This window comes from Neolamprologus multifasciatus, chromosome 2, assembly GCF_963576455.1.
Source record: "Neolamprologus multifasciatus chromosome 2, fNeoMul1.2, whole genome shotgun sequence".
NCBI lineage: Eukaryota > Metazoa > Chordata > Actinopteri > Cichliformes > Cichlidae > Neolamprologus > Neolamprologus multifasciatus.
In genome coordinates this window covers 26,909,588-27,028,752 of record NC_140440.1, presented here as the reverse complement: position 1 = coordinate 27,028,752, position 119,165 = coordinate 26,909,588, and the positions used below count along the sequence as shown (strand labels likewise).

The 119,165-nt window shown below is 41.5% G+C and overlaps 8 protein-coding genes and 1 pseudogene across 17 annotated transcripts; 3 read left to right on the top strand and 6 right to left on the bottom strand.

Moving 5' to 3' along the window:
- Window positions 1–3,353: 3,353 nt before the first annotated feature.
- hmgxb3 (HMG box domain containing 3) lies at window positions 3,354–19,657 on the bottom strand. Of its 4 annotated transcripts, none has more exons than XM_085179738.1 (22): window positions 19,155–19,657; window positions 18,497–18,648; window positions 18,201–18,375; window positions 16,584–16,797; window positions 16,291–16,502; window positions 16,065–16,172; window positions 15,820–15,954; window positions 15,490–15,734; window positions 12,557–12,666; window positions 12,388–12,468; window positions 12,104–12,186; window positions 11,890–11,997; window positions 11,635–11,775; window positions 11,006–11,313; window positions 10,216–10,343; window positions 8,624–8,755; window positions 8,329–8,513; window positions 7,985–8,207; window positions 6,050–6,183; window positions 5,772–5,891; window positions 5,368–5,577; window positions 3,354–5,241 (listed from the first exon to the last, which is right to left on the bottom strand). In XM_085179738.1, the coding sequence occupies exons 1-22, from the start codon at window positions 19,284–19,286 to the stop codon at window positions 4,648–4,650; spliced, it is 3,930 nt and encodes a 1,309-aa protein (XP_085035864.1). In that variant the 5' UTR covers window positions 19,287–19,657; the 3' UTR covers window positions 3,354–4,647. The 4 variants fall into 4 exon arrangements, with proteins under 4 accessions (XP_085035864.1, XP_085035856.1, XP_085035878.1 ...); XM_085179752.1 differs by adding an exon at window positions 18,738–18,847 and having other exon boundaries at window positions 3,358–5,241; window positions 16,291–16,797; window positions 19,450–19,655; XM_085179730.1 differs by having other exon boundaries at window positions 3,356–5,241; window positions 16,291–16,797; window positions 19,155–19,656.
- Window positions 19,658–19,772: 115 nt separating this feature from the next.
- On the top strand, window positions 19,773–21,820 carry LOC146524539 (SLC35A4 upstream open reading frame protein-like). Its single transcript, XM_085180287.1, has 3 exons — window positions 19,773–20,178; window positions 20,516–20,614; window positions 21,623–21,820. The coding sequence occupies exons 1-3, from the start codon at window positions 20,131–20,133 to the stop codon at window positions 21,818–21,820; spliced, it is 345 nt and encodes a 114-aa protein (XP_085036413.1). The 5' UTR covers window positions 19,773–20,130.
- A 110-nt stretch (window positions 21,821–21,930) lies between these two features.
- LOC146524537 (uncharacterized) lies at window positions 21,931–25,692 on the bottom strand. Its single transcript, XM_085135644.1, has 4 exons — window positions 25,660–25,692; window positions 25,323–25,490; window positions 23,940–24,090; window positions 21,931–23,856 (listed from the first exon to the last, which is right to left on the bottom strand). The coding sequence occupies exons 1-4, from the start codon at window positions 25,690–25,692 to the stop codon at window positions 23,780–23,782; spliced, it is 429 nt and encodes a 142-aa protein (XP_084991770.1). The 3' UTR covers window positions 21,931–23,779.
- On the top strand, window positions 22,342–23,695 carry LOC146524538 (putative UDP-sugar transporter protein SLC35A4). Its single transcript, XM_085180119.1, has one exon. It carries the CDS (start codon window positions 22,343–22,345, stop codon window positions 23,318–23,320), a length of 978 nt encoding a protein of 325 aa, XP_085036245.1. The 5' UTR covers window position 22,342; the 3' UTR covers window positions 23,321–23,695.
- Window positions 25,693–25,781: 89 nt separating the features above from the next.
- Window positions 25,782–34,639, bottom strand: LOC146524536 (chromosome-associated kinesin KIF4-like; annotated as a pseudogene). The gene is made up of 12 exons (XR_014869821.1): window positions 34,613–34,639; window positions 34,438–34,483; window positions 34,286–34,353; window positions 34,151–34,201; window positions 33,908–34,081; window positions 33,749–33,823; window positions 33,580–33,662; window positions 33,366–33,476; window positions 33,010–33,138; window positions 27,344–27,483; window positions 26,902–27,259; window positions 25,782–26,796 (listed from the first exon to the last, which is right to left on the bottom strand). The product of XR_014869821.1 is annotated as a chromosome-associated kinesin KIF4-like (transcript).
- A 2,365-nt stretch (window positions 34,640–37,004) lies between these two features.
- Window positions 37,005–41,864, bottom strand: cd74a (CD74 molecule, major histocompatibility complex, class II invariant chain a). The gene is made up of 9 exons (XM_085180179.1): window positions 41,671–41,864; window positions 39,789–39,958; window positions 39,233–39,327; window positions 39,039–39,095; window positions 38,867–38,950; window positions 38,690–38,768; window positions 38,143–38,343; window positions 37,983–38,045; window positions 37,005–37,868 (listed from the first exon to the last, which is right to left on the bottom strand). Exons 1-9 carry the CDS (start codon window positions 41,757–41,759, stop codon window positions 37,852–37,854), a joined length of 855 nt encoding a protein of 284 aa, XP_085036305.1. The 5' UTR covers window positions 41,760–41,864; the 3' UTR covers window positions 37,005–37,851.
- A 2,458-nt stretch (window positions 41,865–44,322) lies between these two features.
- Window positions 44,323–96,974, bottom strand: LOC146524534 (bifunctional heparan sulfate N-deacetylase/N-sulfotransferase 1-like). 5 transcript variants are annotated; one of them, XM_085179786.1, is made up of 16 exons: window positions 93,597–95,912; window positions 64,081–64,165; window positions 59,423–60,440; window positions 56,446–56,928; window positions 55,617–55,704; window positions 55,061–55,215; window positions 54,047–54,232; window positions 52,763–52,891; window positions 50,546–50,728; window positions 50,003–50,099; window positions 49,560–49,683; window positions 48,526–48,700; window positions 48,236–48,406; window positions 46,950–47,059; window positions 46,304–46,406; window positions 44,323–46,217 (listed from the first exon to the last, which is right to left on the bottom strand). In XM_085179786.1, the coding sequence occupies exons 3-16, from the start codon at window positions 59,966–59,968 to the stop codon at window positions 46,098–46,100; spliced, it is 2,670 nt and encodes an 889-aa protein (XP_085035912.1). In that variant the 5' UTR covers window positions 59,969–60,440; window positions 64,081–64,165; window positions 93,597–95,912; the 3' UTR covers window positions 44,323–46,097. The 5 variants fall into 5 exon arrangements, with proteins under 5 accessions (XP_085035912.1, XP_085035927.1, XP_085035935.1 ...); XM_085179801.1 differs by having other exon boundaries at window positions 64,081–64,159; XM_085179809.1 differs by lacking the exons at window positions 64,081–64,165; window positions 93,597–95,912 and adding an exon at window positions 96,453–96,974.
- On the top strand, window positions 96,104–101,951 carry rbm22 (RNA binding motif protein 22). Its single transcript, XM_085179980.1, has 11 exons — window positions 96,104–96,206; window positions 97,344–97,397; window positions 97,504–97,533; window positions 97,705–97,837; window positions 97,948–98,048; window positions 98,265–98,437; window positions 98,573–98,773; window positions 99,629–99,793; window positions 100,168–100,256; window positions 100,990–101,118; window positions 101,270–101,951. The coding sequence occupies exons 1-11, from the start codon at window positions 96,153–96,155 to the stop codon at window positions 101,422–101,424; spliced, it is 1,284 nt and encodes a 427-aa protein (XP_085036106.1). The 5' UTR covers window positions 96,104–96,152; the 3' UTR covers window positions 101,425–101,951.
- Window positions 97,588–108,520, bottom strand: LOC146524532 (myozenin-2-like). Of its 2 annotated transcripts, none has more exons than XM_085180217.1 (6): window positions 108,394–108,520; window positions 106,545–106,638; window positions 104,500–104,648; window positions 104,098–104,251; window positions 103,326–103,509; window positions 97,588–102,551 (listed from the first exon to the last, which is right to left on the bottom strand). In XM_085180217.1, the coding sequence occupies exons 2-6, from the start codon at window positions 106,624–106,626 to the stop codon at window positions 102,368–102,370; spliced, it is 753 nt and encodes a 250-aa protein (XP_085036343.1). In that variant the 5' UTR covers window positions 106,627–106,638; window positions 108,394–108,520; the 3' UTR covers window positions 97,588–102,367. The 2 variants fall into 2 exon arrangements, with proteins under 2 accessions (XP_085036343.1, XP_085036350.1); XM_085180224.1 differs by having other exon boundaries at window positions 104,170–104,251; window positions 108,394–108,518.
- Between the last annotated feature and the right edge of the window lie 10,645 nt (window positions 108,521–119,165).

Genomic DNA, 119,165 nt, shown 5'->3' with positions numbered 1-119,165 from the left:
GGAAACAGTTAAACATGAGAGGTTTTTGGACAAATTTGTGTTTTTTTCCATTGTTTAAGCACTGCTTCCAGCCAAGAGTGATACCATATATGCCCTATAGCTGCAGAAAAGGCTAACATTGTTATCTTTTTACAAAAAAACAGCTGGACATGAGAGGTTTTTGGACAAAGCTTGTGTTCTCCATTCTTTAAGCACCGGTTCGAGCACCGTTTAAGCACCGGCACCGTTTCAAAAGTACCGGTTTGGCACCGGTATCAGATAAAACCTAAACGATACCCATCCCTACACATGAATATTTCATAGATGTGTTATGTCTTGTTTTTTTCTTTTGTGCAAATGAGACAATCAACAAAAAAGCTGCAAATTAAGTTGTTGCAAAACTGCAGAGGCGTTCATTAAAAGATTTATCACCGAAACTCTGCGTTTCAATGTAAAGTTTTATATTATCCAACTGAAATGTTGTATTTCACAACATTTTTTTTCTTTGTTGTTCCTAACTGTGCCGAAAGAAACTGTTTCCTTCGTGTTCTTCTGTCCTCGCTTCCTGTTTTTATTGGATAACATCCAGTCCACATTTCCCACAGTGTCTGTCAACAATTGCGCAACTCTAAAATCTTTATAGGGAAGTAATAATCCGGCTTCAGTTTCTATGTCAGTCTGGACTCTTTTCCTTCTCCGTGTGGGTTCAGTTAGAAACTTATTTCATTCTCTATCAGTTTCAGACACTTTTCAGGAACTATCTTGCTCTACTTTATCAGGTGCTGAAATTTGCTCTATCAAGAAGCTGAGATATTACTGATTTTGAGCAAAGCATGATCATCGTCACTATCGTCACTGGGTTGTACTCTTTTTGTCAGCTGCTGTGTGTAAAACTTTAAAAGAATCTACTGTCATATATGTGACGTGCGTTCTTACTGTGGCTTGAAACATATGATAAACTGTAAAGTATCTGTTTTGTCCACTCAAATTGTTCCTACCTTATTTTAAATGAATATAAATGTTTTATCAAGAAGCTGGTTCAGATTTGAATCTTATTTCTCATGAAAAACATCGAAATTATTTTGTCGTGGAGTAAATAACAGTACTTCTGTTTACATTTTAGCTATTAAACATTTGCTGGGACTTCATAGATGCTTCTCTTCATGCCTGGATTACAACAGGAAGTTCATGCGCATAATGAGGTTCATAATTTGCTGGAAAAAATTGCGGCAATTTTTCTACACAGTCACCCGTTTTCTCAGAATTAACTGGACAATTTATTGACAGGGTGTTATTTTAAAAAAATGAAGCAGACTTAATATCTGTTGATTTCAAGTGTCAAATTTGTATTTTATAGTTTTTCATTGTAATTTTAAATGTGATACTCAAAGAGATCTCAGTGTCAAGAACGACATCCTTATACTGGGAAAAAAATGAAGAGAAAGAGTGAAAGGTTTAGAAGTGTCCGAAGCAACAGATTGTGCATTGTTAAAAGGAATGAATGCAATGACCAGCTCAGCAACACCAACAGGCCTGAAAGACCTCAGAGGACAACTCAAGTGCATGAAGATAGAATTATTTCCATGGTTAAGAAAAAGAGCTTCACAACATCTAACTAAAGGAAGAACAGTCCTGAGTCAGAAGAAGTCACATTGTTTTCAAGCTCTGCAATTATGAGTGGAAATAGAGGTTTTACACCAACATACACTATACTTAAAAAAGTTTAAGGTCGAGATATGTTTGTTCGTTCATTTTTTAATTGCACTTTTATGAACTTTAACGTCTAATGTGTTAACTGTGCCTGTAGAGTTTGACATGTCACACTTTTTATTCTTGCAGTTTCTCTGACCTTGGGATGAATTGACTCTTGGGAATACTGCCAACTGTTTTAAAGCTTTTTTTTTTTTCATAATCTTTCTCACTGTAGAATGATGAACTTTGGTCCCAGATTACAGTTATAATCATTCTCTGATGAATAGCAACAGCTGCTCCTTTAACATCATTGCTGAAGTCTAAAGCCTGATGTCCTTAGTGGCATTGCGTTAACACTTGAATGTGTCAACCAAGCCAATACTTTTATAGAAGTGCTCACACTAATGCTAATGAGGTGAATCAGGTGCATCTGATCATAATAAATAAATAAATAAATAAATAAATAAATAAATAAATACAAAAAATTAAATGAATGTAAAAAAATTTTAAAAAGACAATAAAGGTCAGGTTATACCAGGGGTGTCAAACATAAGTTCCTGGGGCCAGAATCGGCCCGGCAAAGGCTCCGATCTAGCCCACTGGATAACTAAAAATAAATGTGAGGGAAGGTGTTAATTTTGGACTTCTAACTACATTTATGTATATGTAATATCTTATAAAGCTTTGGATATTTATTTTTTTTAAAAAACAACTTCCTCATATTACATTAAAGTAATTTTGTAATAGATAAAATAGGAAATCACAAAAAAGTTCATTTTTTCCCCAAAAATCTACCGAAATGTGTGCTTTTTAATGAATCCATAATAATAATAATAAATAAATTCACATTATCTGTGAATTAACAAAATCTTTCAATTTTATAGTTACTGGGCATTCTTGAAAATAAGGTAGCACAACTTTTTTCTGTAATTTTATACATTTATTTCTTACAATTTAACTCCAAAGAGGCATGCAGATGGAGTTCATTTACTTCAGCAGCATTTCTTTATCATGCAGGAAAAAAAAAATGGTTGAACTTGCACTTCTTTTTCTAATGTTAAAGAGGACATGAAACACTACACATATCAAGGCTAACACACATTGTGGAGCGCTGCTCTCAAAAACTGAAATAGTTTTAACACTGTCTGTGACACTGGATTGAAGAAATGCTTAAGTGGTTAAAGTGTAAGATTTGAAAGCATGTGTAGCGCCTCCTTATGCACGTACAGAACATTGTCACTGGGATGGTCGGTTGGTTGTTGCGGCTAATACATTTAAATTAGTTTATGTTAGCTAATTAGTGACAGAATTGTTGTAACGTTTGGGTTAGTACAGAGCATCTATTCAGTTACTGAAGGCAAATCATCTCAAGGTAGAAGACAGAATTTGTTGATGTCCATGGATTCTAGACTTAAGGTAGTTATTCACTACAAAGGATTTTCAAGTAAATTCACAACTTTTATAAACCCCTTCAATTAAAGCTGAATGCTAATTGTATACTTATTATTTTATTATTATTATTATAACAACAGAAACTTGCTTTTTTCCCCATCACATCTATTCTAATTATCTAATTATATATTAATTAATCATAATTATATATTAATTCATTAATCCCCAAAGTACACCCAACATTGACTGAATTAATAACTTAATTAGTAATTTGCTTACTTGCAACCTCTCTTCATTTCCTCAAGTAATGAATGATGTCAGAAACTATATCCTGGAGCTTTTTCACTTCTTTTACCTTTGTGGGACTTCAAAAACCATGCTGATGTTTGCAGCCTCTTTCATGTGATGACTTCTTGTAATTCTGAATGTCAGTGTTGCTTGTGGGTGGCTTTGATGTAGAACTGAGTAAGGAAACTTCACAGACAACAGATTTACAGTAGCAGACATTAAACCGTTACAAAGTTTCAGATTTCCTGTTGTCAAGTCTAAGTTTATCAGTTTATACACATGTTATTTATACATTTAAATAAAGCTGCAAAGCCATTAATTTCTTTATATTTATTTGTGACAGAAGCAGTTTAATTTACAGACTACTTTTGCATATTACCACTATACACGGCTGCTTCGGTGCCACTTGATCAACAGGTGTCCCTACTAACAACTCTGCAGCCCCAATACTTCCACAGAGATTCTGTTCATCCATTATTCATTTTAACTGCCAGGCAAAGTCTACATTATCTTTATCAACACCAGAAAAAAATGAAAAAAACGAATACTTCACATAGACAGATATATTACATATCTTTTATGCAGCTGTTTCTTTAAAGGTTGGCTACTTCACTTGAGTCAACCCAACTCATTCAGTGTGGCACAAATTAAAGCAAAAACTACCAACATCTATCTATCTATCACCACATTATCATATATTACAATTAACATTTTATAATCGCTTCCCAAAATAAACATCAGTCCAAAAGGCAGCGGGTGGCAGTTGAGAGGTAAGAGTGTAAAAATGTAAAGCAGGAACGCCAAAGGGTTATAAATATACCAAATAATTCAAAGCTAAATATTTACTTTCATGTTTGAAGTCGTAGCTGAGTGCATAAAACCCTGCTTACATTCTTTCAGTCAGAGGAAAGCACTGATTTATGAGCAGGACTCAAGGTTACTTACATACATTACATATATGTTCTGTTCTTTTTTCAATCTTTATTTCCTGTTGCTAAAAAAACATATATATATATACATAGGTTACATTCATTTAGTCAACTGAGAAGGACAGCTTTGACATTTCATCACCATCAATCTGATCTACTTGTTCTCACACTTAATCATCTCTAAAACTGTTTCAACAACTTGATACAAGATCACCATCTTAAAAATACTACTATTGTTAGGGTTAACCCTACAATCACTACAATCACTAGTAGCACTTACATGTTTCTACATTTTTGCAGCCATTATACATTCAGTCCACCTCCCTGCCTGCTTGCTCACATATCTCGCTTTCTAAGCCAAATTAGCTTATTCATCCAGAACAACCTCAAACGTCTCTATTCCTTCCTCCTGTGCCTGTCCCTCCACCCCACTTCCTTCATCTTCCTCTCCATCCGTTTTTATCTGCGCCACTCCCAGTCGATACAGAGAATCCCTGATCACGACCTCTCCAGGCTGGCAGGCCTTTACAACTTGACTGATCTGCTGGCTCACGATGTCTCTGCTAGTGAGAAAATCCACCAGACGGTTGTACAGGTAATAATAAGCTGTGTTGTTGAAAACTATAGGTTGTTTCAGCGCACGGCTCACAGAAGGAACGCTAGAAGAACTTTCTGTGGAGTCACTCTTCAGTGTATCTGACTGTTCTTTATCCGGAGCACTCTTGTCATCTTCCTCGCCCTTCTCCATCTCTATCTCAGCTACCAGGATAACATAGGGCTCGAGGTCTTTGCAGACGACCATAGAATGATGTTCTGGAGCAGCAGGCTTCTGGGTTTCCTGTGGAGGATGAACCAGCCAGCAGGAAGAGGACTTGGTGATGGGGTGGACCTGCTGGTTCTCTGCTCCTGAGGACAGGTCAGCACTGTACAGCTGGTCCTGGAGCTCCGGACATGACACGAGCTAAAGAAGACAAAGGACAGTTTGTCTGAGGAAGGCACCACACAGAGTGTTTACCTCGTAACTTTTGAATGCAAACTACTATAATAACAGCTTATTTCGATCACACTAAACACTAGAATCACGCACCACTGGTTTTTCAAAAGGGTCAGAGAAGCAGCCTTGATTTCTGCCCCACATTTGTTTCGCCAGCTGTGGGTACTGCAGGTCAGTGCAAAGGGCCACCTGACGAGCACTGTCACAAACATAGACTGGAGGCCAGTAGCGAGATGACAGCAGCAGATCAACGTGGTCACGAGCCGTCTCTCCTTTCACCAAGTACTTAGAAGCGCACATGACCTGGGCACAGGCATCACAGAGAAAACAATTATACTTTTTAAAGTGTGTAAAATCACTTTTGTTTGTTACTTCCTTAAAATACTTTGGTGTGTTTGCGCCAAATGACACTTGCAGATGGATGGATGTGATACAAGTTGATCCATTTAATTCATTTGTTTTGACACATCTGGATAACATCTGGCTGCTGTTTTTACCTTGTGGGGGCAGACTTTGGACAGCTTGCCAGCAGTGAGGTGTGCAGGGGGTTGTGGGGCAGTGGAGAGGCCGCTATGAACGACTGCGTACAAGGAGATCAGAGAGGCCAGCAGCTCATTCTAATTCATTCAAATGGAGACAGAAAGCAGGGTTTTATTAATACAAACTCTCACACAAATGATCAAGAAAACAGATTTTTGAAGATTTTGCTTCATAAGTAGTAAATTTAGTTCCAGTTCCAGTTATATAGAAAAAAGTGACACACACACACACGTACCTTGGTGGAACCTAGGGCGATGTTTGCCCCACAGCAGTCCAGGACTTTTCTCAACTCGTCCTCAGTGTGATCTTCAATCTTGTCGAGTCTCAGCTGACTGTCGTGAATGAGGCGTACCAAAACCGATGGATCTCCTGAAGCACATGATGAACAATGCTGTCTTAAAAAATGGCTACATCCATACTCCATCATCTTAAAGCAAGTTAACATATATTTCAGATCCACACTACTCCAACTTTTGCAAATGCTGCCTTCAGTTTTCATTTGAAATCTGTAGGTCTGTATTCAAGTCTGGCGAGACAAAACTGAGACTTTCCGAAATGATGATGCAGACAACCTTGATTTCTTCTCAGACATATACAGTCACTAGTCACATTATTAGATACATTTTCCTAGTACTAGGTTGGACTTTACTGTCCAAACGGTGACAGATTCAACAAAGTGCTGGAAACATTCCTCAGGGATTTTAGTCCATACTGACATGACAGGATCACACGGTTGCAGCACATGAATGATGTGACTCTCCGGTTCCACCACATCCCAGAGGTGCTCTATCACACTGAGATTTTTTGACTTCAGAGGCCATTTGAGTGCAGGGAACTCACTGTCATGTTCAATAAAGATGTTTAAGATGATTTGAGCTTTGTGACATGGTGTGCTATACATCAGAAGATGGGTACACTGGATGGATCCATGCTTCCATGTTGTTTATGCCAGATTCTCACCCTAAAATCTAAATGTGGCAGCAAAAGTCCAGACTCCTCAGACCAGTCTTCTGTGGTCCAATTGTAGCCTCGGTTTCCTGTTGTCAACAAACAGGCGTGACAACCATGTGCTCTTCTACTAAAGTGGCCCATCTGCTTCAAGGTTCAGCATGCTGTGCATTCAGAGATGCTCTTCTGCATACCTTGGTTTTAAATTAGTGGCTTTTTAAGTTACTGTTGCCTTCCTATTAGTTCAAAGCAGTGAAACCATTCTCCTCTGTCCTCTGGCATTAACAAGGAATTATCACCCAGACAACTGCTACATGCTTGGGGAGGGGGCCCTGGAGCCTATCCCAGACTGTGGGAGGAAGCCGGAGTACCCGGAGGGAACCCACGGGGAGAACATGCAAACTTCACACAGAAAGACCCCAGCCTGATGGTGGAATTGAACAGGACCTTCTTGCTGTGCGGCAAGATGATGATGATGGATTTTTCCTCTTCTTCAAATTATTCTCTGTAAACCATCTCTGTGGGAAAATCCCAGTACATTACCAGTTTGCAAAATACCACCCCACGTGGCAACAATGCCCCAGTCAAAGTCACTTAAATCATAATTCTAATGATGTGTTTGATCTTCAGCAAGTTGTCTTGGCCACGTCTACATGCTTAAATGCATCGAGTTGCTGTCATATGACTGGTTTAGACATGTATTAATGACCAGTTGAACCAGTATATCTAATAAAGCGGCCAGTGAAGATATATTAAGCTCAAATATTATGGATAGGCTACCTGTGAGATTTCATAGTTTTGCTTTTTCATTGCAATGACTTCTTCTAGCAGTGGATACCGCTCTAATACCCGTTACTAAATCACCATATTGGTGCAACAACCCCCTAATCTATGTTCTCCCGCCGCTCCTGTGGTTCTGTAACATTTCCATGTTATCGGCAGTCCGAGTAAAGAAATCCTTGATCTCACTTTTAGTATGTTTTTAATCCTCCGTTTCCTGTTTACAGCATCTCACGCACACACAGTGCACATGAATGGTCATGTGACATGTGTTTACTACAAAACTGTTTTTTTTTTTAAACACTATTACGCATTTATGTTCTTTTAGCCTTAAAAATCTCCATTATATTTGCTTGATTATAGTACTTACAGCACTAGAATTTAATCACTGGAACATTAGACATGTGGAGATTAAAATCAGCAGTAATTTACAGGAACATACCCGAGGACTGCTCAGGGTGTGGCAAGACCTTGTCCTTCTCTGTGTTGATAACAGTGGGGCTCCTCATCAAAGGTGGAATGAAGGGAGCAATTATGGAAGCATCTACCCGTGTGATAGGGATGTCTGTGGGGAAAGCTGCTTGCTCAATAGCCTCACTCTCCATGGTCAGCCAGAAGTCATCCACATGTACCTCATCTGACACTGAAAACTCAGGCCAGGTAAACTGCAGAAAGGGCACAAGAGGACACAACAAAAGAGCACACAGTCAAACATCTAAACAAAGCAGCCATTGCCAAAACAAAAATTATGTGGCATTATTACAGTTGTTATCACCAAACTCTCACTTCTACATTCTTGAGCTCCAGGACATTGTTTGTGTGTCTCTGTGCAATTTCTATCTTTGGAGCAACGCCGCAAATGCCACAGATCATATCGTTGTAATCTCGTACGGTGAGGCACTCAAAGGCCCAGTAGCCACTCAGGAGAAGTTCTTGAATTTGAGAGGATTCATCTGGATTAAGAGAATGGACTGGGGGCCAAAACCAAAGGAGAAAACAGACTGTCAAAGCCATTTTTAAAAATGTAGACCGTTACAAAGTAGCAGAAGCAATAAATGCTGAGTGGAATACAGGATTTTACCAGGATGACTGGGGACGTGGTCTACTATAGTCTTGGCTGCCTGAGAGGGTGACTGGCCTAGTTTGATGCTGGCCCTGATCTTCAGAAAGAGGTCGATGCTCACCAGCAGTCTGTTCCCAATGTTGAACAGACCTGTTAGAATAAAGAAAGATTCATCAACTCGACTCCAGAGAATATGGCTACAGGCTAAACCACACCTTATAAAAAAGCTTCCTCAGTAAGAGCTGTTTATATCCACTCAGTGCTGTTGGCATGAATACACAAGGAAAATATTGTTTCTCCATTATCAGCTAGAAGTCATCAACATCTTCAACAACCCCATCTGTTACTTTGACCATATTGAGGCAGGTTGAAACGTTAACCTGTCCTTATATTATTAAAGGTTAGTATGGAGCTGAAAGACGATGACAACAGTTTTTGAAAATACTGATAGATTTGCATTCACTGGAGTCTTATATGCTATATAAAAGGCTTTTAACCAATCAGTGAAATAATTATTGCAACTGGTAAATGCAACACTTTACTGCAGAAGCTGCCCTTTAAGGGAACTTTTTGTAGAAGAGCTATTCCAGGGCAGGTACCGATGGAGTTAACATTTGAACAAGCACCAATTTCTTTTTTTGAAAAAGGAGCGACTGATGAGTAGCAAGGCTAAAAGTAGTGGACTGCTGTCTTTTCTAACATTTTAAGCAAACAGAAACACAGCACCCTTCTTAGTTTTACTGTTTTGGTCTCACAGAGCCACCGTTACTCATAATAACATTGCTGTTTTGGTAACACTGGAATTTCCATCACAACTGAAGACTTTGCCAACTTATTTTCTGTTCAGTGGATCACAGAAGTGCAGTGTACTAAAAACTGGATAAGTCAAATTGGGAGCATGAGCCTATAAATGTACAGATGTTGTCAGAAGTTTACATACAGCATAAATGTCATGGTAGTTTGGGGTTTTGTTGATTTTTTAGCTGTTTTTCAGGGTATAATGATTGCGAGGCATACATCTTTAACAACTTTAGAAAACAAGAACTGGTGCATAGGATTGGATTTATTTTTAATTTTCTCTAATCCACATAGAGTCAAAGATTTTATGCATTTTAAGCATAAGGCTAGTTCATTAATTTTTAAAAACATTCAAGCTGGGGCTTTAGGAAGACCATTCCAGAAGTCTAATGTCAGCTTGTTTTATCCTTTCAAAACCAGTTTTGATGTTGTTTGGGATCACCAGCGAGAATTTAATAGGCTTTGGCCTTGTCACGTTAAAAAACACAGTAGAACCTCAGCACCACTTATTGAAAGATTCAGATGAGTCTGTGTATGTTTTTGACCCTGTGTGGATTAGAGAAAATCCAGAATAAATTCAGAACCAATACTTCTTTGAAAAAGAACAGTTCAAATAAATAATTAAAATTACCATGGCATTCATGCCTATGATAACTGAATGTAAATTTCTGGTCATTACTACATATGTGCCAGCTTGTGCCTACTGAGAGCTTCTGCAGACAAAAGGTAGCCAGTCTCCTGAGGAATCTTTATTTAATTCAAACAAATCCCATAATTATATGTGCAATATACCTTCAATTGGCTCTGCTTACCTGGATGAAGGTCAGTGAAGCTGTGCAGGGCCAGACACTGAACATTGAGACAAACCTTGAGCTGCAGAGAGACTGTCTGCATTAGAGTTTCAGTGAGCAGCCAGCAGTTCTCCTGTCCTGCAACAGTGCTAAAATGTACAGATACAGATAATGTAAGATACCAGATATGACAATGATAACTTTTTAGCATTTTTCAAAACACAGAGTTACAAAGTGCTTAACAGTTTGAATAAAAGCCACAGAGTGATGATAACCACAGAGAAACAAAATCAATCATATACGGTCAGACACTCATTCCAACATACAAGCAAATAGTTGCAAATTATGGTCAAAGTCAAGGGGGAAAATATTAAGGGAAAGCTAACCTATAAAAATGACTTTTCAGCAGTTAAAACCAGTAACAGTGAAGCTGACCTGATGAGTGTGGAAGGCTAATCCACAGTTTAGGTGCAACAACCTCAAATGCACAATCACCTCTATTTTTAAAACCCTGGTTTAAGGATCGGAGAGGCCAGCTGCAGTGATGAGGTTTCAGAAGCTCTGCTATTTAAGCAGAGGTCAGAATTTTAAAGTGGATTCTGAAATTCACTGAAAGCCAGTGAAGGAATCAGAGAATAGGTGTAATATGTGACTGCTGACTAGTTTTTGTAAGCAGCCTTGCTGCTGTGTCCTGCTGTAACTGGGGGTTAGATATGGAGGACTGAGAGACACACATGAAAAGTGAACTGCAATAATCAAGGTGGGAGAATACTAAAGATATTAAAACTAATCCTGTCATGCATCTTCTTACCTCTGATCACCTTTGAAGAGAGGGTAGTTACACAGGCCACAGTGAGTAGCTGCTGACTCGTAGTACTGAGGCCACCTAGACTGAAGCATGGTCTCTGCCTCTGCGCTGTTTTCCTGCTCCTGGTCAGCCACTTGAACAAAGACAACCTGGAAAGTGTTGAGCTCCTGGATGAGGGTTAATGTTTCCTGAAGCTCAGTCTCATTCTCAGGAATCTGCAAAGAGCTGCGCAGCAGCTGCACCGTATTTTGACGCTGGATGTCTTTTTGGGCAGGACTAAGGGGATTGTATGGATACAGCAGAGTCTCAGACTGAAAAGGGGAAATTAAGAAATCAATGGAGACAAATGGATCCGTATTGAAAAATACAAAAATGTTGGTTTTAAAGTAAAAGTAAAGCATTTAATACATTTGTGTTCAGAAGTTGCTAAAGGTTTCTGCAATAATTATAGCGAAGACAAGTAAACGAAAGTGTTACAGCTGTAACAGAAAATAGAATCAAAGCATTCTCAGGGATCCCAGCTACTGCTACGCTTCATAAAATAATCAGCAAAAGATCAAAGAAACAGCTGGAAACTGATCTTACAGCACCTGCACTTTGGAGAAAAATTGGAGGAAGAAGGTTTTGTGTACCTTTGTTGCCTTGGCATTCTTCTGGGTCAGCTCGCAGCCACATTTCGGGCACACTGCAGGTTTGTGCCTGTTCTTATAAATATAGTCGCAAGATGGGTTCTTACACCGACCCCTGCCTCGTGCTGTGGACAGTCCCAAATCCTTAAAGAATAAAGAAGTAAATTACCTAAATATCAACAAACAAGCAACATAGAGGGACAAAAGTACAGGTTTGTACACAATTACAGCAGAATAAACTGCAAGGAAGATACTCACAAAACTGGAAACTATTTGCTGTTTGAAAGGCACAACTGACAAGATATTCACTCTCCTGTCAGTCAGAGAAGACGTGGGCTGGCTTCTGTCCGCTGCACCCGGAAAATCCTATGCAAATGCATGCAGACAGTTAGAAAGAAGGACTAAATCTGCTGTTTTGCAGTTCTGTGTGAGGTTTTTCTGTGTGTGTGTGTAACCATATGTATGTGTTAACCTGGTTAGCTGTGGTCGTTGGGACGGCCTGGCCGAGCTGCTTTAAAGTGCTGGGTTTGAGACCTGAGAAACTCTCCGGTGGCACTGTGGTTAAAAAAGGACCACATCAACTGAGAGTTAAAACCTCAGAAAATACAGCCACATCGAGACACTTCATGATAAAATTGGTCTGCATGTGTCAAGAACAAGCACAGAGCATACATGTAATAAAACCAGACAGAAGCCACAAATGTGGAAATTGCACAGAATGAAGAATAATTAGAAATACAGTCAAATGAACATTACCATTCGGTGAATTATTGTTGTGTGAATACTGAAATTTCTCTTTGTCAGGTGGAACAGTTATGATCTGAAACACAGCACGACCTAAAACACAAACACATATGTTGACGCTGTAAGAGCCCAATTAAACACAGGGCACCAAAACATTACTGCTGGGTCTGTTTCATTTCACCTGTGTTGTAGCAGGCAGGAAGGATGGGCCTCACAGGCCTCTTCTGCACAGTGGTACTGCTCTTTTCCTGGCCTTGGATTGAGGCACTTTTAGGATTGTCTTTCACTTGTCTAGAAATAAAAGAGTAAGTATGTCAAGTCAGATACAGCTTGGTGTCAAAACACAGAGGGCAGCAGGCAGCTGTTTTAACAGCACAAAGAGGAAGTGAGTATAATTCAACTTCATCCACATTTTCAAAATGGCCTTTTTTTCCACACATTTTTGGCAGTTCTTGTTATTAAGGGAGGTACAGTAAGTGAAAAGAGAAAAAACAAGATAAGTTTGCATTTTTAAAAATAAACAAATCCACTAATGTACATACAGTACTGTGAAAAAGCATTGAGCCACCTCAAATTTCTTGACATTTGGTAGGAAAATGACAAATACGGCCATACAGATACAAATCTACAAATACAGGTACATGCCATTGATTTTAGTGCCTTTTTATGCTTCAGTTATTCTGATATTATTGTTACGTGGCTTAACAAATATTTAAAAAAAAATTCAAGTACAAGATTAAAATGAGTTAACAAAAAATGTTGATAGTCCTTCAGAAAGCCCTGAGAATTAATGCTCAAAATGACTTTGAACATTAAAAGAAAGTATTGAAGAAAAACGTAAATATAAATGACAGACTACAAGAAGCAATCTCGAGACTTTTGCATTGTACTTCTCATAGTGCATGCCTTCTGCAGCTAAAGCATAAACGCTTCCATCTGTAAATAACCACCACTTAAACCATGTAATCCAGCGGTTCCCAACCCCCGGGCCTCGGACCGGTACCGGGCCGCGAGAGTTGAGGCTCAGGTGTGAAATGTATGGTTTTCGGGGTCTTTATCGTTTTTCAGCGTTATTTTGTTATCGTTTTTATCGTTAACTCGGTTTTCCTGGGTCTTTTCACGTGTGTTATGAATAAATCTTCTTTTTTTCGGTACAGGTACTAGTTTTATTTTGTTGTATTTATCCGCGACACCTTAAAGGCCGGCCCGTGAAAATATTGTCGGGCATAAACCGGTCCGTGGCACAAAAAAGGTTGGGGACTGATGAGGCTGATGTAATCAACTTGCTTCTTTAAAAGAACAAACACACTTAATATCTGATTTACAGTTTTTCTCCATTGGTTTGGCTCATTTCTTGAAACAGAAATTACATTCTCAAAACTCTAAGATCATTTGGCAAAACACTCTTACAGTTTAGCACAACACTATAGCTCACCTGCAAAAGCTCATATCTCTTCCAAAACTGTTCACTCAGGCTTCAATCTAAATCCCTTTCTCATTTAAACAGTCAGTGTCTCCAAAATGGCAAAGATCCTTCTCAATAGCTTTGGCTCATTTCTCGACACAGATCGGACATTCTCATCATTCTTGGTGCTTTTGTCAAAATAAACCTGGATGGTTGATCACAACAACTTGGTCCACCTGCAAAAGCTCATATCTCCCCTAAAACAGTTCACTCATGTGTCAAAACTACATTTCTTTCTAATCTGAATAGTCAGTGCCCCCAAAATGCATCATCCCTTTGGCATTGTGTGAGTACTGCCATACAAAATGTTTAGATGTTTTGTCACTATGGCAGAGGACCAACAATATACCACAGAAAAGAGTAGCCTCCAAGGTTTGACATCACAGACTGCACTCACACTACCAAGGAAATGATAACCATTTTTTATTCACACGCAAAGAAAGTTTCATACATATGTAAAAAGAAAATGTACATTACAGTAGTAAATTGTATGAACACAAAATCAAAAAACAAGGACTTATTCAGTGTTCGCTGTACTCATTCTCCCGCTGCACAGTGACTGGAATACTTCTCTAAACTGTATAAATTATGTAATTCCATAGTTTACAGTAATTTGTTCAATATATTTCTTGTCATATTTAGTATCAAAACATTCCACTAGTCCTCTCCACCTGCTAGTATAGACCTACCACTGTAGGCAGATGCACACAAAATCTCTACAGTAAGTTATACATTTTTTGCCTCACGCACAGTGCCCTGTCCTATACAACATATAATTCCATCATAGATTACATAGAGTACATACCTGTTTTCCCTGCGAAAGGTTTGGATAATGGAGGAGACTGTAGAACGAGGCACATTAGGCTGCACTCGACGACCTGCCCCTGCCATTGTGAGGCCATGGTTTATGACATGGTCTATAATTGTGGCCCGAATTTCATTTGGGACAGCACAGCACCTATTCCTCTCAGTCCTCCTCTTCTTCTTCTTCTTCCTCCTCTTCCTTAAGGAAGAACTTCCCCTTGTCCGTTTGCTTTGCCTTGTCTATCCATGTTCAGAGATCGGACTGGCTCTGGTCAAGCTCTATATATCTGTGTTTGGCAGCACACAATCATGGAAGACACCTGTGTGTGACACCTAGTTTCACCTGACTGTCAATGACTGTCATCAATTTATCAAATATTCAAAGAAATTCATATTTGGTATTCATGGTATTATGTTCTTGACCAATTTTGACAATTGAACAGACGGTTGTGCATGCGAGTACTTATACAATGAAATCATGCTGACATGTTTTGGAGGGAATGATCATTAGACTGAGAATCAACTAATCAGTTTAGATCTACAAGATCTATTCATTTGGAAAATGTGCTAAATGTGGGCTAACTGTATAACTGTAGGCTACTTGTACTTAATCATTTGCAAAGATGCACTGAGACAATTGAGACATGTACTAAGGCATTTGCCATTTGATAAAATGAATGAGAAATGCCATTCTGTTGTGAACATTTGCCAAGAGGTTTGGAGGTTTGTCCATGTTATTTTGAGAATGTAATTTCTGTTTCAAGAAATGAGCCAAACCAATGGAGAAAAACTGTAATAGCCTTGTGAACTCTCAGACAGTAATAATCTGCAGAAATGACACGCACCTTGTCTGAGCCGGTTGTTTGGTGCTGCTGCCCTCTTGTGGCACTCCAGCTGAACGAACAGGCTGCTTTCTGGCGCGCCTCAGAACTTGTCCTTCTTTGTTGCCTGCAGTAGTATTTATTTTGCTGACAGCAGCACCTGCCTTCTGAGTTGTTGGTTGTGTGGTTTGACAGCTTTTATTAGCTTTTTTTTTAGCTTTTTGTTGCAACTGCCTTGAAGCAGCTTGCTTCTCGTGTGATTTTTTTGCCTATTAAGAAAATGGCAGCCAAAACTAACTGATTAGAACCACAAGTAAATAGTGAATATTTTTCTTAGGTTTCATTAACACTTACAGCGGGTATCCATTTACCACCCAAGTGGCTCCCACACTCGGGGCATGTTGGTGGCTTGTGGCGGGTAACGTAGATAAATGAACAGCCAGGATTCAGACACCTCCCTCGACCTCTCCGAGTGTATGTCTTCACAGACTGATGAGAAGAGGAAAATATGTAACTTCAGGTCTTTCAAGTCCTAAAAATTAAATGTGTACTCTTCCAGATACAAGATTTTTCTTTATTTGACTAATATGCATGTTTACCATTTTATATGAAGGTTTGACACTTTGCTCTATGCTTGCTCCAACAGGGACCATCACCACCGGGCCCACAGAGCTCACAGTTGCCAAAGACTTGGGCTCCAGTAGGTTCTAGGGTAAGGCAAGAAGTAAGCAAAATACATGTGCTGTTATTAAAATTAGGTGATTATAGAAGTTAATAAATATCAGTCTACAACCTGGCAGAAGATGGAGGACATTTAGGTCGTACCTGGGTGGGTATGATGGCCACCACCTGTGTGGTTTCCCCCTGTGTTTGCTGCACCATCGATGCACTGTAACTACTACTGCCAGCTTTTGCCTCATTTCCTTTCAGTATGACCCGATTTGCCGCACAGTCACCAGAGCCCTGTGAGACACTGGAGTCTCCAGAAGCTGTTGCTTTCGGTGAGACAGAGGAGGAGGAAGAGGCGGGTGGAATTCCTTGGAGGGCAGGAGACACTACCGCTGTTTCCCCTTTTATTTCATCAACAACAATGGGGTGTTCAGAGAGTTCAACCTTACCAGCCAACCCTAGAGGTGTCAACCGGGCTTCCTGAATAAGGGAGACTGAGGGCAAGCCATTTTCAGGTGGATTCTCCGTAGACTCAATGCTGAGCTCTGATTGAGAGCTTCCCGGCTGGAGACTTGAGGAGCAGCCTTTGGACAATACAAAGTAACTGGTTCTTGGTAGGATTTTGCGGAAGCCTGGCAGATCTTTGGAGGGACTAACAGATGACTGAGGAAAAAGCACAATCGAGACATTTTTTATGGCCAAAAGAATTCATGATAAAGGAAATAAATTAATCTCATTGGAGGAAGGGCTTTTTAATCAGCTGTCTACCAGTGGCAATGTTTTTAAAAAGACGGGTTGACTTTGTGGAATAATGATTAATTTACTACTAGAGTGTCTGCTAGTACAGTATTTATTATACTAAAAATACTTTTTACTGTTAAGTTACAGGTACTAAAAGTGAGTCTGAAAGAGATTAGAAACCTGTAGATTGTGACTTTTCTGATTTTTCATCACATAAAATAATAATAATAATAATAATAATAATAAAGAAATAAAGTCTGTTTGTCACAGACAAGTATCTTTGTGCATTGACTCCAAGTGAGAAACCACAGGAAGTGGTGAATTGTCTTCACTTCTAAGCACAAAAGTGTTTATGATGATATTCTGAGACCTTGAGAAAGCACATTTAGTTCAATCTGAACTTTTTAACTCAGAGATGAGGGAAAATCTGGATGTTTTGTTTAGAAAACAGGAATAATTTAAAATCTGAATCAGTTACCATAGTAACAAATTCTGACTCTTCACGTCCAGCTAAACACGGTGACATGGTTTCTTTTGTTGATTCATAGTTGATATTTCAAAGAAGATATTGGAATGCATTTATTTGCTAAAGTTTAGGTATTCAATTCATATTTACCTGGAACATCAAAGTCCCAGATAAATATTAATTGATGCTGCTGCCCTCTTGTGGCACTCCAGCCAACTAATAAATATTAGTTGAGGACTGCCTTAACAAGCTGTTATCCTTGTAAGAGAAAGAGATCTAGCATATCTGTGGACATGCTAGATTTATTCTCAGATCTTCACTGAAAATGTTAACATCCCTCACTGTTTAGAAGTTATAAAAAGTGACTGTTTTTCATGATGTGATTGGCTGCAGTGATGTGGCCCTCCTATTATATTTATAAAATCATATTATACGATCATAGTAACTCGTCCCTTGGAAATGACTTGTATACTTCTAAGGATGACTGCATGTTCACATATAACAAAAGTAAGGTTATGTACCTGTGTTTATGAAGGCTGCAGACAGTTTTCAACATTCTGACACTATTGTTCACTATGTAGGAATATATACACACTTTGAAAGATAGTCAAACACTGTTGAGGAAGGTCTTAAATGTAAATTAAATCTTTTTTTTTTCATATATTGAACTAAGTATTTTTCTAATTTATTTTTAACAGACTCATATTGCCAGGTGAAAGTGCGCCAGTTTTGAATTCTAGCATAAATGTTTAAGAAGGTTTAATCTACAGATTAATGGATTTAAATAATATGGTCTTCTCAGCTAATCCGATACGCTGGTTTGTTTACATTTAAAAAAAAAGTTGAGACTGCAGCTTACTGTATCTATGCCCTCCTTCTCCAACTTGGCTTTTTCCAGGTAGTAGCTTTTCTCAGCTACGCTGAGGCGTTTCCAGCTCTCACTGATACGCTTGTTGATCTCAGACTGTGGCATATTAGAGACTCCGAGTTGCATAATCTGGTGAACATCAAAGTAGTATAGTAGATAGGCAGACCTAAGGCAGACAACACATTCCAAGTCTACAATTAGAACATGACATTTTTAAGACTTTTTTAATGCCTTTGAAGCTCAGCCAGTGATGAAAGAAGGGTTGAAAACCATTTTATTCATGTTACCTAGGCTTCTTAGGTTTCTCCACACTGTCATCTTGAGGTTTGCTCTTCCTCTTTTTAAAGGATGTCACCTCCATTTGGCTGTAGGCACTCTCCACCTCTTCTGTCACTTTAACAACCTCAAAAAGCTCCACTTTGTCCATGTTTCCAAAGATCTAGGACAAAAATGACACACAGCAGGGGATCCATGTTTGAACAGTCAAGAAGATGGAATTTATTGCAGGGGTGTTGTGTCAAAGCGTACCCATCTCCACTTCACTTCAAAAAGGGAAGCACCAAAAATAGAAGCATTTAGGCTTTATTTAACCAAGTAAAAGTGTCAGGGAGAATAAAGATCTCTTATTCGGTAGTTAACTTGCCAAGAGAGCAGTAAAATAGTTGTAAATAAAAACACAAACGATAAGAACAGACAAAAACACACATTAGACGAGTGAAGACAATATCTCGTTCACATGCAGTAAATTCTAAAGCTCAAATTGGAAACAACTTGCAAATTTGTTTTTATGAAATTCCATGTTTGCACATCTTAGCTATTTCATGCCTAATAACACAATAACATGCAACTAAGGCACAAATCAATAGCGAGCACAATGTTTGAACAGTATGACAAGGGTGATTTTACATAGTAACTGCAGTGCTTTTGACATAAAGTTTATTTCACCTCCTTTCCTCGGGTGATGAGAGGCAAGCAGAGGTGCTCATAAAGGCTATAACTAATAAAAAATAATACTAATAAAAGTACTGGAGTGTGACTAAAGGTTATTATTTGAATATATCGCTGCAAAAATGCCATGCACTTTTATCCACATTGCTCAGGGAGAGAGATACTAAACCAAACAAATATGTAAAAACCACCGCTCCTTCCTCGTTTTAAAGGTAGGTTTAATGGCGTGTGTTAATACTGCCCGCACGGTCAGTCAGTTATCCAATGAAATGCCTTCTTATTGAAGTCTTACCTACGACGGCCCAAGGTACTACAAACTACTCTGAACAACGTTTAGAAGTCGCCGAAAATGTCCATGCATTGTGTTAATATGCTAAGTAACGCTACGTGTTGCCTGTTCTTTACATTGGATAAAGAATTTGACGACGCTAGTAAAGGTGTAAAGTAGCCTCGTTGCTAGTCGTCTCATGAAAAAAGATGGCGGTTTGTTGCCATTGTCATTAACCAATCGCATGCCAGAATGTATACATTAAACCAATCACGTAAGACGTTTTTGCCACGTGAAAGTGCAGTGTGCGTCCTACGGAGTAATGCTTGTGGACACAAGCAAGCGCAATTGTTTTCCGGTTAAATGCCTCTAGAGGGGCTACAGTAGAATAACAGGGTAGAGAGTGGCTTTGAGTGGGATACATAAATGGGACGCATTTAAAAATTAAATATTCCCCATAAATCCCAAAGCCAAAGAAATGCATTTGAAAAGTTTAAATGACGTGCATCCTGACAATGATTTTCATAACTTTGCACGACAGCGATATGGAAGGGAAACTCCAAACTTTTTCTAACCGTACTTTCTCATATGCCTGCCAACAGCACCAAATTTCCATTTGTATAACTAACGTATTACAAAGCATTGATTTCCAGGCTATACCAATTGACCGAAAATCGAGCGGACACTCAGCTGCAGCACAGACTTATGAGCCGAATGCCGATTAACGCACCGAGCAAAATGGCGGATGACAAGGTTAGTGAGAGTGTGGTCAGGCTTAATATGTTTTATGTTTATGTTGTGCGTTTCATCGTATGTTAGCGTCTGCTAGGACAATAAAATATATTTTTCTGTTAACAGCGTTTATTTTAACAGGGTAGGGATCACTTTTACATGAAATTGTTCGGCTTTAGTATTACCGCTTGTAGCTGTGATAACTTCGACAGAAGTGTGGAGTTTGGTGGAAAAAAACAGATGTGCTTTTCGTAAAACCGCTGTAGACAAGTTTAGGCTGTCACCTGCCCTCGGGTAGATTAATTTTGAACTATCATATCATTTCTAATGGGAATTTGATTAACTGCTTTTATTACAGGATCCTCTGAAACAGTTAAGAGATCTAACACAGCTCAAAAATCAGCTGGAGGAGATCCAGAGGCGAGTAGAGCACGAAGTATCTGCAGGAATTCCCCAGGTAAGTTATTACAGGTGTCCCAGATAAGTGGTCAGTACCTTGAAGCACGTTCTCCTTGTCTAATCTTGCTGTAGGAATATACAGTCGGTGGCCACTTTATAAGGTATATGATGCTATTACCGAGTTGGATCTTTTCTGTCTCCATTCTTTATGGCACATATTAAACAAGCTACTGGAAACATTACTGATAGTTTTTTTTTTTTTCAATCTTGACATGTAAGCATCAGATTTGTTGATCAAATGTCACACCACGTCCCCAAGGTGCTCTATTCCATTGAGATCAGCTGACATTTAAGTGGCATGAACTCATTGTCGCTTTCAAGAAACCAGTTTGACATGATTTGAGCTTTGTGACATCAGGTTTGAGATACTTTGTCTACCTGTAGGCAGATTTTGTCTGTAATAAGTCATCCATTCCCCACATTTTCATCAGAGACACAACAGATAAGTATAGTTCAAAATACCGAAAACAAAACTGACAATAATTTTGAGAACGAACAGTTTGTAGGACTGGGGGAACCTAAATAGGTGAGAACCGAAATGAGCGTGTATAGAGGCGTGGTCCCGCTTCTGAAATTCCGATACTTAATCTCCAAGACAAGCTCACCTAGCACCAACAATCATGCCACATTCAAAGTCACTTAAAATTACCTTTCTTCCTTACCCTGATGCCCTGTTTGAACTTCAGCATCTTGTCTTCACGACGTCTATATGGCTAAATGCACTGAGTTGCTGCCATGTGACTGGCTGACTGGATATTTGTGTTCATGAGCAGTTGAGTGGGTATACCTAATAAAGTGACCGGAGAGTGTATATGATTGTAAATGTAAAGCATTTCCGTTAGCAGTTGTATTACTTACTAGTTGTATTATTACTACTGATGGATAAAAGTGAATACTGGTCACTCATTCAGACTAACGGAAGCTAAATTGTGATTGTGGTCTATGCAGAATATATATTTACCCTTAATGAAATATCTTCATTTGTGTGTATTGTTTTGCCTTGTAGGGTGGTTCAGTGTTGGGATCGCCATTTTTGAAAGGCTTTTTGGCCGGTTATGTGGTGGCCAGACTACGTTCATCTGCCTTCCTGGGAGTACTGCTGGGAACAGTCACTGGCATGTATGCAGCGCAGAATTATCAAGTGCCCAACATTGAAAGGACCTTTAAGGAGTACATGAACAACTTGAAGAAAGGACCAAAGTAATCTGGGATGACTGTTTGTCTTTCCAGTGACTTTACAGAAGTACTACTCTTGGAGCTCCCGGCTCGTGATAGATCAGGACTTTTGCGTAGACTGGATTATGGATGTAAACATTTAACTCAAATTTTACTGGGGACTGAATTCTTGCTTCTTCTTCTTTTTTTCTTGCATTTTTGTTGTGAGGGAAGTTACATGCTACTGTTCCACTTGCATCTGTCCAATGTTAACCCTGACCTTGAGCCTTTAGATTTCATGACCTGTCTTAGTTTTGTTCCAGCTGTTTACACCTGTCAGATTTTGAAATAGTCATATAAAAAAATTGAAGATATTTCCTACATCTTTATTGTTCAGCTAAAACACGTAGCTACATAGAGAAATATCTATCTATTGTGCAATTACCCTTTAAATGGCTGTAATTTGCTGCTTGTCATTTCAAAGTAACCTTAAGTGGGGGGGTTGATGCACTTTAGCAAAGCTTGAGGTTCAGATTGTTGGAAAATAAGTATTTATTGTGTGTCATCGATTATGATTGTGATTGATAATGTGGGGCCCAGTCCCCCAGCAAGGATTAAGAGGCAGTTGGTGAAAAGAATTAGGTGGGGGTTTCTCCTGGGGCTTATGGTTCTCATCTATGGTTCTCATGCACCACTCATCACTCTCACTAAGGTAGATGGTAAAGTCCCTTTTAACCCTTCCTCATGTGTTGTAATGATCGAGTTAGCTAAACTGCTCATCTCTCTGATGACTCTTGTTCTAACTGGTGGTACATCAAAATTGTGTGCTTTTCCACGCCTTGCCTTCGTGGCCCCCTATGCAGTCCCTGCTATACTTTACGCCCTCAACAACAACCTGGTTGTTCTGATGCAGGTCTACATGGACCCAAGTTCATTCCAGGTACTGTCAAATCTTAAAATTGCCTCTACTGCCCTGCTTTACTCCCTCTGTTTGGGCAAGAGGTTCCGGCCTGCTCAGTGGTTAGGCCTGGGGCTCCTCATGTTTGCAGGCGTGTTCCACAGTTACAGTAACCTGGATTTGGAGGAACCTGACAAGGGTGAAGCTGAGGAAGTTGAAAGGCTTCATATCACAGCCTGGGGGCTTTTCCTTGTGCTGGTGTACTGCTGTGTTTCAGGGCTGGCAGCAGTTTACACAGAGGGGATACTGAAGAGCCAGCAGCTTCCCCTGAGCCTACAGAACCTCTACCTCTATATATTTGGTGTGGTAATCAATGGACTGTCATCTTTTTCCTCTGCGGCAAGTGACAAAGGCTTTCTGGAAGGCTACTCGTGGGTGGTTTGGGTCATCATAGCAGGACAAGCAGCAAATGGACTCCTGATGTCTGTGGTTCTCAAACATGGCAGTGGGATCACCAGACTGTTTGTCATTTCCTGTTCCATGCTGGTTAATGCTCTGTTGTCTTGGTCCACCTTAGGTTTGCAGCTGACTGCTTTATTCCCAGTACCCGTTGCTATGATTGGATTGGCAGCTTACCTTTACTACAGATAGTGCCGTCTTTAATAAAAGAACCACCAGCACAGTTTGACCCCACAAAAGCTCTCAGCTCTCACCTAAACTTTTGTTTTTTTAGGGTTTTTTAATGCCTTATCTTCCATCTGAAACTTGAAACTCTTCTTTTTTTTATTTGGATTCCAACACGTGTTTGTGACCATATTACTCATACCTGTTAAGTCATGTTGCCTAATTTGACTTTACGATTGTGTTACACTGCAGTAAATTCAGATCACACAGTAAACAAATGTTATATGGAGCGAATTATTTCTGATGACTGCTGCTATTTTTTTTTTTTTTTCCATTTTTTTATCACCTTCTCTGCCAAGAACAACATCAGAGATAAAGTGTTATGCAGTGTTTTAATAACCAATAAACCGTCAAAAAATATTTTTATATTTGACATTTATTTCTCATGATTTACAGTCCACACACTGCTGCGTAAAGACATTCAAGTCACACATTCAGTGTTGACGGGGAATCAGCCACGGGATCACCTTGTGCAGCTAGCATATCCTTCAGTTCTCCTGCTGCTGTTTAAATAAAAAAAAAACATTTTTTTTAAGCATTTAGTTATACCACACATCTAGTAAAGGTTACATAATTTCAAACTGACATTTACGGAGTTGCTTATTCTCTGCCTGCAGCTGCTGGTTCTGTGCAGACAAGTAGATGGCATCCTGCACCGCTTCCAGCAGCACACTTCTGTATCTGCCCTCTGAAATCTTTCTCTGCTCTTCGCCTACCTGACGAAACACTCTGAACACCTAGGGAGATAACAGCAGGGGGGCAATGTAGAAAGGATATCATTTAGTAAAGCTTTATACAAGTATTTTTTATGAAGCAGCTAACAAAGTCATTTTATATAGAGCATAGTCTTCTCTTTAAAGTCAAAACTGGCATTTGCTTACTATGATCAATATCAAACTGGTCTTGTAAGCTGCCTTACAAGCTTTTAACTTCAAAAGCTCATTTTCTGAGTATGTGTGGCTTTCTTTGTGATTTCTCTGTAGGAATAACCTACTCTTTTAAATGTCACGATGGTCTGTCTCTCTTGCATTCTTAATTGCCATGTTTATAGCAACACACCGCTTTCTGCAGTACAACACGATTCAAATAATGCTCACAAAGATGTTTGTACCACAGTGTGTTCATCCTTTGAGATAGACCTAGGCGAAATGCTTAATAATTTTAATGTAAGTCTGAAGTACTAAGAGCAGGAAAAGATGCAAAATATGAACTTTATATACGTGACTCCTCCCTCATACAGCTGAATCAGCAAATATCATCACTCGGGGGGGGGATGTGTCAGCGCTGCATTATCCATCATCAGAGCATTACGGTCTATGGCAGTGCTTCCAAATATAAATATGTGATGTTTACTGTACATAAATCCTAACGGATACAGGAATATAGTAATCAACCATACAAGGATACAGATTTTTAATAAAGTTATACAGTAAATTTAATTGCTGTTAATTTGATTAACCATCCATAAAACATTTACAGGCAAGTTCATACGCATGTTTACAATAACTTGTCATCACTATGTGTTGTCATGCCCTGTGATGACCTGGCTGCCTGTCCTGAGTGTATCCCCCACCTTTCATCAAAGGTTAGCTGTAGCAGGCACTAGGATATAGATACTGTCTTTTGAGCTCAAGGGAAATCTTGTATTTGACAGTTCAGCTACTAGAGTTAAATGTCAGCTTGTGTTTTACGCAATTGTAGTTATTGAGAAGAACAATATTCCGTGGATAGCTACGACCTCTCTTAAATAATCTGGAAATCCAGACGAATTGATGACAGCTAAAAATTTACACATGGTATTGATTTCCAAGACTGAGTCACAAATTATTATCGTCCTTATGAAGATAGAAATGTAACTTTGGTGTTTTTAATTTCAGAGGCAGTTCAGGCAGACATGAGTTTGCTGAAAGTAACAAACTAATAAAATGTGAATAAGTCCTGTTATTTCAATCATGGTTATTTCTCCCACCTGCAGGCTCTCCTCCCTGAGACAGTGCAGCTCTGCTCGGTGTCTGTCATATTGATCCTGTAGGTCTTTTTCAGCTTGCTGGGCCTCGACACGCAGGGCCTCTATCTGCAGTACTAGGACCTGTCTCTCTCTGGTCAGTACCAGCAAGTCCCTCTGAGGACCTTCTTTCTAACACAGGAATGCACAAACCATAAAATTATGCAAGAAAATAACGTAATTATACAGTGAATTCCACTGCCTGCCATAAATCCAGCCTTGCATTAATTCAAACTGACTCAGCAACCTCAGCTAAGATGGATCACAAACAGAATAGTGTTAGTGTATCTCATTATCTCACCGGTAGGTTTTCCTGTGCCAAGTCTCTCTCCATCTTCTCCACCTCCTGCTGAATTAATCTCCCATGATCCTCCTTAAGTTGCCTCCTCCGTTCCTCTGCTTTGTTGTATTCCAACTGAGACTTATCATTAAATTGGCAAAACAAATGCCGTTGTGTGGGCTGCCCACTCTTGTGCACATAAATAATTTTTAAATGTTGAAAAGATTATTGATTCAGCCTTGTTACTGCATTATCCAACCACATGCATGGTTTTGGAAAATGCCCAAACCCCTTTTGTTCTTGCACATTTTAACGTGTTGTCGGAAAACCGAATCTGGACATCAGGTTAAAACCTAGAAGTCCAAGAAATTCACCGTAATTCACTTGCGTCGATCAGGGCAGAAGTGTTGAACATCTTCCAACATTTCAACTGTTACCAGGAGCCAAATTGAAGTGGAAGCTTAAAACTTCGATGAGTTGGTGTTTCAACCGAAGTGAGCTGAAGGTCAGCATTACTCCAACATCAGGCCTATAGAGAGGCTAGATGGAAGCTGGTCGTGCATAAAAGACAAACACCTACTTGCTTGGAGCTGACTGAAAGGACTAAGTTCAGATGTTTCAAAAAAAAGAGTAACACTGCTCATCTCATCCCCAAGGAAAAGCATTTCAGTGGCAGAATCGTGCTATGCATATGCTTCACTGCAGCATATGTGGGACTATATTCCCCATCTACATCATAGGGTATTCAAGTAGTGAAGGGGTCTGAGTATTTTCTAAATAATCTGTAATAAATTAGAGTTTGTAATGCCAGATGATGTGCTTTACTTGTTGACAGGCAGGGGAATTCCCAGTAGCAGCTGCACTCTTGAGTGTCTCCTCCCTGAGAGCCTCCTTCAGCTGCTGGATTCTCGCTACTCTCTCCTGGACCTTTTCTGCATTCTCTTTACCTTCTGGGAATATGAGAAACAAACAGAATACGCCGGCTGTGGTTAGCCATATGGAACCGTGACTTTTGAATCTGAGTACTTTACCTGTAAAATGTTCTTCCATTTCCTGCCTCAGCTGGTCCTGTAGACATTTCATTGTATCTGTACCCTGCCTGCTGTTGGGGTGATGATCTCCAGAAAACAGCAGATTGCTATTTGAGGTCTTGCAAGTCTGCCAAGTAATATAAAACATGGAACTCATTTTATTGTGTTGAAGACACTTTGTGTTCTAGTTTTTGCTACACTTGTGAATAAATGTAATAATTCGGATATAAACCTTTATTTTGACTTTTATCTTTTCTGATTCTTCCCGTCTCTTCTCCCATGATTGATTTTTCACCATCTGTTGTGGTGATCACAGCACAGACTCAAACTCATTATTTGGGAAGCATTATTTTCCATGAGGCTGATTTTATGAATTACCTGCAGGTTTCGCGTGAGCTCGGCCAGCTCGTAGATGCTGTGAACTTCACTGTCCCCCTGTGACATTATCACGCTTCTTAGATCAGTGATGCTGTCACGAATCTTTTGCTCAGTTGCCCTTGGACTCCAGCAACCAGTGGTGGGCTTAGTTGCAAAACCTCTCACTTTCTGGGCCAGATTTAAAGCAGAAGGTGTCTCGTTATCTAGAAGACCTGAAAGGAGGAGGGTTATTTTTGTTTTGTAAATCACACATGCATATTTATTTCTTTGTATGTTGCTGTGGTGTAGCTCAGTACCTTGAGGGTTAATGCAGTAAATGAGGACAGTCCTGCTATTTCCTTTTAAGGCATCATTAAGCAAATGAGGCAGGAGGCTCACACTGATATTAGCAGCAGGATTTGGGATTTGGTCCAGGACCTTCAGCAGTGGGTTCACTCTGAAAATATATATCAAATATCACAAAGTGGATATGCTATCCAACCATCCAGTTATTTTTTTTCACCATTAATCTGGGTTCAGGTCCCAAAGATGCCCAGACCTCCCTCTTTCCATCCACTTCCTCCACTTCCTTCAGGGGAACACCAAGACATTCCCAAGCCAGCTGAGACACATAATGGGCCTGGATCTGGGCCTTCTCCTGGTAGGACATGCCTGAAACACCTCATTCAGAAGGGATCCTAGTCAGAAACCTAAACAACGTCAGCTGGCTCTTTTTGATATGAAGGATTAGCAGCTCTTCTCGGAGCTCTTCACCCTGTCTCTAAGATATCAGGACATAATAATATAGTAATAGCATATAATATCATATCAGAAATTAATGTTGGTATAAAATCAATACATAAAGATATCTAGGCCTTTACAGGTCTTTTAAAATGAGGTAAAAACAACTTGAGCTGAATTACAACACATGACATATTACACCTTATTATTATTTTATTTTATCAAAAGAACTAAGGCAAAATGCAAAGGAAGTATGTGAAAAGCTAAGTACACCATCCACCCATCTTCATGTTGCAGGGGGAGAAGACTTAGCAGAGAAGCCCACACCTCCCTCTCCCCAGCTTATCTGAAAGAACACTCAGCCAACAGAGAGACATCATCTCTCTGGCATGTCCTGGATCTGCCTCAGGGCCTTCTCCTGGTAGGACATGCCTGAAACATCTCACCTGGGAGGCATCCAGGAGGCCTCTTAGTCAGATACCTGACTAACCTCAGCCAGCTCTCTTTGATGTGGAGGAGTAGCGGCACTACTCTGAGCCCCTCCCAAATGACTGAACTCTGCACCTTACCTCTAAGGGAGAGAGCAGCCATGCTAAAAGCCAATTCCAAATGACCTGCTGAGATTGAAAAGGCGGTTTGTGTTGTGTTCATGCTCTAGCACACCGACATAAGAAACCATGCTGTAAAATGTAGAATCAATCATTTTTAGCTTGAATAAAGCTTCTACTCATAAAGAGAACTGATATCAAAAAATTACATTTCTGAGGCAAATGCTGTCCTCCCTGTTGATCTGGCCTAATTAACAGGACCATATAACTGCAGACATTTTGACTCATCGCAGCCAGAAAAGTACAGGTTTTACTAATGAGGTGAAGGCTGCAAGATACTTCAGGCAATCACTCTAGTGTACTGCGGCACTCGCATTGGCATACTCCCCTCACATACCCAACACCCTTTTAATCATGCTGGTATAAGCTGTCAGTTCCCTGCTCATTCTTTCACTGCCTGCCTGTGAACACTGCTTTCCCCAAAAGCTATGCCGCTACTTCCTTCCATTGTTACTGAGCATATTTCAAAAGGCCATCCCCCACCCCAGCATCTACCTGTAGGCTCTGAGTCAAATTCACTCCCTGTTGAGTTGGATATGTTTTCTTGTAGAGATGAAGCTCTGAAGCTGGTTTGCTGAGTGAAATAACATTAGTGTCATATAGATTTTTGTTTGCAATGATGATGGACAGGCTGACAGATGAGGTCAGGCAAGAGTGTTCTTGGACTATGGTGTTTGTAGGCAACATTGTGGTCTTTAGTGAGAGTAGAGAGCACGCTAGAAGAGGTAGGGGTAGAAGCAAGACAGAATACATGTGTGTGAATAAGAGGTACACCGGTGGAAAGGTGAAGCTGTAAGGAGCAGAGGTGGTGAAAGCAGATGAGTCAAAAAAAAAAAAAAAAAACTTGGTTTCAACCATCCAAAGAGGTGAAGAAGAGGCAAGTGGAGTGAGTGGAGACAAGGTTCAGGGGTGGTAAAGAAGTGAAAGGGAAGGTTTACAAGATGGTAATGAGACCTGCTGTGATGTATGGTTTGGAGGTGCTGGCACTGACATAAAAAAAGACAGGAAGCAGAGGTGGAGAGTCTCAGATTTTCAATAGAAGTGACCAGAACGGACAGGATTAGAAATGAGAACATCACAGGGACAGCTCAGGCTGAGTGGTTTGGAGACAGAGTTAATGAGGCAAGGCTGAGAGGGTTTCAATGTGTGCAGAGGAGGGATTCTGCATAAATTGGACAAAGGATGTTGAACATTGAGCTCCCAGATGGGAGGAAAAGAGGAAGACCTTAGATAAGATTACAGTCCAAGGGATAGTGTGAGATGGGGGGCAGATGAAACACTTTGGCTACCTTAAAGTTGTTTATAGGACAGATATAGAATCACTTTTGACTGGTGTAGATTTGGCCCCAACATCACTCTATTACAAAAACACCTACTCAGAAAGCCACAACAGGTACATTCCTCAACTACAAGAATCCATCAAGAAAAGCAGTTGTTCCTACAAGAGGATTTTGTTCAGGAATAGCAATACAGTGGGGCAAAAAAGTATTTAGTCAGCCACCGATTGTGCAAGTTCCCCCACTTAAAATGATGACAGAGGTCAGTAATTTGCACCAGAGGTACACTTCAACTGTGAGAGACAGAATGTGAAAAAAAAATCCATGAATTCACATGGTAGGATTTGTAAAGAATTTATTCGTAAATCAGGGTGGAAAATAAGTATTTGGTCACCTCAAACAAGGAAAATCCCTGGCTCTCACAGACCTGTAACGTCTTCTGTAAGAAGCTTTTCTGTCCCCCACTCGTTACCTGTATGAATGGCACCTGTTTGACCTCATCATCTGTATAAAAGACACCTGTCCACAGCCTCAACCAGTCAGACTCCAAACTCCGCCATGGCCAAGACCAAAGAGCTTTCGAAGGACACCAGGAAAAGAATTGTAGACCTGCACCAGACTGGGAAGAGTGAATCTACAATAGGCAAGCAGCTTGGTGTGAAAAAATCAACTGTGGGAGCAATCATCAGAAAATGGAAGGCATACAAGACGACTGATAATCTCCCTCGATCTGGGGCTCCACGCAAGATCTCATCCCGTGGGGTCAAAATGATCATGAGAACGGTGAGCAAAGATCCCAGAACCACACGGGGGGACCTGGTGAATGACCTGCAGAGAGCTGGGACCAAAGTAACAAAGGTCACCATCAGTAACACACTACAACGGCAGGGAATCAAATCCCGCAGTGCCAGACGTGTTCCGCTGCTGAAGCCAGTGCATGTCCAGGCCCGTCTGAAGTTTGCCAGAGAGCACATGGATGATACAGCAGAGGATTGGGAGAATGTCATGTGGTCAGATTAGAGATGGCACGATACCACTTTTTTATGTCCGATACTGATATCATAAATTTGGATATCTGCCGATACCGATATGAATCCGATATAGTGTGTTTTTTAATCAATAAAAGTTTTTTTAATATCTTGCTGCATTTTGTATAAGTTTATACTCAAGTTTAAATAAATAACAACACTAAAGCTATTCTGTTATACCTGTATGTAAAAAATACACTGCGCCCAAAATATTTCATAGTTCAGCAACACGGATCAATCTAATAAACTTAAACCTACTCCATCCTCCCTATTCTGGTATTTTAAAGAGTACTTAGCAGAAATATTAAGCAACCTAACTAATAGGGTTGCAAACTCCCAGCAAAAAAAAATAGGGAACCACCCTCCACCTCATGATGCTTAATTGATGTAATCAAATTTAATTTGATGCAGGGGGAAAATGCACAGAAATAAATTATTTTTCAAGAATAATTAAATAGATTCAACATCTTTCTTCTACAGAATTGCAGACTGCACAGATGGTATCTTCCCAAAGGAAAAAGTAGTATAACTTACTAGGGTATATTAGACTTAACAGTTACTATATACAGTAATGGACTTCTATATATTTTACATCAGATTAAAACTTTGGGTGTAAGAGTCAGATAATTATTTATTAAAAGCTAGACATTTTAAATGAGAATAAGAAAGAAAAGTATGTCTTTGTGCCCCCTTTTCCCTGTTCATGCCCTATCGGCCCCCCTGGCTAAACTTTGCTAGATCCACCCCTGCACAGTTACCAGCCGTCAGCTAGGTAGAAAACAATCCTGGTGTAGAAAGTAATATTAAATAAATTCTAACAACAGCTTATCAAGCTTAATAGCGCTGCTGTAGTTCAGCCGCTGGTTTCCTCTTTCTGGTGAGAAGTGGGCCAAAAACTAAGAAGAGAGACGGACTCGCGACAGAAAAGCCGATCAGCTGATCATTAAGCAGTTTCACGATTGAAGTAGCAGCAGGAGAGAGAGAGAGAGAGAGGCAGTCGCTCCATATATCTGTTGTTAAGCTTAACGTGGGAATGCTTTACATTCAGAGATGAACTTACACACTTGCTTTACTTCTCTCTGGGAAAACTTCAGCGGAGATGAAATGCTGGTTTGGTAGCAAGGCTACAAATACACACAGCTGCTCTATCAAGTGATGCATACTGCTGTGACATGCTATAGTTATGAGCCGAGTTACGCCATGTCGCAAGTTTTGTGAGGTGCTTTTTTTATATTTAATGGATCTGATTACATTTGTTATTTCTCGCCGATATCCGATCCAGTAATTTGGGTCAGTATCGGACCGATACCGATACGTAATATCGGATCGGTCCATCTCTAGGTCAGATGAAACCAAAGTAGAACTTTTTGGTATAAACTCAACTCGTCGTGTTTGGAGGAAGAAGAATACTGAGTTGCATCCCAAGAACACCATACCTACTGTGAAGCATGGGGGTGGAAACATCATGCTATGGGGCTGTTTTTCTGCCAAGGGGACAGGACGACTGATCCGTGTTAAGGACAGAATGAATGGGGCCAAGTATCGTGAGATTTTGAGCCAAAACCTCCTTCCATCAGTGAGAACTTTGAAGATGAAAGGCTGGGTCTTCCAACATGACAATGATCCAAAACACACCGCCCGGGCAACAAAGGAGTGGCTCCGTAAGAAGCATTTGAAAGTCCTGGAGTGGCCTAGCTAGTCTCCAGACCTCAACCCCATAGAAAATCTGTGGCGGGAGTTGAAAGTCCGTGTTGCTCGGCGACAGCCCCAAAACATCACTGCTCTTGAGAAGATCTGCATGGAGGAATGGGCCAAAATACCAGCTACTGTGTGTGCAAACCTGGTAAAGACCTATAGTAAACGTTTGACCTCTGTTATTGCCAACAAAGGTTATGTTACAAAGTATTGAGTTGTATTTTTGTTATTGACCAAATACTTATTTTCCACCCTGATTTACGAATAAATTCTTTACAAATCCTACCATGTGAATTCATGGATTTTTTTTTCACATTCTGTCTCTCACAGTTGAAGTGTACCTCTGGTGCAAATTACTGACCTCTGTCATCATTTTAAGTGGGGGAACTTGCACAATCGGTGGCTGACTAAATACTTTTTTGCCCCACTGTATATACTACTTATCTCCTATAATCTATGCCTACAGCCCAGAGGTAAAAAATAAATAAATAAATAAAGTAGCACATCTCCCTCCAGATGAGATAATGTAACTCCTGGATGACCACAATCAGAATAATGCTTTATCAGTTTGTGGTAGATCATTTCAAGTTCCACTTGCCCATGTAACAGAGATCTCACTGACTATGCCACTGACCCTCTGAGGTCAGTCCTACTGGCTCCTCCTGCCAGGCTGAACAGCTGAAATCTGCTGCGGCAGACATCTGACTCCACCTCCTCTGGATGGAGTTTCCACTCAACGGTCACCATGAACAGGGAGCTACATCTGAGAGAAACACAGCATAAACATTTGACAAGTTCATATGGAAATTTATGAAAAAATAGGGCAAGCTGACTGACACCGTGCAGAACAACTCAATCATAAAAGCCAGAAGTAAATTTTTTATCGCTCAGGCACTTGGATTTATTGCAATTAACCAATTTAATGAATGGATCCAAAGTGATTTTGTAAATGGATTAGAGTTCATAAAAGTTGTGCTTTGTATGACCTACCGGCTGGAAATGGAGCCTGTGTTCGCCTTCAGTGTTTCCCTGCATGTTTCGTACAGATTATAAGCTTCTTCAGCTGAACGCACACACACCTCACATAATCCTCCTATGAGACTGAGAGAGAAAAGAGGGCATGAGCATATATAATACAGCTTCAGTGTGTATATGTTTTATATGAGGTCTTTGTTTATCATTAAAATGCAAAATTGTGACACACCTTCCAAGCGCTGGATGTGTTACAGGTTGTAGAGTCTGTCTGTTGAGGCTCAAGAGATCCACTGCACTGCCGTCTGGATAAAACTGACATTGAAAAACATTAGCTGTCATCATGTGTTTTATTGCATCTATTATCCTTTGGGGCTCTGCTACTGAATACAAGGACAAACCTGAAGGGATGACACAGAGATGAATAACTCGCCTTTCACTCTTGACTCCATACAGCTGAACAGGTTAGCCACGACCTACAAGCGAATCAAGGGTACGATTGAAAATATAAACACATAAAAATCTGCAAGTATTAAATGCAGTTTTGTTTAGAGCTCCACCTGGCTGATGACACTGCTGTCAATAAGAGCTCTCGTCGTCTCTGTGGAGGCTCCACATATCAGCAGTACTGCGTTACACCCACTGGACATGCACTCGGTGAGAGGCTGCAGGAGCTCAGGGTGAAAACTCTGCAGATTTACACTCAAGTCTTTCAGTTTCCAGCCATCAAAATATCAGGTAGTGAAAATATGTGCAGTGGAGCAGAAAAGGGTTAAAATAAGAGGTCAGGAGCTGTTTTGTACCTTTATGCTGTCAACAGTCACGACTTGGTCGAAAGAGAAGGCCTTGGCTGCCTGTTTGAAAGAATGTAAGCAATCTTCTTGAAAGCAAATTAACAAATACTTTCTGAAGCATGTGTGTGAAGTCAAATGACTTACCTCATTATTTGATGATTTGTAGTAAACACTATGTCCTTCTTCATCAATAACAACAGATTCTTTGCTCTCTGTGCATTCAAAACCGAGTTACAGTCATTCTCCAGTGACAGCATAGCAAATATACAGGTATACTGTCACTGTCCCAGCCTTACCTGGTTTTGTTGTAAGCACAACTCCCACTCTCACTGCGTCAGCTCCCTAAAACATTAAAGATCAATGACAGAGACTCCAACAAGAGTGCCTTTAAATTCTGCATTATTCTGATGTGACTATACCCCTGCTTTAAAAAGATGCTATTTATATACTGTGTAGAATATGAATACTCACAGGTGCATCCATGTTAACAGTGGCCATCCTGCGTCTGACAGCCACTGGCGCACCTGGATTCCATTTCAGATGGATGAATTATTAATGATCCAGAGGCTACTTCCACTGGTGAAAGTGAGCAGGGTTCTGTTACCAAGACGGACAGAGCGGTCAGAAATGGGGTCACTGATCAGCAGTACTATCTTTTTAAGCAGGGAAAAATAAAATAGGATTTATGAAGACTCGTTCCACGATCGCATATACAGTTTGTACACACTAGAGAAATACAACAGTAGTGACAGTGTAATTAAAAACTCATTTTTCTTCTATTGCCCTTTTTATGAGAAGGCACACTTTATACAAGGGTTGTAAGTTAAATAATGGCTATACAGTGGTTATACAGTGGTTAATTATTAATTGCAAGAACATGCTGCTTGTGTTTTACTGACTTAACCTTGTAAGAAACATAAGGGTGATAGCCATTATTTATTTGAAAAATTGGCCATATACATATATATACATACATATATTTTATGTTAACTTATATTTCTCTGCGTGTGTTCCAGGAGGACAACTTCACCATTGGTGGTTTCTCTTATCTCTTATATAATACAAAAGACAAGACAGTGAGCACACTGGGTGGAACACTGGTATTGTGGTTACCACTGTTGCCTCATAGCAAGAAGGCTCCTGGTCTGGACTCCATCTGGGGCCTTACTGTGGAGTTTTCCCGTGCCTGTGAGGGTTTCTTCCAGGTATTCTGGCTTCCTCCCAAAGACATTCACTTAATAATTTAAGAATCAATTGGGAGAGCAAAAAAGATCCACAAACTCTTTTAATAAATAGTTAATAAGTTGTCAATAGACTTCTCCTCTACTCTGGATGGATTCAAAAGACTTCCTCACAGCCCTGAAACTTTTTGTTATAGATTATTATTATTATGAAACCTCTAATTAGACCCTTTATAAAAGTTGAAAGTAGAACCCAACAAAAATAAATAGTGTCAAAAATCAAGTGTGATGTTGCATCCCGCTGCTCAGCTTCACATGCTTCAAGACAGAAATTCATTATCAGAGTCTCCCGCTGGGCTGCTGGTGTGTCGCATACAAGTTCTCAGGCAAGTCCTCCACTACACACTTGTCTGTGTTATCCAGGAAGATGATGGCATCCCACTAATGGGCTACTGCTGGCATAAAGAATATCATTCTGCTCCAGTTTGCGCAAAGCAGAAAAGCCTGGTAATAAATACACTTTGTGGGTTTCACGACTTAACTTAAAGCAAATCTTATCCTTGCTTAAAAAGCAAACTGAAGTGGCTGCTCTTAAAGTGGTAATGAGCCTCAAATGAAACGGATGACTCAGTGAGTCAGCAGAAGATAAAAAATATCAGATCTAGAGAAGATAATATGTCATGGTTTCAGTGTTTAAATTTACGCCTTCAAATACAACAAAAAAAATGTTTTAATAAAGGAAAAGAATTCTTGTTAATATTAAAAAAGGAACTGGAACCAGGAGAAACTTTAATCTCAGAGAATCCTCACATAAAATTTCATTATAATACGTGTTTGCTTTATTTGACAGTTTGAAATGGTTGTTTAAAGTACACATTTTTGTTTTTTATTCATATTTTTTAAGGGTTTCCTTGTCGTACTGTGAAGCCAAGCAGAGTTATAAACTCTTAACATCCACTTTTTACAGCTTGAGACCTTTTGGTTGCCAGAAGAATATCTCTGTAATAGACTGGCGCCGTGTCCGGGTATATCCTGCGTCTCACTGCATGCCAGCTAGGACAGACTCCAGCCAGTGGTTAAGATAGTGGATGGATGGATATGGGAGAACAAATCTGTAGCTAAACGTGGATCTTATGTGTTTTCATGTCCAGCCAGTTTAGACATGGATGAGTATTTTTTGTGTGAGCTGTTCACCAAGTTGGAGCAGGTATGTGCAATTGGCTTAATCCATCAGTAATTTTCCTTTTCTTCACATCTTTTTTTTTTTTTTTAAAGATGACTCACTGAGAAAAAAAAACTAATGTTTTGTACATCTTCACCACTAATGGTGAAGAAAATAAATTCACACTTTTGCACCAGTCGTCCCAGATGTGTGAGCCTCAAGTGGGCAAATTTGCACTCCTAACATGATCTTGGGTAACTGTCAAAACAGAAGGGACAGAAGCGAGCACCATGGTTTTCACCTTTGCCTGTTAGATCGTGTTAATTTGATGACTGATAGTAAGACTGGTGCTTAAAAAAGGATGGGGGTACTCTTTTTTGTAGAAAATGTGAGAGAACTCAATTTCTAAAAGAACTAAAAGGATGAGTCGGTGCACTCATGCACATTTCAGGTTCTTTAACGGCGAATGTATTGAGTGTCAAAGTGTCTAATTTTTAAAAAATGCCACAAAATCCAGGACTGAGTGAGCAGCGTCACTGCATCTAATCAGGTTAAAGTTTATTCAGACCTTATTTTGATTACAGCTTAAGCAATGATTTCTCTTAACTGTAGATAATGTGAAAGATGTAATGCAAGCGGTGTTAATAGGAAAACTTTATTCATCAACCTTATTAAAACAAACATGTCATAAAAGAGTAACTTTATCATATTCACATCCTGTGAAGGATAGGTTCACCCACAGTGTATGGTATGTAATTATGGTATGTAGATTTATACTAGCTAGATTTCTAGTTGGAAATGCAAATTATTCATTTATTTATATGTAAAATAGCAACATCTCTTTCCAGATTGTTCCTAGTTGCTTTGTTTTTTTTCCTGACACTACTTTCTTGCAAAATATTAGAACCTATTTAAACTGCCCTCTGTGAGGTTTGGATTATCAGACCAGCACGGGAAGAAATTAGGCTGGTTTACATTAATAAATGCAATTTTTCAATGTTCAGAGCATCACAACCAAGCTTCCATTTTCCTGCATTGATTTTAAGAGAAGGAGATGCGGTAAACCGACCCTTTAAGCATTCATCAGAACCAAACATATTAAACACTCACATAGTTTAATGTACTTATTGTAGATTATACAAATAGACCCCAAAACAAATCTGAAAATTTTTTTTTTCAAAATTAAATGCACTAAGGTGTAACAGGCCTCTATTGATCCGATTTCAAGCAGCCACAAAAAATGGTTAAAATCACGAGATTCCACGCAAAACTAGCTCATCAGGGATAGAAGCGTTAATAATTGAAGTGCGGCATGAAGTCTGTCATTTGCAGAGACTGCTGGATGAAATCTTTCTTCAAGATTTGCTTCACTTTTGTTTTTCATCTGGAAAAAGAGATGAAAACAGCAAACAACAAAGTGATCATGATGATGATGCCAGTGAAAAATCTCACAAATGAAAAATCATCAAAAACAAAGAAACTAATCCGAAGCGCTCACCATCCGTGTCGTATGTCTTCTGCATCAGCCTGGGTGCAACCATCATGCGACGAGGAATTGCAGCTAAAGTTAACAGGAAAAAAAAACATCTGGTGTCATTCACAACAGCCTCACCAAAACTACACATGTAAGAAAAGATCTGTTAATCCGTGTCCTCTACCTCTCTGGCAGTCGGGACGGCCACGCATGCTGGTTCCCTCGATGGGATGGCCCTCGCTATCCACGCACCAGCAGTAGCCGGTGGCGTGCCAGCACTGCATTGGCTTGTAGCGGCCCTGCTCGTCACACTGGGGCTTGTATGAACCAATCTTGCTGGGTCCGGGTGCTGCCTCCACCTGGCATTTGGTCTTGATGGTAGTGGCTGGGCGGAGAATATTCAGACATTCATTTTGGTTTTATTTACCAGTTAAAAATTAAAAAGTCATTAATAAAGACTGTAAAAAAAGACATTTTGTTGAGAGGTTAATGGGAATACAGATCTCAGATAGCTTAGCACAGCACACAAACATGAAACACGCATGAACAACATCCAATAATATTTCAACATTTTGTATTTCTTTTTTTTAAAAAATATAAATCTCAAAAAAAAATGACTTAAATGCCAAACTAGTGCATACTAGTAAAACAGGAAAATCTGTATTTGCTGTTATAGCAACGATTTGGGTAATAAAACACTTAAAAGTGAAGGAAAGAAAAGTTGAGCTAACCTGACTGAGGTGTGGGGGTTGCAGGCTGCTGCTGGGCCATCTTGAAGATAAGCCAGTAGCGCATCCAGGTCTCAAAGCTCTACAATACAGAAAGTGTTAGATAAGCATGGCTAAAAGGACAGTCGGCATTTTTCATTTCTATTTTAGCTACGTTAGCAATGTGATCACACGCTTCACCTTCCACTCGCTATCGTTCATCTGCTGCTTCAGGGTTTGCAGGTTGGCCAGGAAGGTCTCGTTGAACTGAGGCAGCTCGGAGTCCTGTTCAGAGCACGTTCGAGAGCTTACCGTCAGCAACACATCAACACGCTGGTAAGGAATGTGAGGCTAGACAGTGTTTGCAACCTACCTGCATGAGATCCATCAGCTGTTTCTCCACACTGACAATGGCAGTGTCCTGCAGTTTCTGGAGGAAGGGAGCATTCAAGTTGAAATTAATTATTCAACTTTTAAATCCAAGCCGTAGCAATTAATTTGAAGCCTTAAATGAATCCCAGCTGCACGCAAATATGAACTTTTTCCCAGAAGATGGTGTGCACTTACAGTCAAGGGGGTCTTGGGTGCTGTGGAGTCCTCGGTGAAGTCCATGAGGAGGGGCAGGCTGTTCATGGGCATGGCCATCCTCACTGGAGCCACAGCTGAAAAAAAAAAATCAAAAGAAGAAAAAAAAAATCAGCGACAACAACAAAAAACTTAAATAAATGCAAGTACAAGAAAAAGTAGCTCTTTTTATGTCTAAATTATTAATGCTCAGCAGAAACAAATTGAAAAGTTGGATTACATAATAAATAGAGAATTAAAAAAGGAATGTGTTTTTGTTTCTTTGTTTAACAGTATCTCTCGAGACGCCTCTGTTTGAAATCTTGTCTTAATGCTATTAACATAAAAATATCACGCTGTTAACCTTTTTCTCCCCATGAGTCACCATAAACTTTTCATTTCTCCGGCCACCTTCAAACTCAACTTCTGTAAAGTAAACTCTCACTTCCCTCCTCAGCACTCCAGCCCGCGTACGCCTGTCTAATTAAAACTATCACTCAAAATGACACATCCCCTTAGGGCTCTGTGTGGCCATTAAGGTTTTAGCGCTCGACTTTACCGTGAGATGAGCGGGTCAGCTGTTTGTTAATTCTGTCCGAGTTCTTCTGCAGAGTGTGGATCTGCTGCTTTTGGCTAAACACCGTGTAGGCAGTGAAGACCTGGCTGGCCACCAGCAGGCAAGCCAAGGTTGTCAGACCCGCAATTTTCAAGGCACGACTGTTGGAGCCTCTGTGAGAAATAGAAAAGTATGTGTTACTAAAAGGTTGGAGGTAAATCAGGAGGTTGGGGGGAAGAAATGAAGGACATAAAAAACAGTAAAACAAAACGTGGGATTCTAATAAAGAATTTCTTGGTATGAAAGTGACGCGAGGGGATTTCCATAAGTGTGTGACATTTTTAAGGCCCGGGTGAGTCATTTGGATTTTGGACAGTCCACTGCGCACACACAAAAATACAATAACAAAGAAAAGGAAAGCTACAGTTTCCTTTAGTCAAACCTGTAGATGATGAAAAATGATCATGATTAGTGTGTAAAATGTTAATTCACTGCACATTACGTGATGTAAAGGAAGTGACAAATCTGTGAAGAAAACAAGAGGGGGGGGGGGGGGGGGGGGGATTGGCCTTTGTCTCTCCTTTGTTTGCCTTTGAATTTCCTTCAAGATTTATTTTCTTTTGTTGCTTTTTTTTATTTGAATCTTTAAAGATATTTGTTTGGTTTTTCAGTGTGGGGGGGGCAGGAGTTGAAAATGGGTAGGATATGTTGGGGAGGAGAGATATAACACACAGCTGTGATCCAGCTGTCTGGGAATCAAATCAGTAAACCATAAACAAACAATTATTTTCCGTCATATAAAGAGCAGCAAATCTGGAAAATATATAATTAAAAAAAAAAAAAGTTTGTTTAGATAAAAAAAAAGAGTGAGAGAGACTCAGATCTAATTACTGCTCCTTCTTTTATTTCAGCCAATAGAATGTGAGTATCACTAGTTACTAGGCAGATACATTCTTCTGGCTTTAGCAGGAAGTCATATTCAACTATGATTCAAGTTAATCTTGCAAATTAAACAAAGGTAGATAGGTGTAAAATTATTTTTCTCAAATACAAACGTATAAGGACAATTTTACTTTTTCCATTATTGCTGGAAAACATTAAAAGTGAAAGTCAGAAAGTCAGATGTTTACATATCCGCTTTTTAAATTGCGACATTAGTCTGTTCGATGCAATTTATTATTATTTTTTATCATAAATTCATGTATACCGCCAATATAATCTGTGCCCTAAAGGAAAATATAAAGTTTGTTTATCTATTATTTCCAATCAACAGTCCACACAAAACGTTAATTCATAAATCAGATTCTAATCGATTATTAAGTTGTAATTCTTGTAGACTGTATTTATTTCTAACTTGAATTGTTCCCAAAAAAGGCATTTTCTTTTCTCTATTAGCCAATAACAACTGCTGCGTCACTAGTTACTAGGCAGACGCCTTGTCCTGGCTGAAAGGGGAAGTGCGGTTCAGTGAAATTAAGAAGTAAAACGAAATGTTTTAAATGCATTATATGTTGTAAACATGAATACATACATAAATAATATTATGATATATAATTATAAAAGATAAAAACGAAATAATTTTACTGCTCTTTCAACTAAAAAGGAATAAGTGCAAATCTGAAACAGATGGGCCTACCCTCAAAGTTAAATGTCATAAAATGTATCTTTGCTATTGCTAAATGAAATTAAAGGAAATGTGATACTGCTGCATGTAAGCAACTAACCTTTGGTGAAAAACTTCAGGTTTTTTTTTTTTTTTTTTTTAATTTATTCTGCTCTGATCTGTGTGAGCCAATTTAAAAAGGTGCTCTTTATTGGAATTTTTTTTTTTTTTTTTAAAGATACAGCACAAACAGCTGCTATGGATAAAATACACTCTTCTTACCCTCTTGGTGCTGCAGGGGGAAGAAGTATCTCCTCACTGTCTGCCAGGCTTCCCCTGGCCAGGGGTGCATCGTCTGGAGAGTGGGCCATCTGTGTTAGGAGTTCTTTCCGTTCCTTCAAGCAACAAACTGGACAATGAACAACACGTCTAGAGCATAAATTGCCTACAAAATGAGGAAAAGAAAACCAGACGGGTTCCACAGAAAGCCTCTCTATTAAAAAAAAAAAAGAACAAGAAGTTGTGGGACGGATCACTAGCGCCAGCTCTGATTGGCTGATTTAATAGCATCACCTGTTGACAGAGGCAGACAACAGCGACATAAGCGACGGTTTAAGATCTAGAATTTACCATTATTGTTTGATAGTATAGTATTTTCAGTTGCCTCTGCTAATTCTAGCAAGTAAACATTAATTATTTGTAAATATAGATAATGCTGCTAGTAATAATACTACTGTAGTTTATTAGATGACTGAATTACTACATCAGTGAAAATACATACTTTAGGTTTCATTACTAAATACTGCACATTATGACATTTAGGTAGTTGTATTAGTAAATAAAATACATGTTATATAATTGAAAATAATATAATAATATTGCCATAATTTAAAATAAAGGCTAATATTACTATTATAGCTTAAAGAATAAAGAAACAATGAATCAAATCTTAATATTATGCAGTGTTCTTTTAAAACAAAGTTTTAGATGTTACAATTATAACAATGTTAAGGGAAATGTGGTGAGTACATTTGTCCATGTTTTATGTTGGCCTCTTTAAGGAATAAGATGAGACTTCTTTGCACACTTTAAGGTGTTTTCCCCAATGAGGAAACGAAAAGAAGAAATATGAATTACTTGTAAATCTGGTGGACTTTAGAGTAAAAGACTTGTGTAAGTAAGTAAAAGTTTTTACTTAATAAAAGTTTGTGCTGAATGTGCTATCAAGGGATTTGGTTTGTCTGCTTCACGTCTCCATAAAGTGAAACAAAAAGAAAAACAGCTTGTTTTTCAATCCAAACCAGGAGACTGGGAAGCTTCTAGAAATCTCTGCATAATAGTCATCATCACGTTGAATGCTTTTAATTTAAAGCTACCCCTAAAATAATAGTTTATACAAACTCCCACCTCCAAAAACTTTCAAAAGTACATTTTGGTTAAGAAAGAGTTAGTGGAGTGGAAGTAGAGTGGAAGTGAGTGGCTAGTTAAAACAAGCCAGCATCTGAAAGGTGTCCTTTTATAGTAATGCAAAAAAGAAAGTACAGAGTACAGGCCGTATTCGCTCAACATGTTGAGACACCTTTGGTAGCACTAACCGTCCGTTGATGTTTGCTGGTGTTAGTTTATGCACAGCTCTCTTGAGGTCCCACCCCAGCAATTCAATCAGATTGAGATCTGAACTTTGATTAGGACATTTCTTTTTTGCCATTCTGTTGTAGATTTGCTGCTGTGCTTGGGATCACTGCGATATTACATGACCTAGTTTTGTCTGAGCTTTAGCTGCCGGACAGATGGCCTCTCATTTGACTAGAATACTTCAGTATACAGAGGAGTTTATGGTTGACTCAGTAACTGTAGGTGACCAGGTATTGTGGCTCCAAACCAAGCCCAAATCCTGTTCCCAACTGTGCTTGACAGCTGCTATGAGATGTTTGTGCTAATATGCTGCGTTTGCTTTTCGCCAAATGTGACTCTGTGCATTGTGGTGAAACAGCTCTACTTTGTCCTTTAGACAGACAAGACTGTTCAAAAAAAATCTTGTGGTTTGTTCAACTTTCCAAACTTAAGCTGTGGTGACATGTTCATTTTAGAGACAAGAGGCTTTTGGCTGGCAAAACCTTAAACAAGCCATACTTGTTCAGTCTTTTTCTAATTATACCGTCATGAACATTTAACATGCTAACAGCTGTTGGCCTTTGTTGTGTGCAGTTTCGGAGCATTGTACTGACTGACCTTTAGGGTGTCTTTGACGGGACTTTCACACCTGGGAAATTTGTAGTATTGTGTTACAACACACAAATGAATGCTATAAAACCATCAAACCACCAAAACTGCTGTTCTAGAGGTGATCAGACTTTTTTCAAGCAATTAGCTTTTAGCTAGCAGCAACACAAAGCTACTTACACTCCTTAATTCCTATGGACGGACTTCACAGGACTGCATCCAACCCTGGAAGAACCTTCCCTTTTCACAAGACTGAGCATTTTGACACTAGGCTCATCTTCTAATCTCAGGGGTGGATCTACATGGAGGAAAAGGGGGGCAACTGACCCACTGCTGTAGATCCATGCTCCCCCCACCCCAATTTTCTGTCCCCAACTAATTTTCTCAACCTAATTGTCTTTGTTTTCTTAGAAGAGATCATGCAATTAATAATTTAAAGTGTTTTGTGGATATTTTGTTGACATATTCATATAAGGGATTTTCACAACCTTCACTGAAGAGGTATGTGCCACCCAGCCTAGACCTCTTGCCCCCACCCAAATGTAGTTTTCTAGATCCACCACTGTCTAATCTTGTTTCCATATTCTTATATAATCATAGCATGAGGTAGGCTTTTGCATGACTTTATTAAATGAAAGAGCTGTTTATATAAAACAAACAAAAACAGCTGGAAGCCAAACAGCAGAGAAAGGAGAGGAAAAAAGATCCAACTACTGAAAAATACAGTGGTGTTTTATTTGCAAATTAAAAAGCACCGACAATATTAGTTACACTGTAAAAATTATTGACAACAATTACAAATCTTTATCATACAGTCCAGGAGATTAGTACCATCGTTGCTGTTATGTGTTATCATTTAATACTTTATATGGAGAGACTCAGTACCTTTGTACAACAGTTGGCAGTGAGAGGACATGAGAGGAAAGAATCTCAGCGACACACCTCTGCACAGTGAGGAGAAAAATAAAATAAAATAAAAATTTCCACACTCCCCCTCAGTAGAGCACTGACATTTCACACAATGGGCTGATGGAGAGTGTAAACCCAAACACATTCAATAATTTAGGTCTACAGAGGGTTTTCGCATTATTTACATTATAAAGTCACCGTCATGTGCATTGTTATAACATCAGAACATCGTACAAAACTATTGCAAGAAGAGCAGCTTTTTGTTACCTACGTTTGACATCTAGTTGCAGTGGTAACACCTTGACCGACAACCAAAATGTCTGAGCGGTCTCTCTGGGCGAACTGTTGGTTTGCCGGGTGACTTTACGTGTTTGTTCTGTTTTTAAATAAGCAGAGTCAGCTTTTAATCTCCCAAACGAAACCTCTTCTATTGAGTGACATGAAACAGAACATAAGAAAACATAAACAGCTGTGATTAAAAAAAACAAAAAAAAAACAAACAAACAAAAAAAAACAACAACAATGCTGACACCAGATTTTGAGATGCACAATCTTCTGAATCTTGTGGGACCAGAGTGTGGCGTTAACATACAGTAGCTAGCTTATGATCTTCTTCTTCACAGATTGTAGTAGGAACAATTTCGTGAGTGTGCTTTCCAGTAACCTTTTATTTTCAAACAATGTGCTTTCATCACCCGTCCAATGTTCCTGCTGTAGCCAATCAAATGGTTGTAAAACTGGCTACAGAGCATGCTAAGCTGAAAACAGTGTACGCAACTGTACTGTACATCCGGCCTATATGAAACCAATGGCGCTAAAGTGTTTAATTTTGGTACATTCTACAGCAATGCATTGCCATCCGCATTACAGAAACGTTAAAATCAAAGTAAAGAAAAAAAAACACTTTAAAAAAAAAGAGCCATGAAAAGTCCATGTGGTAATAGTTTAAGGAAGATTCTTGTCCTGGCACTTGTAACGTGATAACTAGATTCTACCAAGGCTTATCAAATAAGGCTACAACATGCAGCCTAAGTCAAGACTTCAGACGTCCCATTCTCCCTTCATACAAACACGTGCATCAAAGGCATTTGGAACCAATGTCTCTCAGGCGATCGGGATATCATCCATTAAGCCTGCTTTAATGTGCTCCTTACATGAAAATTCATTGGCGGGGACACAGGTGATGCTCTCCATCGCCTGTGTCCCACAACTGAAATTTCAGACTTTATTCCCTTCCTCTGATTTCCAGGAAGAAGTTCATGTGATGATAAGTTTGATTGAGGAGAACAGCCATGTGATTATCAAACACCGACAATTCCTCGTGTGCGTCCTCTTGAGTCTTCCCCAGTCTCTTCTTCAGTGCACACCGTTAAGGCTTCCATGTTCCTGGTTTGCCCACTGTTGCCCTATTTTGGAAGATCACAGTTGAGTCTTGAGTTGTATGCGGATGTCTCATCCTCAGATCTCAGTCAAAACAAATTGGGATCTTCAACATTTCAGGCCATGAGGCCAGTGAGCCCCAGCGGGGAATATTAGTGGTTCAGTATGAGGAGGTGTGGTTTTCCCCTGTGGTGCTGCTACCTGGTGTGGACCAGTTCTTCTCGGAGCCAGCTTGGTAGAGGCTGTCCCATCCTGTAGAGCAGCTTAGACAGCTCAATGTTATGATCCCTATAGTACTCCCTGAGGAACGCCTGGGACTGAAGAATGCAAAAATAGAGCAAATATTAAACTAAAATATAGCAATTAAAAAAAGATCATACTATAATGTGATAATTCTTCCTACCTCAGGGTCCATATCAGGGTACCTGCGTCCTTTACTCTTTCCTAAACACTTTGTCTTCCCCCCCTCCAGCAGCTGACACCAAAAACCTTTTTTAGGGTCGAACCTGGACGTAAAAAAACACAAGAATACACTGAGAAATAAGAAACGACTATTTAGAATTTCAATTCTAATATTGAAAATCTAAAATTTCCCCCAGTTACTGTGTTTCTGTCATATTTTCTTTGCTCATATGTCCACGTGCTGTTTTCTAGCGCGTGGACATATGAGCATGTTCGACGGCTCCACAAATAATCCCATTCCAATAAGCAACTTAAAGAAGTGTGATGTTCACACTTAGAACTTCCAGCATGTATTTTAGGAGGGTGGGAGAAATCTTTTTTTGAGCTGACAAACCTTCAAATTAACCATGAGACAAACACATTTTTAAAAGCCAAGTGATTTAGATTTTTTTTTAATGTAATGATTTTTTAAAATGTCTTAATTCTTTACCAGCGGGAGCTGTCGATAGCTAAGGTTTTTTAATAAGCTAATGACTCAAATCACATCTTTGTATTTACATTTGAAGGCAGGAAAGCTATTAATGCAGCTGCAAGTTCATTTGTAAACTTAGCAGCTGAAAGCAACATGCTGGGATGAAGATACTTACGCTAAGATCTTGTGGTAGTTGATAATGTTAGTGAGGACAAGAAACTTCTGGATTTTGTCCATGACTGAAGCAGGCTCGGTTTTCAGCATCTGTCCATCCAAAACTAACACCTGGGAAACAGTATGTGAACAGGAAGAGGATAGTTGGGTATGCAGAAAGCTATAAGACACTCTCAATGATGAGCAGAGCTGATAAAGGAGTTTTTAAGACCGATTCCAGTTTATTTGCTCATTTAAGAATCAGATTTATCGGCCGATATTTCCTTTCATATGACGCATAAACAGATTTCCATAAAGTTTGATATGCATAGTTAATTATGAGCATTTACTAGGATAATATGGCAATGTAATAAAAAACATATCTTATTTAAACTTCACATGAAATTGTGTTTTACGCTTTGCCCGACTCTGCTTGGACCAGCTGGCTGTTTGGCGTGTGGAAACATGTTACGGACAGGGAAGTTGTGTAGTTCCCTCTAGTGAGCAAACTATGAACACGAACACTATAAACATGGTTGAAGAGAGATCCTCCAGCCACTTCTTTATTTTTTAAATTCTAATTTCTCAATAGGACTAACATATTGGCCAATATATTAGTCAAGCTTTAAAAGTATTATTTATTATAAATGATCATATTTCAGAATTGCAAGTCTGAATACAATGATTTGTTAGCCAGAATCCACCAGAGCTGACTCTTATGGACGTTCTTGTTCAGTAATGACACTCACACTTAATCCTGACTCAGTGTGCAGCTTAGAGATTTTGAGCAACAAGTGTTCACTTTGCTGTTGAGTGTCCCCAAAGAGCAGCTCTCTTTCTTCAAGGTCACCCGCATTTGAAACACTGACTATGAGGAACACCAAAGAGAGAACAAGCCACCCTTACCATAAGTGATTTACCATACCTATATTTATACAACCTGAGTGTTAAATTCATTTAAATTCAACTATTAAATTAGTTGTATACTTTGTAATTAGTTTAGCATTTTTATTCTTTGATTTTATTTCAGTTTAGTTTAAGTGTGTTTGCTTGTTTTGGTTTAAAGTTTTGCCAAATTAATAAATAATAGAAGGACAGAAATATTCAATTCTTCTGTATTCTTATTTTATTTTTGTTAGTGTTCAAAGTCCACAAAACCTTTTCAGGTAGTTTTCTTTATTTTTTCGTAGTAGTGGTAAAGTTTTTTTTTTTCCACATCTAGTATTGTTTTAGTTTGTTATAATGACTTTGGGTGCATCTGCACATTTCCCCCCCACTAAACAAAGCATGAACCCCTCCCCTCGGTACCTGGCTGGAGTGGTAGAAATTAAGCCAGCGCTCCAGATGGATGGCATACCAGCCTGGCACCAGACAGCGATTCTGGAGGACCCGTAGTTTGACAGGAGCATCACGCCCTGCAGTGATGACGTCGTGGAAGGAATATTTCAATGCCACTGGGTCATCGTGGGCTCTTTGGTGCTGCATACAGACACAAAAGGTGAAGAGAGTCTTTTAATTGGGATGAAATAATTCTCTAACTATAATACAACAGCGTTTATTCAAAAGTTTGGAGATTAGTGGAGTAGCAGGTCACCAACCTGGTACCACGAGTAAGCTCTGTCTGCTGGGCTGATGAGGATGGTGATGATCTTGGCTTTGGGTAGGAGAGCTGCAGCCCTCTGAGCTGCCACCTCAGAGTCAAAGTAGTTAGCACTCTTCTCAAAGTAGTAGTCTGAGCTAGTATTGGAGGGCAGAGGGAAGTATTCCATATACCTAATGCATAAAAAAAACACACAAAAACACAGCAAAAAACATTACAAGCCGCCAGAGTTGATCTGGTCCAATTTGCAACCTGCAGATAAGGATTATTTCTCTGTTCACTGTGTGGGTGATTGACCATGCACAACAGCTTGGCACCCCGAGTACAAAAAAACATCTAACACTCTATAGTGTTATACAATGTTAATATTTGGGCAGCCCACTCATAGAAATTTCCAGCCTGCCAAGTAAATTTTGTGTTGGATTGTTTTCAGATTGTCTGCAGTGGTGCGTGAAGCTTCACTTTAATGCTGCTCGAAGTCAATTAAACCTGCAGGAAACTCAAAACAGTGACTCTTTTTTTAGATGAATGGGTGTTAATTGCGTTGCTGGTCTTGCTCTCGGCAATGTCACAAATGAGTGGATTTGTTGTTGTGAGGTGGCGTCGTTTGCTTTTTTTTTTTTTTTTTGCTTTTTACTAACATAGTGAAAATAAATTGCTAACTGCCGCTGCCACTTTGTGTTTTTTTTTCTTTTGATTTAACTGCAAATGATCTAACCTGTGCTCTTACCTAAACATATGGGAGAACGTAACTCCAGATGCAGGTGCAGCAAAGTTGTGAAGCAACTGTGACTATAATTATAAGTGAAAACTGCCTTTTTCCACTCACAGTCCGGCGTATATGCTAACACGCCGAAGAGGGATGTTAAATTAAGAGCACTGTGAACAGTTGCTGTCAGTTGCTTTGATGCTGCAGCATCACACCAGACAAGGGGGGGGGGGGGGGGGGGGGTGAAAAAATGTGAACATTAATTATATTATGGGGATATTTCTGACTCGTGAAGTGTTACTTACGAGTGTAAAAATACATACCAGTCAATGCCTCTGTGGTAGTTATGCCCATTGAAGAACTGGATCTCCTCAAAAGTCTCCTTGCTGGGGTAGTTACTGGTCAGATCAGGGTGCATGCCAAGAAACAGGTAGAGTGCTGTTGTCCCTGAGTGAAGAACAGCACAGCAAGTGTCACTGACATGATCAAGATGGTGAGAGGAAGAAAGAGGAAGTCTCTAACAATATAATTAGAAAGCAGATTTAAGTGTAATCTAAAAGACATCTACAGTCAACCACGGTGACAACCTCTCATAAGATAACTTCTGCTTTTGAACTGAATGGCTGAAAGTACTGAGTAAAGCTAAACATGTATATATCGTTTTTTCTGTATATGTCTGAAATAAAGATACAATAACAATGGCAATCGTCACATTTAATCACTTCTAGCTATGTCCTGTAGAGGGTGTTGAAGTACTGCTTCTCACCTGTCTTCTGAGGACCAATGACGAGCAGTTTGGGGAAGCGGTCACATGTTTTCTCTTTGGACCAGATGTCCTTGTGCCTTTTGTCCTCGCAAGGATCCTGTAGCCAACAGAAAACACATTGAAAAAAACATCCAGTGTTACAAATTTTTAACAGATATGAGAGCAACCAAATGGTGAAGTGGCCATCATTAAGGTATTGCGCACAGGCTTTGCTTGTTTTATGACACGGCCTAACTTGGGAAAATCTAACTACACGTTGCAGCGTTGCAAATCTCAACAACTGCGATAGGCCTGTGCGGTGGTGATATATGGTGTATACTGATTACAGCAAGGATGATACCCCCGTAATGGGCTGTAATTGTATCTAGCCTGCTCATTAAGCTATGCAATAGCTGCCACTGTGAACATATGCTGTTTTTCTCATTTTCATAGCTCTAAGAATACGTGCACAGACTTGGAGCAGGTTCTGGAATCGTCCCTCCTTCGTGAGTTTCAGTAAAATATAAAAAATAAGGAATATTACACTCAGTATGTTCTTTTCACCTGCCAGAGGGGATCTCTCTCAGATGGGAACAGGCTGAAGTACTTCTGAGCCAGCTGGACAGGCGGCAGGGTCTGCATTTTCAGGTTGGTCCATGTTTTGACGAACATGACCAGGCTTTTGAAGGTGTATAGGCCGAGGCGGTCGTTCCCATAGTTGGACAAATGGGTCATGAAGATGCTGATCTGCGAACGGAGAGGGAAACGTGGAGAGAGAGTTATAAAAGGGGAAGAAGACAAACAAAATATGGTCTGAACTGGAAACGTGGTAAACTGTGTACATTATGTAACTGTCTGTGATTATGGGAATTTGACAGGAAATAAAACAATTAGTTGATTAATTGATTAGTTCATGAACAGAAAATGACAAACATTTAGTGAGTCCAGCTTTTCAAGTGAGAAATGTCTGCCTATGTCAAACAAAAGCAAATCCTAACTCTGGTACATTATTATGAACACACTTTGCCAACAATACTACAGTACTGTGAAAAAGTCTTGAGCCACCTGTCTTTTAGAAAAATATTTTGCTTCCAAGTAACCAGATTTCATTGCAAGGTTTTATGAAGGTCTTTCACTTTTTCTTACCATTATCAGAGGAATGTTCTCAGATCAATGACACTGAACACTGACCTATGAATCATTCAAGCACAAAAAGGCCCCGAACTCAAGTGATGAACCAGTCGAGCCTACACATAACATAAGGCAACTTAGCAATTTTGAAGTGCATCTTCAGGCACTTTGTTACTTTGTGCAAACATGTGCAAGATAAAAGAGTTTTACAGATGTAAAATAGTATTCTGGCAACACAAATGTGATTTCCAAAGAGCTATCGGCATACCTCACCACAGTGTACAGTGTGCTCTTTGAAAAACCAAAACCAAAACATAACAAAACAGTTTAAGGCAACTAGATAACTGAAAGACAAAAGAAGAAGTGGTAAGCAAAAATGGTAAGCAAAATTACCCAAGAACTGAACTGAAAAAAGGTGACAAAAGGTCTTACAGGGTAATGAACGGAAACATTAATTTTTTTTTTTATTTCAAATCACTCTTGAGACGTACGAAGGGGGTCAGGAGCCCAACACAATGGAGACTCCGTCATGGTTCGAGGGGCTGGGCTCTTGTCAAAAGTGAACTATGAACACAGAAATGTATCGACAGATTTGGATCCACCGTGTGATAGCATCCAGAAAGCATCTGATTGGCAACAGCTTCACTTTTCAGCACGACAATAAACGCAAACAAATGGACCAATGCAGTAAACGCTCAGAAAAACCAAAACGAAAAATGCAGCACTATCAGTCATGGATTGGTCCAGACCTCAATATTATTGAAACAGTGTGGGAACATCTTAACAGAGGACATAGCAAAACACAGCCAATACCCAAAAATGAGCTTTGAATGTCTTTCGAGAAGCCTGGAGAGCTTTTCCTGAAAACTACATAAAAAAAAGATGACAACAGAGCTTGCCTAAGAATGTTTAGCCTGATGTGGTCAGTCTAAAATGTGACCTCCGCATGTTTTCAAATTGTACAAACTGTGGTTTTGCCCCGGATACTATTTTCCATTTATGCTTTACTGCATTTTCCTAGCAAAATATAAAGAAATGAGGGGTGGCTTGAGACTTTTGCACTACATTATTAAAAAAATAAATAAATAAAAATAAACAGATTAATCACAGATGAATGACTCTAACATTCATTACTATCACTATACAGTATAATAGACTTTAAATATTAGAGCATGCTGCCCCAGTTCTCAATAAGCCACTAAAACCTTCAGATAAACTTTTCCTGGATCACAGTTAATTATACGCAGTATGAGGGAAAAGGTTTCGAGCAAAAGAGGAAGTGGCAGTTTAAAAAAAGAAAAAAAAACTGTTGAAACAACACTTTATAATTATGTGACACAAACAAGTCTCACTTTAAAATTAAAGCCTTGCAAAAATTATCTGCAGACCAGACTAACCCATTTATATCATCTCAAACAAAACATGCTGACAAACACAACGAATTCTCAACACTGTTTTGGCTCCAGCAACAGAAGCTTTAGCAGCAGAGTGAAAAAAAAAAGAGTGCGCTTGATGCAGACATTCCTGTGTGACTCACCGACTAGTCATTGTCCCGTCCCTCGTTTAAATCTCAATTTACACCATCAGTAAAACGGTTTTTCCAAGCTCGCAAGACTATCGAGGTGTTGTGCGGATGTGTAATTGACTCACGGGGTTCAGAAGAACAGTGAGGAAGAGCTCTCCACCATTGATGAGCTTGTCCAGCTCATTCGGACTGCCCGGGTAGTCTTTGTAGAAGATAGTGTGCGTGAAAAGACCACAGGTCTGTCTGGGCAGCACCTGCGACACGAACAAAAACACAAAGTCACCAAACCAAGAGCGAGGAAACAAAAAGGGAATGAAGTTACACACTCACGTTAAAAAAAAAGGATCATGAGAAGTGCATTGTCACAAATAAATACACACCATCAGCCCTCCGCTGAGAGCAGAGCGAAGCTGTCAGTACTCCAAGCAGTTACCCCACACATTGTTTGCTTCCAATAACATTCATATTATGCAGCTCATCTAGCCAAAGCAAACCTCTTATTCACTCCGAGTCTATATGGAAATTCATGGAAATGCGTTTACAGTTTGGAGTGTCAGGGGAACTGAATATCAATCATCAGTAAGCAGTGGAGACTGTCCATTCAGACTGCTCTATCTCAAGGACAGGAACAGAACTGTGGGACCACACAGGCTGACTGAATGCCAGCACTACAAAGCAACTGGACTGAGGCTGCACTGCTTCTTATCAGCAGTGAAGGTCAACCTGGGAAAGAAATGGATAAGATCCCCCCTTCACCCACCCACCTTTTAAAACCTCCTGAATGTATTCTATTCATCTTTAATTTTGCTCTCTTCAGCACCAACTCGGATCTGAAGCTGAATAAAGTCAAGTGTATTTTTCTTTCTGTTTTTTTTTTTGAGGAGGGAGTGCTGACATTTCAATGATTGCTGTATGCAGACACTCACTATGCTGTTGCCAAGGATGTCAGTCTCCATTATGCTGCTGAGGCCTCCTAGGCAGCACAACCTAGACAGGTGTCTCATGCAAGACTGGTTCACTTGACTACATTATCATTTGGCACTCGATAGGAAATACAACCAAACAGGACCGGCCTTTTGCAGGACTCCTGATTTCAAAGATGGAAAATAATAACACTGTCATCACAATTATCATCTAGGAAAAGCGGGCACGCTGAGAGCAGTAGATGAGGGGCAAAAGAACAGGTTGAAAAGAGAGAGTTGGTCATAAGAGAGAAATAAATATAACAGAACCGAAGGAGGAGGGGGGAGTGATAAAATATGTAAATGGTAGAAGAGACCCCTGAAAGGGATTATTGGCTCAGAAGGTAATGGATGCTGAGAAGCCAAGTGGAGAGAAAGCTAACAAGCCAGAGGTAAGAAGATAACGAGGCTTTTTCCAATGCCTGGGTGTATGAAAAGTTGCCTTACACTGATGCCGCTATGGATGAAACCTCGCCGGAAGCGAGCAGGCTTTAGATGCGGGTACTCTTCTGTGCTGGTCACCTTGATGCCCCACACCTTCTTCCAGGCGTCGTACAGCTGTATGTGCACAGGGTAAACGCCCGAGTGGTGAGGAGCCACCGCGTAGCCCATGTTAGTGGGGATCCCCTGCTCCTGGGGATGAAAAAGAAAACGAGGCGAGGTTTAACGACACCCGTCGAGCTCTGGGGATATTGAGAATTGTCTGAATTTGAAAAGGGAGTCTGCGTTTTCTTTGCTGTGTTCACACTGACTGTATAAGCAGAAGGAATTCACAGGAAAACAATGCAGCGTGTGCAAATTTATGCAACTAATAACGGCCTCGCTGTTCTGTTGCTCATATTACACCATTTAAGAGCTCTACCAAACCTATAATTTCCCGTTGCTGCTGTGCAGTTAAATCTTAGACTTGTTTTTTAACTGTTAAAGGGGTCATAGAAGATGCGTCGCGCGTGCTAACATTGTTAGGGGAGATGGAAATCATTCTTTTTGAACAATCATTTTTATGAGTCTCTGTCTGAGGACTGAGTGAGCGAGCAGTGAGGAAGGAAAGAGCAGCCACAGCGAGATATTAGATAAGAGCCGAACGACGCCTCAGCAAGCCTAATTCCACAGCGTCTTCTTGCACAGAAGACATGCAGGTCCGAATCTTCACATCTGATTAAAATTGCACTAGTTTTGCATTCTTAATCAAAACAACGCAAGACTTTTTTTTTTGGCTACAGGCACAGATGCCCAAGATGCCCTTTTGTATTACAGACAAAACAGCTGCTCGAGCCACGTGTGCCGCTAACTGAAGTGAGCTTCAATCTTTATTGTTTTTGGTTCTTTTACTTGCGAAAACGTCACCAGCTCGTCCGAGACTGCCTATTTAAATCAAAACAGCAGGATATGCAAAAGTTAAGGCCGATCACCGTGTTTACTCAAATCAGCGATGTGACCTTTACCCCCAAGCTGACTCACCATGGCAAATTTCTTGTTGAGCAACATCTGCTCGGCCAGCACGGACTGGTTATGAAATAGATGGGGCTGCATGTGGCTCCACATGTGAGGAAACCACCAGAAATCCTTCACATAGGAAAGCAGCAGGTCATCTCCCAGGTCCTCCTCATCAGATCCTGGACATAAGAGAGAATCACATGGGAAGGGAAGAGGGGGAGATAGAGGGAGATGAACGGGGTTAGCGCAAAAATGAGGGGCGGTGGGTTATGAGGAAATTGAAGATATAAAAATGGGAGATGACAAAGAAGAGGCAAAGGTAAAATGGAGCCAGTGATGACAGGGAGAGGAAATGAAAGTCAGCGAGGCAAAGGGAGAGACAGAGTTCAAATATTAGAAGGAAGCATTTGAGAAATGAGAAGCAGGAAATGGACAAACTCAGGGCATGACAGAGAGGACGGAGAGGAGAAGCGAAATTAAAGAATATGAATCACGACTTCACCAGCTTGAAGTTTTATTTATTTTAGTTTATCTCAGCGTGAGTTAACTGGCAAAAAGTTCTCGTCGGGTTGCATCTCACCAGCGTGAAAGAATTTCCCTGAGAAGCCCAGATTGAAGGTGAAGTTGGGCACATGGGTGCGCAGCTCCCTCTGTGTCTCCAGCAGGGCCTGAAACAGTAGGAGGAGAGGAGGGTGAGTCAGTACACGATGCGCTGAAACCGGTGCACGAGCGCATTAATGAGAAAGCGCGAACACCCGGTCGGTCTTGTGCCCACATGCATATTTTATTCTGAAAACATCCAGCATCCACTCCCAGTTGCCTCACTCCTCTCCTCCATTCTGTTTGATATTTTGCTCTCCTCTGATTCGGGTGTTTGTTTCATTTGATCTCCGTGCTGGATGAGGCTCCCAGTGTACACCCCCTCTCTCTCGCTCAGATTTCTCCATCATGTCAGGGTGTGATGCGTCTCTAAAAGCTAGCTGCTGCGCTGCCAGCGAGGAGGGCCTTGATGCCTCTTCCGTAACTTTTTCTCATACCCTCTGCCTCCACATGTGAGGCGAGCCTGTTCTGCTCTGAGGGGACGCAAGCAAGGAGCTTTTCAACATTCTTTGTATGTCTCTGGGCCCCTGAAATATTCATTGCTGTGGAGCTTCTGTGACAGTGTGAGCAGTGGGGCCTGTCAGCTTTGAGCAGCCTACTGGGACGAATGCATTCAAAAGGAGTAGAGGAGCGAGAAGAAGGGGTTTCTGTATGACTGGCAGAGGGTAGAACATGCTATGTGTGAGGCAATTTTTTATTTTCCAGCAAAGGGCTGTTGAAAACCAGCAGCTGATGAATAGATAAGTGGGTTCAGTTTCTATTCTGAGAAGATGTTTTTCTTTTTTTAGCACTTTGAAACACAAACTCACCTTTACGTCAGGCACCTTCATGCGGGTACCCTCTCTGCCCACAAAGATGTCATCTATATCCACAAGGATGTAGCGCTCCAGGGAAAGCGAGAGCCGCTTCCCCGTCAAAAAGGCCACAGCGTCCACAAACACCAGCTTGTGCAGCCAGAAAGCCAGATTGTTGCCGAACAAGACCCTCTGGATGCCGTCGTGAAGCCCCAGGTCCTGCACCACTGACGGCAACAGAGCGGCATTCTGCCCCATCGACGCGACGCTCTCAGCTGATTGGGTCTTGGCCAGTAACACAGGTTCGTATGTCGAGTGGTTGGACTGAAAGACGGTCCAGTCATCTCCGGGGAGAGGACCTGGCAGCGGCTGCCCAGATCGAGTGATAAAGAGAAGCGGGGACTTGGGGTTGACCGTGCAGTCCTTCAGACCCAGGTTAGAGTGAAGAAAGAGGGGGAAGCCTTTCAGCTGTGCACTGAGCAGGCTGTTTTCATTGGCCTGATCAACACAGAGAGACAGAGACGAGAGAGAAATCACACAGATTCATCATACACTGGAGTGATGAAGACAGAAATGCATTGGAAATAATTCCCCAATTTCTCCAGTCATGTGTGAAATAAGGAATGTCAGGCCTGCTCAAACGTGAAGGCATGAGGCAGCTTCTACCTGCTATGCTCAATCTGCTAGGCCCTGAGATTGCAGTCAAAATGAATAACCTCCTGCTGTGTTCTCAAAGACTGAGACTGAGACTGAGGCTTCAGCGAAGGCTTAATGAAATTTCCCCGCCAAAACTTGTCACTCCCCGATTCTCTCTTACTTCATCTTGCACTTCAACATAACTCTTCCTTAGAATTTCAACACAGTGTTTGGGTGTTAGTTAGAAACATTAACACTAATATACACTGTGCAGTGTCCACACGATGGTCATTATATCTAAAGAAACGTTCATTTGTTACACTCATTTACCTCGAGGCTGCGGATGTAAATAAAGTGATTACCCTTGTCATTTAATTGATTTTTCTTTTCATCACATCTTATCAGAAACTAATATGAAGAAAGTCATACAAATACTAATTACAAATTTGGCCTGCTCTGTGAGGTAGACTGCATTTAGAGCCTGTTTGACATTCGATTTTTGAGATTGACAAAATTACAAATATTTGGTGAAAATCAGATTTTTTTTCTTTTAGATGCACAAAATATAAATAAATTCCCTAACGTTTGGTATGTGCAGTCATTTATGAGTCCCTATTAACAAACCATAAGGAAACCATTTAAATCTAATCTTGTTTATGTTGTGGATTACTCGTTTACGCTCCGCCCGACTCTGCTCCAATCAGCCGTTTGCTGTTGTGTTCGTGGCCGATGCCAACAGAGCAGAAACTCGGCCAACATTTCAGTCGAGCTCGAATTTCATTGAAAAGGAGCGTTTTATTCTCCGCAGACTACACGTGACAAAAAGTGTATTCGCTTGATTTGCTATATGATTACTTACAGTCACTTCATGTTGCACAACTTAAGTCTTCCTTAGAAATACAAAACAGCGCGTGGGTGTTAGCGAGAAAAGTTGACACTAACACAAACTGCGTAGTGTCACATCACTGTTTTTTCCATTCATGTGTGCAAACTATATGTTACATCTGTGATCATATTTAGTAGTTTTCAAAATCTAATAAAAAACAAATCAGCCGATTTTCTTTAACCATTCGTTCATTCTGGCTTCTTTACCCCAGCATCATTTGGAGTTACATTACCCCGAGGCTGTAGTGTAGATAACAACTATTGCAATGCTTAACTATCTAATTGTATTTATTTTTCGTTGTATTTTATCTTATCAGCACCTAATATGTAGAAAAATAAACAAGCACACATGCAACATCAATTTCCTTTTCCATATATCAGGCGCGCTTTATGAAGGAGATGAAGCCTCACTAATACACAGGATTTTTATGATTTCCCTAACAGTTGTTAGATGTAGTTATGTAGTTATTTATGAGTCTTTATTAATATGAGAAAACACTATCGATATATTGACAAATGGCTAATATCAGCCACTATATCAGTCGAAATATTTTATTTCATTTAAAAAAACAACTTTTTTATTCTGCACAGACTACACATGACCAAAATCATACCATATCATGTTTGCTATACGGAAAATTCTACAGTGTGCAAAACTCTGGAGACATGCTACTCGTGTTCACAATCACGTGAACCCTGTAGAGTTTTAACTGTAAACAACACAGAGTTGTAAATCACAAATAATCCAAATAAACTTTGTAGGGCTACATGAAAAAAGTAGCCAAAGCTAATTACAGATGCAGAGCAGATGTAAGTCCACTGTTGTACAGCTGGAGTCTAATTAGAAGCAATGCATCTGCGTCTGTAGTGGACTTCATGTGTATGTAACAAACTCGCTGATATCCATCAAGGAAAGGCCAAAACGGGACAATGACATCAATCATGCAGATGTGTAAGTGTACTGGTTGCTTTCTCTTTCTCCTTGTGGTAAATTCCGCCAGGAAACCATGACCTGCCTAAAATTTCTTCTACATCTCTAGATATTCTGTACATGGCTCAGAAATGGTGATTAAAACCATAACACCTTAGAAGAAAAAAAAAGCTGGCCTTGGGCAAACATAAGCATCTACGGATTTACTGATATAGAGGAAAAAGGGAAGAGCAAGAGAGAAACACAGAGGGAGAAGGAGGCTGGGGAAAGCATATCTAGATTAAAACAAAGCAGTGAAATAAGACACTGAGGAAGAAAAGAGAAGAAGGCCAGATTGCAGAATAAAGAAAAACATTGATACAGAGAACATAAGACAGACCGAAGACACTGGGACAGAGTGATATTGAACCAGGCAGGTCTTTCCAACTCTGTGAATCCCATCTCCTTAGAGACGGTGGAGCCAGATGGACAGGGCAGAAGGTGTGAGTGAGAGAGAGGAGAGAAAGGGGGGAGGCAGAAGGAGTGTGGTGTTGTCCTAACCTTGAAGAAGCCAATGATGCCTACTCCGTATTCCACACAGTATTTGTCCAGCAGCTCTCGGTTCCAGGCGTCCAAGTTGACATACTTGAGAATGTTCTCATAAATAACAAGTGTAAAACGCCCCTTTTCTTTGTCCGTCAATGTGGGCATGTCCCCTTTGCCAGGAGAGATTTCAGTCCGGTACCTGAATCGGCCAGACTCCAAAATGGCCACAATCTCCTGCCCCAGTTGAGAATATTGGCTTTCCACAAACACCAGGACAACAGGTTCTGTCCTTGTCCCTCCGGGATCTGCCCCGGGGCCCCCTGAGACAGGCCGCAAAGGCAGCAGTCGGGATGGAGTGACCCTTGGGTCATCGGTGTCGGCGGATGCTCCCTCGGCTCCGGACACACCCCCTCCTGATGGCTCCAGCTCCCGCTTGACGCCATATAGGAAGTAGGCTGAGATGAAGACGCTGACGGTGCAGAAGAGGAAGAGAAGTATCAGCGAGGTCTGCAGGGGGAGGAGACGGACCTGCCGACGGAGGCGGGTCACACATCCCAGCATCGTCTCACGCCACACCGCTCTGCCGCGCCGGCTCAGCAGCACACCTTGGGGGACAGTCTCTCTCTCGGTGTGGATAGAGGACAGCGAGCAGGGGATTCTCAGAGCAAGGTCAGCCTTGTTATGGAGCTAAATACAAGAAGCATTAAGATAGCAGCTGCAGGAGCTACTGGAGAAAGAAATGAGGCGGTTTTGGTTCTCCCTCATATTGCAGCACTGCTTATGTCACCATGGCAAACAAATAAGGGGCCTTGGACTGCTGGTACACACTTATGCCTCGCGGGGAGAGCTGGCAGGCCGAGTCACTGGTGGAGAAAGATGATGGAAGACTCCATCACCTGTCCATCATGTAAACCTGTCAAGCATGTCCTGGCTCGATTTTGCTGCACTCTTTTGATTGGAGAATAATCTCTTGAGGAAACAAAGGCCACGCAGGTCATCTCAACAGCATTCCCCCAGGATTAAATCTCCTGACCTAGAAAAACGGCAAGACAGAAGGAAATAGCGTTAAAATCTAACAGCACAAGCATCAGCTCCTATAGAACAAACAGCATATCACGTTCTTTTGTTGAGTGGGATTAGCCGTGTGTGGGAGATGTTGCATACTGGCAGTGCCAGCACTCCAAAAGTTCGCTCCAAAGTAGTCCTTGCATTCACCTACACAAAGTAAGAGCTGCCAGTTTTCCCCTACACACACGCCTAACCCCTGTGTGTGCAAACATAACACACACACACACACACACACACACACAAAAATCACCCGCTCACGCAGCCTCCACACAATCAATAGGCAGAATTTGAGTGACAAAGCTTCAGGGTGAGCCAATTCCCAGTTCAGCTTAGAATTGTGTGACTGCGTGCAAGTGAAGCCATCACCCATGGGGACATTCGCCTTCTATTTCTCTCAAATCCGCACAGTATCGGAACCAAAACGGAGAGAAGAAAGGAAAAACAAGCCGATGGAAGGGAAGCGATCCAAGAGCAGAGGAGTGGATGGGAGTGACAGACAGACCTGGCAACAAAAGGATCCTTTACTCTTGGAGAAAATCCCTTATCACACTCTATATACATTTCCATACCCTCAGCAGACCTAACATAATATACCAGCCCTTTAGGCAACCTCCATCAAGCCAAGTGTGAAAAGTAAAGCATCCGGCATGAGAATGGTGTGAGCGGGTCACTTACAAAAACATCATTTCTCCATTAAGACTCCTGGTGGAGAAATGAGATGGAGCATCATTACCTTTGCATGGAAAATGGTCTGACCATTAAGCGGGAGAGCTATTGCAGCGTGCACACATCCCTGTGTAAAAACCATAGATGTTGCATTAGAGACACATACCCCTCAACCCGGAGACATTAAACAGTGACCACGAAACCCAGCAAGACACAAAGGGGACATAAAGTAGATGTAATAATGCCATTAAAGGGTTTATTGGTAACCCGATAAACCTAGGTTTAATTAAAAGTAAGCAGTACGTCAAAAATACACAAGTGGCCGCGCTGAGCTCGGCTCAAACGGAATTCCAAAGTGGAGAAAATCAAGTGCATCCGGTGTCCTTTTAATGAGAATCAAGGTCAGCACTCTGGCAAGTGTCTCTGCCCCTGCTATCCTTCCAGCTAAGCTTAACAGGATGCCTTAAATCTGCCTCCTGCAAGAGCTGTGGAAGAAACCGCACGTCTTTTTTCTCTGAGTCGTGTCCAACTTCTCCCTTCATGGGGATGCAGAGACTAATGTAAAGAGAGGCCGTGAAAAAAAACAGTGGGTGTTCAGAGAATATATCACAGCGGTGCAGACAAAAACCAACAGAGCTGGTTGCTTGAAGATCCCCGGGTACCTTGTTTGTTCCTTTCTTATGGAGCCAGGGTTCGTGCCACAGCATATCAAAGTATGATTAGCCACAGGAAGTGACTCCTGATGGAAACAGTGAAGCAGAGGACATGACCGGGGTGACAACTATTACCACTGTAAAGAAGCACAGTTTTCTTTTTAGGTTTCTCAGCGTCAAGCTGCTTCAGAAATCTACATGGCCCCAATAATGAGGACCAGAATATTAATCAACAAACCTTATTCACTTGATCTTAAAATTGTATTACGATGATGGTGTTATGGTTTTATGGTCATGGGTTTGTTTTCCCAGCATTTGAGTTTTTGGACTTTCTAGTTTTGTTTATTTACTTGATATATATTGAGAGGTTTAGATTATGTCTTGTATTCCTTCTCCTAGCAAATTATTCTAGTTCTCTTTTCCTCCCTCCCGTGTCAAACCTCTTGCATCTAGTTCATTCATGTATCGTGTATGATGTTTTCCTCATTAAGTCATCAGTTCCTGTTTTACTTTGAAAGTTTGTGGTCCTGGTGCTTTGTTTTTACTTTTGCTTCCGTTGTCTTGTTCACTGTGATTTGGTTTAACGGTGTCTCATTCTCCGCAGCTGTTTCCACTCCCCCCATCACCCTCCTGTGTAGATATACTTGCTGTCCCCCCTTGTCCTCTGTTCTAGTATCTTTTCACCTCACCACAGTGAGTTCCTAGTTTTAGATTACAGTAAGTTTATAGTTTTCCTCCTTTTAAATGTTGTGTTTCGCCTTTTGGCATATGCTCACCTTATTTAGTTTAATGTACTATTGGACATTAAACTAAATAAGCAGTTAGCTCTAAGTTGTTTGGTTCAATCAGCATAGAGGCATGATTGCGAATACCGGCTGAAGTTCAAACTTACTATTGAAATGGAGAAGAAAGGTGATTTAAGTTACTTTAAATGTGGTATGGTTGTTGGTGCCAGATGGGCTGGTCTGAGTATTTCAGAAACTGCTGATCTACTGGGAATTTCCCGCACAACCATCTCTAGAGTTTACAGAGAATATATCCAGTGAGTGGCAGCACTCTGGGAGAAAAATGCCATGATGCCAGAGGTCAGAGGAGAATGGCCAGGCTGCTGTGAGCTGATAAGATGGGAACAGCAACTTAAATAACTGCTTGTTACAACAAAGGTATGCAGAGGAAGATCGATGAATACACAACACATCCAACCTTGAAGCAGATGGGCGACAGCAGCAGAAGACCACAACGGGTATCAATCATATCAGACAAGAACAGAAAAAAATGAGTCTTGATTTCTGCAGCAGCATTCAGATTGTGGGGTCAGAATTTGGCATAAACAACATAAAAGCACGGATATATGCCTTGTATTGGTTCAGGCTGCTGATTGCAAGTGTGGGATCATTTTCTTGGCAGTATTGTTGCCAACCATGTCCATCCCTTTATGTGTAGTGAAGCAGTCTACTTATGGCTGCTTTAAGCAAGATTAGACACCATTTCACAAAGTTCAAATCATCTCAAACTGCTTTCTTGAACATGACAATGAGTTCACTGTACTCAAATGACCTCTACAATCACCAGATTGTCAATCCAATAAAGCACCTCTGGGATGTGAAGGAATCTACATTACATGATTTATATCGCGGACGTGCAGCTGACAATTCAGCAGCAGCTGTGTGATGCTGTCATGTCAATATGGACCATAATCTCTGAGGAGTGCTTCCAGTTTTAAAGGCAAAAGGGGGTCCAACGTGTACCTAATGAACTGGCCGGTGAGCATATGTCAGCAGATATGCAGGAAGAAACATTGAACATTGAACATTGATTGAAATACACAAGAATATTTGTGATAAGAGAAACAACAATGTAGATTTAACAACAAAGTAACACATTTATAGTGGTCTATTAAGAACACGGACACTAAAGATTTATTTTGTTCTGACGAATAGTCAAATGCCAAAAGATTTGTTTTTAAAACAGGAAGAAACAAAAAAGAGCAACAAATTAATCCTAACCGGTTTGGTTGAACGCCAATTAGTAAAATGTTTCCTCCCCAATTGATAAACCTTCTAATGATGTATATATTTTCAGATTTCTCCATTTCCAGCCATAGTGGCCTGCCCCGATCAGAGCTATATTAAAGTCAATTCCTGTTAATGTGTAATCAGACTGAAGACATGCTATCTTTGGCTGTGTCTGCAGGGAGACAATAAGCACTGCTGTGACTTTAATGACACTGTTAACATGGCTTGGAAGCAGATCTAATGGCAGCGCGGAAAGACTGAGCAGACTCACAGGAAACCGCATTTCTTGCCCAAATCACAGTAGAGATGACCGCCTCCCAATGTTGACCTTCACACTGTGATGCAGTGAGCTACAGCTGAAGAAAGGAAGAAGGCAGAGAGAAAGAGAAGGTCTGAGAGGCGGAGTGAGAGAAGCAGACACAAATAAAGGGAAATCTCAAGGCCTTGAGTGCGAAGCAGTGAGGTCAGACCCGTTAAATAGAGAGTACAATACATTAGACCAAGATGGGGCTGAAGATAAAGCACCTAAACCGAATAATGGCTAATGGATCTCAAAATGTCTGCATTCCCATCTCACCTAATGTGCTACGTATACCTTGGAAGAGGCCGAGATAGAGCTGGAACTGTGTCTGTGCTCCTTTCTTCAAAATAATAGATTCAAAAATGCAGAGGGAGAAAGCAAGGGGGACATGAATATTTCATGCTTTGCAGAAGCTGATGAGAGGTATAGCCAGCAGACATATTGGTAAGGTGAAGAGAAGCCAAAAGGTTCACAGACACCACGGTGTTCTAGTCTGCCAGAGAGTCAGAGTTCTAACTCATGCATAAAGGAGAGGCAGTAGGAGACTAACGCAGATCCCATAGCCAACCTTTTCATTCTTGGTGATGGAAAGAGCTCAGACCAAACATGAACTCTGTAATTGCACATGTGGACTAAAGCCTCCCTAAATAGAGGTGGCAGACCAGAGTAGTAAGAAAGGAAAAAATGAAAGACAATAGCAAATGAAAGGACAAGTTGATCAACTCGTACAAGACAAGAGAAATTAGCGAGAGATTCATCCCAAAGTATAACCATCAATCCCGACGCTTCGAAAACTACAATTAAAGCACTTTGCTCATTATTTTAGAGCGGCAGATAGACACGAGGCGACAAAGTGAAATGTAGGCAGAAACACTAGCAGGTGACACCGGGGGCAGACTGATGCTTTTCCTCAGGGTGGGTGGTCACTTAAACCTGCTCGCTCTACATCGCTGGAAACAAGCCAGAGCCGTAGTGCTAGATTAATGAGAGACAAAGAGGAGCAGGGGGATGGAGGCTAGTCCTCAGCTGTAACAACTCTCTGGATAAACAACGCTACGGTCGACCATATGTGGCTTCACACGTCTCCCCCCCCCCTTTTTTTGCCCCCCCCCCTCCCTCCCCGACACTGCTGCTGCACTTCTTTTAAAGTGTGAATACGACTAAGTGTCTGAGGGATTTGCGAGGACAGTCGGTACATTAACACCAACAAACCAGTGTCAGACTCCGCCGTAGGCGATCCCTTGGACAAATAAACTTTTAAAGGAGATTTAGGCCCTCCACATCCCCTCAGGACCCAACAGTTCCCCCTCTTCTTCCCCCCTGCTGTCCCCTCTCCAATCTGCCCCCTTTGCTCCTGTCAGACAGAAATAAACGATGACCCTCAGCGCTCAATCGCCACAGGACTTGGCAACTGCACGTTTCCCATGGAAACGCTGGAGTTGGGTTGGGTTCAGAGGCATGGAAGCTGTGCCGAAGGAAAAACAGTGAGGGCGCTAATCCATAGGACCCTCATCGAAGGGCTGCTGGTGTGACCACACACGCAAACACACACAAGACACTCCAATAGTAGATAGGCTTGTTTGCATTCAGTCCCGGACAACACTGCCAAGTATCGTCTTCAAACACTAACACTGAACTTGGTCTTGTGTTTGCAAAGGCCTGAAATTTTTCAGGGGGGCATGCGTCAAGGTTAAATGGGTAAGAATGACGCTAGTGTAATCCATAATCTGTAATCCTGTTAATCTGCAAACAGCACCAAATGTGCTTATGGCAGCTCTGTTACTGTGTGAGATGCCTTGAAGGGATTAAGAAATGAGACACAATAGAGCCACTATGGGGAAGTTTTGACAGTATATTGGGAGGGAGAATGGGATGGCAGCCATGTTTTTGATTTGAGAACAGAGATGTGCACGACGCTCGCTCAGAAGGCTCACTCAAAAGCCTGACATTTTCGAAATGCTGACTGTCCGTGGCTACAAGATGCCCAAGTCTCAAGCAGTAAATAGCAAAGCCGGAGCAAATTTCCACATTTGCATTCTGCCTCCTACCCTTTCTTGAGAGAGATTAAACTTCAAAAAGCAAGAATTTTTCATATTTCTTTTGAAGCACATCTAAAAGCAACAAACGGGCACATGAGAGCAGCAAGGACTCGCCTTCTTAAAGAGGTTACGTTTTAAAAAAAAGCCACAGTCACAGTTCTTTTTCCCCTTAAACCAGCCTTGGCATTCATCAATATAAAATCAATCAATCTGAAATTTGAATTCCATTTTATGCATTCATTGTAGCTGCTGCGATTAAAGGCTTAGGCCGTGAAATAGTGTGGAGCGGAGTACCGTATCCTCGCTCGGGCTACCGCCTCTCACCCTTCAGCCAATCTGAATGCGCGAGCAGGCAGCTTCATTTTAGCAGCAAACATTTACACCGACACTTCCCTCTCCCTCCGTCTCATCAATTAATTTCATGCCACTGCGTGAAGGACAGAGGACTCGGGAGGGAAATGTAGTTTTGCCTTCTAATTCTCCAGAAAGTGCCTTTCAGACAATTTCCCCTTACCAAACCATGTGGCTGAATTATCACATCATTTTTCAGCACCTCAATTTACTGTCCCCAAGACTGAGGCAATTTCGCAGAAGAAAAATGCCTTTCCTCAGTTCGTCCATGCCCTTCCAATTACTTCTCAAGGCCCCACTCGATGACCTCGATCCCAGCGCTGTCATAATTGAAATGATTGCAATGCTTTGACATAGTAACGGGACAAAGAGGGAATTATCTTCAAATGCGCACGAGGTAGTGGAATCTTTACCTAGGAGCGATTATCGAGAGAATGGGAAGACGGTAACCCTGCCCTCAGACTTCTATATTTAAGAGATCACGTCAGATCCCATCAACACACACATCATCGTCAAGGGAGACAACCTAAGCAGGCGTTGGCATAATGGCATGATTACACATTTATAATATGTGAGAATGATTAAGACCGAAATGAATAAGAAACAGGAGGAGCAGGGAATAAATTATACATGGCACTCGTGAGTCATTTTTATCTTGGAGGCTCACAAACCTGGCTGCCACCTTCCTTTAGTTTTCCAGTGGGGATCTTAGAGCAGAGGGAAGTGTAAAATGGATCACCTCACAGTGGGAAAAGCAGTGCGGAGTTGGGAGCCATGGGAAAACTGTGGCTGAGCGGAGAAGGATCATTAGGGAAGGGTCTAAGTGAGATGTGAAATGGTATTGCACCCCTGGGCAGCAGGATGGAGGGCCGAGAGTGGAACCGGCATCCTCATCAATGGCCTCGATCACTTCCACGGAACATGTGAAAAGCAGTACACACACGCGCACACACTCAAAACTCCACTCCTGTTGATAACTACCAGCAGCTCGGTGCCACAGTATATCTATTTATAGACGCTCCGTGTCCCATTTACAGGCATAGGGGGACACTGGATCAGAAAAAGAATATGTACAAAAAGCTGAACGTGTATTAAGATGGACAGTCGAACCACAAACTCGATCGTGCGATTTACACAGGGGACAAATTAACCAGATAATAATTACATAATGAGACGACGGTCTGATTAAGCCAAAGAGAAGAAAATAATTGACATCATTTTGGAAACTGTGCATATGATTACTTCTTTAAGTGACACAGCAGACTATCAGAGGCATTAGCCGCAGGGTAAAGCGATCCTACGGCGTCTGCCGTTGAAAATGCATATTAATTTCCTTCATTTGTCTTCCTTGATGCTCTGACATCACGGATATGGGCGTCCTGCAGGGTTGAAATTATACCCAGTGACATGTTTATGTGTGGAAATTACTGCAAAGGTGGTGAACAACCCGCACACCGGCAAAAACTACACTTCAGAGAAAGGGGGAAAAAAGGCAAGCACACTCTATTGGATTTCTGAGGGTAGAAAATAGGCTTGTAGAGCCTCGGACAGCCAACGTGAGGCAGAGGGAGGTAGGGGAAGAGGGAGGAAGGGGTTGGTCATTTATCATTTTTGTCAGTCCTGGTAGAAAAGGGAGGTGGGCTGGGAGGAGGGGGGGCTTTCATATAAATTGAGTGTAGGTGGAATCAATGTGGCGTTGTTGGTGAAAGCAGGGAGGGGTGAGCCAGCCAGATCAATGCTGGTGGGAGTGCCTGTTTGTTCCCATTGTTTATCCACTGTCATCTCAGGATGCTAGTGAAGGACAAGAGAGCATGGCGGGCAGCCTGATGTCTCCATCGGGGACTGAAGATCCCTGACGGGTCTCTCTTTATGCAGACAATACACATCACTCAGAGGTGAAAGTCGCACTTTTTGTGAATAACGCACGTCTCCGTGAATGTGAGTGTGGGAGTCGGGGGTTCCTGAGTGGATAGGAACGTAGAGACAACAGCACTTAAGTGTCAGCGTGGTTTGATGCTGCAGGGTCTGCTGATCAAATGCCCATTCAGCTGAGAAAACCCTACGTAGCGCCCCGCAGAATGTCTGACTGAAGCACAACGGTTTTATTAGGACCTCCCCACCTGCAGCAGAACAGCAATAACAGATCTGCTGACCTGACATGAACCAGAGATGCTATCAAACGGCAACAACGCGCATGATGGCCGCGGACGAATAGAAAAGAAAGCGATCAAACTAATAACAAAATCCCCAGGCAGGCTGTTACACGAGTCGTGGCACTCGGATAAACAATATAACCGTCTAATCTGCTCAATCTGAGGAGAAACAGAGGGAACGCAGCCGAGGTGAGCTTGCATCCCGGCCTGCAAAAAAAAGGGGGGCAAGTAAAATACCTGCTTATGAAATGATGATGGGCTAGATTCAAGAGCCCCCGCCCTCCCACCCAAATCCTGGGCCAGTGAATTTCAGGTATTATGATTCCCAGGGGAGCTCTTCCTCTCTCTCGTCTCCTTTCCTCTCCCTCACTTTTACACCTTCCCTCTTCCATCTTCCCGTCTTTCATGTCCAGATAAGAACCGGCCCGCACTGATCTGTCTGTGATTCGCGCAGCAGAAACGCGTTCCCATGAGAATATCGCAGCGCGGAAGAATAGCTGACACAAGAGATGAGATTCTGTTGTGCTGCCCATATTTTTGCCTGCGAGATCAAACAGATATGATCCCACCCACACCCCCGTAAGAAAACACACTCATAATCATCAGCTTGCTTTCAGCGCACAATCAAGAACAGCAGATAAATGGAGGGAAGTGGAAATTTGTCTACAGTATGTTTTACATAAACAAACAGCGCACACTTGACACATCCAACTGCAGAGAAACACTCAGCCTCGTGATTGGCTTATCGCAGAAACAATAACTACACACCCGATTGTAGGCCAAGTCGTGAATCTTATTACAAATCCTATGTGTTGCTTGAAACTGAGCCTGAGACTTTTTTTTTCTCTCCTCTCTCTCTCTCTAATTCTTTCTTCCACAGCCGCGGTTTAAAAAAACACGACCGCAGTCAAGCTCAGCGATACTTCCAGCTTTTCCAACGTGGCAGCAACGAGCCCCCACGAGTGTCTCTGCTGTTTTCTTAATTGAAAGAAGGAAAAAACAGGACCAAATATGAGCAGTTCATTTGAATGCAATTCCACGACCCTTTTTTTGCATTAGCTCTATATGTCAATATTAACGTAAAAGCTCTCATAATCGTTACATGTTTTGGATCGGGGAGAAAAAATCCAGGCAGTGTTACATACTAAATGGTAAGCAGCAGTGGAAATACTAAACATGTCTATATAAGCCATCCAGTGATTGAAAATCTTTAATTCATGACCATCTTCAAAAACTGAGCATCTCTGCATTGGAGGACATTACTTTGAAGCCAAGCGAGAGGCAACTTTGAAGAACCTACAAGCCTCGATGGCTGAGAGATGAGAGACGATGTACAGTTGCCCGGATGATTTACCAGCTAGTTTTCTGGTAGACTGAAAAAGAGAGAAATCACTGTTAAAAAAACTGATGCCATCTCAGCTAGTGTTTGCCAGAAGGCATGTGGGAGAATTTGGAACAAAGCTGAAATCGTTTTTGGAATAAGGAGAAAAATGAGCTTTGCTTTTTTCCCCCTTCTATCACACTAAATGCTATGTTTGGTGTAAACCAAACAGTGTGATGTCATCATAACTCATCCTTTCACCACAAAGCCTGGTCTCTGCAGAATCATGCTTGGAGGGGCTTCCTTGCAGCATAATTTGGTAAACGGTAAAATAAATTCAACAACTAAAGAAGAAAAAAACTATGGGATGTCTGTTATGAAACTATAAAGAGAAGGTTTTGATTTCAGCAAGACATGAATCCCAAACACAGGCCAACAGCTACACAGGAGTGGCTTTAACACAGCTATGTTATTCTATTAAAGTGGCTAAGCCAGCTTCCAGACCTCCGTGCAATGCAGAATTAGTTGCAGGACTTCAAAACTTGCGGTAGCTGTGCAACTTACTGATCACGGCTATATGTGCAGTCCCAACATTAGCTTGTAACCGCTGACTGCAGACTTAAGCTAAAAATATTTAGCACTCAGTGTAGTTCTTATTTTTGTGAATCTGTTGATCTGTGTGAACAAAAGGGAGCAAGAATTTACGCAGCGCGCGCCACACCTCTGCCGTGGCTTTACGGCTCTACCTGCACCCTGTCACGCTTCCTTTCCCTTGCTCTGGTCTCATCCCAGAGGAGAGCTTGAGCCATGTGTGGGTGTCACAGAGCTGACAAGTCTATCTGGGCTCTGTCTACTGTGCTGGCTATTCCCATTTCCCCTCTTCACTGCCTCCTCCACAGCTGCTGTGTATCCGACTGTGACACCACGCCTGCACGCGCACGCACACACGAGGTATATCAGTTTACAAAAGGGGGAGGCTTGAGGCTACACACGAGGTCAATCCCAGAACACCTTTAAAAATCCAAACTATATTTTTGCATCTGTTAGATAAAAGAAGAGAGAATCAGAGAAAAGTAGACGTATGTAAGTGGGAAGAGAGACACTGCCAGACCTGTGGATTAAACAGCATCCTATATAGACATGCATATCTACTGTTTGACAATTTAATGGAGTGTATATCGCTGTTGTTGTTTATGGGTGTAAAAGTGGTGCACGTTTCCGCATGAGTGCGTGGATGTTAATCGGCAGTGGGTTATGGGTTCTAGCACTCAATCGGAAAAGCAGACTGTCACATAGTGTGTTAGCCCTGTAAAAATCTAAAATCTGTCTCCTGCCACGGATCCATAATAGGGCCCAGCAGCTGCTCAAGTCAATGCGGTTCAAGCACACGCCGCCACCATAAACCCTATGTAACACATTTCTCATTTAATACGCCTCTCAGCCGTGTGCTCTCCTGAGCACACAAGCAGCCTCTTGCACTGACACGTGAGGATTTGCACTCGCAGATGGGCCGTTTGTGTGTGTTCTTGCTAGCTGTGGCAGGTGTGGCGACGGAAGTGGGGGTAAGAAGGAGTAAGCTGATCCATCCACTTGTAGTCCCACTGCTATCCTATAGCTCCTAAAGGAAAACGTCCAATCAGCTGGGCAGATCAATACACCCAAGCTTCAAGATATGGTGCTCAAAAGCTAAGTAGAAGCACTTAAGGTGAGAGGAATCGTATTGATTACAAAGGGTTAACGTGACCATATGTTCTTAATACTTTCTCTTTCTGAATTAGAAACGTATGACTTGGTCAGCTGATTGATAAAAATTGGTAATGCTTTACTTTTCACTCTGTGGCCTTGTTTTGAAGCCTAAAAGTACATCCATCCATCTACAGCCAGCCATGCATTCAGCTGTCATAGGTCGAGAGGCAGGGTCCACCTGGGGTAGGTTGTCAATCTGTCTCTTAAATGCACAAATGAACAAATTTAAGCTGAATGAAAAAAGAAAATACATATATATGTAGCTCCTCAGTCACAGTGTAGCATTGACCACAATGAAACACTGCTAACTGAAGTAGATGACCAGAAAGCAAACTGGTAAATCTTTTATCTGCACTGCAAGTTAAAATACTGAGCACAATGAGGTTCAGGATGCCACGACATCTTTGCTCCAATATCAATTATTCAGCATTGCCTTTTCTAACCCTTTAATTATACATCAATGTTAAGATAACAAAAGGCTAAGGACGCTCACTGTGTTTCTGCTTACAAAGACACTGCCAATGAAACCCGGATGGGGAAACTTTAGCCTTCAGTTAAGGGCTGAAGGAAGACAGAAGCAAAACGGCCTCCAGGATGCTTTTCCCTGCTGTCGAGCTGTCATTTACGATGTGTCCACCTCACCCACTGTGTGATCAGAGATCAAAGGGTTAAATGAAACTCTGGCCTATAGCCCTGTGCTTACATTATTCAGCAGCTTGTTACAACAGCCTGTTCACTGATCTCACACACAGGGAGACAGAGTTGGAAACTCCAGGGAGGGGAACACTGGGGACGAACAGCCAGATTTAACAAACAAGGGATGACAGAGAGACTGCGAGGCTGGAGAGAAGAAAGAATAGAAAGAGGGGTGGACCTCAGGGATGTTTTTTTTTAAAGGGTGAGCTGCGGTGAAAAAAGGAGGACTTACTAGGATGAAAAGAGGTATTGAGAAAAGGGGAAGGATGAGAAAGTGGTGAAAGATTGTGAGCACAGGTGGATGACCTGCCAGTGCTCACAAGGTTGCCAGGGGGAGAACTCCTGAATATGGATTTTTAACCTTTGCCCAGAATTCGTTAGCTTTGTGCTCAACGTCCATTTATGCACGTCTCAAATACGGTGAAACATAATGGCGATGAAGGCATTCTGGGTTTTCCTGACCAAAAAAACAAAAACGTTCCAAATTCTTCCCCGTCTTTCACTTCTCATTCTCAATAATAGACAGCAGAGTTTTGTCTGGCTGGCAGTGTGTTCAAACAGATAACAGTATCCATTTGCTTTGGACTGCTCTGAAATAGTCCTCTCAGACGCGCACTTACACACGCGCAAAGCAACAAAGCAAAACAACATCCATCAGTTGAGCGCTGAACTGACAGTGACCATGTTTTGGGAGCGCCCTGTTTATAGTCCCAGACTTGCGCTGCTACTCAGTGAGCGGTCTCCTTTGTTCATTAATTGATTGGCCTCCCCTGCTGGGCCTTCAGTAACTAGGTTACACAGATCCATGAAAAGAGGAGGACTGCCCCCCCCCAGTGAAAGGCGGAGGATAGACAGACAACTCCGGGGCAGGAATCCGAGTGTTAATATAACTAATGGAGTGAGGACGACGGTAACTTTATTGAAATCACCCTCATCTAATTAGAGCGAGCAGCTGATGAGAGCGAAGAGGGACTGGAAGGAAGACTGGATTCCATTATGCAAAGGGTGATCTCACCATCAATCGAAAGGGTGAGGCTGGGGGAAAGGTAAAGTGATGGCTGGGAGAGAGACGGAGAAAGCACTGACAGGACCTCTAACATCCTATCACTTTGCTCACTGGCACTTCTGCTCCCGACAAAAAGGAAGAGCGGCTTTCTCTAAAACAATAGAAGGGTTTTTGGGAAGAACGCATTGGGTGACGTTTTGAACTTCCCTCCCACATCATTAGCTCCGACTAAAGCACCAGATCTTTGGTGGTGCTATTTGAAAGCGAGTGACCTCGGTGTACTGGCTTTGGGCAGGAAAGGCAGCTAAATGTTAACATTTTGCTTCTCTGTCCTGAGGTCAATGAATTAAAAAGGCACTGGAGAAGCATTCCTCTTTGGAAGTCCTTCGAATATTCACAGACTTTAAAAAGAAAAGGATGCAGTGCCAATAAGTCGCAGATTGCATTCATGTAACTCCCTCTGTATACTTTATACTGTCACACAGAGGACCAAATGTATCAGTGTGATCTCTACTCATAAGAGGCTCATTCTGTGTAATATCTGCGTTAAAAAATATACTTTTGGTATTTTGGTCAAAATATAAGCACGTCTACAGTTTAAGGTAGGTTAAAAAAAAAGATGAAGGAAAAACTGTCACCCTGCTGTCAGCAGCACAAGCAGGCTGACCTCAGACCAGCCGCTATAGCCATCAACTAACCGCTAACAAATGTTTTTTGAAAAAACTCAGTCATAAGACACTAAAGTCTGGGCTGCTTAGCGCTAGCAGATTTCTTTTTAATTTTTTAAAAGGGGAATAAAAGACAACTGAACTTGGACATTTCTTTACATAAAAACAACGCAAATGAAATAATGCACAGTTAATAAAAACGCCCCTGCACAAAAAAAGGGGGAAAAAAAGGACCGCCATGACCCGAATTTAGATTTAAAGAGGCGTGAAAACCTCACGCAAACAGTAAATGTCTCGCCCAGCCCCGTAACTCCTCCAATAACAGAGACGGAGGCCTGCTGTGCCTTCCCTCCCTGTACGAGGCACGACAGCTGAACCAAATGAGGGTCTGCATCTACCCCGCATACCTCAGAGGATACAAGTTTCCACCACGCAGTTTATCCCTCAGGTGACAGGCCTGAGCTCTCTCCACAAACGAAGAGGAGCGCAGACAGATGGGGTGGTGGGGAATGTGGCAAACACTGCCGCTATCAGCCTGATGAATATGGGCGCTGTGTGCGCTAGTGGCGGTCAATAACTGGGGGAGGGGGGGATAAGTGGTGTGGATGACACTGGCAAAAGGTTGGAATCTAAAATAAAATAAAATCAAACCGGGCCTAAGGCAGCCTTTGAAATGAGGGCTCATCAGTGCATGACTCTACAGAAATTTTTTTTTGCCAGCGTAGCGCTTCTCAACCCAAGTGTGGCGTGACAACTCGCAACATAACATTAATATAATATTTGATCCGCCCACCCCCGAGCGATGCAGTCACAATGCATTATGAGCTTCAGAGGTTCAAGACCCTGAGCAGCAGAACAGTTGACCGCTTCTCACGAGAGACGACTTCCAGGTCACATGATTCCCATGCAGCGGAGAGGAGGTTAATATTACTGTCACTGGTAGCTGGAGGGAGAAAGACAGGGGGAAGAAGCAGAGAAAGGGAAATACAAAGCATGCTGCTGGTATTTCTTCAGACTTCAAATTACCTGCTTGGCAAATTGAAAGGAGAGGGAAAAAATGTCCAACTTCTCCTCAGAGCTCCTCTAATGGTGTTGTCTTTAAAACCTTTATCACTAATTCATTGCTTCTGATTTCCCAGCAGCAAGGGTTGAAGCTTTGTCTTCTGTCTAATTGAGAGCCAGAGGCTTCAGGCTCTAATCAGTCAAAGGTACTAACAGCTTTTCTTGGGCGAGGATGAAGTCAAACACGGAATTATTGTACCAGTGTGTGCGACTTCAAATTACTTTAGTTTCAAGCTCTCCAAAATGGTGATGTGGCAAGAGGTAAAAGTGTCAAGCTGTAACGAATGTTGGAGTTTGCTGCTTGTCAGGATGTGAATTCTATCACCGAGCGGCATTCAAAGAATGTGCCACACATTCAAGACATGAGTTTGGAGCAACTTTAAGCACACGTAATGAATAAAAACTTCCAAAACCAACCCTCCCCGCCCCTCTGTTTTTGCTAGATCTCACTACACCCCCACCTTTCCCCTCACTTATGGAAGAGTACACTAGTCTAATTAGCTGAGCCGTATCCCTTGATGACTCCGCCATTTCCTCTCACTGGGAAGATTAACCACCACAGCACTCCTATCAGCCTCCACATCAACACAATTAGGTGAAGAGTGAAATGTGAGGCATGTCGTCACATTTCCCCAGCTTCATTAGGGCACACGAAAGACAGCTTGACGACAGACAGACCGCTGCATCTGCAGACCAGGGAGGCTCTCGAGCAGGTATACTTAGCAACCCTATTGGCATGGGATGCGGTTAGAACTTGTCCTACATTTGACTGGCCAGATTTATTGTTGATAGCAGAGATTACAACAGGAGCTCAAAGGCCACTTAACATTATAGTCAGCTGCTTTAAGTTTTCACCTGTGTTGCAGCTGATTAGAGCTCAGCAGTACCAGGATGTCAGCCCATTATTAAAATCTACCCATGGGCTTAAAAAGGTATCATTTCCTCAAAAGGTCTATCGGTCGACCGGCCAGGGACAGGAGTCTTGTGGTCGGCTGTGCCGCCGGTCCATTTCATGTGTGCGGCGGCACAGGCAAACAGTCATGTACACACTGAGAGCCACACACTAGCATGTTGTTAGCATGGGAGCTCCTCGCTGTGAGTGAAGGCACAAAGTTTGCCAAAGTAAATAACTGGGAGACCACCATGCATCGTTAATAACAACAAACCTGGACAGAGACTTAAATCACCCCTCACCAAGCTTAAAATGCCAATTTTACAGAAGCTAACAAAGGTGAAGCTACTGAGAGCTAGCCAGCCACAATCCAGCAGCCTCGGTATGAGCAAATGATCAAAGGTTTACAAGGAAAAGTACGGATACGTATGTAGCAGATGGCTGTCCCTAGCCAAGCCTGGCTCAGCAGGCTTCTTCCTGTTAAGAGTTTTTCCTCCACACTGTCTCCAAGTACTCGTTCATGATTATTGGGGATTTCTTTCTAATACTGTGATATCTTTGCCCTATAATAAAGAGCCTTGAGGTAACTGTTATTATGAACTGGCAGTATATAAATAAACTGAATTGAACTGCACTGAAAATCAGAATGTCTCTCTCTCTCTCTCTCTCTCTCTCTGTCTCTCTCTCTCTCTCTCGAGGAGAGTTCATATAAATGCATATTTTCAAATCAGCTTCTGGTACTTCCTGATAACCTTCACAGGGGTGTCTCAATCTGGGATGCACCTATATTATATATCTGAAGCTTTGTAGATGCTGAAGTAGTTTTTAGTGGTTTGCCAGATTTATTTAAACGCACGATTTAAACACACGCTTCAATAGCACAAGGCTGGAGAGTGCATCTGGTTTTACTCTGTCAGGTTTGGGTAAAATCTGGAAAGATTCCTATCTGTCAAACCACCAAAACGATTCCGCCATGCATGAGGATGATGATTTTTGCGATGAATATAAAATTGAAGCATAATAAATCAATCACTGGCATCAACTAAGATAGTTGTCTGAAGAGGCCTAAAGTCAGGAAAGAGAAGCATTTATTCAGTCTGACAAGGAGCCTCCTAAAGACAATCCATTGTTTCAAACTGCTTCCAGATGCTCTCTGGCTATGATTTGTCATTCCTCAGTCAGTGCTGGGGCTTCCTGTTAGCCAAGCCACCACCCAAAGCATCCGCAGAGAGCAAGTGAACTTCAGGAACACTTGGGTGCGTTTGTATTCGCTTTTGTAACGAGACATGTTTCAATTAAATGCAACGAACACAACAACGGCGAGTCTGAAACAGGAGGAGAGGAATGCCCCGTTCCCCACAGTCGACATGCTGTTAAACAGACAGCTTTATCAACACTAAGAAAACATTTTTTTGGAGGAAACTGACTATTTTGTCATTTCATGGCAGGTTACCTGTCAAAACAACATGAGGTTTAGAAACAAAAGTCTGCAAATCAAAAAGAAACTTAACCTTTGTAATATTACTCCACAGCCAGCACGCTATACTACAAAATGCAGCCAGTTCTACTAATGATACCATTAATTAAAGGCCCCATTTGTCATCCGAATGTAAACCAAACCCATCATTAAAGCTCAAAACACTGAACGGGAGTTTACCATAATTCATTAACTAACAAGACACACAAAAATACACAAGGCAGCAATTCAATCTCACAATGTTCAGTGTGTACTAAAAGATTTGCTTTTCTTTGTCACGTGGTAGATGTTTGGGACACAATGAAAAAGAGCTCTGAACCGTGAGGCTGCAGTGCAACACCACGTTTCAGATGTACTGACTTCATAATTGCAAGGTTAAGTAAGTATTTTGTGAATACCGATCCACACCAGGTGGCCAACACACACTGACCTTTTAGTAAAGAAAAGACCATCTGGATAAGAGGCTGGCCGTGAAGAACTGCACTAATAAATCACACAGAATCAGAATCTGAATTTCATACAGGGTGAAGATTGTTTAGTACTCTTCAAAGGTAATGCAATTACTCTAACTACCACAATTATTTCACAATTTGAGGATGGCTTCAAGTTATCCTCAAACTCCTTTCACTGCTTTTTTTTGTTAAAGCAAAAATCCTCAGTTGTAGCTCAGTGGGCAAAGGATAGGAGTCAGTGGTTTGGCAAAGAATGAACAGCCCGCGGTAGACGCCAAAATAAAAATGCCACCCCGTCTTTCAGTGAATCAAAATTTGTTTTGAAATAAGAATAAATTCTGAATTGGAGTCAAATCGGTAGACTGCCAATGATTACCATCCTTATGTAACAGGCATTTGTGACTCTTTTGTAATGCTTTATGCACCAAGTAAGAAAAAAGCAGAAAGATGAAACAAAAATAACAGTTACTCACTGCTGTGATATTCTCCTTTGAGTCACAAACAGTCTTTTGTTTTATTGAGGGCTCTAAAGTCAAGACGATTTATGAAGAGGTTGATTTTATGCTGGATTTTCTTTTTTTCACATTTCAAAATGACCCAGGCACATAGTATATGCAATATACAGTGACCAGCCACTTTGTTAGGTACACCTGCTCAACTGCTACCTAATCAGTGGATAGACTTCTGATGCTGGTCTAGAAAGCTCTGAATGGTTTAGGACCAAAATACATCAGTGACCTCCTGACCCAGTATGAACCTTACAGATCCCTCAGGTCATCTGGATCCGTTTTTTTTATCAGTTCCCAGAGTCAGAACCAGACACGGAGAAGCTGAATTCAGCTTTTATGCTCCATATAAAAGTCCCAGAAAGCCTCAGATCAGCTGAAACAGTGTTTATTTAAATCCAGGTTGAAGACTCACCTGTTCTCAGCTGCATTTTTAAGTTTAAATTCTAAAACTTACATTTTAACTACTGATTTTATCTATTTTAAATCATCCTTTTTATATGTTTTTTATTTTTTTAATGTCTTTGTAAAGCACTTTGAATCACCTTGTTGTTGAATTGTGCTATATAAATAAACTTGCCCAGCAGCTCAGTACAATTAGGCAAGTAGACGTGGTCAAGACGACTTGCTGAAGATCAAACTCAGCATTAGAATAGGTATGAAACGTGATTTAAGCGACTTCGGACACACGACCTGGCACCAACAACCATGCCATTTCACAAGCATTTCAGAAACCTCTGATGTACGAGGGTTAGGGAAACACCCCCAAAACAAATCAAAAGAAAAATTGGTGCAACATAGCATCATGATATTTTGCGTGTTGATGTTGTATTGAAACGCCAAACATCAATGTTTTATTAAATAAATAAAAATACTTATCTCCTGCACCACCATCCTGAGAGAATATCAGCAGAGCAAACTGATTAATTACATTAAATTAAAATCCATCCAACACAATTAAGCTACCTTTTAATTCAGAGCAAGTGAATGGCTCAGTCGCATGAGGGGTAAATGGGACAGCAACCTGCTTGCACTAAAAAAATTATTTAAAAAATATAAAACGTGGATGTCTGGTGATTATATTGATTGTTTCCCCACATTCTCCGACTGATTGCAACTTGTGGTGATTGAATGGTTACCCAGAGCTTAAGGGTGCTGCACAATTACGGCCACGTTTAATCGCAAAATGATTGCAGAGGTCACCTGATAAGAGGCAACCTTTCTGCAAAAAGTTGCATATCGCAGATTGCCAACATGTTGCAATCAGTCTGAATGAGCCTTTGTCAATGAGGACAAATCGAGAGGACTCAATACAATTGGTTTTCAGCTGGTTGCATTCAGGTTGTATTGTATAAAACAGGAAGTTTGCTGAGCGCAAATATAACCCATCTTCAAATAACTGCTTCCAGCAGTATAACGCACCACTTTACAAAGCTCAAATCATGTCAAACTAGTTTCTTGAACACAATAACGGGTTCACTGTACTCAAACAGCGTTATAGTCACTAGATCTCAATCCAATAGAGCACCTTTGGGATGTGGCAGAACAGGAGATTAGCATCAAGGATGTGCAGCCAATAGTGATGGGATTTCCGGCTGTTTTTAGAGAACCGGCTCTTTCGGCTCAGCTCACTAAAAAGAGCCGGCTCTTTCGGCTCCGAACCGGCTCTTAAGGTTGTTTTGTTGTTTTAATTAATTTATTATTAACAATAATATAAAATTATGCACAAAAGGAATTACTAATGTAAAAAAAAAAGTGGTTTTATTTATATATGTTTATATATAAATATTAGGGGTGCAACGATACACAAAATTCACGGTTCGGTTCGGTTCGATACTTTGGTGTCACGGTTCGATATTTTTTCGATACAAAAAAATGTTCATGCCTTTTTATTAATTTGTCATTTATTAAATTTTCACGGCACATTCTGCACCACATCTCTGTGCGTTCATCATTTGTTTGAAGCCAGCTCACCTCCTGCAACCACTTTTCAGAGAATACGCGCTTCTTTTGTGGTTCGGACTCCTTCTGACATTTCTTTGGAGGTGGAGGAACATCACAGTAACTGCTTAAAGGAGCTTCTTCGACATCTTTAAGAGTTCTAAACAAATGTCTGTCCTCCTGAAAATCTTATGTACGCAAACACGCGTTGCAACTTCTTATCTTGTGCGGGTTTTTATTTTGACAGCGAATGCGCACCTGCGGACCACTTATGTGCAGCCCTGGTTATTTAGCTCGTCATATTGCAGCCACAGAAATTCTTTTGTCCATGAAACCATAAAGCTGCACTTTCTTTTTTCCTTATAGTCTGATTTGTCATAACCTTTCCGTTTTGTGGTAAGCTTTTCTTTGGCTGTCACTTCTTCACGCTGACCTGTCTTATTTGGCTCAGCAGAACTAAAATATATATCCTGCTGCTTTTACACACGCACTAACATAACGCTCAGCGATTCTCTGCGCGATCAACCTCTCACATGTTTAAGCTGCGGGAGATTTCACTTGTCATGTTTGCATAGTAAGCTAACGATTGATAAGACGATGTCAGAGGAATTGGTGCGCAAATTATCATCACTCACCAATCAGTACTGTCGCTCTCTATACACAGTTCACGCGATTGCAAAGTGAAAGCAAAAAACAAGCGCAAATTCAAACGCGATTTCAGTATGTCACATATTGACAGTGGCCGATGCCAATGACATAATTACCCAGCTACATTTCCAAAAGAATGCAAAAGCATTGACATATATTTTTCCTTCCTAGGATAGGCCGACGGGCAGGGCAGAGATAGATTTTGGTAGCCCGACTGGAAAAAAGCCCCGTCGGGCTAGCGATTTTGCGAGCCCTGTATCTGATTGAGGAATCACTCATCTTTGGAAAAGAGAGTTTATTATGGAGAAATGTCTCTTTCCAAAATAAAAGCTATACTATACGCTTCTTCTGGGCTATATTCTCAGCAGCATATTAAACATATCAGGTCCCCATAAGGAGAATCGTGTGCTAACGGCTGTCTAAATGACTCGGGTAAAGTTTGTAGCATGCTGCTTGTTGTTTTTCTCTGCTTCCACTTGTCTTTGCACTAGGATGATGTCGGAGTAAATGTGCAGTCATATTGGTTGTGTTCCCACTAGTGCTGTCAGCGTAAATCTGAAATGACATTAACGTCACAACACGGCAAATCTCCGTTAACGAGCTACCGCGGATCACCTCATGAGTGGGGCTGGAAGACGTCAACACATTAACGAGCTAACTGCGCTAACACACTAGTTCCCACCAATTGAGCATTGCTGGCACATCCAACATACTGTTTTACTTTTGTCCATGACAGGCTTACCTTCAGGGTCATACATCACATGAAAACCAAAATAGTTCCAAACGCCAGATCTGAATGAGGGTGGGGGAGGTTCAATTTGCCATGTTGCAACTAGCCTAGCTTCTGTCTCGCTAGCTTGCCCTGCGCTCAGTGAATCTGTGTTCGACTACTCCGCCTAGGCTGCACTGTCGAGCGCAGATCCACTGAGCGCTCAACACAGACAGCATCATCAGAAGGAAAGTTGATAAAATAAATTAAAAATGTTGTATCGTTCGATACATATGCGTACCGAACCGAAAGCACTGTATCGAACGGTTCGATATCGATACGAGTATCGTTGCACCCCTAATAAATATATGTGGTGGCCCCTAGAGACAAAGCACGTACAAACTCCAAAACACATTTCTAGAGTTAACTGAACTTCCAAATCAGAGCTACCTAGATCACTTAAATGAAACAATTGAAAGCATATGTGTATTGTTTGTGTATTTATACACAAGCACTCATATATATTCAAATAATTAAAAAAAAAAAGTTCATTTACCTGTTACTACCACACACCAAATCCGGTCGTTGGTACTTCCTGACTTGTGTAGCCACTAGGTAACAAAAGCTCAACACTGCGCCTAGCATCCTGGAGCACTTCTGTTGTGTTTTGTACGTGCTTCAGAGTTTGTACATGTTTTGAAGTTTGTATGTGCTTTGTCTCTAGGGCCCACCATAAATATACTTTTATTTATTCACTCCACATAAAATGTAATAAATAAATCATATAACACAAAAATCAACTATTCACATTTCAACTTTTAACTATTTAAATTTTCAGCTTTTTCCTTTTAAACCAATTTAAAGTGAAACAACACAAAACACAGCAAACCACAACACAATTAAATATAAATGAAAATATGAAAACCAAAAGAAGATGCATATTCTCTGTCATATGGGCCTGCATGAATAAACTTTCTGAATCCTTTATCATCCGCAACTGAAAATAGTTGTGGATGATTACTACACCTTTCTAATGTGACATTGTTGTCCCTGGCTCTTTATCTGTCTCTCCCTCCCGATCTGTTCCTGTGCTACTGCCAGTGTAATTACCGTCCCTCCCCCCTCTGTCCAGCGCAAAGCACAAGGCTGGCGTGCGGAGTGAAGCGGAAAAAAAGTGCGAGAGTGAGGGTGAGAGAAAGGAGAAGAGAAAAAAAACCCACGGCTCGCGATAAGGAGCCGTCTCGCGTCGTTTACGTCAAAGATCTGGCTCTAAGAGCCATTTCGTTCGCGACCGACACATCACTAGCAGCCAACAAATTTGCAGAAATTGTGTGATGTTATCGTGTCAATATGGAAAATCTCTGAGGAAAGTTTCCAGCACCTTGTTGAATCTGTGTCATGAAGAACTGAAGCAATTCTGAAAGAAAAAAAGGGGTCCCGACCTGGTAATAAAGGAGCCAGTGAGCATAAATAAGCAAAAATATCCTTGCACAATGTTTTTTATGAAACATTTGGACCACTGAAAAACCTTTTCCCTGCATGGAAAACAGTCAAGGACAAAAAGACTGAGACATCCTCATGATCAGACAAGCTTCCAACTGACATAAGAGTACACAGAACATATGTGCGGCTTTCTGAAAACATCTGTAGGCTCAAAGAAGTCTGTCAGGCAGGCAGGGTAAACAACATGGTTACTAGCATCTCACTCCCCCATGCTAGCCAGGCCTGTCAATCACATGAATCAAGCTAGTGGCTGCAATTCAAGTGGATGAAGGAAGCCCGAGACACGGAAGACACGAGCTACACCGCACGAACAAAAACATGGCAATTTATTTAAAAAGGAAAACAGACACAGAAAGACAAATTTGAGTTTAAGGCTCAACGAAAGAAAACACAACAAATGTGTAGCTAATTGAGATGTTCAGCTCAAAGAACTGCTGTGGTGATAACTTGAGCAGCACGTTCAAAAATATGTAACAGAAGAAGAAAGAAAATGCGAAATCTGCCACTGAACAGGACGGGACAGAAAAGAGCAGAGAAGCGAAAACATGCAAAGGGAGGAAGACGAGCGCATCAGAACAGAGGAAATCTAACAAAAGACAACAGAACACAGTCGGAACACAGCGAAGCCGAGCACAACACACCAGAACAGGCTGTAATTGTGTTGTGCGGGACTGACCCCAGCGCATCCCAGCAGGCACTGCATGATGAATGGGCCTGGCGATGACTACATCCCACTCCCCCCCTCCTCCTCCTTCTCACATGCTCTCTTCTCTCCCTCTCTTCTCTGTCGCCACTGTTAGCCCTTCTTCTGTCCCTCCGTTCCCCAAAACCGCACTCTATTCAGCTGCTGCCATCCCACAAGATTAATTTGCATTCAGTGCACTTAGTCCTCGTATTGTGCTCTGACACAATGACATATTACAGTGCACAGCACACCTATTAAACATATAGTCTAGCTTGAGGGACGATGCTTTTTTTTTTTTTTGCTCGATGGTTATGATAAAGTACAAATGTGTGCAAGCAAGAACCGCGAGGGTAGAGCTTGATTGGTTACAAACACAGAGAGGCTCTGACACGCGAGTCCATGCAGAATCATTACAGGAACAGTTAGGTAACCTCGATTAATGATTCACTAGACCCAAACTAATAAACTGGGTCAGATTGTGTTAGCGGCGGTAGTGAGAGCACAGAGACCTTCAGGTTAGGTCGCATGAGAGCGAACACCAGCAGTAAGAGCGAACTAAAAAAGGAAAATTAAAGAGAGAGAAAGAAAAAAAAGTGATAGAGGTGTTGGTGTTACTCCATCCTAGACCCTAAGGACAGAGACAGTAATGCATGGGAAATGGGCTTTTTCCTCTAGCATTTCAAGCTGTTGTTTCTCTTTCTGCTGTTCCATCCTAACAATGTCCTGGGAGAAAAAAAATAGGGATACAAAATTTAATTTGCTACACTTTCTCTAGCCATCACCCACTGTGCCCGGGGGCAAAAGAAATGGATTCTGGAATTTATAAAGATGAGTGAAATAAAGAAATAAAACAGGGCACTCAGGAGAAGGCATCAGAGACAATGGCACAGAGGGTGGCAGGGAGAAACGAGAGCAGAGTTGGAGGAAAGCGGAGGGGCGGGCAAGAAACTGGGAGACTGTTATGTAGGCCAGACATGAACTCTATGGTTATCATAAACCAGCGCTGGGGCGCGGCCAACTAAAGACCGAGGGGTTACTCAAACAATCAGATGAGGGTGATGATAGCTGCCACTCCTGACGCTATCACGGCTAAACACAGAGGTGACTGAGGGGTTAACAAGTCATTACCTCACCCTGTTGCACTCCCAGGGGAGACACAGCATAGAGTTGTGGCAGGAGTGTATATATGTGTGTGTGTGTTTTCCTCAAAGCCTAAACTGCACCTTTGGGCTAGCACTCAACAAAGGGAAGCTCAGCAAAGTGACGTCACTACGGGGATGAAGCCGGCGTGCGGGAAGAAAATGGGAAACAAGGGCGTGGAAGATGGCGAATGGGAAGGTTTTGGACCATATAGTGGAGTCACATTACTCCCCTGCAGCTCTGCTCTACCTGTCACATAAGCACTTTGAGGACTCGACACAAAAGCCTGAGCCTTCACAACTTCAAATGCCTGCTTTGCTGGGGCAGATCAGAGGCATTGGAGGGATAAAGGAAAGAATAAAGGTGAAAAAAAAAGTGCCAGGCTTGCTCAATGTATATTCACAGGATCCCAGTCATGAATATCATTATCAGATTCTTGACTCTATTTCATCCACTACTCAGTCCTACAGTTTAGGGGGGGGGGGGGGAAGGGAAGGGGGAAGGTTCCATCTCGGCCCACTGAGAGCCAATGAGCTCGGTCAAGCTGAAGCAGAGAGTTGGAGGCCATTACTAAGAGAAAACAAACACAGACCTCTGGCCAGGCACATACAGCCCGGCCCAGACACCTGTGTCCCATTCACCAAACATATCCGGGCACTTAACACTCCACAGAGGGGGTAGGGTTGTGTTTGTGTTTTCAGGCTCGCACACCCCACTAAAGTTCCTTCAGTTTGGTTTCTTTACCCAAACAAGCCTCCCAGCCTCTCTGCAAGGACCGAACGCTCGCTGCCGTACGCGTTCCGCTGAGTGCGGCCAGCCGTTACGCCGCCTGACTGTCACAACTGACCCCTGTCGAAGCTGCGCCCTTTGAATAAAAACTGGCCAAAAACCTGGCAAAACAAAGCTCATTCATCCTGCTGTCATTTGCAGCCTCCAGCCGTCCTTCTGTCTAGGTAGCCCAGCTGTGTCTGGACCAACCCTCCGCCAACACCTGTCCTGCACAGACAGGGACAGCTACACACACACAGACAGACGCATATCTCTCTGCCACCGAGGATGAATGAGAGACAGCAGGCTAGGCAGACGTGGCACCACCTCGGATCAGTGGAGGGGTACGCGCGGAGCTGCCAGAAGCTAAACCTGGGGTCGGCACCGTCACAATTCTTTCCACCTCAGCAATTCAAAATGGAAAAGAGGCGTGTCATCAGCTGCGGTCACTTTGCAGCGCTGTATTCTCAGTGTCTCGGTATGATTTTATGAACTGATATGGAGATGACCCATAACCCTGAGGATGACTCACAGTTTCCAAACAAAGATGAAGGGGGAGGAGGAAAGCAGGACCGAGTTGTTTAGATGTATTAGTGGCCGTTTGCATGCTAGAATGTTTTGTTTGCTCTGAAGTCAAATACACTCGCAGATGGGAGCTGACTGGACACCAGATGACTTGCTGTGATGTGGTAAAATCGTCTGCTTTGGGGCCAAGAGACGGGGGAGAGGGAAAGAGAAGAGAACAGGGGCACTGGGCACCAGATGCCCTACAAAAGTCAATGCAGTCCTGGTGGGATGCCACCACTCTGGTGCGGTCGACTCTCAAGCAACTGGACGGAGAACAGAAAAGAGCGTGCCACAGATCTGCCTGCTCTTATGTTGTATTGCCGTCCCAGCGAACAACAACTATCATTACAGGCTAACAAAGGAAAACTAAAACCTCTACCTGACTTTGCGTAGGTGTTCACTGCCTGCTTTTTGATTTTTTTTCACAGTATCACGGCTCATCGTGACAGCGCTGTAAACATAAACTCGAGTTGGCAAACAGAGAACACGGGTTGCCTGACAGCGTGAGGTCAAAGCTGTGATCTTGTTTAGGCTCGAGGAAGAGCCGTCAAACAGCATGAACACAGGCCTGAGCACTGCAAAATACAGTACAGACACTGATTGCACTGTCAGTTATCTGTAAATTGGTACACTTAAGTACATCTAATGCAACCTGCTACACCTTCTTTTGTGAAGGTCACAATTTGTGCGCATGTTAGCAGCTGTAGTCCGTAGTGCTCCCGAATTTGGAAAGGTTAGTCTAAATTTATTCTCACTCCATGATTAAGAAAAAAATGATGGAGCTTGTACTTGTGTGACACGTGTGGTCTTTGCTTTTCGTGAAAGCTACTTTATTGAGTCTGTTTCACACTTGGTGGGTGGATTACTGGGACCCAAAACAATGCAGTGCAGAGACTGAAGTAGTTTCTGTGGCCTGTAGTCAGACAAACATAAAAGGGAAGTACTTTATAATGACAGCACGAGACTACATTAGGGGTGGTGCAAGTAATCAACGCAATCAAAGCCTGGACAATGCATTCCAGTGGAGAACAAGCTGCAGCTTAAACTCACCCATGATCACTTATAGTGAGTACTAAGACAGAGACCCAACAACGTGACGCCCTACAAGCACTGCAAATTGAAAATGGCTTATCACAAGTACGACTGCTACGCGCAGGCACTTGAAGAAAAAGCATCCAAGAGTGCTTTGTCAAGACTGCAGCAAGCGCAAGACACAGTATTGTTTACTTTGTGTCCTCATCCGAGCACGGTACATTACGATTATAAACACGAGAAACCCTTCTGTTAGTAGCAGACGCATTAAAATTGATTTCGAGAAAATGGCCTAAATGAATGACTGTTGGTAGAGGATGTAAATCATTTCTGTTATTTCCCTTGCCCGCAGATTATTTTAACTGCACATTACTCCGACTAATAATTAATCTATGTCATAACAATTTGGTTATGACAACAATCATCCGAGTAAAAAAAATGTAAATATAAATCAAGGAGAGGGCTGCTGTAACGTAAAGTAATTCAATTAATCAATGTGTCACAGCAATACTTTTGAATTTCAGGACCAGTACTTTTCTAATTAGGCGTCCCATTTATTAGGGCTAATATAATAGTATTATTATTAATGTGCTAACAGGGCAGGTAGTGAAATTAGGTGAAGATTAACATGCAGTATTCAGGTGGGGAAATACATATAAACCTTTGGAACAACTGTTATATTAATTGACTTATTTAAAAAAATCATTAGATTAATTTTAAAAAAGTGTAATTATTAAGTGCTGCCCCAGAGTATATTATATTCACATGCATGAAAATCAGTGGTCAAATGTATATTTGGTATTTGGTAAATCTTGCAAAATTTCTGCTTAAACCTTAAATTCTCTTACTGCCTGTTCCTCAGTGACATACATGCAAATAGATGAACTTTTCTATTTAGAGTAAGGGATGGATGCTATTTGCAACTAAACTGTATACAGACTGAGACATGCATGCGTGAGAGCGTGCACACATGCCAGTTCTACAGTAGGTGAGAGTATGTTTGTGGTATGCGTAGTGCAGTCACACACGGCCGGGGCCACGGCAACTGAATAAACACAACCACCCTCATCCCCGCTTCCACCACCACGGCAACTACCGTTACCTATCTTCTAGAGGTGGGAATCACCATACATCCCACGATACGATATTATCACAATACTTAACGCACGATACGATATTATTGCAATTTTTTAAAATATTTTGCGATATTCAGATTCTGTACATAAAGGTAAACTTTATCAATATTCATTTTATCTAATAACAAAGTCTCACACTCAGTCTTTCTCTCATTTCAGTCAGTTATATTGTTGACAAACTGAACGGTTTGTATTACAGTCTAGTCCAACTTACCATCTGGTACAATTATAGCTATTCTGAACTAGGCAATTTGTGAAAACTATGCAGCCCCTTCAGCAACTGAAGAATTTGAAAGTAAATTAAAACAAAATATAATTTTACATTAAATAAAAAAGTTTTAAACTTAATTAAAATAAAACATGTCTTAAATTAAAATAAGTAAACTATCATGTTTATTGCTGCCAAAAAAAGTTAAACACATTTGGACAGTGAAGGAATGTCAGGATTCTTGCTCAGAAAAAGGATCAACATGCTCTGAAGTCAGAGCACAAAAACTTTTTTTGTAACAAAATATCAATATCTGCTGTCCCTGTATCGATACATTATTAGCAAACAAAATATCACGATACTACACAGTATCGATTTTTTCCCCCACCCCTACTATCTTCCCTCAAAGTTCATGTAAATGAGCTTTAAGCACTAAACCTATAGTTCAAAATATAATCATCATTGATTTCTAGTGTAATATGTAAGACGGGCTTAAAATTTTAAATACCTGGATGCGTTAAAAGCGTTTCTTAAAGCAACACCGAGACAAATCACTGACAGATCTCTAACTCAGTTGGAAAAAAAAGAGCAAACCAAACATCTAAATGGACAAAGGAGGGAAAAAAATCTAATCATATCTGATGACTGATAGCACTTATGATGAGGATGGGGGGTTAAAATATCCGGCGGTGAAGTGGTGCGTTCCCATTACGGCATCTCTCCATCTCTGAAAATGGCTTCATTAACAGGCCTGTGCCGAGAGCTCCCTCGCTGAGCGTACGAACGCGCAGTACCCCGAGGGTCCACCGGAAAGGCTGAGGTGAAGTCCATTAACACCCGACAGCTTGTTTTTTGACCACTAAATAAAACAAGATACTTTTTCTCTGTCTGCAGTATAAATAGCCTTTAGCTTAGGGGCTGGAGAGCACGAAAGCTCTCCACTCGAAGTAGAAAATTAAACCCATTGATTTAGTGCTGTTGATCTGGAGGAAAGTGAAGATGTAAAAACCCGTACGAAGAGCAAGGTCACGCAATATTCAGAAGCTCGTGGACCTGAGATACAGCTTCTTATCAAAATTTATACAGAGGGTAGCCAAGCGAGGCTCTTTTGTTATTCATTAGAAGCAATTTAACAGCCAATCTTTGTTCAGTATAACTCCCGCTGTGGGCCTAATCAGAGCACAATTGAGTTTAATGTACTAAAGACAACTGATGTTTTTCCTACTACGTCATTCATTCATTGTATCTTTTTCTGGATGAGCATGTCAACTAAATGGCCTAAAGAGATGTAAATGTCTCTATCTTAGCAGTGGTAAGGGGAAATGGGTGTGATAAAAAAAAAACCCTGTTCCCTGCCATATCTCATGACCTGTCTTGCTTTTCTGGCATACATTCTGACCCCTCAGGCAACCAGAGCCGGCTACCTCGAAGCCCATGACATAGGTCTTAATTTCCCAGCACTTACACTCCAGTCATGTGTCATTTGATGAAACACAACACTCCAGTTACCATTATTTGTCTGGATACAGGATCCTCTGGAATGTATCGGATTCCTGCCTCAGGGGGTATGCACCTCGGAAACATGGTCCTACCTCCACCAGCTACTCTCTCTTCCACCCTCCTCCCCCAACCCCCTCCGCTTTCCATTCAGTAAAATTCCACTAGAGGCCTGCTTGATTCGCACTGCCTCATCGCCGATCAGCCTAGTACGCATTACAATAGAGGAACAGTTCATTGTATTGAGGGCAGTTTTCCTCCTTTGCGTCACACTGCCATCTAAAGAGTAAACACCACGCTGAACTCTACCTTTTGTGCAACCAAAGTTGAAGCCAGGTCACACTGCCATCTGTGCACGAAAGCAGGTCCCGGAGCTCATAATGAAATTCAAATAGAAAAAAAACAAACTATTTTGTGCTCTGGTGCAACAAGGGTCACAACATATCTCCCCTCCCCAGAGAGCAACAGTTATACCATGCGGTACTTGGGCTGGTAGTACGGAGTATCTCTGAGTCACTGGCCTGCGTAATTCAGTCTAGGGAATTATGACAGTGGAAAATCATTTCCCCGGGCCGGGGATGGGAGGCCATGGCTAATCGTTCAGTAATCTGATCTGCCTGCATACTGTAGCATTCAACTAGCCTCGCCAGCCACTCGCACATGTGGACACCCCTACCGCCTGCCAACTGTCTGGATGGACGCTAGTGCCATTCAAAGACAACTCTCCAGGTTTTCCCGAGGATTACAGATGATATCGGATCATTTGCTAATACTCGGTTGTGCTGCGCTGTCTGAAATGTATTTACTTTGCTCCTGTTCTCCAATACCCCTCATGGTAGCCCAGCCTAAGCCCAAAAATGCCACCTCCACATTCCGGGACAGAAAAGACACTTAAACGCAATCTACTTTTTAGAGGCTACAGTGGCGCAATCTGCCTCTCGAACTCTGGCTTATTAATCCAAAAGCTTCATTTTAATGAGGGAACATCTGACTTTGTCTGTCAGACAGCAGGCTCTAGCTGGGTTTACGTCCAATTGCAGATTCCAGTATCTTGTGGAGCTAGTGGTGTTGTAGTAATATGTGAATAAAAACCATAGGGAGCAGCTCTGTGGCACAAAGCAGTGCTTATAACCAGCAGAGAAGGTTGAGGGTTGTTGGGGGGGGAGTTGAGTTTGGAAAGATGCCTGGCTTCGGCCTCATACTAAAGAGAGGTCTGCCCCCCACACACAGAGTGGAGCTACAAGGAGCAGTGACATGGAAAAATACAAGCGCTGGCAAGTTGTTGGGCCCTGCAGCTCCCAACAATTACTGCGCATAGCTTTAAATGTGATGATAGTTACTGCTTACAATTAAATTTACATCCACCTCTACAAGGAGATAAGCAACGACGAAGGGCTGGAGCCTCTGATCGACAGCCGATCTCCCTCTGTTCCCTGTTTAAACCTTAAAATCTACAATGACATACTGCCTGTGATCATGCCTCATTCTGATAAACGCTCAAGACGCGCCTCGGTGACGCGATCTGTCATACAGCATCATACCCGCGCTACTTTATCAACCTGCGTGTATGTGTGTGCGCGCGCGTGTAGGCATTGTAGCTCTGCTGCGCTGTTTCACAGGTATATCTAAGTGAAAAGATGTTGATATATGATCAAATGGATGCAGCAGCAGTGGCAGCCTTCATCAGCTGAAAGCGCTAGATCACAGCATGGTTGGCAGCCAGTGGGAGCAGTCAGATGGAGGGTTAGAACAACCAGACAAACAGTTGGCACGGATAAATAGAACACAACTTAGGATCTGGCTTTCCACAAAATTTTGACAAACAAATGACAGCAACCTCACTCCTTAAAAAAATATAATCTGCAAATGGAATAAGCCCCACTTTTTCTCTCTCTCTCTCTCCATAGATGCAGGGTGGGACATTTGATAAACAACACATGGCTTGGGAATAGCAAAAAAGGAAAAGAAAAAAAAAGTGAAGCAATGGTCAAATGAATCTCTTGATACATAAAATCAGCAGGGCACTGCTTTTCACTTGCAAAAATTTGCTCTGCAGCTGAGGCAAAATGCAGGGAAAGTCCTTGTGACTTTGCCAAATACATTCTGAGCATGAGTCACTGTTCTTTAGTAATCTCTTAGTCACTTGAGGTGCACACTTCCATGCTCCAACGCCCCAAGGCAACAGATTTCAGGCAGGTCTGGACTGCCTAACCCCCCTTTTTTCTCTTTTCTTTTTTTTTAAGTGTTTATAGTTTTTAACGGATGCGGTGCTTGGTGGAGGCATGCATTTGCTCTATTTTACGCCAGACAAGAGCAGCAAAGCAGGCTCACAGAGAGAAGACACAAATCGTATCTGAGCCTTCCTTCTGTGCATGGCTGGAGCCCTTTTACAACAACCACCAAGCCACATGTAAACATATCAGAACCGGGTGCCTTTCTCGTGCATTTGAAAATGTCCCACTTTCTCAGAATACAAAAAACCCCTCATCTGGTTAATAATTTGACCTAATCAGCTTCACGTTATTAGTTGTAAACAGTAAATTAGAAAAATCAATAAACAAACACCAGCATTTAGATGACTCCTACAGGTATCTGATACATCCCATAATAACAGCTTTTTACAAGCAAGTTTCAAGAAAAAAAATATGATCACCTAAATCAAATAAAGTCATATTAAAGCACTAGTTACACTCCCGTGCTAATCTTTTGTCCACCTCTGCCACGCGCAGCAGACACTCGCATAAATCTGTTTGTATTTTACGCACACTATCATTCGCCTTTTTAACCACAGCACTGTAACAGGTCTGCTGTTAACACTGCGGCCGGATAGCGCAAACTTATTGGAGGGCGATAATTTCCTAACACCGTGCACACCGAGCCACAAAGTTGTAGAAAGCAGTTCTGCTCGGTGCCGAGCTGTGCCGTCGGGTCCCCCTCGATAAAGGAATTCCCGTGAAAATCACGGAGCGGTTCTATCCTGAGCACAAACTTCCACCCGACCCGCTCCACGACAATAACGTTAGCCCCTCGATCTCCGCTGCTACGTGGACGAGCGTGAAATCTGTGCCGAGGGGCCGCCACCATAATAACAACGCCGGGGCTTTATGTTCCCAGCTAGTGGGCAGAGGGAGAAAGAGAGGGAGATCAGGCCGAAAAAAAAACTGGCCTCATCTCCGTCTGCGCCAGACAACTAGCCTGGCCTGGGGAGACCGAGCGACGAGGCTTTCGGTTGCCTACCAAAAACACCGCGACGCTCCGTGCGGTCGTGTCGATTTTCACTCACCTTGTCCGTATGTGACGACGCACGGATGTTGTGCACACGAGGCCGGCCGGGTTGAATGTGGTGATTTAAGCGCGCCGGGCTCACGTCGTCTCGGTTTGCTGTCGGCCGTGATGTGGAAGCGGGCAGAGCGGACTCGGCTGGGAGAAATCGGGAAATGTGAGAAAGACCCTCTCTCCTGCAGCTCTGTGCACAGGCAGTAGCCCATAACTGTCGTCAGGAGGCGCCAGCGCGGCGCATTTTTCCTCCCTCTGATATGCGCATGCATGCATGCAAGCTACAGAACTCCTCAAAGAAATCACTGTGCGATCTTGTTCCTGCAGGAGATTACTGCGGGAGCGTCCCTGATCGACAATGCGGAGATTATTTGTCTTCTTGTGCTTCCACGTTTGTCAAAAACTATTACAATTGCACTTAAAAGTTTTTGATATTTTTTTTTAGGAAAAGGGGTAGTTGAGGGAAAGGAATGCTATGCGCACAAGGAGCCAACATTTAGGTCTTTAACCGCTTTTGCATCAGTCTCTGTTTCCTTATAAGAATCACTTACACAGTGTTGAGTCATAGTGGCTTTATCACTGCATTACTACAGTTATCCTTTCACACTACAGTATTTTCATTATCTTGTGAAGGATATGTCTAATAGAATACTTGTATTTGCAACCATATTCTTGGGGATGCTTAATAATACAAAACATTTCACAGCAAACATCAATATCTTTGAATCATCTGCAATAAAACTGGTGACGACGGTCCATAATAGCCTAAATAACAACCAACTGTCTGTCATGTCATGTGCCAAACAGATTCACACAGTATCAAGGCGATGACTTCTTGAAGCAGCTCTGTAACACGAAGCATCTGAGATGAGGCAGCACACCTACACGTCGTCTGACCTTGTGACTCTTGCAGTTGGTGATTTTAATTACAGGCCGGTTAATCCGAGACAAAGCCGTCCTTTAAAAACAACTTTGGCTCACATGATGAAGGAGAAAGGGTCAGAAAACTCATTAGGACAAAAGGGCTGTGCCCAAAAGGTTTGCTTTGTTGTGCTATAGGGCAAGAGACTGCCTGTTCACCCCATTTGAAGAAAAACAACAGGAAAAGGCCAGTGGAAATTTCTGCTCCCCTATTATGTAAATATGATTACTCAAACCCTCAATCATTAACAAATGGAGCCACCTATCTGATAGAATTCAACCAGTGTATACTTGAAATCCTAAATCTAAGTAAGAGATCAAAAGAAAAAGGACAACATGGGGATTTTCCACTTGGAGGTGACCATAAAGAATCCCAGACGCTTCATCTCGACTTGCTAAAGGGCAGCTGCATGCTGCCAGTGCTCCAGACCTCCATCTAATCCCTGCCCTCTGACTCCACAACCTCTCTGACCTTAAATAAACATTAGGGACTTAGTTGCCATCTGTAATCTTCAACATCCTTTGGCCCACTAATTGGAGTTTCACACCGCAAAGACACCCTGACCTGAATCAGAGCAGGTGGATAGACAAACTATGTGTGCGTGTGTGTGTGTGTGTCGAGGACACAATTGGCTTACACAAGCTCTCACACATCAACCAAGCAGTCTGTCTGTCTCCTGTTTTTCTCTGTCTCCGGAAATAGCACTTTGCAGCCTTTGTTTACAACAAATATCTCTGTATAAGCACCTCAGTTAAGAAAATAAAGCATTAAAGTCATTCTAAACCTCCCCACAGGCTGTAAGCGATATCATATTAGGTCACTGATTTTTTAAGACATACTCAAAAAACACCAGTTGCGGTTTCTGTTTTTGGGATAAATTAATATTATACACCTTCACAATTAACAGTTCGTGTGTCATAGAGCCAAAGGGAAAAGCACACAACAAAAACACACTCGGGTTTACACCCAAGGTGCAGATGGACGAGTCAGGGTTAGTATTTCTACTATACTCACAGTTATTCTCTGATATTTACGTTCCCATTTTATTTTATCGTAAACCTGATAGTTTCTTGAAATAGAGCGACATCCTTAGGTGAAACGTGGCTATCTGGCCCGCGGTGCATTGTGGGCTTTTGTAGTCTCACAGACTACACAAGATTCCCACATCCCGCTAAACTAAACACATCCTCAAACTGACTCCTGATAGAACACATCCTAGACCTAAAAGTAAAAACAGTAGTCAATTTAAAAATGTGTCGCCTTTCGCCCAGTGTAGAGCGAGGTCTGCAGGGTTGCCAGTTCTGCAGTTTTCCCGGAACTGGGCTACAGTTAAAATGCTGCAGGGTAAAAATTATTGGTTAAGTAGACACATTTCGAAGGAACTTACATGTGCATCTATAAATACAAATTCATTTTTGAAATGGAACAATTCATACATGAATAAGCAGTTATATACATGTTTACATATCCCAGCAAATTGGTTCTAGTTCACATGTCATCCACTTACAGGTACTCTCTGCCAGCCGCTGCCTGTACCGCTACCAGCGTTGGCTGATGTGGGCGCCAGTTTTGATTGGCTATTGGGGTGGTTTTTCACGCACAGACCTGGCAACCCGTTCCGGTTGATCCACAGTCTGCAAAATGGCGACTTCCCTAGGCTCCAACACTTACAACAGACAGAACTGGGAAGACGCGGTACGTTTTATTGGGGTTATATGTTGCCGAGTGGTTTCAATGAATGAAGCACATTATGTTAAGTTTCATTTCACGAGTTAATATAATCGCAAAACACGCTAGCTTTTGATTAAACTATTCAGTTTTCTTGATAGTTAGCCTTCCGCTAGCTAGCGGTAGCTAGTTGTAGAAGCGTGGCTGCTAGTTCGTTAGCTCACCTGTGTACATTATTGCTTTCGATATTTTACATTAGTTCATGGAACATACCTTTTTCCACTGGATCCAACGAGACCATATTATAGAGTGTAGTAAAAAACGACAGTGACTGAGCTTACAGCTATCATTGCTAACGTAACCTAACCCTGCGCTGTGTGATAGTTAACTGGCTGCACCTATAAAGGCCAGCACTAGCAGGCTAACAATGCTAAAACGATGGTAGGCGGACGAAAGTTTGCTTATATAAATGAATATGAGGAAACGAAAAAAGCCACACCATCCTGGGTGGAACCGTTCTAAGTGACACTGAAAAAACGAACCTTCTTGATAGGCAGGTTTGACAGCGGTGTTGTGAAAATATTAGAGAAAATTTAGTCTAAAAGTAAAGTCTTTACACTACTGGGTAAATTCAACAGCGACTGATTGTTATATAAGTTCACAAACAGATCAGTCCTTAGTTGGAAACAAAACAAAGGAAACAAAAAACGTGTTTGTGACCTACCTAAACATTATTTACCCTATAAGGCAACAAATCAGTTTCCCTTATTGAGCTATGACACCACAGGGCATTTATCCAATGTTGGTTTTGTTAAGATGCTAGACTATAAACTTTGCAACCCTAGATTATGTAGATGACGCTTCAGCCATAAGATCTGCCTATATTTAGATGTTTGGCTGATGCTGTCTGTGAGACGGATTAGGGCAAGGCCGTTTTCAGCACCCAGCACTTGGACTGAAACAGCATCCTTTAACAGATGGCAAAATAGGTCCCATAGCACGTCTTGTATTCAGTCTTACCTGTACGTGTGCCAAGGTGCTCACAGCAGAAGGTGAAGCAGAGATGGGGAGCCAAGTCGGTCTGTTGAATAATTTAATTCAAGGGATTGTTGGATAAACCGAAGATTACAGTGCTTGATTTTCACGGTTCTTCTTTCTCCTCAGGATTTTCCAATTTTGTGTCAGACATGTTTAGGAGAAAATCCTTACATTCGTATGGTGAGTGAGCATCCCTGTGTCTTCATAGCAAATTCAAAACTATTTGCTTGTAATGTTAATACCAGCAAATGTGCAAGTCCAAATATGGTCATGCTTTGTTTTACAGACCAAGGAAAAATATGGGAAAGAATGCAAGGTATGTTTTTTTTTTTTTGTTGTTGTTGGGTTGTTTTTTTTTTTGGGGGGGGGGGGGGGGGGGGGGCTTAACTGTTTGAATTGTACATATTTAGCCCACATTGTACAGGCCTTTTTGATGCATGACAATAAAGGGCTATTCTATTCTAATACGTCGCTCTCCGCCTATCAGATCTGTGCTCGGCCCTTTACCGTGTTCCGATGGTGTCCAGGAACACGGATGCGTTTCAAGAAGACAGAAGTCTGTCAGACCTGCAGTAAAATGAAAAATGTTTGTCAGACATGTCTGCTGGACCTCGAGTATGGTGAGTCTCTCAGATCGGCTCCTCTGGGTTTTGTCGCTGTGCAGATTTCACGAGCCCCTCATTTATGTAGTTCTGAGCGTAACCCTCCTGTCGTATCCTGTGTCTGACAGGTTTGCCTATCCAAGTCCGAGACACTGGACTCTCCGTTAAAGATGAGGTTCCTCGGTCAGATGTGAATAAAGAGTACTACACACAGAACATGGAGAGAGAGGTAAAAAAAAAAAAAAAAAAGAAGCTCCTTTCTCATGACTGCAGTATGATTTTTATTTTATTTTTTTTTGTTTGTTTTGGGTTTGTTTGTTTTTTAAGTTATTGTTGCACAGTGATAACAGTCTTTACTGGTCCAATGTCTGATCTAGTGTTTTTTTAAGCAAACATAAGAGAGATTTTCCATCCATCATGCCTCTCTGGACTTCTTTGTTTACAGATAGCCAATTCCGATGGCACTCGGCCAGTGGGCCAGCTTGGTAAGGCTCCAAGTTCTAGTGATATGTTGCTGAAGTTGGCTCGGACCACACCATATTACAAGAGGAACCGGCCACACATCTGCTCCTTCTGGGTCAAGGGAGAGTGTAAGAGAGGGGAGGAATGTCCCTACAGGTGAGTGCCATGATGCTAGTCTTCATGGAGCTGATTCTTTCTTTTGATATCAGCTCACATATATTAAGACATCGCTATGGGTTAGTTGAAGTGTCATATCATATTTATTGTTTTTCGGTTGCCCTCTTTACACAGGCATGAGAAGCCCACAGATCCTGATGACCCTCTAGCAGACCAAAACATAAAGGATCGTTACTATGGCATCAATGACCCAGTGGCTGACAAATTACTAAAGCGGGCTTCAACTATGCCCCGACTGGACCCACCAGAGGACAAATCCATCACCACTCTCTACATCGGGGGGTTGGGAGACACTGTTACAGATGGAGACCTCAAGTAAGCATTTCTGTTTCATAATGACCTCTTTTACAGCTTGCTGTGATAATTTATTGTTATGCCTCGATGCCCGGGACAGCCGTGGCTGGAGGCATTGTTTTTGGCTGTCTGTTCATCCATCTGTTCCATTCCTATCTTATCTCTCTCATCACTATTTAAATCAGGCACAAACAAAGATGAGCTGGTTAGAATAATACAAAATACAAATGTCTAATTATACTAAAATGATCATAGCATATGTATCTTTGTATGCTCCTTATCGCCTCCAACACAAGTGCACTAATCTTGATGAAACTTTGTATAAGCATTGCGTAGGGCACTGTGAGTGCCAACATTTATATGGCCTATAGGAATATTTTATAGAAATCCCACAGTCGATTATTGTTGTACATTTGACAGTTCAATTGAGCAGTGCAGTGTCAGAATAGAATGTTGTCACAATATAATGTATCATAGCATTACACTGTAATGATCGTAGCATATGTACGTTTGTTCCTTCTCTGCGATGCATAGAAAGGGCGTTTGCCAGTAATACAAAATGCTGATGGGATGTTCTACGCCAGCAATTTGCTGACTGTTACTCAAAGAAATAAGTCAGGAAAAGAAGAAGAGATTGTGGTCATATGTCACGTTTGGTCAGATTCTAAATTGGTAACACTAATCTTTCGTGCCTGCTTAATAAACTCTTCTAAAGCTTCCTCTACATGTATTATTAGGCTAGACAGCTGTTATTGCCAGCTAGAGGGTTACAGCCACAAGCGGATATTGTTATTTCTACTTTGTAAATTTTGCTGTGTTGCAGTATTTTTATTTCACTATTTTGTGTATGATGATCTCTTATCTGTGTCATTGCAGGAGTCACTTCTACCAGTTTGGTGAAATCCGAACCATTACCATAGTCCAAAGGCAGCAGTGCGCTTTCATCCAGTTTGCCACGCGGCAGTCGGCTGAAACGGCTGCTGAAAAGTCCTTCAACAAACTCATTATTAATGGACGAAGACTCACTGTCAAGTGGGGAAGGTAAGAATCCGATCAAAAGTTAAACATTGTCCAGCTTTGTGAATATTAAGAGCAACACCAGAAGGTACTCAATCCATTAAAGGGGGCTCATAACAATGTGCATTGCAAAACATCATTTTGCAATCTGATTTATAAGCTCAACTCCCATAAACCCCCATCAAGGAGAGCCATTTAGGTGAAGATGTCAATTTTAAAAGTGATAATTTGCCATGTTTAAAGGTAACGCCCTGACATAATACTTGAGTCAAAGTGGAAATGTAGAAAGAGTTGAATCAAATTATGTCAGGCAGGAGGCTTAAAATTGTTTTTGTCCTGGATGGTGAATGTTGCAGTGTCGTTAGTCATTGTCTGACTTGTGCTTTGTGCCCATTTAGGTCCCAGGCAGCAAGAGGAAAGGAGGGAATCAAAGATGGTGTCAATGAGATGGGTACCAGACTTGATCCTGTGCCTGGACTGCCTGGAGGTGAGTCTGGAAGAGTGTGAGGATGTGTGTGTGTGTCTGTGTGTGTGCATGCTTCAGGGTTGGTGCTGTCTGAAAGTTGAAGAACATTTAGAGTTGGTTTTGCGGCGCTGAGCATTTGTGGTAGATGTGTATGGGCAGGATTTCAGCTGTGCTTGATTCAGGGTTGAAAATGTTCCTTATTTGTCTTATACTGAGCTATTCAGTTCATCATGTGTCCCACACCAGTCGTTTTAGCTTTTCTCCCTTAAACCTTCAGTTCTGTACTGACACTGATGGGGAATAGAGTCACTGCAGAGGGGGAAAAAGCTGAGTGAATGTGACTTTTGGAGTAAAGCAAAGAGTCTGCCGTTCCTTTTTTTCAGTGTTTCAAGGTAGTTGCACTTTAGAGCACAAATAAGATTGTGTGCAGCTCCACACAACCTTGGAGGAAGTTGCCACATTTGCAGATTTCATGTGAATCCAAGTGGAACGGACACTTCATCTGCTGTGACTGCGTATGTACTGCGGCTCAGGTTCAGCTGTCAGACACAGCGAGCAGAGGAGAAAGCGAGCTGTTGCATGCTGTTTGATGTATGCATCTAATTCTTATTTGTTGTTTTACAAACTCTCAATTAATATGAAATCTGTGCATGTAGAATTGGGCTAATTTGGCAAAATTGGACATAAAAAACATCTTGCTGGCCTGTTGCCATTTCCTGTTTAGTTTCTAAAACTTTGCTCTTCTTTGCACTAGCTCTGCCCCCACCGCCAGCTTTAGATGAAGAGCCTCCTGCCAACTACTTCAACCTTGACCCCAGCTCCTCTCCTGCTGTCATGAACATTGCATTACCCCCACCTCCAGGCATCAATCCACCTCCTCCAGGTAAAATTATGACTTATTGATGTGTATTTTATAGTATAGTTTATGAAAATAAAAATTTAAAAAGCCATCAGTCTTGGTTTAGTCACTTACATAGGTGTACACAGTTTGTAATTGTAGATACTTAGCATGTTTATTTCCTTTGCTCCCTTAGGCTTTGGCCCTCCAATGTTTCACCACATGGGTCCCATGGCCCCGCCTATGCCCCCTCCAATGAGCATGAGACCTCCAGGTCAAATCCACTACCCCTCTCAGGATCCTCAGCGCATGGGTGCCCATGCTGCACATGGAGCACGTCATGGCGATTAGCGATCGGAGGGAAGTCGTGCTGTTATTAGATGTTGCTCTTCTCCTTGTGTTCAACCTGGTCAGGACACATTGCAAACTGGCGGTGAACCCAAAGGCAACGTCTGGGAGCAGGACATCGCATAGAAAACAGTTGGGGTTTTTTGTTATGTTTTTTTTAAATACTCCACCTGCAGAGCAGTGAATGATGTGAAGAAGCACCATCTGTGTCTGGAGAGACGACAACCGGGATCTTGCAAGTTGTCAAAAAGTAGCCAAAACGGCATCTGAACACCGGAGCCTAACGTTTTAAAAGACTTTAAAAACAAGAGCGCTGACCACACGAGTTTCAAAGCCATTATGTGTATATATAAAATGTTTTTCCTTAGGTTAAACTTGTATTTGTCACATTGTGTGTAGTATAACGTGCAGTTAGATTCTGTTAATTTCAGTTGACCTTTTTTTATTTGACATCATCTGACTTACTTTATTGTAAGGCTTTCTTTGAATATTGTTTTCATTTGTCATTAAAACGGCTAACTTTTTCCATCCATCGTCTCTGTGCATTATTCATCATTACTTGTATAACAGCGTATGGCAGCTTCTGATTAATAGAGAAGATGTAAAGCTGCAGAGTGAAGGGAAAGGAGAGGGCAGGCAGACATTGAGACATTGATGGGATCAGATACTGCTCGAGGTGACAAACAGGAACAATAGGACTGATCAGCCTGTGGCAGCATTGTCCTGGACTTGACTGAGTGTGTAATGAACTTGGGAGTTCGCCTCAGCTCATCAATCCACTCAGCAGTAGAAAACCACTTTGTATATCATGCAGGAGTACTTTTTTTCTTCTTCTTCTCCCCTGTGGTGCTTTAGGATTAACAGAGGGTTCGTCTTTGTAGGAGGAGAAGAGCGCTCATAGGCCAGAGTTTCAGTCTTTAGCTTCTTTTAGTCTGTCAGCTTCTCTTCATAGTTCATTAGATTCAGGGCAGTAATCGGGTCCCCATCCCCTGGGTGCTCTGTTGAAGTTGGGGCGACGGCACATGCGGTCCAGAGCGATGCCAGGAAGTTGCTGGGATTCTACAGCCTCAAAGCTGATCACCGGGATCACCCGTTTGCTTGCCACAGCGCCCCCAAATGGCATTGGAGATCTGAGAAACAAAGAGTCTTTAGTGGTTAAGTAAACACTTTATGGTGGAACATTACCTAGAAGTGTTAGATTACACTCCTCCCCTTAAAGCGGGTGTCTTTCACATGATACCTAATATGAATTTGGATGTCCCTGCTCTCAACAGAAGGCTCTTTTAATGGTTAAAAAAAAAGAAGAAAAAAACCCTAACAGGCATTGGGGGTGAACTTGACCTCCTTTACTCACACTGCTGCTCTCACTGTTAGAGTTCAGATTTAATTAAGCCTTCATAATAACTGTAGGTGTGTAAAAAGATCCTTCCACATTGGCTTCAGTTTCAACCTGGCTGTCAGAATTTATTTATTTGACAGCTTCAAGTGAGTAAAGCCAGTTGGTCTTTCATATATTCTCCGTTTATCCGTCTGCCCAAGCGTAACCTTTGTCCTGCCCTCGCTTGTGTGATGCAATTCCTTGTGTGCCATGAGAAACGTGATTCTCTTTCGTGTGCTGGTTTGTCCTGTGAGGCCATTTAAAAGCTTGCAACCCCTCAGTAGATCGTTTTTCAAGAGCCAGTGTTCAAAATAGCCATCACAGATACGTCACTCCTAAGGAAGTGCAAGCCAGACACTGGATTAATTTTCAAACCATGGAAACATGGAGCGGAGCCGAGGGGAAGATATGATAGTGATGGATAAGGTGGTGAGGTCATCTGTGGGACTATTTGTAGAACTGTGGGCTTCTAACAGACTAGGATTTACCACTTTTTGATTTATTTGGTGTGAAAGGGCAGATTTACCTGTTGAAGCACCTGTAGTTGGAAGGCTGTAGTCTTTGTGGGGGCTGGGGCAGCTGAGTATTGAGGGTGTTCAGGAGCTGCTCATTGTCTCCCAAAGCTTCCATCCATGGTGAGCAGTAGGATTTGGGGATTACCGTCGTATTGAACTTCTCACGAGGAATTTCCTTCAGAGGGCCGGAATACCCTGACATGAGCAAAAATGTAGTATCAGCGGCTAAAAATAGCACACCACTTTGGGCAAAGAGAAAAGTTTGACTTCAGTTGTGAGTGTGTGCTAAATTCTATGTAAATGATCTCAACTAAAAAAAAACTCAAAACCCACTAGATAAAACTCATAAAAGCTCTCCTTATTAAAGCAGACACAGATCTAATATGAATATGTTTGATATCACCCCTGTCAATAGGAAATAGGAACTACAGTAATTAGATCTCAGTGTGAATCCCTGATAATAAACAGTGCTTATCTCACTGTCAGTCAGAGTGTAAGCGGTGCCTTCTGTTGGGGCGAATACACAACAGCACTCGGCAAAGATGCTCACACTTAATTGCTTTCTACAAACTGCCAACTCTCCTGGCACCAATAACCATCAAACAAATCCATGTGCCCGATGCATTTCCAAAACAAAGGTGAGCACTTGCAAACCAGAGTGTGCTACAATGACCATGCATTGCTCAAGCGTTTCCTCTATCCAGGCACTGGCAGTGCAACGAGCAAGTCTCATGGCTTGTGCTTTTGGCAGTCCTTGGCAATCCTTTCATTGTCGTGTATTACCTGGAGCCAGGACATCAGGACTGCCCTTCTTTGCTACAGTCTTCTGAAGGTTCATGACCAGGCTATGCTTACCAGGGATGGAGAAAGCCTGGTTCTCTTTTCCTGCCTGCACCTCTTGGATGACTTGCTGGGTAGGAATGGGCTCTGCATGAACCTAGGAAAGATACTGGGTTAATTTACTTATTACTTTCCTAACAAGTTTCCTTGTTGTGATGTTGATATGGCAATAATTCTTCATGGTGTGAGGTAAAGTGGCCTCTTGCTGTACTACAAATACACTGCACAAGGGCCAAGAAAATGCTTTTTTGCTATTAATCGTAACTGTTTATCCATGTAGCACACTAAGCTGTTACAAGAGAGCATACACATGAGAAACAGTTTCCTAATCTCTCACTTTCTTACATTACTGGTGTTGGCAGCAGTCTCTACTGTGAATCTCTCAGCCCTCTTCTGTCTTTCCTGAAACATGCGAGAACCCCGATTAGAGAGAAGGTTGAGCTCCTCCATCATCACGTCTTTTGGAACGCTGATCTTCTTCCCCAGGTTCAAACCTTGTGCAAAACAGGATACACAAAGAGATACTCACGTTTTAAAAACTGATTACACGTGGCATTTTTTAAGTTACAGCTCATACTACAGAAAATAATTTGCTTCAAGAGTTTGTGCAGTGAGGCAGCGTGGATGTTGCCCTCCATAAATACTTTTAGCTGTTGGTGCTAATTAGTGATGGCAGCAACTTGCAGACATTTGGAAGAAGAAGGGCAGTAACAACAGGCTATTAAGGACCTTTGGCAAATCATAAAGTCCCCTCTGGTCCTCTTATTTCTGTCAACATTAAACAGCTGAGAGGGACTTATATATAAAAGTAAAAGCATGGGAAGCCTCACTTAGTTGGTATCCTCAGAGCTTTTGCTCAGGGTCTCTTCTTGTGTGTTATCCCAGCACTGTGGAGGGTCTCAAATAGCCTCAAGGTGATGTCAAGAGGTGTGTAATGTCTGTTGTGGTCCAAGGTTGCATGGGTAACCGGCATATAAATAGGCTCTTTGGATGAAAGACTTGTGTAAGAGCGGCTCTCTTACTTGCACATGATAAGTGTTCGCTGAGGTTTGGGCATGTGCCATCCTGGAGGAGCTGTCTTTGATCAGCTTGTGTAAAATTCAGTGGTGGGAGTCACATTTTGCTGAGTTTAGGAGACTTAGTTTCAAAGTGTAGCTGGCGGCCAAAACTGGAAAACAAACAGTGCAAATGGGATGGTCTCCACTGGAATGTGCAGAGAATTTCAACAGCACTTTGGCCTTCCGGGGATTTCGGTGTACTACAGTTCATTTCTCTCCAGGCAGCGGGCTAGCATGTGCTGATGTTTGGCTCAGTTCAATCTGTTGGTCCCAGATATGCTATATGTCACACAGGACATGGGCTCATATCCACACGTTATTTTATGAAATATGAGGAACTGTGATCCTGCATGAGGAAGTTAAGAGTAGAAGAGAAGTATGTGAGGGTGATACAAGACCTGCATGAGAACAGTGAGAGATTGGTGAAGTGTGTGGTAGGAGTGACAAAAGGGTTCAAGGTGGGAGTGGGATTACTTTCAGCCCCTTCCTTTTTTCAATGATTGATGAAAAAAAAAAAAAGATGGCGCTGGCAAAGGTCGGCAGCCTTAACCCAATTTCCTTCGGGGTCAACCTTCACCTTCAATAAAGTTTTATTGAATTGAATTGAATTGAATTGAATGGACGGGCTGACAAATGAGATCAGACACAAGTTTTTGTGGACTATGATGTTTGCAGAAGACATTATGATCTGTAGTGAGAATAGCAAACAGATGGGAGAGAGCCTGGAGATGCGGAGGTATGCTCTGGAGAGAAGAGGAATGAAAGTCAGTAGAAGCAAGACAGAAATCATGAGTGTGAATGAGAGGGACAGAGGTGGAAAGGTGAAGATGCAAGGAGTGTATGCAGTAAAGGTGGATGAGTTTAAATATCTGGGGTGGTCCAAAGCAATGGATAGTGCACAAGAGAGGTGAAGAAGAGAGTGCAGACAGGGTGGAGTGGGTGGAGATGAGTGTTAGGGGTGGATTTGTGACAGAAGGGAAAGGGAAGGTTTTTAGTGAGATCTGCTATGAGGTATGGTTTGGAGATGGTGTCTCTGACAAAAAGACAGAAGGTGGTGCTGAAGATGTTAAGACTTTCATTGGGAGTGACCAGGATGTACAAGATTAGAAATGAGTCGTATAGAAGAGGGATAGTGGAGAAATGATGCTGAATATAGAGGCACAAGGAAAAAAAACACAGAGAAGATGGATGTAGTGAAGGAGGAAATGCAGAGACCAACATGCATAACTGCACTGAAACTAATATGCAAATGTTTTGTACACATATGTCAGTTCTATTTCCTGATGTCCTGACATAGGCAGTAATAAAACAAAGCATCTAAAATACACTTACCTCCCCTGACTTCCTTAGACAGACCCTTAGTCTGCAACAACCTCTGCTTAGTCATGTGATTCACGTCTGACTGCATCATCATTCACAGCTTCCTCTACGGAACACATACATTTTCATCATTAGTATAAGGGCTAATGTGTAATTTTTCCCATATAACATAAACACAGAATCTTTTTAACATTTTATAATTAGATCTTTTTATATCACTGATGTTGATAAAACTTAGCTATGCCACCCCTCACCCATATGCCACAAATCCTTAGCAATGTAACCCAGTACTTAAAGAAAAATGTTTGGATTCTGTGTAAAATGTAAGAAATACAGATTGCAAAAAATTACAAAAGATCGAAAACCAATTTATTAAACGAGAAACTTAAGATTAATCCATACTGAATATGTTAAGTAGAGAATTATCTTTTGGTCAGATGGATTATGAACAACTTCTTGCACAAATTCTCTGCATCCTGTGGACTAAAAAAAAGAAAGGGACGATCCAGTTTAGAGCTGGAAAGCACCTACCTGCTATTTGCAGAGACTATCCATATTATGCAAATCTGGAGAGGCATTATTGATGCTGAACGTTATACACCCAACATACAGTTGGGTTCATAAATATTTGAACAATGACACAACCCTTGTAGCTGTGTCTCTGTACACCAAAATAGATTTGAAATCACAGAGTCAAGATGTGATTGAAGTGCAAGTGTTAAACTTTAATTCAAGGGGTTCTATAAAAGTATGACATTAACTTTCAAGGAATCACAGCCAATTTTATAAACAGTCCTCAAAAATAATTGGGCAAAGTCATACATACAAACATGAGGATTGTCTATTTTAAGAAAATACCAATTGTACTGTTTTGGCTACTTCAGATCTTTAATATTTAATTTGCCACAGAATAACAACAGAGACAGGCCTCACCTGGTCAAGAACCTGCTTGTAAATCAAAGTCCAATTACTTATGATCCTCTGAAAATGTGGGACTGTGTTTAAAAACGCCTGTGATTCCCAAAGAGTTCATGTATTTTTTTTAAACCCCTCAAATTAAAGCCTAAAGGCTACACTATAGTCACATGACTGTCATAAATCCACTGTGGTGGTGCACAGAGGCAAAATTACGAAAAGAGAAGGTCTTAATTATTTTACTAAAACTAAATCATATTCATAAGATCATGACTGTAAAGTTAAAGACTTTGGGTTTTAAACTTGGGTGCCTGCAGTCCGGGCCTGTCAGTCACTGAGAGCGTTTGGTGCACCATGAAACCCAAATTATGACAAGGGAGACCGCAAACCGTTAAGTAGCTGAAATCGTATATCAAGTGAGTACAAGAAAATAATAAACTTGGTCAATAAAGTCCTCAAACTCTTACAGGCTGTCTGTCGCCTGTAGAAAAGTAAAAAACAAAACAAAACAAAAACAACCAACCAACCAAAAAAAACCAAAAAACAGTATAAAAACAGTATAAAAAACAGTTTTTGTCAAAACAAAGTTAAAAATGAATAAAATCATGTCAGTGTTTACATTTAATCTGCACTCATTTCACACACATATAGTCAATGATGATTTGCACTGCATCACCATACTCTTTTTAAAAAGGCGGCCCAACTTTCTTTGAAAAAAATTTGTATTCTGCAGATTTTTTTTTGGTACACACGTACTCCGGTCATGCGTTATAACCTCATGGGTCTAAACAAAACGGGCAGATTACTTCTTTACAATGAAAATAAAAATATTCACTTAGCTGTTCAGTCATGCTTCTGATAAACAGTCATTTATGAATCCTGTGTCTTATGTCACTCCTTATTTGGATCATACAAAGGTTTGCACTCCCCTTATTTTAGTCCTTACCTGCTTCTCTTGCTTCTGCTGCCTGCCTGTTTGCCGGGTGTTGGAGCTGGTTGGGGTGTTTGTGTGGTTTATTCTTTTACTGTTGCTGGGATGCTTCCACGCTCCACTCTGACACTCCTCAGCACAGAGGGAGCAGTCTGTATAAAACTCATCCCAAGATGCCTCCAGTGCTTACCTCACTGAGTTTATTTTAGCAGAGGGGTAAGAGGGCGAGGATGGATCGAGGGAGTATTTGAGGAGGAGGGGTGGCACTAGCGATTTTGGGAAAGGGACGAGCACAAACATTTACATCCTGACCTCAAGCTTCTGTGATGATAAAAATCGGATCCCTTCAGCGTGTGTGTTTGATGACAGCAGCTGTCCAGACACTTGCGCACTGAGGCCAAGCACCCAGCCTCCCCCGTTGCAAACTTGGACACTAGAACGCGGTTTTGGAGAAAGAGCTTCAGGACTGATTCGGTTGTGACTCTGAATCTAGTTTGGTTGTTTTTTGAGTTTCTAAAGGTGGGAGACCTTTAGCTGAGTTATTCGGCTGTGTAAATGATCACAGTAAGCAACCATGCAATACTTTTACTATCTGGATTTAATTTATTTGTTGGTTTACCAACTGCAGAGAAACTCCAATAGTGACTTCTGCATAAATACTTTTTGCCTTGCACAATGCGTAATGACCTTTAACTTTATTTTTGGATGCCCTTTTTGAACTAAAGTTAATTTTATCATGCAGTTTTTCTTCCCCCCACAAATTGATTCATTGAGCTCAGCAGGAGTCTGGAGGGGGGGAAAACCATTTTCTTTATCCCTGCTGAGATTGGATATCGATTTCGCACCTGCCCTGCTCCACAATACCACTATCTCCCAGTGGGAAGCCTCCCGGCCTGAAAGAAAATGTGAAGTCATCCCGAGTCACAGAAAATCAGCTGCAAACAAACAATAAAAGCTGAAGAGTTTCTGCCCATTAAAGGTTTATTTAAGAGTGTTTGTTTAGTAGAAAAAGCAATTTTGCTTTTTTTTTTTTTTTAAAGAAAAAACCCCCATGAAGGTTTAAACATTAAAAGAAAAAATAAATCTGCTTTGTGTGGTTCAGTCACATGTCGGGAACAGTGAAAACAGTTCATAACTCAAGTCTACTCGGAGGTAGATAAAGGAATAAATAAATAACACACACATACACATTCAGATTTTGTGCATTGATAATTTTATTGCAAACAAGAAATGAAGGCAGAAGTTTCTTAAATTGGTCTCATCTGTGTTCGAGAGGCTTCCTCCGCAGGGAGTTTGTGTCACATCGAGAGGTGCACAGCCACCAGGCACTGACAGCTGACACAAGAACAAAAGAGTCCCATTCAGACTCAAGGGTTTTGTGCAATTAGGGCGCCTTTAAAATCGTTTGCCCCGCTGGCCTTCAGATGAATCCTTATTGGCAGAATGAAGAGCTGAAGAAAGCAAAAGCAGCAGTATAAGTACACGTCTTTTTATAGCTTCCCGCTAAAAGCTAAATGCATTAATATTCAGCTTGCAGCCCTGAAAAAGTCATCATTTTGAACTTTTCTTATCGCTTGCAGGTGCCTTGGGGAGGACTGTTGCAAGTCACTCAGCTGGGGAGGCGTCTTGCTATATAGTGCTAGTCAGTCTGAGCTTCAATCCAGTGAGAAATAATGTATGGGCTTCTGTGTGAGAGTCATGACTTCATCAAGGAGTCGTACGGAGACGATGTGTGGAAGCTGGTCAGAGAGAGCAGATGTCAGGTGGGTACACTGGAATGGCTTTATGCTTTATAGTCATCCATGGACTAATAATATATTTTAGGTCTGTAGTGTGTGACTGCATCCAAGTCAACATGATAGCACTTTTATCCTTCGCTCTGTCACTTTTGTCTGAAAGGTTATAGTCAACAGGCCAGAACACCTTCTTTATCTAAGTCAGAGAGTTTGCATTTGCAGGTCTATATTGAGAGTTTCATTCCCCGGATTGCAAAGGCAGCATGTAGAGTGACAGCAACACCCGACAAGAGGCTGATGAACTCCTGGGGTGTCTGCTTCCTGGGTTTTGTTGAGAAATATGGTTATGACAGGATCCTTGAGGTGAGAAAAGATACAGATGACAAAACTGTCACGGCCGTTGTTCTGCTAGTGGGTGTTACATGAGTGTAATACCGTGCAGCTTCTTCCATATCCAGAGGATATCGGTGGGTTTGGAATAGCTTGTGTAACTGCAATAAAGGACTAATAACACTTAGATATAGCTGGGGGACTAAAACGTGGACTGTAAATGAAAAGATATTCAGAGATAAGATGAAATAACATCAGACTGGATTATTTTTAAGATGGATGAAATATTCTGCATTAAACATCTTAAATGACTTTGTCCCTGTATGATTACTATATTAAAACAGTTAGAGTAACATGTGACTAAAGGTGTAATTTCTCTGTAATTAAATTGCATTTCACTGTATTTTATCAGTTCTTTAGATTTTTCCCCACCTTATGGTAGAGATGTAGTAGAGACAGTGATGGTGAAAGGAAGAAATTTCATCATCATTTTCTGATTATTTAGGGATGCAACTTTGATGATTTGTTTTTTCGAGGGAGAACAATCCTCAGTGGGTTTATATTCATATGATAAAGGGACAATCCATCATGCACATCAACATGTGTAAAAAGGCAAAATTAATCCAGTCCATAATACGGCCTGTGCTCTGAGAATTACAGCTTACTTATGATGTACGATGAGGAAATATTGTTTTTCAGCAAAATTACCACAAAATTATGCATCACTTAAAACAACCTAGACTGTACTTAAATGTAATTACACTTTCATTTGTTTCCAGAAAAACCTGACTTGTCACCCTACGTGTACCTACCTTAAAGTATTTGTAGGTAAATATAATTACATTAAAATTAAAATAAAATACAATGAATTTCCAGTTACTTACAAAGGGATTACATGCTTTGTTGCAGGGCATATTATAAAGAGTTTCCAAAGTCATTCTCTCTCCATCCAAGTGCTGTGCCGACACATACGTGACTTTGTTAATGGCCTTGATAACTTTCACAAATACCTGCTACCCCAAGGTGCAGCCTCCGACCTTCTTCTGCCAGGAGGAGGAGTGACCCTCCACTACAGGTCTGCTACAGCAGGGGTGGGGAGGTGGTCGGGGACTGACTGCAGCGTTGGACTGGGGCAGACATAACAACAGACACAAAAGCTGAAGTAGAGACAAAGAAAAGCTGTGTGGTTAATCTCTTTAGAAAGACATTAGATTTTCTTTGTCTGTCCCCTGCAGGAGTAAGCGATAGGACACTTTGCTAGGGGTCAGCTGAGGCAGATGTGGAAACAATTTTATGACACTGACATCCATGTGGAGGTGCTCTGTGAGCAGATGATTGGGGACTACTCCCATGTTACCATGAGGTGTGGAAACAGAGAAAAACATAGAAGATCAAGTGGTGGGAAGAACTCTTTATTTTCATTTATTGCAACTGGATACTTTTTTTCCCCTGCATGTATTTTTGAAGCGACAGTTAAGATATAACATAAAAACATGAAATCAGTGGTTACCAAATCCTTTCGGCTCATGCCCCGCTGCCTTTTTCTAAAGTTAAGATCTTCATGCTTCTTTCAACACAGTTTTTTGAAAACTTAACTTTAAACTTTTAAAAGAAGCACTCATCTGCTTCACTACACAGGCTGAACTTTGATAACTCAGCCTACCGGCACATCATGAAAGCGGATGAGGAAAAGCAGAAAATCTTTCCCATTACTTCTGACTTCTTCTTTGAGGTCTTCCCCTTTAACAGACAGGTAATTATTTTAAATTGCCCCCTCTTTATATAACCCCTGGCAGTCTGGAATGAAATGAAGACACACTCACTGATCCTTTAAATGATTTAGGACAGGGTGGTGCAAAATGTTGGCTCGAGCATGGCTGCAGTCTTCCCTGATCTGGATGGAAAGAAGTTCAATGAAACCTTCTTGGTGGCTCGCCCCCTTGTGGAGTTCACCTGGAACATGGTGAGAAATTTCAGACGGCAACAATGTTCTTGTTAACAGCAAATAAAGTTCAGACTAGACACTAGTTAGATTACAATGTAGTCTTTAAAATATGAGCTATTCAGAATACTGATCTAGTATTGTGTAAACAGATAATCTCCAATCCCAAAAATCTGTTTCAGATCATATCCAAGCAGCTAGCTAAGGGAGAGGAACCATCAAACCAAGACTGAAGCTTGTAAACAGTCACAGGGGTGTGTGTCTGATTTAGAGGACCTGTGGTTTAATCAGATATACTGTAGTCAGACAAAAAGTAGTGCCTGGCTATTTAAATTTCATTCTTTTAAAGAAGTGTGAGGTTAAACTGTTAAACTGTCTGTTCTTGCGCAAGGGAATGAATATTTCACCTAGAATGGAATCAAATTTTTGAGGTCCTGCAGTTGCAGAAATTCAACTCTTTGATGTTTTCAATTGACTGAATTTATTTGACCTGATCCAAGCCCGGGTAAAACACGTTCATGAGTCCCAGTGCTTCAGCTTGTTTATCCGCAGATTCTGACTATGAAAATGTCAGCTGCTCTGCTGACGTACATGTGGAGATCGTGGCCTACCAGTCTGTCATCGGAGAGGATTATAAAGGTCAAGTCCTCTCTGTTATTCGCAAAAATGTATGGCGAGACTCGTTAGGTTCTTCAAAATATTTATATTTTCAATACCTCTTTCTTTTCTTTTCAACATGAAACTGGAGCCAGTAGAAAGTTTCTGAAGTCCAAAGGCAGCCCAGAACAAAAGCTGAGACAGAGTCAGGCAAGCTTTCTCTCAGTTAGCGCTTCCTATTCCAAGCTGTTGTATCCAGCTTCACTCTGAACACACAGATATGAGGGTATTATCTGTTTTCATCAAACTGCCATCAAGAAAATGAATAAAACTACTTCCCTAAATGTCAAACTACTCTTTTAAAAAATGCTAAGTCCATTAAGATGACATTGTTATCACAGTGTGCAAACCATTATCCCCCGCTGAAATGTACTGCTGAGTATCTACAGTTAAAATCTAACCTAAAACACCTCTCTGAATGTTTGCCTTCTCGCCGTTTGATTGCCCCTCTTTTAGGCGGTAACAGTGCTAATGCAATGGAGAGCTGGAGTGATGGGAGCTGCTGCCTCAAACTAAAAGGACAAATGAGACACATGCCAGAGTGGGAGTCCATCATCTTCCTGGGAACCCCTGTGTAAAGCCTCACGTTCACCCCCGAAGACACACACATGCACACACACCAAGCACACACACACACCTACACACACACAGAAAGAGAACTTTATTAAAAGGCTGCAGTTGAAAAGTAAAACATTCTAAAAAGCAGCAAGAGCTAAAGTGAATTACGAGCGAGAAATAAAAGCCTGGGCAGTGAATCAAATCAGAGGCCCATTCTAACAGCACTTACCATGCATGAAATGAGCTGCTAATTAGCTTGTAATCAGACAGTGCAGCTCTTGTGAGCCTAATGGGAACCCATTTGCAATTGAGAGTGTTTTCCACTGAGTACATTACAAAAACATCCCCCTCCTCTTCTAAAACATTTTGTTTTGCAAGCAAAATGCCCTTATCCCTGTATTGACAAAGCTAGTGAAATATCAAATGCCACACCACACTGCTTACATTATTAATGTTGCAGGAAACTGAAAAAAATAAAAATAATAATGCATCCCATGATCACAGTTTTTAAATCCTACAATTATATAAGTAATGATAGTTTAATTTGATTTTATTACACATAACTACCACTATCATTGTTAATTTATGTATTTTTCCACCTCCACTGTCTTTCACTGCATGCGGAGGTTGGAGAGCCTCAATGCGATGTTTAAGACCGGCTTGTACATCAGTGACCTGAGGATGCACAACTCCAGCAGAGACCTGGTGCTGGAGGGAACGCAACAGTGAGAGGAGCTAAAGAGAGCTCTCATACAGGTACTTGGTGCTAAAGTGCAGCTGTATTCTGTATGAGTGATCGGCTCGCTTGTCAACCTGTATTATGCAAAGTTGCTCTAAAGCCCAGCTTTCAGTCTAGCAGAACCAGTTTACCAACCTTTTGCACAAACAAATACTTTTTCTCTCTTTCTTCTCACTGGGGAAAACCAGGAGCAAAAGCAGTCGAGTAAGCTGGAGGAGAGCGTGAAGTTGCTGGACTATGAGATGAAGAAGACTGAAGACCTTCTTTACAGGATGATGCAGAAAGGAGAGCTGGCTGTGAACACTTCATTCACTGTTAGAAAATGCTGTTTTTCTACTGTCTGTACCAAGCTAAGCTAACTATTATTGCACACAGGTGGTACTGTCTTTGTACAACATGCTGGGAAAGAAACCTTGAAGGTAATAAAAGGTCATTTCTTTACAAATGTTCTGGTAAAAAATGTGGCTCCATGTCAAAGAAATGTTTCTTCTTCTTCTTGCACAGAAAAAGGCAAGTGAATATATATTACCAGCATAACTTTGATAAATTTTATAATGTCTTCAGCGGACTCAGTTTGCCTCATCAATATTAGGATACAGACGCTGCCCTTAAATACTTGCTTTTAATTGGCTCTAATTAACTCTAAAAGAAATTGAGATGAAAGAAAATGGTCCATCTATAATGAAGAGGGGAGTACTGAGGGTAGCTGTCATAACAGCATGATTTGCTGTGGCTGTGCTAGGGAGTGAAGAAGGCCCCGAGACATGCGTGCTCTGTGCACTTACTCTAACTCACACGCATGTATGAAGCACTTTTTTTTTTTCATTACATCTCCAATCTAGCATTTACTAAAGCGTAAACTGAGCTGTTTATATTGTGAAGAGTTCCCAGACACTTTGTCTCTTTTCTCCAAGGTTTTCCGTGATGTGACCTTCCTCTTCAGTGATGCAGGGATTTACTCGCATTTGCAGCCACATCACACTGAGGCAGGTGGTCTCCATGCTCAACACCATGTACACCCTATTTGACACGCTCAGTGTGACACAACACATCTTCAACTTTTTTCTTTCTTATTGTAAAGCACTTTATACCCAAGTGTGTTTGGGTAAGAACATTTGTCCTTTATTATGCAGGTTGAGTACAGTGGAGATGCAGACACGGTAGTTGCTGTGACATGGCCTTAGACATGGTGCACTCTATAGATCACCTCAAAGACCAGTCTAACAGCAAAAACATACCATTTTTTCTTGGTGGGTAGAAGCTGCGTAAACTCCGGTGACAATAATCAAATACAATTTAATACAAGTTATGCTAACTTAAACTAAAGAAATTCTGTAATATTAATTATGGTAGTAGACATATTTATTTATTAATTTTAGGAAGCTTAGGGTAGTTAAAGGAAATATTATTGGAAAATTAAGGGCGAGGCGATAGAATCCCTCTTACATACACCGCACAGCTTTCTAAAGAATGCTTTAATGAATGTATGACAAGCAACTGGAAATGGATCATTGGCTAGAAGTTATTCATCACTGCAGGTGTCTCAGTCATGGTGGATTGTTGCTAGCCAACTCTTGCAAAAAAAAAAAGATCCACAAAAATAAAAGTCTGTGCATGATAATAATAACTTAAAAAAACACAGAAATCAGGTTTAGACTGTACTAGTCCCACGACTTGTCAGTGTGGAAATGTTCCTTGCTCAGTATGTATGTATAGTCAGAATGTCTTTATTTAGTTATTGTTGGTAATTTGGGGGATTTTCTGGGGACTGATGACTCTGTCAATCAGGAGCTGCACATTCAGTGAAGCAGTGCACCTGAAAGGAAGCCACCTCATGTCTGAAAGGAGGGGCATCGTTAGCATCAAGGTCAGCGATCGAAACTCTCTCCATAGCAACGACACATTTGTTGCGCATAACGAGCCATTACAGAAACATGTAATAAATTATCTATTGCTGTGGAACAAATACGCATCATAGTTGAAATCAATTCAGTACAATTTACCTCAAGAAATTGTTTAAAGTAGCAAATGACAGAAATAAGAACACAGGTCTCAAAAAACAGAGGATGAGGCAACAATGTATAACGTGCATGCCTGGATATTGTGGACGGGCCTTATGAGACCCAAAGACTGAGGGTTTCATTTGTGTTAATGGATGCCTACCAGCAAACAGAAAGGATAAACATTTATGAACCTCAGAAACACATGAAATAATAATAACTGACAATGTTTTGGCTCTGGGGAGTCAGCGCACTCAGTATTCACAGCTGGTAATTGCAGTTTGCTTCTTGATTTACTGCTTTATCAGTGAGCCCGACTTTGAGGCTGTACATTAAGCGATAATACCGGCAAAGTGACTCCCAAAGGTTTCTGAGGCACCTGATTACACACACCAATCTCAAGAAAGCAACAGCGATTCATTTTTCATCAGGGAACTAAGAATCTGGCAGCTGTCATTTTACTTCCAAAGCAGAAATTGTGCCTGTGAATCAACAAAAACCATAAAATTTCTCTTCTTTTTTCTTCCCTTTGTACATTTACAAGGCAATGTTGAAATAGAAACATAGTGGCTGAAAGGCAAAATGGACAAGCATTGTAATGCTCAGGCAGCGTGTCCTCAGTTTGAGACAAGGACCATCAGTAAAGCCATCAGCAAGGCCACCATATTGGACCCTGAGGCCACGGGGGATGAGCAGGGACCGGTAAAGGTTCGGCTGAGACACGCTTGAATGGTGCGCACTCTCATTTGCTTTATTGTCACAGTCATTATCTCTGATTCCTCGAGGCTCTTTCTGTCTCTGTGCCCAGGTTTTCCCACTGGTACCAGGGGAAGACGAGGATGATGTCAAGTATGTTCGCTCTCATCGTATGAAAATGGAGATTTCAGGCCATTTTCTGGGGACTCGGTGAAGGAAAGCAGGATGGAGGAGATAACTGTTCATGAGGTGAGAGAAAAACTGTGGTGCAGGAATTTTGAAATTGCTGAATTAAATAAAAATATTTTTTCTTTTTCTTTTCATATACACACAGTTGAGTCAACCTTGCTGTTTTGTTATTAGGATGATTAAATGACGTCTTCCTTCTCCAGTCTTACTATAATGATGGTCTCCAGGACTCTCAACTTGATTGGGACTCGCGTGGGTCAGAGGACAGAGACGACACTGTGGTGCCATGTGCTCTTTATCATGAATCATAAGATAGTAATGCAATCGAAGCTAAAATGCAGTCATGTAGAATTCAGAATGTTGAATATTAACCTACAAATGACAGATAATGAAGATCATCTTGTGTTGATGTCTGTAAGCTGTAATGCTCAGAATTACTAGTGACCTCATGTGGCGTTGAATTTCCAATATGGAAATAATTCATTAAGCTCCAAAAGTGCACAAATTGATTTTATTATTAGTGTTAATTAGCTTCACGACTGAACAGACAAGTCTCAGTTTCAGCCACTAACGCTCTGCAGTGTACCTGCTCCGTGTCTTCCAGCCAGACACAAGCTCAGTAATTTCCTGCACTCCTTGTTTTTGCTGCATCCAAATGTGATGTCTTGATTCACCCTTTAAACAACCCCCCGCCCCCCCCCGTCCCTTCTCCTTTCTCTCTTTCATTTGTTAGAAACACACAGCAGTGGCACAATAAAATCACCTGTCACCTCAGTGAAAATAAAGTGCGATGGCTGCTGGGCTGGGTGCCAATGCATTTATTATTGTTTTTCTTGTGATTCAGTGGCATTCAGACTCACGTGCACATATATTATATATATATTCAGCAGATTTTTTATTGGACACAATAGCTATGGATCTATGACATTTAAGTGCATTTGGATTCGTCTTACCTAAACTTATGTGAGCTTAGGAGGAATCCTACTAACGATACTGTTTTGGAATTATGCTTTCATTGCACTGCTACTGCAGGAAATTCCCAAGAAAGCTAAATCACAACCACATGACAATTATCTTGGTCTTGCATCACAGTCACACAACATTCCCTACTGACTGGTTATCAGATGAGCTGCACTTATATGTGGCGTCCTCATGATCTAGGCTGCATCCGTTATCTGCATGCGAGTCTTTAAGCGACGAACCGATTGAGCAATGGAAGCAGAAGGCGTAGAAAAAGGCTGAAAGGAGCAGGACAAAGACCACGCAAAAAATAACCACAATCAGGAGGGTGGATCCTTCTATGTGAAAGCGCTCACGGGGCAGAAGTGCTGTGGTGGTCAGGAGGCTGAAAGCTGTCGGGCTCGCGTCAAAACTGGGATGGGGAGTGAGTGTTGGGAAGGGCGGCTTCATGGAAGACAGGTAGGCGTCTTCTGGCATGATGGATATGTTCCCTCAGTGGGTTTTGGAAGGTTTTGTTGTGGCCTTAAACAAACCAAGCAACAAACAAACAAACAACAAAAACAAAACATTTTAACTAGTGTAAAATGAATCCAAGTGGAGTTTAAAAGCAAGATAAGCATACAGTATGCAGTGATAAGCCAACCTGTTGAAAAGACAACATTTGGCAATAGAAACAGTTATTTTGAATCTCTATTAATGTAATGACATTTTGTAAATTGTTAACCCTTTCAAATGTAAACATTAGCTTTCTGTTCTGTATTTTTAAACTGGCAGGTTAATGAAATTTCACACAGACAACCAAACACAGAAAAAGTTTGGTTCCTACCTGCAGTGTGTAGTTGCAGTGTTGTGGTCCAGTCTCTGTGCAGGATTCAGGATTTCCTTGGTAAAGGAGGTAAGGCGAGCTTTGGGGAAATGAAAGAAATGAAGGACGGGAGAGAGAGAAAGAGAGAAAGGGCTATACCGAGGAAGAGCAGCGG

What these genes read in the sequence shown, in the direction of transcription:
- LOC146524532 (XM_085180217.1), bottom strand. Translation starts at nt 106,626, where the DNA reads ATGATGATGCAGTCAGACGTGAATCACATGACTAAGCAGAGGTTGTTG. An exon ending in CTGCTGCCAACACCAGTAAT is followed by an intron (nt 104,252 to 104,499) that starts GTAAGAAAGTGA and finishes TATCTTTCCTAG; the next exon opens with GTTCATGCAGAGCCCATTCC. An exon ending in TCCTGATGTCCTGGCTCCAG is followed by an intron (nt 103,510 to 104,097) that starts GTAATACACGAC and finishes TGCTCATGTCAG; the next exon opens with GGTATTCCGGCCCTCTGAAG.
- LOC146524538 (XM_085180119.1), top strand. Translation starts at nt 22,343, where the DNA reads ATGATTGTGATTGATAATGTGGGGCCCAGTCCCCCAGCAAGGATTAAG.
- LOC146524539 (XM_085180287.1), top strand. Translation starts at nt 20,131, where the DNA reads ATGAGCCGAATGCCGATTAACGCACCGAGCAAAATGGCGGATGACAAG. An exon ending in GCAAAATGGCGGATGACAAG is followed by an intron (nt 20,179 to 20,515) that starts GTTAGTGAGAGT and finishes CTTTTATTACAG; the next exon opens with GATCCTCTGAAACAGTTAAG. An exon ending in TATCTGCAGGAATTCCCCAG is followed by an intron (nt 20,615 to 21,622) that starts GTAAGTTATTAC and finishes TTTGCCTTGTAG; the next exon opens with GGTGGTTCAGTGTTGGGATC.
- hmgxb3 (XM_085179730.1), bottom strand. Translation starts at nt 19,286, where the DNA reads ATGGCATTTTTGCAGCGATATATTCAAATAATAACCTTTAGTCACACT. An exon ending in TCAAACCTTCATATAAAATG is followed by an intron (nt 15,955 to 16,064) that starts GTAAACATGCAT and finishes TCTTCTCATCAG; the next exon opens with TCTGTGAAGACATACACTCG. An exon ending in CAACAATAATTCACCGAATG is followed by an intron (nt 12,187 to 12,387) that starts GTAATGTTCATT and finishes TTTTAACCACAG; the next exon opens with TGCCACCGGAGAGTTTCTCA.
- LOC146524537 (XM_085135644.1), bottom strand. Translation starts at nt 25,692, where the DNA reads ATGGAGAGAGACTTGGCACAGGAAAACCTACCG. An exon ending in TGGCACAGGAAAACCTACCG is followed by an intron (nt 25,491 to 25,659) that starts GTGAGATAATGA and finishes TTCCTGTGTTAG; the next exon opens with AAAGAAGGTCCTCAGAGGGA. An exon ending in TCAGGGAGGAGAGCCTGCAG is followed by an intron (nt 24,091 to 25,322) that starts GTGGGAGAAATA and finishes TTATCTCCCTAG; the next exon opens with GTGTTCAGAGTGTTTCGTCA.
- rbm22 (XM_085179980.1), top strand. Translation starts at nt 96,153, where the DNA reads ATGGCGACTTCCCTAGGCTCCAACACTTACAACAGACAGAACTGGGAA. An exon ending in GACAGAACTGGGAAGACGCG is followed by an intron (nt 96,207 to 97,343) that starts GTACGTTTTATT and finishes CTTTCTCCTCAG; the next exon opens with GATTTTCCAATTTTGTGTCA. An exon ending in GTTACAGATGGAGACCTCAA is followed by an intron (nt 98,774 to 99,628) that starts GTAAGCATTTCT and finishes GTGTCATTGCAG; the next exon opens with GAGTCACTTCTACCAGTTTG.
- LOC146524534 (XM_085179809.1), bottom strand. Translation starts at nt 59,968, where the DNA reads ATGCTGGGATGTGTGACCCGCCTCCGTCGGCAGGTCCGTCTCCTCCCC. An exon ending in AGAGAGATCCCCTCTGGCAG is followed by an intron (nt 50,100 to 50,545) that starts GTGAAAAGAACA and finishes TGTTGGCTACAG; the next exon opens with GATCCTTGCGAGGACAAAAG. An exon ending in ATTTCTACCACTCCAGCCAG is followed by an intron (nt 47,060 to 48,235) that starts GTACCGAGGGGA and finishes ACTGTTTCCCAG; the next exon opens with GTGTTAGTTTTGGATGGACA.
- cd74a (XM_085180179.1), bottom strand. Translation starts at nt 41,759, where the DNA reads ATGGCCCACTCTCCAGACGATGCACCCCTGGCCAGGGGAAGCCTGGCA. An exon ending in AACCCCCACACCTCAGTCAG is followed by an intron (nt 38,344 to 38,689) that starts GTTAGCTCAACT and finishes TTCTCCGCCCAG; the next exon opens with CCACTACCATCAAGACCAAA. An exon ending in CCGTCCCGACTGCCAGAGAG is followed by an intron (nt 38,046 to 38,142) that starts GTAGAGGACACG and finishes TGTTAACTTTAG; the next exon opens with CTGCAATTCCTCGTCGCATG.